Source organism: Phoenix dactylifera, chromosome 18 (genome assembly GCF_009389715.1).
Source record: "Phoenix dactylifera cultivar Barhee BC4 chromosome 18, palm_55x_up_171113_PBpolish2nd_filt_p, whole genome shotgun sequence".
In the NCBI taxonomy this organism is placed as follows: Eukaryota; Viridiplantae; Streptophyta; class Magnoliopsida; order Arecales; family Arecaceae; genus Phoenix; species Phoenix dactylifera.
Genome location: NC_052409.1, coordinates 7,997,718 through 8,120,212, shown reverse-complemented (window position 1 = coordinate 8,120,212; position 122,495 = coordinate 7,997,718). Strand labels below are relative to the sequence as shown.

At 38.7% G+C, this 122,495-nt stretch overlaps 6 protein-coding genes across 8 annotated transcripts; 4 read left to right on the top strand and 2 right to left on the bottom strand.

Moving 5' to 3' along the window:
- Window positions 1-11,444: 11,444 nt before the first annotated feature.
- Window positions 11,445-21,131, bottom strand: LOC103703391. The gene is given in 9 exon segments (XM_008786237.4): window positions 11,445-11,840; window positions 11,842-11,962; window positions 12,045-12,115; window positions 12,201-12,320; window positions 12,408-12,528; window positions 20,494-20,575; window positions 20,578-20,647; window positions 20,739-20,831; window positions 20,947-21,131. Coding segments are annotated over 9 exon segments (918 nt in total). The 5' UTR covers window positions 21,058-21,131; the 3' UTR covers window positions 11,445-11,711.
- A 21,212-nt stretch (window positions 21,132-42,343) lies between these two features.
- On the top strand, window positions 42,344-61,903 carry LOC103703392. 2 transcript variants are annotated; one of them, XM_008786238.4, is made up of 16 exons: window positions 42,348-42,931; window positions 43,017-43,058; window positions 43,171-43,404; window positions 44,364-44,462; window positions 44,561-44,616; window positions 45,635-45,746; window positions 48,252-48,431; window positions 48,622-48,888; window positions 50,573-50,794; window positions 50,893-51,096; window positions 51,187-51,309; window positions 51,456-51,767; window positions 51,884-51,982; window positions 52,063-52,589; window positions 52,687-52,719; window positions 61,611-61,903. In XM_008786238.4, coding segments are annotated over exons 1-16 (2,622 nt in total). In that variant the 5' UTR covers window positions 42,348-42,820; the 3' UTR covers window positions 61,612-61,903. The 2 variants fall into 2 exon arrangements, with proteins under 2 accessions (XP_008784462.2, XP_008784460.2); XM_008786240.4 differs by lacking the exons at window positions 52,687-52,719; window positions 61,611-61,903 and having other exon boundaries at window positions 42,344-42,931; window positions 52,079-52,411.
- Window positions 61,904-64,334: 2,431 nt separating this feature from the next.
- LOC103703430 lies at window positions 64,335-66,541 on the top strand. Its single transcript, XM_008786268.4, has one exon. It carries the CDS (start codon window positions 65,082-65,084, stop codon window positions 66,063-66,065), a length of 984 nt encoding a protein of 327 aa, XP_008784490.1. The 5' UTR covers window positions 64,335-65,081; the 3' UTR covers window positions 66,066-66,541.
- Window positions 66,542-74,693: 8,152 nt separating this feature from the next.
- On the top strand, window positions 74,694-96,577 carry LOC103696230 (molybdate-anion transporter-like). Of its 2 annotated transcripts, XR_005506862.1 has the most exons (10): window positions 74,694-75,105; window positions 75,287-75,431; window positions 84,801-84,969; window positions 85,045-85,300; window positions 92,798-92,886; window positions 94,926-95,108; window positions 95,401-95,486; window positions 95,568-95,652; window positions 95,770-95,992; window positions 96,120-96,577. XR_005506862.1 is itself a non-coding variant. In XM_039115593.1 (9 exons), exons 1-9 carry the CDS (start codon window positions 74,751-74,753, stop codon window positions 95,902-95,904), a joined length of 1,503 nt encoding a protein of 500 aa, XP_038971521.1. In that variant the 5' UTR covers window positions 74,694-74,750; the 3' UTR covers window positions 95,905-96,577. The 2 variants fall into 2 exon arrangements, 1 of the variants encoding a protein (XP_038971521.1); XM_039115593.1 differs by having other exon boundaries at window positions 95,770-96,577.
- Window positions 96,578-98,811: 2,234 nt separating this feature from the next.
- LOC120104480 lies at window positions 98,812-102,922 on the top strand. The gene is made up of 5 exons (XM_039115678.1): window positions 98,812-98,936; window positions 99,030-100,074; window positions 100,165-100,288; window positions 102,708-102,771; window positions 102,874-102,922. Exons 1-5 carry the CDS (start codon window positions 98,812-98,814, stop codon window positions 102,920-102,922), a joined length of 1,407 nt encoding a protein of 468 aa, XP_038971606.1.
- A 7,325-nt stretch (window positions 102,923-110,247) lies between these two features.
- LOC120104479 lies at window positions 110,248-111,432 on the bottom strand. The gene is made up of 5 exons (XM_039115677.1): window positions 111,409-111,432; window positions 111,248-111,337; window positions 110,909-111,088; window positions 110,739-110,825; window positions 110,248-110,655 (listed from the first exon to the last, which is right to left on the bottom strand). Exons 1-5 carry the CDS (start codon window positions 111,430-111,432, stop codon window positions 110,248-110,250), a joined length of 789 nt encoding a protein of 262 aa, XP_038971605.1.
- Between the last annotated feature and the right edge of the window lie 11,063 nt (window positions 111,433-122,495).

The following is a 122,495-nucleotide window of genomic DNA, read 5'->3' as shown; positions in this document are numbered from 1 at the left end:
CCACAGAGTCGTTGTCCGTTTCGAAAGCGGAAAAAACCCAGAAAGAATCCTTTCTTTTAAGTCAATTGTGAAAAATGTGGAAATAACCTCTCCAACGCAGGAATCTGGAAAAACTGAATGAGCCAACAGAAGTTGAAGATAATATTGTTTTATAGAGGCGAAAGTTTTGTTTATATGAACCTGTAGAAGATGTAGATAATGTTTTTTTTATATAGTTTTATATATATGTATATATCCTCTTAAATATACAAAATAATATTAATATCTTCGTAAAATTACTATTTGTATGTGTGTCCTCAAAAATTACTGTTTTGCATGTATATTTTTCTCTCTTTTTTTTTGCATATATACTTATACCATCTAATGCTGTTAAAAATAAATGGCTTAAAATTAAAATGATTGAAATACTCGCATGGATAGATATGCAAATATATATATAAGGGTATACTCATAAATAGTAATTTTACAAGAGTATTCATGCAATTTATCATATTTAGAAAGATATACATTCAAAAAATCTATTAAAAAAATGATCAAAATTTGGCTAAAACTTGCAGAGTCTTTTATAATTTAGTTAGATCGACAAGTCAGAAAAAGGCCAAGTCATATTATCAATTTTCTTTGTTTAATATCTTAATTTGGTCAAGTTGAAATATTAGATGATCATTTTGGTAATTCTATTTTTTATTTAATTTTCATATAATTAATATTATTGAGTCTATGATATTTATATTTCTTAATCATTTTTAAAAGATTAAAATATATTAAATTTAAATTAATTATAGATGCTTAAATTAGTAAAATATTTTTTAATGATTTGTAAATGTTGAGTTGTTATTTGTTTGTTAAGGCGAAAATTTTGTAAAACCAACATGATTTATTCTATAAGAGTTGATATAAACATGAGATCATGCGACATGATAATATTAATTTTTTTATCATATTTTTTTTATTAAGAGCAACTTAATTATCTGTATTGGATTTTGATCTTTTTTTATTAAATTTTTTTAAGTATATACCCTCCTAAATATACGAAATTACATGAATATCCTTACAAAGTTGCTATTTGTCTGTATATGCTTATAAAATTTTCTTTTTATGCGTTTATCCATAAGGGTATTTCAATCATTTCAAATTTAAACTATTTATTTTTTAACAATATTAAATGGTATAGGTACATATATAAAAAAAGAACCAAAAAAAAGATATACATACAAAATTAATATTTTATGAGGGTATACATGTAAATAGCAACTTTACCAAAATATTTATACAATTTTGTATATTTAGAAGAGTATATATGCAAATATATATATATGTATGTATATTAAATGGTATATATATATTATATATATATATGTATGTATATGTGTGTGTGTATATATATATAATATATATATGTATGTATGTATATATGTATGTATGTATGTATGTATATCATTGAAAGTTGAAAGTTTTATTTAGATAGTGTTGGCACGAGGTTTAGAATAGGCTAGCTTTCTGAAAACAGATAAAAATAATAAATATTTTTTTATGCCAAGTATAACTATTCTAAGAGAAAGTTGTCGAACGCTATACCATGCATAGCCTTTATTTATACCCTTCTTTAGCTCCAAGGCCGGCCCAATCTTTAGGCGACTGAGGCGGTCGCCTAAGGTTCTAGCCCAAAGAAGGCCTACCGCAGGAAAAGGCCTCAAAGACAAAATCAAAAAAAAAAAAAAAAAAAAATCTCCTGTAAGTTCACCTTAGGCCGGCCCACTACAGGAAAGGCCTCATCTTAGGCCCCCAAATACATTGTGCCGCTCCTCTTTAGCTCTTCCATAGTTTGTAGCCAAATAAAAATAAACATAACCGATAAAATAACCATTTGAATATGCATGACTATTCTTATATCACTTTTTCTTGTACACAAATCAACGCATAAAGTGAAGTTAATGCACTGTCAGTGGTCTAATGGTCACCTTAACAATGCTGAATTTTACAAGGGTTATGCACTCTGACTGTGCTTAAGCATGTTCTGACTTGACATCATCATGGCACACACTTACATTTTTCCAAGTATAAATGCTTCTCTTATGATGATAATATATACCACTGCACAATGCAAACTTCATGTGTACCATCTGCCTAACGTTAACCCTTGACTGCACTTTTGACATAACTCATCTATGCAAAAGAAAATAAAGGAAAAGAACATCAAGAGCCTTTGGGAAAGAAAATTAATGGTGAAGCTTGAATTCTCGAATTATTCCTTTCACACAAGAAAGTTTCAAATTCAAATGGAGAAAACAAAACCACCTAAATTTAGTTCGTACAATCCCTTGCCACTTACAACAATGAGCGGGGCATGTTGTTTCTCCGCTCGTTATTCCGTAAAACGACACTTCTAGAACTAGGCTCTGTCTGCCCCGACCTGGGCTTTGGCCCAGGTGGAACTCAAAACCCTACAAACCAAACACTGGATGAAAATCGTAACTTGGCATGTTTGATTTACGAGATCGACATCTGACCATTCATCTCAAGAGAGCAACCATTCAAAATAATAGATAAATAAATCTGAGCTTAACTTTGCTAGACTTTTGTAGATCTTCATTCAGATCTGGTCAAACTTAGTTTGGATAATAGAGGTCTCAAAATGATAATTCAGATCATTGGATGTAATCTACTATCTCTAAATTACTTACACACCAAAAATCACCTAATTTGTAGATCCTTAGTCTATACACAAGTAATCAAAGATATATATTTAATATTATTTAAACCATCTAATTTTCTGATGATTTGATGTGTAGACTATGAATCTTCAAATCATATGATGTTTAGTATGTAAGCAGTTTAAAGATAGTAGATCATTTCCAACGGCTTGTATTATGAATGTAGGACTCTTCATTATTCGATCTAGATTTGATCGAATTTGAGTGGAGATCCACTTGAATGTAGCTAAATCTAGCGCAATAAATCTAATTGTATATTAGGACCATCTGCAATGCCATCTTAGATTCCTTTTTCATGACTCTAAGAACATTAAGGCTCTATTTAGCAGAGCTTTTAGGGCGGCAGAAAGCACTTTCTGACCCTCTAAAAGTACTTTTGGATGGAATAGAAATGTTTGGAGAAAAATTGGGAAGCTATTCTAGCTTTGCCAAAAAACTAAAATAGCTTCGTGGAAGAAGCTCCAAAATAGAGCTTTTTCGAAAAAACACTTTTAGCATGCGTTGGAAAGCTATTTTGATTTATTAAAAAAAGACCAAAATACCCATGATAATTACAGAAAATACCCTTTATATTTATTATTATATAATCATAACAATTATAATATTTTATACGTATATTATTATATTATATTGTAAATATAATATTATATTACATTATATCATAATACATTGATATGTTTTGTTATATAATATCAAATTATGTTATATTATTATGTTATAGTATACAATATTATATTACTATATTATAATAATATTATATTACATTACAGTAATATTATACTATATTATATATTTATATATCAATACATATTATTTTTATTATGCTCTGTTGTATAATACTATGCAATATTCTTTATAGTTATTTTGTGATACCAAAAATACTTTTTTAGTTGGTTTACCAAATACATATTAAAGTTATATAATATTTTAAAAATATAGTTACCAAACACCAAATAGCTTTTTATAGAATTTCTATTCCAAAAAGCTTTACTTTCAAAAGCTCTACTGCCAATAGCTCTGCCAAACGGGGCCTAATTAATATTATCAAATACGTGCTCTTTATAATAAATGTATTCCTGCACTAACCTTCAGGGCTCGTTTGGTTCGCGGGAAGCATTTTCCTTCCTAGGAATATGATTCCTGGGAAACAAATTCCTAGGAAGAGGATGCCTAGGAAAGTACTTTTGGTTCGTTTGGTTGATCATGGGAAAGTGACAAATTTCCAAGGTGCTTATGTTTGGTTGGCCATCCACTTTCCTAGGAAAGTTATATATAATTCCTATTATGCCCTTAATAAAAATTAGGTTTTTAATGCCTCTTTAATGCTTCTTTAATGCTGAAAGGACTTTTTGGGAAAAGTAAAAATGGAGTGATTCCCGCCTCATGGGAAAGTAACTTTTCCATGTTTCTCATGGGAAAGACTTTCCCATGAAATGTGGGAATCACATTTCCATGGGAATATAACTTTTTCTTCTCTCTCCTTTGAAAACTCCAACCAAACAAGAGGCATCTCATTACTTTCCCGTTGACCACACTTTCCCCCCTTCTTTTCCCGCGAACCAAACGAGCCCTCAGATCGTATACAAATTAACATTATATATTGTGGAGCCAAGAGAGTAGATAGTCTAAAACTGCGGGATTACTATAAAATCTATTGCAAAATACTGTGATTGATTGATTCAAGGTCATCAATCAAACGTCCTTTCTTTTGCAGTGGCCCGTAGAAATTAGTTGGGATCCACTTCCAATTTTGAGGTAAAACGCCCATGAAGTGGTTGATCTTGTTTTCAGATGCCATCATTTCAGGTATCCCTCACGATTCGCCATAATCACGGGCGATGATTGGCGTGGCAAATTATAGTTAGGTCATTACAAAATAGCCCAACGCACCATTGTGTTCATGAGTTCAAACCTCGAAGAAAAAGAATTTTCCAAGTGTTTGATACGAGTAAAACTGGTCATTCCAGTGATAGCACACGGTTTAGGTCCCAATCCAAAGTGGAAAACAAGCCTTCGGTGCGGACCCACCTATAATACGCCGTGGGACTTTGAAATTTTCGTTTCGGTGCAATGCTTGCGTATGATTGTAAAATAACCAGTGGGCATCATAGTTGGTTTCGTATACCCTCAGAAACCTTACCGGAAAACAATTAAATTAGATACTGTGTACCGCACTCGCTGAAGTTAGGATGAATCGAGATTTACTGTAGTACAACTTTTGCAACACAGAGTGCAAAACCATCATGGATAGACACCACATCATCTCTACTTTCTTTCATCACTGCAACATATTATGCACTGCACTAACAGTGCCTTATTGTACTTTAGAAATGAATGAAAGTCACCCCATCTCCGCAATAGAAAACATAGTGGCTATTCATGATGGTACCGCACTCACGGTGCAAAAATTGCACAGTGGAGGATCCGAACTCATCTAGAATTGCTTGTTTTCAACTTTTGACCTCCTTGGCTCCATTCCCATCCGTTAGTGCAGTACACAATATGTAGCTAGGATGAATCGAGATTTACTGCAGTACAACTTTCACAACACAGAGTGCAAAACCATCATGGATAGACACCACATCATCTCTACTTTCTTTCATCACTACAACATATTGTGTACGCCCTAACAATGCCTTATTGTACTTTAGAAATGAATGAAAGTCACCCAATCTCAGCAATGGATAACCTAGCGGCTATTCATGATGGTACTGCACTCACGGTGCAAAAATTGCACCGCGGAGGATCTAAACTCATTTGGGATTTCTTTTTTTTAACTTTTGACCTCCTTGGCTCCGTTCCCATCCTACCCTAGCAAAAAGGAGCACCATGTAATAATATGGGAAGTAGTTTTGAGTGACGAAGGAGCACCATGTCTTCAAATATCAAATGATAAAATCAAATTTCACATGTTCAAACCACCAAGTCTATGGATGCCCTTTGGCCCTCTCTCGTTGTAAAGTAAACAGGGGCTTCTAGATTAGTAGTGGGCACGGCGACTAAATACTGACCGGTTGTAGGAGTTTAGCCTGTCAATATTGGTGAACAGTAACTTGATTGTTTTTCTTTTCTTTTTTCACTGCGCAAATCACATGTATCGGAATCACTACCATGTTCACTTTGGTACCTTGTGTTCTAGAAACAGCAGCTTGATGTTTACTTAGTAGTATAAGAAATATTGCCTGGTTGTAGGAGTTTAGCCTGTCGTTGTTTCAGAGCCAGTCGACTTCAATCCTTCAAAATGCTGTCGGGAGAACAGTATCTTTGCATTAGTTTTTTTTACTATGTGAATCACATGAATGGAATCAGCTTTAATAACCTTGCGTTGGGCTCACAGGAAAAGCAGAAAAATAGAGCAAGGGAAACCTCTTCTTATCAGTGTTTGGACGCTACCATCCACCTAAATCCCTTTCAGGTCTAATCACAGCCAACATTTTAGACCTCTTATATGAAATTATGTTGACAATTCATCGTACAATTTCCTTTTGTTTTCTTACTAAGAAAATATTGAAAAGCAAACAAATAAAACAAAACAAGCTGTATTTTCTTCTTCCTTTGCCCCATGGAGGTGGGGGAATGGACAAGCTAACGTGTTGTGTTCCTCTGTCCTCATGTCCTGACAAGGTTACCTAAGGCCTTATTTGGGCCAGCTTTTGGAGGGCCAAAATGTATTTTTTATTTCTCCAAAAACACTTTTAGATAATATAGGAATGTTTGGTAAAATTTTCGAAAAGTTGTTTTAACTTTTTCAGAAACCTAAAACAGCTTTTTGAGAGATGGAGCTTCTCCGAAAAAGTACTTTTAAGAATTGTCGGAAAGCTGTTTTGAATTATAATATTTTTTTTCTTTTTGAACCAAAATACACATAATAAAATAGAATAATTACACAAAATGTATTATATGATTTAATTATAATATTTTATACTTATATTATTGTAATATAATATTATATTATATTATATCATAATACATTAATATGTTATATTAAATAATTTAATATTATGTTATATTATCTCACAATCATCGAAAAGATAAAAAATTAATTTACACTAATAATTATAATATTTATATCTTTATTATTATATTATACTATAAATATAATATTATATTATATTATATCATAATACATTGATATGTTATGTTAAATAATTTAATATTATATTAAATTATTATGCTATAGTATACAACATTATATTACTATATTATAATAATATTATATTGCATTACATTAATATTATACTATAATGTTTTAATATATATTATATTTTATTGTACTTTGTTTTATAATATTATATAGTATTCTTTATGATCATTTTGTCATACCAAAAATATTTTTTCAATTTGTTTATCAAAGTTAAAGTTTCATAGCACTTTATAAATATAGTTACCAAATAGCAAATAGATTTTTAATAAAACTCTCCCAAACGCGGCCTTAGACTTACATGTGGTTGTCATTAGCAAGAGAAACCTGCATGTTTTGATAAAGAGAAGGAACAACATATGATAAGGGACACAAGTTGTTTAATGTATACTTTCTGTTATATGGTTTCGTGCATTCTTCAGGAATGAAGTACAGGCAACCTAAATGCGCTTTATTTCACGATCTCTCTAGGAGATTTCTTTCAAATGATATATTTTTCTTTCAATTTAATGGTAGAGTTAGAGGGGAAAAAACAACATTACAGCCATCTTTTGCCCACCACTAGCATGTTTAGTGGACCATACAGTTCACTGATAGAGGCAAAAAAGGTGCAAAAAAAATAAATATTTATGCCAAACTAGAAAGAATGCACTTCAAGAAAAAATACATGAATACGCTTCAAGCATACAAAACCCAAAAACACAACCCAACAACAAAATTCCCAAGAGAAGAAACTCGTGGACAAAATAAAAAAAAAAATAATTGTTTAAAGTATTGTATTATTGTTTAAACATTTTTAAAGTAACTGGTTTATTATGTTTGCTGGAACACTAGGATTTATAGCAACTTAGCATCCTATAAAATTTTTGCTTGCAAGTTGAATTTGCAGCTTTGTTTACTTGCCAGTCTTCCTGGATCACCATCAAGACACCTTCAAACTCTGGTTGTGTAACTGCTAAATACCATACATCCATTTTCAAAATACTGATAGGAAACCATATAAAAACCAATTTATCATAATGCTCGGATCTGCAGGGAAAGCTAAAAGTACTTCATTGCATTGTCTGAATTCCAAAGGCAAAGCATGTAAGCCTTTTCTCTCGGTCATCATCTGATTGACCTGATAATGTTTGTTTTGCACTTTATCATCATGTTTGTGTAACTGTTTATAAAACCAACAGGGAAAGCTAAAAGTACTTTACTGCATTATCTGAATTCCAAAAGCAAAGCATCCAAGCCTTTTATCAGTCATCATCGGATCGATCATTGTTTGCTGTTTTTACTTTTTTAATTTCTGACAGAATTGTTCTCAGTACATGAGATGCAGAGCTCAATCATACACATGCCACATTTTGTTCCCATTGCTATCCTCAGTTTCATTCCTCATGATTCAAATTCCATAATAGCTAATTTGCTGTGCGTGTACATCCCAGAAATAAACAAAATTAAATTCTTAGTGACTACTGCACTTAACAACTGTATTTAAAGCAACTTTTATGTGATATAATTACATTTCTTTAATTAATACATAAAATATTTCAAACATTTAACAATGAATCTAGCAAATATAATGTTGTCATCCACATGTGCAAACATGTGGACACTTAATTAGTTCCTTAATAACCGACTATCCACAAAATTCCATATTTTGTCACCTTCTTATATAAGATTTTAATTCTTTTGAGTAAATGAAATTGCTTTTCCTTCATCTATTTATCTTTGCAATATCAGGAAACTTGAATTTCAAGACTTAGAAGATAAAAAATCCATTCATTTGTTTATGAACACTTGCCAGCAAAACATGGTGGATTGTTGATGACAAGGTTTAGGAAATCCAGAAAAGAACTTGAACTAGTAATTTCCACATACAAGGTAGAGGTTAATTCACATGAGCAAAGCAGATCTGAGCAAGGTTTTAGCATGGGTACAGTGATTTAAGCTGTTAAGAGACAAGGCCGCAAATCAATTCACATTGCATAAACCAAATAGGCAATTAGGTAAAGCCCTACTCTATGCATGTTACTCTTTTCTTGAAGGGAGGAGAGGAAGAAAGGAAAATCTACATGCAAAATCCGTCCTGGGGCATTTGATTCATATTTTATCCATTGCATTTTTATCCACCATGCTTCCAGAAGAAGATGACCAGATGAGAGGTAATGCTAACTAGACTCTAAGGTTGCCTATGTCACCTACAATTTTTAGCCCCCCAACTAGTCATGACTTGATGAATATAGGGTTTAGAGTTGGGCCCTTTCCATGCATGATTAGTAGAAAAGCACTGCATCACAAGGTCTTGTGGCTTCCAGCAAGCATTTTCCTCAGCAAATTAAATTATCTTTTCACAACTTTTGACAGTATCATCCTAAGAAGAGAATGTGCCACATCCTATGAGAGACTAATCAACTGGCCAACAACCAGGCCAACAGCTATAAGCTCAGCTGGTTGGCACCCATCTCTGCAAAGGAGAGGTTCCAGGTTTACCCGTGGTTCCAGACAACTACATATTGCTAAAATAAAAACAAATAAATAAATAGATAGATCAATAAATAAATAAATAAAAACACAGCATTTGGCATGAAGAGGATGTAGTTTCCCTTTTCATTTACATGACTGAATGGCATTCCAACTTTCCATTTGTAAAGAGCATTATGCTCATTAAACACCATGATCATAGTCCCTGTAATCCATAACTAGTAAAATGTGGAAATGCATTCCACCAAGTAACCCCAGACAGGATGTGGAGTGATTGAGTATTCCCCTAATTGATTTTGATGAGCTCAAAGCACTTGAGTATGTTTTATGTTGTTCTAATGAATTCAATCTAGTGTTTCAAGTAAATCTTTATTAATTTCTATCTAAGTGCCTTAAGCTTTGGTTCAGAGTCTTTTGGTTAAGTATTGAACTCTGTCTAAACCAAAGTCTGCATCACGAGTCGACTCCTGGACTCTGCGAGTTGACTCCGGCACGCTTGCAAGTTTCTGGCACAAGCTCGAGTCGACTCCGGGACTCTGCGAGTCGACTCCGACTGAGAACAGACAGAAAGACAGAACGATGGATTTTCGACCCTGAGAGCGAGTCGACTCCAAAAGGTTGCGAGTCGACTTCGGTGCTTAGCGAGTCAACTCCAGATGGTCCCGAGTCAACTCCAAGGAGAAGCTGACAAAAAGGCAGAACGTTAGTTTTGAGACCCTGTCAGCGAACCGACTCGCGAAGACTACGAGTCATCTCCCATATCAGCCGAGTCGACTCTCAGTTTGTCCGAGTCGACTTCCAGAGGAAAGCAGTCTGAAAGGCAGAGAATCAGTTTCGGAGATCCTGTGAACGAGTCGACTCCAGATGTTCCAGAGTCGTCTCCCAAGTCATCCGAATCGACTCCTAGTTTGGCCGAGTCGACTCGTGAGAGAAATACAGAAAGTTGGATTTCTGAAATCCTGAGAACGAGCCGACTCCTAAGTGCCCGAGTCGTCTCCCGCTGTTGGCGAGTCGACTCCAGTTTGGTCCGAGTCGACTCCAGGACAAGGCATGCACTTTAATTCAAATTTGAAACAGTGGCCGAGTCGTCTCCAGTATAGCGCGAGTCAACTCCAGTACAGCCGAGTCGACTCCAAATCGCGCGAGTCGACTCCGATCCTAACGGATACATTGTCAGATTGTGCAGATGGGTCAGAACGGCTCTAATCTCCTCTCTAACGGCTATTTTTCAAAGGGGATCACTTAAATAGCCAGAGTGAACAGTAGTAAAAGACAAGAGAGTTATTCCACTTGAGTATTAAAGGTTTTCAACCACCAAAAGCATCTGAAGAGTGAATCCAAGCAAAAGAAGGTAGAAGTGCATTCAACTCAAACCAAAAGGCTTCCTTCGCATTCAAAGCTCTACCGACTGTTCCCCATCCTCCGGCTCATTCAAGAGGAGACTCAGAAATCGAGAAGCCCCACTTCAACAAATCAAATCTGTTTAAGGGCTTCTAACTCCTCTTTGTTTATATTGCCCTAAATCTGCTTTTTAGAAGCTTTATTGTTGTAAACTTAAACTCTTGCTTTACTTCTTGGTTCAATCAAGGGATTGAATCAAGGCTAGTTAGGTTTGTTGGTGAGCCAAGGTTAAAACCAACGGTGTAAGGTTGTGGTTGGTCAACCGGAAAAAACCAACTAGATTTGATTGCAAGCCCGAAAAAACAATCGTTTGGTTCTAATCGGTGAGCCTGTCAAAACCGACCGAGTTCGTTGTGATCTTGTGAAAACAACAAGTTTGGTTGTGAGCTTACAAAACAACCGGCTGTAATCCTAAGGATTATAGTGAACTTCCAAGTGCGGCTTGGGGAGTGGACGTAGGAGCAAGTGTTGGCTCCAAACCACTATAAACCTCTCTGTGTTTGTGTTGGTCTTTGTCTCTTTCTCTCTCTTCATTCATTGCATCTAGTAATCTAACTAATCCACTTGCAATAGATTTAGTTAATCACTCACTTTATTTTTAATTGGTCAATAATTAATTGACAACCTAATTCACCCCTCCTCTTGAGTTGTCTCCTTGGGCAACATAGGACCTATTGCACAATAGTAAATAAGTTGCATTGTGTCAAACTCAGCTCTAACAAAAAAAATATGTTGATTACTTGTGCAAAATATTATGTTCATTATATTCAGACCCATGAGTACATTTACTATGTGATTAGTGTTAGACAACTAAATATATTCACATCTTACAAGTTCCATAAGGTTAATACTCTAATGTGTATTAATAAAATATTTACACGTCTTATGTTGTTAGAGACAGATTTTCTAGAAAATTGAGCATACAAAACCCCTTTCGGTGGATCATATGTCATGAGTGTCATGATGGCCGCCATGTTAGGTTCCTAGGAATCATTTATAGGGCCCTCATCTTCCTCTGGTTTTACAAAGAACTCAATGTAAGCAATACGACTAGGCTGCTGAAGACCAGCGGAATCACCATAAGGGTGATGAACACCTTGTTTTGCAACTGAAAACCAGGTGCTGGATCTTCAACATCCCACCTCTCCCAATTGTCACTTTGCTTCCTCTGTTGTCCTTAATGACGCTACTAGGAATATTGGAAGTTGTTGCACGAAGGAACTTGTACTTGTACCTATACTCAATAGATTAAACATAGTGCTGATATTAAAAATTTGAAATTCATGGGGAAACCAGAAAAAACAAGAGTGCAGTACTTGTATGAGGCACGCTGATCACATTGGAATGCAATCAAAAGGTCAGCATTGGCATAGTACAGGAACTCTATCTGCAAAGAATTTGTTCACCCATGAAGTGGATTGAATAGCCAGGGCTTTTGATCAATAAAAAAATAACAGAGAATCTTTTCAAACCTGCAGATCACCATGACCTTCACCTCTAAAAGTAACAGAAGGAGGGTCTGGTTGTAGGAGTATCTGGATGCTGGAACCTGGCCATTCGAGATCATCAATTGCTTCCTTCAGCACAGCAGACTGAATATTACACAAAAGTGGAACCATTATAAAAGATAAATAAAACACTTAAGGGAAATAGGGACGAGAGCAGGACAAAGGAATCACCCTAACAGTAAAACTGACAGGAACATTCCCAGTTGGTTCAAAGTGGTAGTCCCAGGATATGGTGTCTGGGATTCTGGTTCTGATCTCCGCATAAATGCAAGCATCAGGGGAATCCACTGACCTAGGATGACATAGTTAAGATAAATGACTAGAGCACAATCACAAACACAAAATGATGAATTCGTAACTTGACAACCACAGGGCTATGATCAAAGATTCAAAGGTTTTTTCCATGATCAAATTGCAAATACCAGCATTCTGCAATATAATGAAATTGATTGAAGCTCAATCAGCAATTCATTACATGATAGCTGAATGAAATGCACTAGAAGGAAATATAGTTGTCACTTGGATGTTATTACATTCAATCAAACATCCATGAAAGCGAAATTAATGGCTCTTTAGTTTCAAGTGTAACATAAGATATGTCTATGTATATGATGAAGAAATGATGATGTGCATCCATCCAACAAGGGCTCTTTGGCTATTTGTCAATAAAATATTGTCATGGCAATTTGTGTTGCAATTAGGGCATTAGTGAAGCCCAAACCAAGTAACAGCAGTTTGTAATACCAACCACTAAACAAAATCATCCTGTCTTGCTTATTATCTAGCAAAATCCCCCAAATTAATAAGGGGAAAATGGCTTATACTCATGGTTTGACTGCCATTTCTATGAGCTAGATACTGTATCTCTGAAGGTCAGGTAGCCTATTTTCTTATCAGGCATCTCCTCAGCCTTCTAACTGAATAATAAATCCAAGAGCCACCAACACGTCCAATACATTTATTTCTTTTCATTTCTTTTAATATATATATATTTTTATCTAAACATGTTACTTCTGTAGAATTGTCTCCTCTCTCTTATTTGACGATTAATAGCAGGAGAATTCTACCTAGGATAATGTACCCACTTTGGAAAACCTCCCGGAAACTCAAACCTGCACATGCTTTCTATGCACTTCGTTACTTCAAGTGTTTCCAAAATACATGCCTCCCCACACCAACACCAATACCGGCTCCCTTGCCCACTCCTGATTTGGGGCAACTAAGGTTTGAGGAGAGGGCCGCTTATCTCTTTATCCTTATTCCATATGTTCCAATGTCTCCATGTAGCCTACTATTTGTAAGCCAACTAAATAAGTCCTCGAAATTGTAGTATAACCTTTTATCCTACTCAACATGTATTTCAGGATCTTCATATGAGGAAAATGATTGGTGGAGGACATGAACAAGGAGGCTTATACCTGCTTGATCTTGGTGGATGTTCTTTAGCTCTCTTATGTTATAGGGATTCTTAGTTCGATGGCACTATCATTTAGAACATCCATCCTTCTCAATTTTGAATTCTATTATTCATAGTAACGTATGGACATCTTGTAATGTGTTTTTGACTAGTTAAGAATTTTGTTACTTTTTTTATTACTTTCACACACCTTAGTTATACTATCTGAAGAAGGAAAAAGTGTCTAACATGTTCAAAATATTTCATAAAAAAATTCTAGAATCAATTTAATGTGAATATCAAAGTATTTAGAATTAATAATGGAGGTGAACATATATCCAATGGGTTTGATGATAGTCTTTTGGATCAAGGTATTCTTTAAAAGACATTGCATAGGCACGACCCAACGAATGGAGTTACAGAGAGGAAGAATCAGCATCTACTTAAAGTATCCATGCATTATTGTTTGTAAGAAATGCTCCAAAATGTTCTTGGAGTGATGTTGTACACATTGCATCTCATATGAAGAATAGAATTCCTTATTCTTTCCCAATTTATAAGAGTTCAAAGCGAGTATTATGCCCTCAAGAACCACATGTTCTGTCATTCCTAGAGTTTTTGGTTGTGTATATTGTACATAAACTCAGTCTAGCTCAGGAGAAAATGCATCTTAGGTCCTTCAAATGAATCTTTCTAGAATTTTGGGGTTAGGTGTTATGAAATTGTATTTATAAAAAGTACGTGCGATTAGATGTTACATTTCATGAAGATATTCCATACTATTCAAAAACAGGTCATATTGCAGGACCATCTTGTGGCTTTGATGGAACTAAAGTGTATCAACTAGTTTTTCCTCCTGTCATTAATAAACCATCTAACACATCCCAGAGGATTCTAGATCATATCCATCAAAAAAGAAATGATAAGATCTCCAAAGACATGAACTCAATTGAAAACACCAAATGGAGATCCAAATACAATTATCAATTCCCTAATCTCTCCTCGTTGATGATTTGTTCCCTATTGCTCCCAAACAACAAAAAGGGCCTTGTAATTCAAGTACCATCAATCATTTTGTCTCATTTGCATATCTTTCCCCTTCTTATAAATCTTTTGCTCTTGTAACTCCTTCCATCTATGTCCCTAATTCCTTCAATTCTCTTAACAATCCAAACAGGAGAAAGGATATGAAGAAGAGATGGAAGCACACCATAGGATTGATATATATGAGACCTAGAAACTGGTTTTGTTGCCTTTAGGAAGCACACCATAGGATGTTGATGAGTTTACACTATCAAGTTTCAAAGATGAATTGGATAAGATCCAAGGCATGTTTAGTTACTAAAGGCTACACTCAAGCCTCTGGTGTATACTACTTGAGGCTTTTTTCCCAGTAGCAAAAATGAACTTAGTAAGAGTTTTAATTTTTTTGTTTTAGTAAGAGTTTTATTTTTTTTAGGATGGTCTCTTTATCAATTAGATGGCAAGAATGAATTCCTCCATGGAGATGTTCTTGAGGAAGTTTGCATAGACCCACTTTCAAGTTTATCTCTAACCAAAAGAGCAGCATTGGCTTGCCGTCGCACTCGGTATGACAAATTTATCAAAATATTATTTGATTTTGGATCTAGGAGAATTAAAGCAAGTTACTCCGTATTTATTAAGAAGACTCCTCGTGGACTTGTAGTTCACATTATTTATGTAAACAATATTATGTGATAAGCAATGATTTGACAAGAACTGGAGTTTTGAAAAGGTAGAGTTTGGAGATATAATCAGGATTGCTTTGGTACTTCTTAGGTATTGAAGTAATCCATTCTCATAATAGAGTAGTTATTTCCCAAAGGAAGTATGTCTAAGATCTCCTGAGGATTCAGGACTTCTTGTTGCAAGCCTGTACATACTCTATGGAAACTAACTTGAAAGTTTTATGCTTATCAATGATAGCCACATAGAAATCCAAATATGTGTTTAAGATTAATAGGACAGCTTATGTACTTGATTATCACTAGACCAAAGATTACTTATTCTATTTTGTCATTAGTTCATGCAAAATCTTTAAGCTCCTCACCTTGAAATTATGTATAGGATTCTGCACTATCTTAAAGGAGCACCAAGTTGTGGCATACTATATGGTACTCAAGTAAAGCTTAAGGTGATGCTGATTGGTTAGGCTCTCCATTTGATGGAGGATCAAATCTAAATATTATACATTCATAAGGGGAATGTTGTTACTTGGAAAAACAAGAAACAACCTATTGTTGCAAGATCTAGTGCTAAAGCTCCCAACCAATTGCTTTAACTACATGAGAACTGATGTGGTCTATTTGAATTACGGTCTTGGTTTCACAAACCTATTCCTCTTGAGTCTTGCCTGTGACAATCAAGAAGTTATTCAGAACTTACATTGCCAATAACTCGATCTTTCACAAAAGGATGAAGATAAGACATGATAATTTGAGCTGTTTAGACTGGACTCTAACAACTAATATGCATTCCATTTCTTACAAGAACTATTTATATAAAGCTCGGCTGGCTATAGAGGGACAAGCGTGTTCACTAGTCCCTTTTCTATAGGTTATAATCACTCTCATCTTCAAACATCTATACCTCACCCATACACTCAGAGAGTGGAGAAATACACCTTCAAAAATTGGGAATATATTTATCAGTCTAATATTAAATATTTAAATTTAATGGAGAATAAAGTGATCTAGACTATATTTCATGTGCCCAATACTAGTATAATATATGTTATTATTTAAATTATTTATTATTTTGAATTATATTGGACTGAAATAGAATAAGTTGGGTCTCGTTCATGTTCCCTTCTTTTATTTCTGAGCTTAGAAATCTAGCTTGTGTTCGACTCAATATATAATCAAGCGAGCTTATTTCAAGCTGAATTTCGAGTCGCACATTTGCTGCTCATGAAGAACTCGCTTGTTGATAGCCTATATGGGGCTAGGTCCAGGCCTCAAATTTCAAGCCTATGCTCTCTCCCAGCTTGGTTCAAGCAGGCTCAAACCTCGCCTAGGCCCAATGCCTAGCCCATTTTACTTCAATCTAAATCAGGCCAGATTTGAAAGCCCATTATATAGATATTGTTTAAATACAGAATAATGTGAACCATTCATTTAAAAATCAATGGTGCAAATTAAACAATTCTATGCCAACACCATCTCCCATTTTATTTCCATCCATCCTCCACTCTTCTCTCCTCTTAACAAGGTGCCACTTCTTGTTGCTACTATCAACACTGTCCATTCCATCCATTGGTCATCGTAATTGGCACCATAACTATCATCCATGACAACCATTGCCATCAAAGAAACATCTATACCAACAACACTTTGCACCTCTCTCCTGTCTCTCTCTCATCACCACTGTCCACTCGCCATAACCAGAGTCCATCCACAAGTCACCATCCAAACTTTGACATCATCAACCCTAAAGCCACCAACCTGCCAAACCACACCTCTTCAAATTGTTTCACCCATTCCTCCACTTCTCTCTCTCATTCACGTCTCGTCGCCCCCCCTTTTTTTCCAACGCCTATGAATAGCAGGCAAAGGGAGACGGGCCAAGGCAAGAACTCAAATTGGGACAGACCTAGTGTTCATTTTTGGAACTGGACCAAGGCTAGACTTACACTAAATTCTAAATATTTTGATCCAGGCCCAAGCCTAAGAAGGGATGGACCCAAAGCCCCAGTCCATTAGCAACTCTAAGCAACAAGCACAAGGTTGAGGCCATGGGTGGCACATACTTTAATGTCCCTCTTCATTACTCTAGAAGTAGCAATGTTGCGGACATAATGTATGACAATTTGGCATCATTGTTTGAACATTTATACATTTCTTAAGTGAGCAATTGTACCTATTCATAGGCCATAAACTTCAAGAACCTTGTGCCTAATTGGCAATCCACATAAAGACATTATGTTATTAGCTTTTTTTATTAATTTCAAGCATCTACCATGATAGGACATTCATATCTCCCTATGGATCTGTATGGTTTCCCAGTCCTCTAGTAGCTTAAATTCATTTTTCCAATATTGCTTGCTTATATACTATTGGCTTATTAGTACCATACTTGCCAACTACTTTGAGCATCACATATTAGCCATACTTGCATTCCTGCCAATTTAGCACAATAATTGCGAGATACAATTGGTGGGAAACAAATTGGCATTGCCCTCGCCCCTTTCCGTTTCTTTCAAGTTTGACATAGTGATCTATGTTAGTTTCTTCTCTTGCAATAAATATCGTGGCATAGTTGAGCATTATAACCTAACTCTGGGGATGGGTTTAGGACAAAGATAATCAAGCATAACAAGTGTTAGGCAGCTAATCATAAATCAATATAAAGTGGGGCTAAAAGAATTAAAAGTGAGCCTTAAAGCTCAGAAAAGCCAAATGAGTTTGAACATAATGAACAAATTCCTAAACAATTGTCAACCATGGGCCTAAAGCCTAATACCTGATGCAAACCTAACTTGACTTGAATCAACTTAAATTTATACTTCAAATAACAACGGACCACCATGAACATGAGGAGAAAGCAAAAGCAAGAAGTGCGCAAGAAGTAGAGATAGAAGGGGATAAAGGGGAGGCTGCGTAGACCATTCCAAGAGGAAAAGCTAATGGGCAAGAATTATAACATGGGGCAAATAAGGGAGTAGAGGGGAGGAAGCCCAAAGCCACTAAATGGTGCAGAAGAGAAGGAGGTTGTGCATTTTAATCTATCATGAAGGGGAGGCCAAATAAAGAAAGCACAAGGGGGGGAGATTGAAGGGAAGGGAGGCCATTGCCCCTTGGACATGAAAAAGGGAAGAAGGGCATGGCCACCAAACTATTACAAAGGAGTAGTTTCATTGGCCTTGAAAGGATTGGTTAGAGGAAGAGCGGATACCATGGAGGTGAGATGGCAGGGAAGGATGTGGTTGTGCTAGATGCTTGAGGTGAAGAGAATTGAGGTAATGGGTCAAGCAAATTTAAGAATTGAACTACAAAATATGATTAAAGCGGTTTCTAGGGTTCTCTTTCTTAAATAGTGGGTGTTCATTCTAAGCCATCCATCAAAAGCAAATTGGTGGCCTACATTTCAAATATCGTCTATAAATATTAAGATATATAAAATAGTATACCATTTAATATATTCCAAAAATTTAATACAACAGAATAGAATATATCATTCAATAAAGTTAGGTTTATGTTTTGTGTTCTTGTCAAGGCTAACTGTTGCCTTAACCTGCCTAGAAAGTTATTTGGGCCTTAATTTTTAGGCCCAACCCAGACATAGACCTTAAAAGATTGGGCCCAGAGCCTAGCTAGACAGGAGCCCTCTCTAGATCATTTCTAATCTTACTAGAGGACTACGATAGGCTTTGGAATTCGTTCAAGTCTCAAGAGGTCCTTAACTCCAACCTTTAGCAGCTAATAATCGCATTAGGAGGCAATACTCACAACGTTCATGCTTGCTTAGGGTTTAGTAGAAGTTACTTTCCTTTATGTATAATTTTTTGGTGTTATTTTGAAAAAGAAAAATCCAAATTCCACATTAACTTTCTCAGATTGGCCAATTACAGCAATCACATCCAATGACAGCATTCTTTTTTATGCAAGGGTTGATCATTCCTGAGCTACATGTGCTCACAAAAATAGTACTAGTGATGAAAGACAACAACCAATTATCTGATTCAAATATTAAGAACAGTACTCCTGATTTCAGATTTTATATGTTTTGCTTGCTCAAGAAAAATGTCAAAAAGCTACCCAGAATCTATAATCAGGTATGAATCAGTCAACTGAAAGTCAAACTAAACTAAATTTGGTTCTCTACATGGAGGAATATCCAGAAAACAAAGAACACCTATATCTGTGTTTCAGGCTGAGAAGTTCTCTCAAATGTCAAACTTAACACATATGGTCGCAATAAATTAATTAAGCAACAACCAGAGGGCTCTACTTTGCTTTCACCTAAAGATGAGCACCAAAAGTTTACAGGCAATATCCATGGTCGATTTAATGATTCTGACCAAATGTGCTTTCTACCACAGGTCTTCTCATATAGTTTGACAGACACCACAAAACGTACAAGATCCCACTAGGATCCAGGTCTTCTCAAAATACAAATACGCCCGAAAAATCATCTTAAGGAGCTAAACTGATTTAAATCCTCTTCCATCTCTTGGTGATTCTTATAATAACCAATAGATCCATAAAGCAGTCTACTTAGTGGTTTTAAATCTCTTCGTTTGAACATGGAGACAGGACCCTCTCAAAATCCTCCATGCTGTTTCAAAAGAACCAGCGAGAAATTTTATTACGGCATCCAAGGAAATGGCTGAAGAGATGATCTATGAACTCTTACAACACCATTAGTTATTTGTCCATAAATCCTCCATTTCCTTCTCAAACTCATATTTTTTCCTTAATCTTTCTATATCTCAAGGTTCAATAAGTTCATATGCTCCTGCTAACAAATTGGCCATCCTCCTGACTTACCATGCTCCTTCTAATCACAGTTAGGTGCCAATTCACTATCAGACCAGCCCGAATAAATGTGACAACAAGCAACAGATCTGAATTTCATAATAATCATAAATAACCCATTTAAAATATGTCTATGTCATTTTTATACATTCCAAGGTCTGCAGATATAAAAAGCATTCTTGCACGCTATAGTCTCAATCAATCAAATATGCATGCATACAAAAAGCTTCTTGGAGACGACATCAAGCAAACACAATGCATATCAATTTAGGCAGGTACCGGGCTCAAAGCAGTAAGACTGACCACAAATTAAGCTCAAGGAGATCTCAAAAAAAAAAAAAAATAATAGAGCTTCAGAGCCTACTTGAGAAGGAGCTGCATATCAGGACCAGGACTACCGGATTTCGTCACAGGGGCTTGCCCGGGTGCAGAAAAATGTGTGAGGCGTCAATGAACAGGCCCAAGCTCAGTCCAAACCTCGGCCGCCCCTCCGCAGCATACTCATATACCAGAAATAGCTTCAAATGAACGCGATTTCCATAACCAATTAGATAATTTGACACAATATAATGGTTATTTAAGTATGTTGGGTCTGCTGGCTGAGGATACCTCGCGCTTCAAGGTAGACCTTGGCCTGGGAGGCAAGCCGGTCTCCTCCACGATGAGGACGATGCCGTGTTCCGAGAGCTCGACGACTGCATCCTGAGTACAAGTGGAAAGGAGACCCTAAGAACCCTAGAAAAGGAAAAGGAGAAGAAGAAAAGAAGAAGGGTAGAAGGCATGGAGAGCGAGAGAGTGGGAGGGAAGAGTTTGGGACTTGGTGACGCTTCCAGCGGACGGAGGAGAGCGCGTCGACCATGCCTTGAACGCTGTCGAGCTGGCATACGAGATCGGGAGCATCGTCGGCTCCCCCGAGAGACGAACTCATCACCTTCGATTCTCTTCCTCTCGCCTTTCGCGCCCAGTTTTTCCCCACAATTTAGTGTCTCCTGATGGACCAGCGGGCAGGCTATACATGTAACTTTTTTTTTCTTCTTCTTCTTCTTCTTCTTTCTTTTCTTTCTTCTTCTTTCTTTTTTTTCTTTTTGCTTTTTTTTTTTTTTTTTTTTTTTTGCTAAAACGGGCATTTCATACTACACGGTACGAATACACCCAGCAGAATTTGCAAACAAAAGACCCCGGAAAGCACTGGGCAAGTCATCCCCACCAACCCATAGGTGCTTCCTGAGTGGCTCGCAACATACGCCGCCACCCAGTCAGCCGCCTCGTTTGCCTCACGATATGTATGCATAGTCTGAAAAAATAATCCCTCCCTCACCATCAACCATATATCACGAAGCAAAGGATGGACCCCTCTATCTTTGAGAGAACCCCTTCGAACCCAGCTAATCACCGTGGCCGAGTCACCCTCCAGGAGGATAGAGCTCACCTGAAGTACATGTCGTGCATACCGTAATCCCATCCAAGCCGCCCGTAGCTCTGCCCCTGGGACCGATGTGTCAAGATCTGACAACCCCCTACTACCACCATGCTGGACCTCGGACCCCTGATAACAAACCCTGCTCCTCCCCTCCTGCCTCCGTCCAGGACGAGCCATCAAAATTGACCTTGAGGAAGCTAGGGGTGGGGGCTCCTAGGTGAAAAACACCGTGTGATGGGCTGCCGAAGCAGTATGAGGCCCCAAGTGTCCCTAGCTGTCAAAGGTCTATGATCCAGACCTGCATGAAGGATCTCCGCTGCCTGTGCCCGCGCCCGCTCGACCACGAATCTGAAGGGAATATCTTCCAAGTCGTCCGATAAAATCGAACGCCAGGCATGAAAATCAGTTTTAATTTTTTTATTTATTTTATTTATAACAATTATAAATATTTAATTTAACTTTTATGTAAAATTACCTCAAGCCCGCAGCGGAAGTTGGTCGAGGTAATCTGGATCTGGATCCCTGAAGGTAGCTCTGCGAGGCCTGGATCTGCAAGCCCTCTACTTCGCACGCACGTCAAGCTTCGTAGGAAGGTTGGACGATATCTGTATTTTGCAAAACTACTTTTTGCAAAAAGGACCCCAGAAGAACACTTTTCTTTTCTTCTCCTTCTTCTTCTTCCTTCTCTCCCGTTTCCAACCCGAGAGCTTCAATTTTGGACTGATCGCAGAGGAGAAGAGAGGAGACTGGAAAGCCGAATTTGAATGCTTGCCACTGGGAGAGATTGGAGAGAGAAGGACCACTTCTTCTCTCTTCCTCTTCTCCTTTAGAAAAATCCCACCGAAGCTGCCTCTGTCTGTGAAGTTTCTTCCAAAATTCACAGACAGATTCACTCCTTTTTCTCTCTGATTCGTTCTGTATTCAAGAGGAAAACCTTGGTCTATCTATAGGCCAACGCGAGAGGATTTAAGAGGAGTAATGACTGTTTTACGAATCCATACGTTATGAATTCATAACGTTCGTTTCAAAACAAACGTGGGGAAAAACAGTAAATCCATCCGATAACAGCCGGATTTCAAAATCAAATTTAACCGGAATGTAGCCGGTTCAAACCGGACATTCCGGTCCAGACGGCAGAACGCCGGAGGCCAGACGGTGGCACGGTGTGGAGACGAGCCGGGAGGAAGAAGGCTCTGTTTTCTCCTCCCAGGCTTTTCTCCATTGCGGTTCACAAAAAATCCTTAAGGGTCCATGAGGGAAGTGGTCCACGGGTCCATGGGAGTTTAAAAACAAGTCAGCCGTAACCATTTAAATGGGATTAGTCAATAGGAAATGGGTTAGCCCATTTTGAAATAAAGCAAGCCTATTTGGTTCTCAACCAAATTGACAGCCCATTTGAATGATTTTTGACCCGAAAAAATTCCACATAGTCCGACGCATGGGAGATTCAATTAGGTCCAGTTTCGGCTCGATCCAAGTCCGACTTAGACCCGAACAAATACGAAATTAAATCCCAATTAATCATGATCGAGCCCAATTACACTAATTTAGACCCAATCAAATCCAATCTCAACAATTGAGTCCTGATCAAGTTCAATTATATTATTAAAACTTGATTGACCCGAAATACGACTTAATTAGTTGTTCACCATGAAATTTAGTATGTACCTCATGTTCAGTGCTAGCTGACATAGACAGAATCAAATTCCAAATGACCCACAATTTAATTCTTAATTAAATTGGGTCAAGACCTTCCTACTTAGCTTGACTAATGTGCGTGACTCCGATAGGTTCGAACACTAAGCCGGTAGTACATGACTACTTCATGCACTAATGGAGGTGACCATCTAGCAATGATGCCCGACGTCCGGATAGGTCGATATGCAAAGCACATTCAAGAACCTATATGGTTGTTGCATAATTCATCCCTATGACCATCGATGCTCAAGATGACCTCAGAGTAGACTGTCGAACTCTAGGGCCGGTCATTCATAGTGTATTTCAATTAATCAAATCAAATGACTTATCACTTGGTTTACCCTGGCCAAGGTTTTACTGAATTGAAATACAGTGAGACATCAACTTCTAAAATCTGGAGCGGTCAATCCCATCTTGACTCACACACAGACTTAGCGAGTACTTGACTGCACCCAGCATCCTTCTGATCCCTGAATTAGAAATTCAGGTCATCCAGTGCCTAAGTACAGTGAGTTGCTTGCAAGTCACCGTGACATCTCAGGTCTAAGGGGTACTTAGGCCCATACGTTTTACAGCTAACTCCCGACAGTGGAGTGCTACGTAGGTGAGTCATATTCAGTACGATGTACTCCTACATCTCACCTGTATGCCATACAGTGTCTCCACACTCCTTGGTTTAAGAGGACAACTAACTAAATGGCACACACGACCTACACTTGACATAGCTATCGTCAATTGACAGCTCATCATTTGGTCGCGAACTAGTTTAAGGACTAAATGATAAAACCTCTTTTATCCACTAAATTAGTCCTAAGTACTTCATCACAATACACAGGAGTTCAATTTGAAGATGTAACACTTGTGATGAATAGAAATTGCTAGAATAAATTTTATTCATTTTAATAAAACATATACATAATCTAATTTTTTATAATTAAAAATTGGCTTGGAACACAATTTCCAACAACTCCCACTTGGACTAAAGCCATTTGTATTGTATCTTATACCCATCTTCGATTTATGATAATTGAACTCCTTTACAAAAGAGCTTTAGTGAATGGGTCAGCTAGGTTCTCCTTTCCATCGATCTTCTGAAGATTGACGTCACCTCGTTCCACGATCTCTCGTACAAGGTGGTAGCGACGCAGAATGTGCTTGGTCCTGTGGTGAGACTTTGGCTCCTTTGCTTGTGCAATGGCTCCAGTATTGTCACAATACAAAAGAACTGGATCGTTGATTGAGGGAGCAAACCAAGTTGATTTACAAACTTCCTGATCCAAACAGCTTCCTTTGCCGCATCTGATGCAGCAACATACTCTGCTTCGCATACAGAATTGGCTACTGAATGCTGCTTGGAACTTTTCCAGCAGACTGCTCCTCCATTTAGGGTAAACACAAATCCTGACATACTCTTACTGTCATCATGGTCTGACTGAAAACTAGAGTCTGTAAACCCCACAAGTTTTAAGTCAGATTCTCCATAGATTAACCATTGGTCCTTAGTATTTCTTAAAACTTAAGGATGGTTTTCACCACCTTCCAATGGTTCTCATCCCGGATCAGACTGATACCTACTCACTACTGCTAGTGAGTAAGCAACATCCGGTCTTGTACATGTCATGGCGTACATGATAGAACCTATGCTGAAGCATATGGGATTCTACTCATACGCTCTCTCTCTTCGGAAGTTGTCGGACAATCTTTCTTAGAGAGAGAATTCCTTGGCCTATCGGAAGATAGCCCTTCTTGGAATTCTCCATGTTGAACCGCTTCAACATAGTGTCGACGTACGTGGATTGGGACAATCCAAGCAACCTCTTAGATCTATCTCTATAGATTTTCATCCCTAGGATGTAGGATGCTTCTCCCAAATCCTTCATGGAGAACTGTGATGACAGCCAGAGTTTCATATTTTGTAATGCAGGGATGTCATTCCAATTAGGAGAATGTCATCCACATACAAGACAAGGAATGTGATCACTGAACCGTTAGCCCACTTGTAACACAAGGTTCTTCTTCGTTCTTAACGAAGCCATACGTTTTGATAGTTTTATTGAAACGTATGTTCCAACTTCGAGAAGCTTGTTTAAGTCCATAAATGAACTTTTGTAGCTTGCATACTTTGGACTCGTCTGTAGATGTGAAGCCCTCAGGTTGTATCATATACACCTCTTCTTCCAGCTCTCTATTTAGAAAAGCTGTTTTCACATCCATTGCCAGATTTCATAATTCATATATGCTGCTATAGCAAGCATGATCCGAATAGATTTTAGCATTACCACAGGAGAAAAAGTCTCGTCATAGTCGATATCATAAAGTTGACGATACCCTTTGGCAACTAGACGGGCTTTATAGGTCTCCACCTTTCCGTATGCGCCTCTCTTTCTTTTGAAGATCCATTTGCACCCTATGGGTTTTAATTCCTTCGGGTGGATCAACTAGTGTCCATACACTATTGATTTCCATGGATTCCATTTCGGATCTCATGGCGTTAAGCCATAACTCAGAGTCGGACCTCTACATAGCATCCATATAGGTGATCGGATCCTCATTATTCTCATCGAGCTCAATGGATCTGCATCTTGGATCAAGAAACCATAGTATCTATCCACTTGACGCGTACTCTACCTGATCGCCTTAATGGTGCTTCTACATTGGGCTCCGGGTTTGATCTAATCGAATCTGGTTCTGTGGGTTCAGTAGATTGTGTTAATCTTCCACCTGCTGGACTTCACTAAGTTCAACCTTAGAGGCAACAATTCCTTCACTAAGGAATTCTTTTCCAAAAAGGTTGCCTTAAGTCCTACGAACACCTTTTGTTCATTAGGAAGGTAGAAGTAATAACCCCTAGTTTCCTTGGGGTACCCTACAAAATAACACTTATCGGACCTAGGACCAAGTTTGTCAGTTTGAGAACGTTTAACATAAGCCGGACATCCCCAAACCCTAAGGTATGAAAGTGTCGGCTTACGCCCAGTCCATATCTCATATGGAGTCTTCTCAACAGACTTACTTGGAACCTTATTTAGTATTATACACGCAGACTCTAAAGCATAACCCCAAAAAGATAGAGGCAGACTAGTAAACCCCATCATGGATCGAACCATGTCTAACAGAGTTCGATTCCTCCTTTCGGATACACCATTGTGCTGAGGTGTTCCTGGAGGGGTCCATTGTGAGAGAATCCCATTCTCCTCTAGATAAGTCAAGAAATCACCGGAAAGGTATTCTCCTCCTCGGTCTGACCGAAGGATCTTAATACTCTTTCCAGTCTGTTTTTCTACTTCATTACGAAATCGTTTGAACATTTCAAATGATTCCGACTTATGCTTCATCAGATAGACATACCCATACCTGGATAGGTCATCTGTGAAGGTTATGAAGTAGGCATAACCACCTTTGGCACTTACGTTCATAGGTCCACATACATCAGTATGTATGAGGCCAAGAACATCGCTGGCTCGTTCACCCTTTCCAGAAAAAGGTGACTTGGTCATCTTACCCAGAAGACAGGATTCACAAGTTGGCAATGATTCACAATCATTGATTTCTAAAATGCCCTGTTGGGCTAACCTGTTTATCCTGTTTTTATTTATGTGACCTAACCGGCAATGCCACAAATAGGCTTCATTGACATTATCTAACTTAGGGCGTTTATTAGAGGTGTACATTACATTCACAGGCAGTGATAGAGTATAAATGCCATATTTCAATTGTCCACGAAAAATTTTAATACCATTCAAAATGATATCACAAAAATTTTCTTTTATTGATAAACAATAACCATTTTTGGCCAAAAGGCCTACAGAGATGACATTCATTAAAAATGTTGGACAATAATGACAATCATCTAATATGACTACTCTAGATTCAAAAACAAGCTGAATGACTCCTAAAGCTAGGACTGGAACTGATCTTCCATCTCCAACGTTCAGGAATCTCTCGTCATTCTTGAATCTTCTACTAACTTGAAGTCCCTGCAACGAATTGCAAATATTAATTGGACTTCCGGTATCCAATACCCAAGTGGTAGAATCATAAATTGAAAAATTACAAGGTGTTATCATATAATTACCTTGTGCAGCAACTGTTTGCTGCTTTTTCTTCTTAGGCCTGTTTGGATCAAGGGACGCTATGTAAGCCGGACAGTTCCGCTTCCAATGACCCATCTTCTTACAGAAGAAGCACTCTGCCTTGCTCTTATCGGCTTTACGCTTCTTAGTCTGGCTGGGCTTAGAGACCCAGCACGAGCTTTCTGCACCTTCTCTTCTTCCTTTCTTAAAGGAAGAAAGTCCTGCAGAAGTCCCACCTACCACATTCACCGACTCCTTTTTGAGTTGGTGATCCTTCTCATAGGTCTGCAGTAAACCTAGCAAAACCACGATAGGATACTTCAGGTTTAGTCATTCTATAATGACTAAGGAAGGTCAAGTAGGACTTGGGAAGTGAGTTCAAAATGGCGTCCTTGCCCAATTGCTCGTGCAAAGGGAAAGCCAAGTTTACTTAGGCGATCGATTTGTTCGACCATGTACAATACATGATCGGTGACCGATGCCCCTTCCCTCATGCGGGCATTGAATATAGCGCAGGAGTCTTATGTCGTTCAAATCATTCAGGTGTTGCCGAAGACTCCTTCAACATTTGAAGGATTTCTACTGGCTGCGCTTCCTCGAATTTACGACTAAACTCTCATTCATCGAGGCCCTCATGATGCAACGCACTGTTAGTGCGATCGTTGAGCCACTTCTGATAAGTGTCTCTGATTGCACGTGGTGCATTGGCTGCAGGTTCCTCAGGTGCAGGATCCGATATCACATACAGGATCGCTCATGCTCTAATACATTTTCATCTTTCGATACCAGCTATCGAAGTTAAGTCATTAAGCTTATCATTGTCTAATGTGTTCGGAGGGACAATGAGTTAGCCATATCTGAAAAATAAAGGAAAAAACCCAACTAATCAGTATATGATTTATTTAATCCTAAAGACTTGGACTTTAGTCAAAGTTTTCTCCCACTATTTTAATCGAATTAATAGCCTCTACCTTAATTCGAGGAATTACTTTAATTTCCTAGTGGAGTACTAGAATCCGATAGACTGCATACGGGCCTGAGGAAGCTCGGCCAACCCATTGCATCTAAGAGTAGGTCTTTACCAATTGTTTCTCTAACCAATTACTAGTAATCAATTTTGCCCCAGGTGGTAATCAGTAGGGGAGGCCTCCACTGAAGATCCTGCTTAGGTCCAACCATTAATGAACTAATTCGATGACACTACCTATGTATGATCAGGCCCGAGGAAGGCTCGGCCAACCTAATCACAATTAGATAGCTCAAAAACTATCATATAAGAAGGATAATTCCAGTATTCAGAGGAACACCAGACGGAAGCGTCCTGCATGTTCAACTGTAATATTGGACCCATTATCATTCACCTTAATGGGAGGCTATGATCTAGTTATCTATATAACTTTATCATTTTAAGGACCTAATAATTTAGAGGATTTTAAATGATATGTAACACTTGACCGATAATTCTAAATCTCCCACTGACTTCACCAAATCATATAGAGGACTAGCTCTTATTGGTCTATTAGACACCTAAATCAGTCACATTGATTTTTCTTAATGGCATGGGTGAGTGCCAAGTCTCAAAGGTACCCTTAATTAAACTTGATCGACCAAATTGGCCAGGTAAGCAGAGATTTATATGGGGAGGGTTAGCGCCATTAACCTTTTTCCTAGACACCAACTATGTTGGCCAGGTAAGAGGTAGCACCCAATTAAAAAACCATGATCAAATGCCGAACTTACCTTAGACACCAATTGGTTTTATCAAGTTGATTTACGGTTATCCTTGGGGAACTCGGGCTCGACCACTGAGGCCACAATCAGATCCAATTGAAAATGTTTTGGATATGATAAACAACAACTATTGAGTTTGATCATTTTATAAACCTTGATTTAGTCTAGTTCAACTATTGATTAGATTAACATCATGTTTCTTAAGTTAGTCCATTTCAATTTGATTTCATGATTAGGTTCTAACCTAGTCAAACTAATCTGATTGTGGCTAACCCATGCCCCAAAATTCTAATGTTCAAAATTTAAATTTTAATTCGAATTTCAAATTTTGAATTTTAAATCTTTATTTGAAATTCAATTTTAAATTTTAAATTCACATTTATTCTTTATTAAATGCATTATGATCATGGATTCAGGTGTCCAATTTATTCTTAATATAAACAATTTATATTTAAATTTTGTGGTCATAATAAATTTAAAACTGAATTTCATAAACATCAATTATGCATAATTTCACAAAAATAAACTATTATTTTATGATACAAATTAATCTCATTTTGTGCTAGGACAACCTTTTCACTATAAGGGGTTACCTTATAGCAGGACACCTTATAATTCAGCACAAGATTGATATTTTATCAATAAATCTAGATCTAATCTAAATTTAAAATTAATCATGCATAATTCTAGATATTATAGGCCATTCCATCGGCCAACCTGGCTCTGATACCAGTTGAAGGAATATCTCCCGAGTTGTCGATAAAATCGAACGCCAGGCATGAAATCAGTTTTAAATTTTTTTATTTATTTTATTTATAACAATTATAAATATTTATTTAACTTTTATGTAAATTACCTCAAGCCCGCAGAGGAAGTGTCGAGGTAATCTGGATCTGGATCCCTGAAGGTAGCTCTGCGAGGCCTGGATCTGCAAGCCCTCTACTTCGCACGCACGTCAAGCTTCGTAGGAAGGTTGGACGATATCTGTATTTTGCAAAACCACTTTTTGCAAAAAGAACCCTAGAAGAAACACTTTTCTTTTCTTCTCCTTCTTCTTCTCCCTTCTCTCCCATTTCCAACCCGAGAGCTTCATTTTGGACTAATCGTAGAGGAGAAGAGAGGAGACTAGAAAGCCGGATTTGATTGCTTGCCACTGGGAAGATTGAGAGAGAAGGACCACTTCTTCTCTCTTCCTCTTCTCCTTTAGAAAAAATCCCACCGAAGCTGCCTCTGTCTGTGAGTTTCTTCCAAATTTCACAGACAGATTCACTCCTTTTTCTCTCTGATTCGTTCTGTATTCAAGAGGAAAACGTTGGTCTATCTATAGGCCACGCAGAGAGGATTTAAGAGGGAGTAATGACTGTCTTTACGATCCATACGTTATGAATTCATAACGTTCGTTTCAAAACAAATGTGGGGAAAAACAGTAATCCATCTGATAACAGCCGGATTTCAAAAATCAAATTTAACCGGATGTAGCCGGTTCAAACCGGACATTCCGGTCCAGACGGCAGAGCGGCCGGAGGCCAGACGGTGCACGGTGTGGAGACGAAGTCGGGAGAAAGAAGGCTCTGTTTTCTCCTCCCAGGCTTTTCTCCATCGCGGTTCACAAAAAATCCTTAAGGGTCCATGAGGGGAAGTGGTCCACGGGTCCATGGGAGTTTAAAAACAGTCAGCCGTAACCATTTAATGGGATTAGTCAAATAAGAAATGGGTTAGCCCATTTTGAAATATAGCAAGCTTATTTGGTCTCACCAAATTGACAGCCTATTTGAATATTTTTGACCCAAAAAAAATCCACATGAGTCCGACTCATGGGAGATTCAATTAGGTCCAGTTTCGGCTCGATCCAAGTCCGACTTAGATCCGAACAAATACGAATTAAATTCCAATTAATCATGATCGAGCCCAATTACACTAATTTAGACCCAATCAAATCCATCTCACAATTGAGTCCTGATCAAGTTCAATTATATTAATTAAACTTGCTTGACCCGAAATACAGACTTAATTAGTTGTTCATCCATGAAATTTAGCTGTATTCATGTTCAGTGCTAGCTGAACATAGACAGAACCAAATTCCAATGACCCACAATTTAATTCTTAATTAAATTGGGTCAAGACCTTCCTACTTAGCTTGACTAATGTGCGTGACTTCGATAGGTTCGAATACTAAGCCGGTAGTACATGGACTACTCCATGCACTATCGAGGTGACCATCTAGCAATGATACCCGACGTCCGGATAGGTCGAATATGCAAAGCAACATTCAAAACCTAGACGTATGGTTGTTGCATAATTCATCCCTATGACCATCGATGCTCAAGATGACCTCAGAGTGGACTGTCGAACTCTGGGTCCGGTCATTCATAGTGTATTTCAATTAATCAAATCAAATGACTTATCACTTGGTTTACCTGGCCAAGGTTTTACTGAATGAATACAGTGAGACATCAACTTCTAAATCTAGAGCGGTCAATTCCATCTTGACTCACACACAGACTTAGCGAGTACTTGACTGCACCCAGCATCCTTTCGATCCCTGAATTAGAAATTCAGGTCATCCAGTGACTAAGTACAGTGAGTTGTTTGCAAGTCACCGTGACAGTCTCAGATCTAAGGGGTACTTATGCCCATACGTTTTACGAACTAACTCCCGATATGGAGTGCTACGCAGGTGAGTCACTATTCAGTGGACGATGTACTCCTACATCTCACCTGTATGCCATACAGTATCTCCACACTCTTGGTTTAGAGGACAACCAACTAAACAACGACCTATACTTGACATAGCTATCGTCCAATTGACAGCTCATCATTTGGTCGCAAACTAGTTTGAGGACCTAAATGATAAAGACCTCTTTTATCCACTAAATTAGTCCTAAGGACTTCATCACAATACACAGGAGTTCAATTTGAAGATGTTAACACTTGTGATGAATAGAAAATTACCAGAATAAATTTTTATTCATTTTAATAAACAATATACATAATCCAATTTCTTACAATTAAAAAAATTGGCTTTGGGGACCACAATTCTTCAACAGAATCATGGGGACAAGCTAGGCCTCACAAAAAACTCGGGGCGTTCCTGCGCATCCATACCTGGTAAGGTATGCAGGACACCCTAATAGCCATAGAACCACCATCTGGTGGGAGCCGGACCAACCTCCGGACCTCCTCCAGAAAATAATCCCTCCCGGCTCCACGCTACCTCCGAAATCCCAGACAGTCTCCAAGCCCTCCTCGCCCAGACACACTGGAATAGTGCATGGTCCAACGACCTTATCTACCTCACAATACTGGCCACCAAAGAAGGAATGCCTAACTCTCGTCGGCTCAGCGCCAAGCTCGCCGGCAACCGGTCCCAGGCTACCTTCTAGAGGAATAATGCAACTTCCTGGTGTAGGCCCAACCCTCCATACCCAAACCATAGTCCCTACCCAGCTCCGACTCCTGCTAAATAGCCCGAGAAACATCACCCAACCCTGACGCTGGCCGTACAAGTGGTGCTCCATCACCCTTAACATCTGAGTCCTGCTGATAACCGGAACGGGAAGAGCCCGTACCCGCTCACTAAGTGCTACTCGAATAACTGATCCAGCCTGACATCATCCCACTTTGCCTCCCCAGACATGAAGAGGTCGTCACACTCGAGTCCAGCAGCTCTCCCTCACCACCTGATCATCGTCGGGCCACAGCCTCAGCGGAAGTGCATTCCACCCCAAGAATCCTCCGCATCACATCCATGCTCCCGTCCATCGCCAATCAACCACCTAGTATGTGCCCAAAGCCAGCGCATATACCCTCCCAACTCCCGCCACATGAAAAGACGCCCTCGGCTACCACGGTCGCCGCCACCACCTGGGCTACTGAGCCTGCCCCCGACCATATCTCGCTATCATGACCTGACTCCAGAGTCAATACGGCTCCAGAACAAACTGCACTGCTTGTCGCGCCAAGGAGTGCCTCACGCCTCGCCAAAAGTGACTGCACCCCCAAGCACCCTCACTCAGAGGCAGGCAAACTCCTCTCCCAGGCCACCAAATGTACCCCATGACCCTTCCAGAAGAGCCCCACAAGAAAACTACGCATACTCCGCTCTATCCTCGCCAGCACCGTCTTCGGCACAATAGTATGGGCCATAATGTAAATAGGCATAGAGCAGAGGACAGACCTGACCAACGTCAACCTGCCCATCATAGAGAGTGATGAGGCTCTCTAACCCTCGAGCCTGCTCCGCACTCTCTGGCACCAAAGAGGAACACTCGGCCATCCGCAGCCTCCTCCCTGTGATGGGAACTCCAGATAGTCCAGTGCCCCCTCCTGCTCCCGCATCTCCAATATCGCCCTGATCTCCCGTCTGACTCTCCGCTCCGTGCCTCGGACTGAAGTGAATGGATGACTTCTGGCAATTGATCCTCTGTCCAGATGCCGCACAATACCTCCATCAATACCCTCCATGAGGGCTCGGGCATCCCTCACCCCTCGCCTGGCTTAGTACAGGGGCAGTCATCTGCAAAAAGGAGGTGAGAAATAGGACGAGCACCCCGGGGTTGGGCTGTAAGCAGCCAACTCCCGGTTCTCGCTTGCTACATGTAAAGCATGGGATAGTGTATCAGAACAGATGATGAAGCAGGAAAGGGGATAGCGGGCATCTCTGGCGAAGGCTATACATGGTAACTCCAAAACTAATATACGGGAAAAAATAATAAAAAAATAAATCACACTGACCTACTGACTGCTGATATTGAGATCGGTACATACGTGTATTTGTTCGTTCACTTCTGTAAAATATTTTATTCTTTTAACTCTCATGACAATATTCTAGTGTGGAGCCCATGATGTGCAAAAAAATACTTTTTACTACTTAACTTTTTATTATCCGCATGATATATAATCTTCTAATCTTTATTTTTTTATTAAATATGCTAATAAAATCATCACTCTCTAAACTATTTAAATAATTAAAATATTTTAATCCATTGTGGACAAAATTAAAAGACTAAAATATTTCAAATTAGCTAACTTAATCTTAGAGGGGTTATGTGTTATACGCATAATAAAAGTTAGATAGATATATATGTATTTCTCAAATGTTGGAGGGAATTTGAAATTCCCCCAGATTTTGAGGGAGATTATGTAATTTACTTAATAAAAAAAATGCTGCATTTAACTTTGTAGTGTATGAATAATGCTTAATAGCTCTTATGGCTTTGAGTTGAGCTAACTATTATCAATGTTAGAGCTTTAATTTAAGCAACTTGAGCTTAGCTCATGATTAATCTAAACCAAGCTTGGTTGGAATTTATTGACTCGAGCTTGAACTCAATGAGTGGGCTCAAAATTATTTTCAAGTTGACCAAAAAAAAAAAATTGAAATAAAACTTGAAATTTATATAATATATTTCAATATACGTTAGTTAATATATATTCATTGGTTGATCTAATCCGGCAGCTAACCTTTAGTTTAATATATCTAAATCTACTATTATAATGTGAGAAACCTCATATGTCTAGACTTTTAGTTTGTAACTAAGGCTTCGTTTGGAGAGCTTTTGGAGCCCTCCAAAAGTACTTTTAGATGAAAGAGGAATGTTTGATAAAAATTTCGAAAAATTATTTTAACTTTTCTAGAAAGCTAAAAATAGCTTTTTGGGAGAAGTTCTATTTGAGAGCTTTCCGAAAAAATACTTTTACTCTCCGTCGAAAAGTTTCTTTTTGCCTAAAATATTTGTGATAAAATATAACAATTACACAAAATATACTTTTATAATTCTGAAAATCTGCAGGATGGTAAAAAATTAATTTATACTAATAAATATAATATTTATATATTTATTATTGTACTATACTATAAATATAATATTAATGTTATATTATATCATAATACATTAATATGTTATGTTAAATAATTTAATATTCTGTTAAATTATGAAAATTAATTTATGCTAATAATTATAATATTTATACTTTTGTGATTGTATTACATTATAAATATAATATTATATTACATTATATCATAATACATTGATATGTTATGTTAAATAATTTAATATTATATTAAATTATTATGCTATACGTATGTAATATTATATTACTATGTTATAATATTATTATATTACATTATAGTAATATTATACTATATCATATATTTATGTATTAATACATATTATATTTTATTATGCTCTGTTGTGTAATACTATGCAATATCATTTATAGTCATTTTATTATACCAAAAGTATTTTCTCAGTTTGTTTACCAAATATATGTTAAAGTATTATAGTACTTTAGAAATATAGTTACTAAACAGCAAACAGCTTTTTATAAAAGTTCTACTTCAAAAAACTCTACTTTTAAAAGCTCTATTTCCAAAAACTCTACTGCCAACAGCTTCTCTAAACGGAGCCTAAGTGCCCTTGTGTAGCAAAACTCTTATTAGATTTTGCTTTTCTTTTGTCTTAAAATATAGCTTCCCACAAACAAATAGTTGGAAGTATTGGATGATTTCTAAGAACTAACTATAATGCACATGCATATACATTTGTATGTAATCTTTAATGAATTAGTAATGTTACTGAAAAAGAGGAGTCCTTGGCATATTAGTAAGGTTGCTTCATTATGGCCTCATATACTAGAAAGGTTGATCCTTATTTACACATTGATAACGGTATTGCAAAGGCCTATCAACTAACAAGTCTCATAAGACTCCAAGATAGACCAAGTAGTAGGTGTTCATGTGGGTTATTCAGGTTTTTACACCACATCTTAATATCCAAGGATTACTATACATGTGGCGGCTCTAAAGAAGAATCAAATAGGGCCTCTAAGATTTTGAACCAAAACATATGTATTTGCCCAGATAGTATAAGGCATAGGCCAAGGTAAATGAATCAGTCTCCAAGATATCTCTAAGTGCCAAAAACCATATTAGAAGCCGAATAAAGAGAGGTAGCCATCGCAAATATGTTAGATAAACAAAGGCCGATAAGATACAATTACTTATCTGACAGTTAGGACAGAGAAATCGTGCTGATGAATATGGAGTAGTAGAAGAATAACTGGCGTCGGCTATCAGAATCGTCAAGAGTAGAGGCCAGACATGGATAACAACCATCAAAATGGGCAATTATAATATTTTAGTATAAATAAGTTGAATTGTACTCTATGATAAATCTTTTGTGATATCCAACCTATCAATAAATTTTATTTTATCTTAGCTAATTTAGCTAGTAAGATTTCTACCTTAAGAATAATGTTAACTTAGATTTCTAGTACCATAGCCCTAGCTATATCCTTCTCGTTATCCAAATCCATCTTCTTCGAACGGTGGTACAATGGTGGTGAAAATCTTGGAAGGTTAAGGCACTTAAACCTATCATATATATATATAGATATATACACACACACACTCTCATCTCATTCCTTCAATCACCACCTTTCAGCTACTCTAATGTTGGTGGCACACCCACATACCTAGCTACCCCATTTATCCGTGTTGACATTGATTTGTCAAACAAGCTTTCTAGCACACCTATCCCTAGATGGTGATAAAAATCTAATGCATTAATAGTCCTCATCCTAGCTATAGACTATAATGTAGTGCTCAGAGAGAATGTGTAAGAGGCTTCGAGAGCATTCTTTTATTGGGTTGATGCATTTCTTCATTAAAGGAAGCATCTGTCAATCTAGTTAGTGCAATCAATCATTTAATTACAACATTTAATCATCAATTGTGCAGCTTGGAACCACTACTTGATTGAATAGGTGTCTTTTTGGTTCATAAGATGTCTAAGGTGTATGTCTTATGAGATATTAGGAGAGGGACGAGGAAGAGAATGAAATGAAAAAAAATATATAAAAAGGTCTACATGAAAGCAAAATTGTGTATGTCATGATTGATCATGACATGCATACAACAATGGAGTAAGATTAATAATGTTTAATCCTCCTATCTAATGGTGGCAGATCACATATAAATAAGGAATAACTTGATTTCGTAATTGTGAGAACAGAGAAACATGAATCTAATTTATAAATATTTCTGCATGAGTCCAATACATCATAGGACTCCAATGGTGATAAACTTAGAATTTTTATATGGACTATCCAAGCTTATAAGCTTCAATGATATCATCTTTTTCATAGGGTTGGCCTTATTTGCTCATATCTTATGATTGAGTCCTAAAATTCAAGCTTAGAAACTAAGCTGTTATGTTCTCTTTACTTGGTCTTGCATCTCCTCCTTGAAAGAAATCTCAAAAATATATTAGAAAAAAATTCCTTGACTATAAATTATAACAAAAACAAAATCATATATTGAGTAACTTTTTCTTAAAAAAATAACTTTAGAAATCTAAACTCAGCCAAAATAGAAAAGCTCAGGCGTTAATTCTTTAGCCTAATCAACACCATTGATACTAGACCTTTGTTTTTAAGAGAAAACTAACACTAGATTGAAGCCTCTGTATTCTCATATTAAACAACTTTTTCAAAAGAGTTAGTATGGTTGACCTTCTCAAGTTTATAAGAACAACAAATATTTATGTCAAAATAATCAAAGAGCGTTGGGTTGTATAATCAGATAACTAGAAAAACGTATATATAGTCAAAAGTATATGTTAAATAGTGTTCCTTGTTCTTTTATATAGGTACCATTTTTATTCATGAAAATTATATTAAACAGGGCAAACAAAGAGGTGGTGGAAATCTAGCCAATAATGGTAAATGAAACAAGCAAGATTTAAAAGCAAGTTTGATTATTAACTTTTGTTCGTTAATTAGTTTATACTAAAAAAATTTGGGGTTATTTGATTGTAATTGGTTTCATTTGATGTGTTCTTTTGGATTTTTCTTAAAAAGATTTTGTATTAGTTGCCAATACGCAAAATTTTATATGGTTCTATTTATTATTCTTTTTTTGCAGCTAGATGATCTTTGATAGATTTGTCTTGAGTTAATTATAAGATATTAATTATCCTTAAGAGTTATAGATGTATTCAAAGACAATCAAATATTTTTAAACCACTCAATTTGGATCTTTTTTTCCATTCTTCTATTAGGACTCAGTTTGGTATTGATTCACTCATGTATTCAATATAAGATGGAGATATTGAATAAAAGGGAGGCACCTTCGAGCTCTTAGTAGTGTCTCCAAATCACATGAAGGAATGGACGGGGCTGTGACAAGAGTATTGAGTATGGCCATTTGAGCGTTTCATTTTCTATTACTTGACCAAGGAATTGAATTTACAATGATATCATTAAGATCTTCAAGAACTTGGGGAAGAATATAGAATTGGCAGAAGTTGTTCATCAAAATTAATTTTCTAAATGACTTGTTGGATCCCTCATGAATTTAAAGTTCATATATTTAAATTTCAAGGTATGAGTGCAATATATGGATTGTTATTAAGATGTTATCATCATCAAATCTTGTTCTTACCTATTATTTTTTTTTATGAAATTGATATCCTTCTTTTTGATGCTCTAAGAGCATTCTTTTTCTCCCTATAAAAGATTTGCTAGATTTTTTCATGGGGTTATTATATTTATTTTTTTATGCTTTATGAGCCTTTGTTAAAATATCTTATTTTATCTAGTTTAAATTATCTTAGAAAAAGAGCATTATGGTGCATGAGGCTTCCGTTACTGCAAGATCTAAGAAGGGTTAGATGTGCATATCTATGCCCCCATGAATGGAGTGGCCATTTTTATATTTTGAACCTATGACATTCAGGATATCATGGAGTAACCTTACCATTGCACATGCCCACCTTCTTAGGTCATTTTTAGCGTATTTGATACTAACTTCGACTCATTGGCTATTGAGCTCCATTTCTTGTCATTGGCAGGTATTTGATGAGTTCATCACATGATTACAAAAATCTTGAAGATGCAATGGTAACCCATTGATGGACAAACAAAAGAAAATTTAGTTCCAGTACCTATCCCAAGAAGCATGAAGAAAAGATATCGTTACTACTTGTTTTTTGTTGATACATGGCGTTAGAGTCAACAAAAAGATAAGAACTTAGACTATTTGAGAAATTAGGCATAGACTTGTAACATACTAATACTTGAGCGATCTCATTAGAGGGTTTCGTATACTTTATAGTCTATTTCTCTTGCTTTTATTCTTCTATTTCACTATAAGGTACCCATTAATTTTGTAGCTATGTGGGCATCTAGATCGATGATAAGATAGTTACTTATTGTATCAAGATTTTTGTGGCACAAAAATCTTTCTAGATCAATAAGATATACTAGGTTGAATGCTTCTTGGATCAACTTCACGTTGGTTTTTGGATTTATACTTGTTATATTGGTTACATAATGCAAGCTTTCATTAAGTGAAATTTTTGAATAATTAATAACGTGACGATCTTTGTTAATAAGTTATCGAGAAATTATGCATGTTCAATGCTTGAAGAATATCAACACTATGTATTACCTGCTTTGTACAACCTTTGCCAAGATGGACAATAAACCAATTATGTACATTTATATATAGTAATTGATGTAATCATATATTAAAGAGGTTGATCTTTTTTTCAAATTCAATCGGGTTTTCTCGTATAAGAATTTGACAGGTTCAAGAAAGTACATGGCTATCGAGGGTATTTTGATCACTCACTATGTAGAACATTTGCCAAGATGTTGGCAAAAAATGAAAGTGGTGATGGATGGACTAAGATGAGGATGAGAGATAGAAGGGTGTTGGAAAGGTGTTGGTTATCTATGGGTCTCGGACATGATATTTCTGTCGATCTTTGAAATCTTTCAAATATGATTGTGTTTAGAAGGGGCACTATATGGTGCAAAATGATTAAGAAAAACTATGATATATATGGATTATAATTTCGTGTAGGTGCTACGAACCTTATACTTTTATAAAAAGAAACATAATATGGAAATGTAAATAATTATTAGCAAGATACAAAGTGGTATATATATGCATGGTTTTAGAACAACAACACCATCTTGATTAGTTGTGCATAAAAATTCTATGCATTCCAATTTGGAAAAAAAAGAAATATTTCCATGTTACCCTAGCTAGGAGCCACCTTATTAGACTTGTATATGAAATCAAATACTTATTAAAAACTATTATGTTAGTTTATGTTTTAGGAGGTGACAATGAAAACTTTTGCCTTATACTCTATTGCTCTTATGTTTCTATTTTATGAAACATGAAGATCATGGTTCATAAGGGTGTGATAATTGTAACAAACGGAAACAGAAATATACCATTGTGACAAATTTTCTAAGAGTAAAAATTTGGGCAAGGCCCTCTACAAATTATTTAAAAGTTCAGCTATTATGTACTGTAAAAGGCCAATAGTATGGCATTGTCATTTATACCTAGCAATAGATTTTTAGACATTGCTTAGAAGGGACACCGAACCACTTGTTTGCTTTTGAATTGAAGGCATTATTTTCAAGCCTAGCAATGCAATAGTCTATCCTATACTATCAAGAATGACTCAAGATATTCTAGCTATTCTAGCCTCCATTATTTTATCTAAGTTGACATTTAGCACTGGCGATAGAGTTGTGGATTAGTATCAAAGTTTTTTGAGCCCTTCTACTATAGACGTCTTGGTTTGTACCCAGAATTGGCTTCATGAAGAATATTAACAAAGCTATATAAATCTTTTATATTTATGTAATATTTTTCATTTGCTTATTATGCTTATATTTCAAAAATTTATGATTGATATGTGTGTTAACAGTTACAATTTGCTTGAGTATTTTAAAGTTGAATGCGGATGTTGGCACCCTGGAGCGAGCCTGGCAATGAATATTAGACAAGAATATTTAGTAATCATCTTTATATTTTTTTTATCCAAATCAATTTACAAGTTTCCATATTTAACTTTCTTCATGTTCTAATTATTCTTTATTCAAAATCTAGGTATTCACGATAATGGATGAATGAAGATGGAGGAAAAATATTTGCTGAAAACTTTTTATTTAGCTATTGCATTGATAACTTGCCCATGCAAATGCCTTTTAATTTGATTTGTTTATGCAATTTGTCAAGTTGCTCGATACATATGGATTATATGTTTATGGTTTGATCATGGTTATGGTTGTAATGATCATGGCTAATGGTTTTCTTCTTTAATGCCATGTTTGTTAAGATGTATGTGCCTTTTTAAATAGTAGATATAACTTTTGTAGTTGTGGTGGTTTCTCTTTGTGTCATTCTTTTTATTGTATATGGCTGTAGGTGGAGAATAGCTGTAGATGTGGTTGTTCTTCCTCTTGCTGATGGTGATTTGTTAACTGTTGTTCTTGGTATTGACTACCTATTATTGGCAGGGCAGGTGATTGTCATGTTAAGTAGATTAATATTTTTAACAATAATAATTGTGTTTACTAGTTATATAACAAGCTCATAGTGTTTGCACTTCTAGGTGAACCTGTAGCTTTGACAAAAGCAATATTAGTTGTTTGCAATTTATCTTATAGTGGTCACACGCCTGCAATATTCCATGATCATAAATGTCCTTTGAAAGTATTCTTTGCATTTGTGAATAAAAGCCATAGGTGTTTCCACCCTTAAATAAAAGCTACTATTACAGTAAGAAATAATGACCTATTTATTTATTTTGGTAGACTCATGTTTCTTCCCATATATAGTGTAAGCATGATGGTTCAAGAGCTATTTGCTTCTTTTTAATTTCCGACTCTTAGTTCTTAGTCATTGTATGAATTACTATGGTTGTAGTGGATATTTTCTAATTTATGCATGATTTTGATGTTCAGCCTCTTAAAGATATTAATTTCAGTTTTTTTTTCCCGGTAATTGACCATATGGCTGAAGCCACGAGTTCCGTTGGGATTGAGGTAGTCCACCTCTCAATATAAATGTGTGGAGTTTCGAAGATTCTTATGTGAGATATTAAAGTGCTTTTAAAAGTAATAGTTGCAAATATGCAAAGAAATACATATATTGTTGAGTTTCGAATCCTTGTGTGGGAGGGAAGTCCACCAGATCCATTCCTGGTGGCAAGAGTCAGGTTGAAAGAAAAGTTCGGGTTTTTCTAATTGAGCCAGGTCTCGGGCCTGGATAATGCTTTGCTTCAGCCCCATATTGGATTCAACCTGGGCTTGGGCCGGAATTTTGAAAAATATTCAGATCTAGATCCGATCCAAAGCCCTCAAAAATATTACGAGCTAGGCTCGGATAGTGGTGTGGCCTCCCGGCCCATTTCCAGCCCTACTGTACACCCATCCCCTCCCCCTCTCTTTCGACTAGCTGTGGACTCGTGCGGCTACCAACATCGACCGCACGGTGATCGGACCCGCTTCACCCGGGCGCCGATTCCTCTCTCCCTTCTCATCCTATCCTTATAAATGGCGGGAGCTTTCCCTTCTTTCCTATTCTCGCCGCCCATCTCCCGGCTTGGTTAACCGGCCCACCCTCTCTCATCCTTCCTTGCCTCCCAATCTCCCTGAAATTCCCCTCCCAAAAGCCCCCGATTCTCGCCCATCCCACCTCGATCCGTAAAAACCTAGAACCCAACTCCTCCTCTTAGGTTTTCCTCCCAGATTAGGGTTTCTCGAGACCCCTCTCTCTCGAACCCTATTCAAAAACCCTACCCTCCCTCCTTCGCCTCCGATCTTGTTCTTGGAGGCTCCGCCTTGCTCTCTAGGGGTGGAAGAGCGCTCGCTTCTTTTCGTGCTTGCTCCTTTGTTTGCCCTCGGAGCTCAGCTCGATCCGTTGAGTTTGAGGGGGCTCGAGTGAGATTTCGATCTCAATGGAGGCTGCCGCCGGCCGCGGCGGGTCCCTTCCCGTGCCTTCCTCTCAGCCAGCCAGAAAAGAATGGCGTGCCGTCTCCCAACATTCCTTCCGAAATAATGGAGGCGAGGTAAAAGGCGCCTCCTTTTTTTTTCTTGTTCGATAATGTCTTTTTGCTTCTTGGATTTCTTTCTGAAACCCTTGATGGGCCGCAGGAGCGGGAATATGTTAAACCAGGGCAATCCGACGAGAGAACGGTATATGATGTTGTTATATAAAACAAATTTTAGATTTTTCAAGCAGTAAGAAGGTTTTTGTGAGCGGTTGCTTGATGGTTTTGGAGTGATCATGCCTCGTTGTAAGGTGCAGGAGGAAATTGGGCCACTGGATGTGGACTTCTGTACGATCACAATCGATGGCGCGGCTTTGAATGATGATTTATTGCACCAGAGGCTGCAAAGTATTACCAGGCAGAGAACGGAGCTGCAGCAGATGGAGATTCAGCTGCAAGCGCAGTTCATTGCCAGGTCGGAAATTTTAGAGGCGCAGAACAGCTTTGAAGCCCAGATCAAGGAGCATGCCAATGCTGCTTCTAAACTAAAGGTTACATACTCAATGACATCTTTTTTTCTTCTTTCTTGGTCAATGTACATTCACGGTGCTTTCCTTATTGGCGTGTTACAGAAAACTATGGCTACTGAAAATTTCGTCTTATTCACAATCTTGTCTTACTCAAAATCTCGTCTTTTTTATGCTGGTTCATTGGTGGACTCTTTGCCAATTTGCAGCTACATTTATTGTGTGCAAGGAAGGCACCATGTTGGCTACCTCTACAACCATGTAGATTCGGTTCCTGTTCTACTCTGTTGGAATGCTGGACATAATCACTTAATGAATTTGGGTCTGTGATATTAGTCACCATCATCTAATTGGGCATTCTGCTTACATGATCATCAATCTGTTTTTACCATCCCAATACAATCATTAATTTAGGCACAGATAAATACCTGGAAAATATGATTCAATAATTAATGTCATTTGACAATCTTGGATGGATGGGACAAGACAGACCGGAGATGCTTATTTTCTATCTAATCTATCCACAATATGTAGCTGTGAATGAATCCACCCTGTAGTGTTGCTGATTGAGTTTTGCATGATAGTTGCATCCAACTTACCAAAACTGCCTCCAATCCTTGTAGCACAGGACATTTAGAGATGATGCATTACTTGGTTGATTGCACAAACATAGAGTTGTTGGCAGTGATTAATTTGCAAGTGTCCTAGCTTTTCCAGGTCACTTATGCTCCTAGCCAATTTTCGCTGAGGATCTGATTGTGTTGTTTCAAATTTCAACAAATAACTTAACAACAAAGATTTTTGTCCCTTTATTCTACTAGTTGATAAATGCCATCAGATTATTTTGCATCTTATGCATATGCCCACATTTAGCTGCTCTACTCAGACAATAGATACATAGATTTCATGACTCCTGTTCATGTTCCCTTCAAACTATGACTCTTTTCTCTCTCTGTTTTTTTCCTTCTCTATTGATCATACAGGAACAACTGCAAGAAAGAGAACAACACATACATGAGTTGGAGATGAAATTGGAAGATAAGGATAGAGAGCTACGTGCTATGAAAATTGACAATGAAGCGGTTTGTTTTGATCTTCAGAATTTGTATTGCTTTCTTAACAGGTGGCTTGCATGTTGTACATCAATATCTCCATGACGCATTTCCTTTCTTTTGCCAAGGCTTGGGCTAAGGAGGACCTTCTTAGAGAACAAAATAAAGAGTTAGCCACCTTCAGGTATGGGCTCAGTATCATGATTTGATGTAAAGTATATAATGTATATATTGTTGCTGGTCCTATTCCAATGGCAAGTTATTTCAAATGTATAATATTTGGAAATCGTTATGGCTACTCTGGTTGAAGTCAGTTTATTTCGTCACCTCAATTTTGACCCTCTGGTTTATATTTGAGATTGACTCTTTACTAGGATCTTTGTTGGCATATATTGCTTATGAAAGTATTAATTTTCCTACACTTTCTCTTCTATTGATTTTCTTCTAACCTTCTGCAGTTCCACTACTATGCCCCATTTTTCATCACTTCTACTTTTACCAAAATTTCACCTTAACATTCTCATCTTTGTAACATTTGTTCTATGCTATACGGTATCCTTCACTGATGCACACTTCAATCTGTGAAATATATAATATATATCTCTTGTATATGGATGTATATGTTTGTCTTCTGTTGTTTGTCATATTTTGTGATGGCATAGAAATCAAGCTGCACCTGTCATTCTTAAATTTTAGTGAATGCACCCTCTTTTAGCATGGCATCTTTTTGTTTAATGATTAAAGTGTCTCTAATCAAGATGCATCTTTCTTCAAGGACTCATGTATCTCTATTCAGTTAGCCTTCATGTGCTTCTCTTATCAAGGAGGAAAAGAAAACCCTTCATGCAGTACATAGCATCATCGAACAATACTATAAGGGTTTCTGGATATTAACACCAATGACCTCCTGTTGGATGTCATATAATTGATGGGTGCATCTATTACAACCATAGGGATGGTAGTGCCCTAGTGAATCTTATATTACCTGCCAAGAAATACTCTTATCATCTGTTCACTGTAATGAAGTATTTTATACTGAAGGCACCAAGTCAATTTGCCTTACCTAATTCAGAAAATCAAATTATTGTGAATGTTTTACTACTAGTGGTTTTACCGTGCTTCTAATTGCTCTTCTGTATACAGGTTTGGTAAGGCAACTTTGTAATGTGGATGTTAAGCTCCTTAAACATTTTTTGTTGCAGAAGAGAGCGAGATAACACGGAAGCAGAAAGAACACAGCACCTTAAGCAAATGCATGATCTGCAACAACATATACAAGAAAAAGAAAACCAGTTTCTTGCTTTGCAAGAGCAGGTTGTTCCTCTCAGTCTTTCTTAGTTGATCCACATTCCTGTATCATCCATTTCTCATAGATCTGCAGTCTATAAAGTTCAGCACATTGTTCAATCCTTTTCAAGTTATATTTTCCATGAGATGGTTCAGGTTATCCTAAGATCTATTTTGTTTAAGCTACCAAGGAATTTAGACACATAGGATACATGTTCTCAGAAAATGTAACAAGTTCTAAAGGGACGAAAAAGAAACATCAAGGGGATTTAATTGTTGCAACCAACCTATATTAGAATTCCATTGTTGATTTGAATCAAGATGTAAATAGGATTAGATTAGCCCTGACAGAATACTATTTAATTTAGATGGTGGCCAGTGATTAGAATATTGATCTTCACCGTATTCAAGAAAGAGGGTTGAGGCATCTTGTGGATGAGACAGGAGATGAAAAAACAACAAACCATTGTCTCAATGATAGAGAACAGTTCAAAGTCTATTTGAAGGCTGGCATTCACCAAGTCAAACAAAATTCAGCAATTCTGGCTATAAATAAGTTGTCTAACTGGTTTCTGTTTATAACAGAGCAGTCATGTAAACAGAACACTAGTTACATGCTCTTGTCCACTATCAACTCATGGGGAGTTCTAGCATTCATGAATTAAAGTGTAGTTTGTTGCCGACTGGAAAGGACTTGCATATTTCATTTAAGTTGCCTTACTGTGTGCTAGTGCATGTGTGCCTATGCATGCTGATGCATGCCAGCTGTGCCAAGCACTAGCAAGACACGGTGTTGGAAGGCACGTAACAAGCCAGTGCCAGGCTGGCACTGCCTGTGGCATGTAAACCTTGCTTATATCCAGCAATTCTTTAAAGTTTATAAAGCCCAAGGCATAAAGCATCAAAATATGAGGTGTAAGTCTTATTAACGTTACCTAATAGTTTAGTAATGTGAGAACACCTTTTGAAAATAAACCAGGTAAAGGATTCAGGTCTCATTTTTGAACTTGATTGTGAAAATTGTGATGAACTAGACATTTCACATGCCAACTGTATACTAATTTTATTGTTTAGTGACAGTTGACATATCTCATATACCTTGGATTAAAATTTGAATCCACCCGCAATGTCATGCAATAGTACAAATACTATATATTTGGTCCAATCTATTTAGTTCAGAAAAAATCAAAATCTAACTTGTATTCCTTCTACGTAAGCTAATGCTATCTGGTCTGCATCTTATGTAGGCCTTTTGATATTATATTTTTATGTTACGGATACATACTAATAAGCCTCAAGGTGTTATGGAGAGACTTGCCTTGAGCATAGAGCAAGACAAACCTAATACAGGCCTTCTTAAAAGATGTTTCTAGTGACCTTTTTTTTTGGTGAAGTTTTGGTTTTCAAGGCGAGCTGATGATGATTACATCTGATACTTAAGAGTGAGATAGATGGATGGAATTTGGATGGCAGATCTTTGAAGGGAATATGAATATAAAGACACTAACCCCTTGCTATCATGATATTGCAAAGTGTTCTAGTGAATGTTTGAGCTACTTAATGTGGGGACAGTGTTTACATATAATTAGCCCCCTCCCCCACCCCCCTCCCCCCCACCCAACCCACAAAAAAAGAGTAATATTTCATATAAAAGTTACTTGTAGTAAGCTTGGATCAAAAATCATGACATATTAATTGGATATGGATCACTAAGTAGCCCAATTTGAATGCAAACTGATCAGAGGTATCCAAAAGTAATAATCACAACTCATCTTGAATTGAAGAAATTAATTTTCTCTGAATAGTTGTCATGTAGCATATCGTCAACATTTGTTTTTAGCTGTAGTTTATATATGTTTGGCAATCAAATGTTATGCTAAGTGGGTTGTTGATAATATGTAGATTTTGTTCAATTATTATTTTCTATCATGGCATGCTTAGAATTAATTAAATAACCAATTGTACATCTTAATTTTGGTTTATGTTCAGATTATTTTTACCTGATTGAACCTGAAAAATCCAATGGATCAGTAAAATAAATTTTTAACCTGATCTGGTTCTACCTGAGAGGAAACACATTTGGCTTGGATTCAAATTTTTGACCTAATTCAAATATGGATTTGGATTGGTGTGTGCCACACCTATCCAACCTGACCTGCTTGCAGCCCTAATATAATAGTATTATTTCATATGCTAGATATGCACATAATAAATGAATATTAGGTGTTAGCATGTACAACATGATAGATAAGAGCTGGTACGGAATATTCAATCATACAGGAAACAGGAATTCTTACAAACAATTTTGGGATTTTTTTTTGGTTTAATGGATTGAATTGATCTGATTATCTCAGTTCTTGGCAAACAGTGGAGGTGGTAAAACAACATGCTTTCAATTTTTTTAAGGGACTATTTGATTTAGATAAGTTTCAATTCTTGTTTAATTATTTTATTAGAATATTTTGTCATGTTCAATCTGTTATGAATAATGCAATTCTTGACGTCAGATCCTAATGATTATCTGCCTTTCAGCATAGGATTGCACAAGAAACTATTCTTTACAAGGATGAACAATTAAGAGAGGCACAAACTTGGATTGGTCGTGTTCGAGAAATGGATGCTTTGCAATCCACAACCAACCAGTCACTACAAGCTGAGCTACGAGAACGCACTGAACAGTTTAACCAATGTTGGCTTGGTCTTCAACAACAGGTTGCTTTATCATGTCTCGTAGTTACCTTTTTTTCCCTTTTTATTTACTGAATGTATGCATGAATAGCTCAGCTACAATAAGTTTGTCAATCTGTATTTTATTTTACAAATTCATTTATGATATAGTTGGAATCTGCAGATCACTGTCAAATTTTGATTCTGATAGTCTTGTTTGATAAATTGATGCTAGTTTGTGGATATGGAGCGGCATCATCTGCAAGCCATACAGCAGCTCCAGCTAGAGTTAGCTGAGGCAAGGGAACGAAGTGAAATATACAAAGATAATTCACGAGTGGCTCATGAGAACTCAAAGGATTCATCTTCATATGTACAAAGCAATGGAAACCTGATTAATGCGAATGATGATGGCACATCAAATGGAAACATGGGGTTCTTATCTAATGGAAATTTGGATGGGGGTTCATCTTTTGTTTCAGCTTCCAGTGCATCTAAAAAGGTAGGATAAAAGGTTAAAGCTTTTCAAAGTTATAATGTTACATCAGTGTCAAACATTCAAACATCTTCTTTCTGATGTGTAGATGCCTGTAATAGTTGTTCTACTCAGTTTTGTGTAAAAGATGAAGACGAAACTAACATTGCTTATTCTGTAGTTTGTTAATGTTTAGTCCAACTTGTTGCTTCAAGGTTTTAACTCCTGATGGGATGGTAAGATGTCCTGCAGTCCAGAGTGTTGGGGTGGGACGAGTTGGGAAATATACTGGGATGGTATGGGAAGATGTCCCTGGTATTTGGACATGGGAATCCCATTGCACAGAAAATCTGGGATGGCCTGATACTGTGGTATTTAAAATCTCGAGTTGCTCTAACATGCCCAAATTAACGGATATGTGAAGTTCTTCTCTTGTCCCTTGTGAAAGCAAATCTGCATACCTACAGGCCTTATGCTGCCCCATTTAAGATCTCATGATTAGAAAAACTCTTGCATTTATGATGCATGTAGGTAACTAATCAAAAATGTTTTCTATTCTGAGAACTTTTTATTGTTAATATCAACTATCCATATTGCTGTATGAACTTTTATGCAAAATGTTAAAAATAATTTTACTCTATTGCATATGGATTGTATGAAAGTTGTGTTTGAAAAACATTTATTAGTGCTTGTTAGAAGGCTCATGTATACTTTTGAGCAATTCTTTCATGTCCTTCATACAACTTACCAAAACTTTGTTGATAAAGTTAAATTAGTATCCTTATATTAACTTTATTAGTGAAAACCTTCTACATTAGTCAGCATGCCCTTGATTTTTTTTGCATTGCATATTCTAGGGTTGTCCTACTGCGACTGTGTTTTTATATAGTATGTCTTGAGGTCCTTGGTCCATTGATTGGCTATAGTTTTTGGTAAGCAATATTGATTGGTTAGCAACATTGATTGGTTATTTGATAGTCCTAAGTGACTGATAAGTTCTGGTAAAACAAGATGGAATACGTTGTGCTTCGAGTAGTTAATTCTTGGGGCTAAAAGTGAAGATGCTGTAGCTTCCTTATTCAAAGTTGTGGGTTAAGTTTGAAGGAAGGTTCGTTTGGTTCTCTGTGCTTTAATGTTCGCCATTAAACTTTTAAAAGTATTTTATTTCTACATTTTAATTGCTGAAGCTGATACTAGATGAGATAGTAGATGGGACTGAATCTGTCATGCTCTTAATATAAATGTATGGTGCAGAAAGGGGGATTACTGATTTTCTCGTACTTCTTCCTTCAGAAGACTATCTCCAGGACCAAGTTAGATGGGGCACCCTTTATTAAATTGACATTTTCTCCCATGGTGTGGCCATCTCATAATGATGATTATCTGAAAGTTTGAAATTATTGATTGAATTCAAGTTATCTATACTGGAATAGTATTCATATATCTCCAAAATATCGCCTATATGATCATATTTGGATGTCAATTACTCAATTGTATCCCTGACTTATGAAGCTCATGACTATGGAAGCTTGATATGATGACCATATTACAGAAAGTTTTTTATGTGTCCTGGTCTTGCAAGAAATTTCTTATTAATTGTTATACAATGCTTGGAGATTTTCATTGCCTGACCTTAGATGAGCTCTTTTAAGTGTAATTTAATCAAATAATATTTTATTTTTTTTTGAGAATCTTTATTTTTCTTTTTCAGAGTGAACATGTTCCTGGTGTTCCAGTTGTTCCATCTTCCATACTTGGGATTGGTGTATTTCTTCCTCCTGGCCAGATGACTTCTTTGCATCCTTACGTGATGCATCCACAAGGTGTTCCGCAGTCTGCATCATCAACCAACTCTCCCATTCCTCCACCTCAAATGGGCCATTTTCAGCCATTATCTACAATTCCAGCTCACGAGCAGTGGCAAAATGAACAGGTATCAATAGCATAAAGGTTACTAAGATCATAGGTTAGCAGTAACAAGATGGAATATTTTTTCTTTTGCGAATAAATTCTTTTTTCTTGGTTTTATAGGCGGCGCCGGATATCTCACAGATACCCAATCAGAACAAATATCAACCATCTGAAATGGAGCAAAATCTTTTAAGATCAGATGCTAACTATAGGTACGAGCTTGCTGCTGAAAGACAGGTAGTCCATCCAGACAATCTTCACAACCACATTAGCCAACAGCAGAGATCTAGTCCTGTAATCAGTGGATCAAGTGAAGAAGTTCAGGTGTTAAATGTGAACATTTTTCTTTACACATGTATTACTCATTATTACCAGAGGTAAGTGTTATGTTTTGTGCTAAATCTCTGATATCAGGTTCTTGAATTGAATGGCAAACCATACCCAGTGTCCCAAGAACCACAGGAGACCTTGAATGCAAACTCTCAGTTGAGTTCTACATTAGGATTTGAACCACCAGGACATAATAGTGAGCTTAAGGTTTGTTCACTTATTTGACCTTTTTTAAATGCTATAAGAAAAAACATGATATCCATCCACTCTTATCGTTTGGATTTCAGAAGGCAGCCTCAATGAACCATAGAGTTAGGGGAGGTTATATTATGTTCCATCTTTCAACTTTTCAGGTACAGGATAAGACAGTGGCTGCAGTCTACCAATCACAGGATCCAGTTTTGACATCAGGACAACAATGGTCAGCTTCGAGTGTGGTTGAGTCTGTTGCTCCAAACAGCTCTTTAAGCTCCAATATTGCAGCAGACTGCAATGAGAACAAAATGAATTTTCCTGAAGTTTCTGTCTCAGCTGTTCGAACATCAAATCCAATGATACCTGCAAAATCTGTGGAGCCCACTCTTCTAGATGAAAGGTCACTTTTGGCTTGTATAGTGCGTGCTATTCCAGCTGGATCTGATGGTCGAATCAGGATCAGCACAACTGTGAGTATATCTTTTTAATAGTATAGCAGTAGCAAACTCACTGGTCAATGATGGATGGTCTTTTGTTGTCCTTTGTAAGTGAACTGATTGGGGTTTTGGTACCATTTTACATTCAGCTACCAAATAGGCTAGCAAAAATGCTTGCACCTCTTCACTGGCATGATTACAAGAAACACTATGGCAAGCTTGATGACTTTGTGGCTCATCATCCAGAAGTATGTTTTCTTCCTTTGGCATTTGAACTGTTTCATAATTTTGTGTTTCGTAGCTGGACATGCTCACTATGCAATTTCAGTTATTTGTAATCGAAGGGGACTTTATTCACCTTCGTGAAGGAGCTCAAGAAATTATATCAGCTACTACAGCTGTTGCGAAGGTTGCTGCTGCTGCTGCATCTTCTGTGCCTTACTCATCATTGATGCCTTCTGTAGCTGTCACTCCTGTTGCACAGAGCAACCGCCAAAAAAAGGCACTGACAGTTGATTTGAGACCTGCAAATAATATGTCATTCACGGATGGTTCTGTCCTGATAAACTCTGGAGATTCATACAACAAGCACTCACAGATTTCAAAAGTGCACGATCAACAATCAAATGGTGTCAGCTTTAACATTATTCAAGGGCTCTCAGATATTAAAATTTCAAGCAAGTCAAAAAATCTCCAGGAAGTCAATGGTTTGTTGTCTGAAATAGGACCTGGTCGTTCATCCATACACATCGCAGTTGGAAATGGAGCAAATATTGATAGAACAGGTTTGTCCTCTACTCAAAGTAAAGGACTAAGTAATGGGAGACATGGTTTTGGAGGGAAACAGCATGGAAGGTACTGGCACCATAATGTCATCTGGATTTCTATTTAAATTTATTGCAAGTCTTTGCCTATTTCAGTCTAGGAGGCTAACTGCACATCTCTTTTCTAGGCTTTCTGGGGTTGGCTTGATTTCCAGAAGATAGTAAGTACCAATTACTTGAGTTATCCATCACATGGTTTTTGCTTAAAGAAATAGATATATTCCCATCACAACTCATATTACTCCTAATTCTCTTTTTTATTTTTTGAGTGCTTATAATTAATCATTATTAAGTTTCATGCTGTATGTTAGAAAGACCTTAAAAAGAATTAGGATTATATGAGACGACGAATTATATATCTACCAAAGATTTTTGACTGTGGAACATGCTTTGGCTAAGGATTAGGATTATAGTGATAGAAAATTTGAAAGAGATCTTTAAATATAAGTAGGAGTATTTGTGGTGCAACCTATAATCGATTACTACAAGTGTAGATTAATTTTATAATAATCAATTATGGCGCGATTGATTAGACACTTCAGCAAATACTCATCATTCTAAAAGATCATCATATAGGTTTGTGAATGCAAAACAGAACATGATAGATATCTCATTAATGAAGCCTAATCAATGAAATATACTAGTGCAACAAACTGAAAATAACCACAACAGAACAATAAAAAAAATACTGCCAGTAAACTCGGGTTCCAAGAATGTGATAGATGGCAACGATGGTAATGATGATGGGTGGAGATAATGATTGATGGATGAAGAAACGAGGGATGGGCAAAAGATGGTGATAGAACTAGTCGGATAATTACCTTTGCGAGTTTGGTCCCTCAAATCCAATAAAAATTTTCAGGCCGTGCTCCATCAAAGTATCGAGATGAAGGATGACGGGGTCAAGAAGAGGGCTCCAAGAAGAAATAGGTTAAGAAGCATGATGAAAGTGGAAGAAAAAGGGTCTCTTAGGGCTTCGTCCATGGTGGCACTCACCTTTCTAGGATTTTTTCTCTTTTTTTTTTCTTTTTGGCTGTTGTCCTCTCTTTCTATAGGCCGAGTTACTGTTCCATGAATAGTAACTGGATCGGGTTACTGTTCTGTGAATAGTAATGGGTCGGGTTACTATTCCATGAACAGTAACGGGTCGGGTTACCGTTCACGTGAACAATATTTTTTTTTGCTGTTTTCTGCGGATTTCTGCATATTTTTTTTTTTTCTAACTTCCCTCCTTCCATATATGCACAATTCTATTTTTAAGACTATCATCTATCCTTCGTTTCTAGAGATGAGTGATGACCGTGGGCATTGAAGAAAGGCTAAGGCTCAAACAATTAAGTATGGTGGTTTGGAGTTGGGTTAGGCTTCCTATCACACCTAGGTGGACTCTTTTTGCTTGGCAGTATTAGTACATGACTCGACTGAAAATTCAAGCCTAACATGGCTTTGGATGGAAAACACAGATGCAACAAAAAAACATAAACTATGTATAAGATGGAGTCCTGAGACTACATTAGTTCCCCCCAACTGGGAAGAACTCGACTCCTGACGAGTAGGCCTTCTATATGCGCTGCAACAAATCAGGTCTCTGGCGCCTTAACTCGTCCTCTTTGATCCTGAACTGTCTGATATAGGTCTCCTTTGCCAATGCATAAGGAATTTGCGGTACTACCCACGCCTAGTGTCTACTACTCGCACGTCAAGAATATCTTCAATACCCTCATGAAAACTGGACTCTGAGCTGGTGCTAGGTAGATCTGGAACTGCAACAGTCTCTGGTGGATATCCATGGAACTGGTATAGGTCGGCGACGTTGAAAATTGGGAAAGTCTGGATGTTGTCTGGAAACTCCAATAAATAGGCGTTCTCCTCCAGCTTTCGACGTATGCGGAATGAACCATACTTTTGCGGGCTGAGTTTGCTGTAACTGCCTAATGAAAATCTCTCTTCTGAAATAGACTATCACCAGATCGCCCTCTGCAAAGTGAACCTCCCTGTGATGAAGGTTAGCATCATCTTTATACTTGGCACTGGAGTCAAGCAAGCGCTGATGAACTTTTCGTTGGATGTGACATACCTGCTCAATATTGTCCTCTGCTTCAGCACTTATCCGACCATGATAGGGAATGGAAGCACAATCGAGTATGTGTGGAATAGAAAAACCTTAGATGATTTCAAATGGAGATTTACCAGTAGTACGATTTATAAAACTGTTGTATGTAAATTCAGCTTGTGCTAAAATCAAATCCCACTGAGTAGGACGCTCGCTAACCAAACATCTAAGTATGTTACCAAGTGTACGGTTCGCTATCTCTGTCTGACCATCTGTTTGGGAGTGATAAGCACTGCTGAAGTTTAGTTTTGTTCCTAATTTGCTCCAAAAAGTTTTCCAAAAATAACTAGTGAATTTTGTGTCCCTATCAGATGTGAATGATCTTGGAATACCATGCAGTCTAACAAATTTTTTTTTAAAATAAATGTGCTATATGAGATGCATCAGATGTTTTTCTACATGTAATGAAATATGCCATTTTTGAAAATCGGTCCACCATAACAAAAATCGAGTTAACCTTCCTAGCAGTTATGGGTAATCCTACAATGAAGTCCATGGTGATATCCTCCCAAGAGCCATTAGGAATAGGCAACTTCCCTTTCCCTGACAAACTACCAAGTCTCTTTTCAGTTCATCCTGATGGTTTTCCTCTCTCCTAGGTCTCACTATCTCAGGTATGTTCAATTCTAGTCTAGTCATGAAGTTGGAGAGGTGTTCTACCTGTCGTTGGATCTGTTTTAAGATTTGTTGTTGAGTTCTAAATGCATATTGCCAATTATCAGATGTAACTGTAGGCTAAGATTTGACTCAAAACTGTTTTGAAGGTGCTTCTAATGTTATGAAGGTGAAACAGATTTTTTTTTTTAGATTTTTTTTTCGATTTTTTTATTTTTTTAATGCCAAAAATGAATATTTTAATACAGAAATTAATATTTTAATGCAGAAATATTTTTTTATTTTTTTAAATGCGGAAAATGAATGCAGAATTTTTTTTAATGCAGAAACTAATTTTTCTTTATTTTTAACTCCGAAAATTAAAATTTCTGTAGTTTTAAATGCAGAAAATGTAATTTACTATTTTTTTAATCCAGAAAATATATTTCTATGTTTTGAAGTGAAGAAATTTAATTTTCAGAATTTTAAGTGCAGAAAAAATGAATGTTATGATGCAAACACACTAATAAGGATTTCTAAATATGCAGGACCTATTACTCTGATGCAACCTAGAATCGATTATTATAGGTATAGATTGGTTTCATAATAATTAATTATGGTGCGATTGATTAGACACTTTAGCAAATACTCATCATTCTAAAAGATCATCATAGAGGTACGTGAACGCAAAACAGAACATGATAGATATTTTATTAATGAAGCCTAATCAATGAAATATACTAGCACAACAAACTGAAAATAATCACAATAGAACAATAAAAAAATACTGTCAGTAAATTCGGGTTCCAAGAATGTGATAGATGGCAACGATGGTAATGATGATGGGTGGAGATAATGATTGATGGATGAAAAAATGAGGGATGGGCAAAAGATGGTGATAAAACTAGTCTGATAATTACCTCTGCGAGTTTGGTCCCTCCAATTTAATGAGAATCTTCAGGCTGCGCTCAACCAAAGTATCGAGATGAAGGATGACAAGGTCAAAGAGGTGGCTTCAAGAAGAAATAGGTCAAGATGCAGGATGAAAGTAGAAGAACAAGGGTCTCTCAGAGCTTCGCTCACGGTGGTACTCACATTTCTAGGGTTTTTTCTTCTTTTTTTTTCTTTTTGGTTGTTGTCCTCTCTTTTTATAGGCCAAGTTACTGTTCCATGAATAGTAACTGGGTCGGGTTACTGTTCTGTGAACAGTAATGGGTCGGGTTACTATTTCATGAACAATAACGGGTTCGGTTATCGTTCACGTGAACAGTATTTTTTTTTGTGCTGTTTTCTGCGGATTTTTGCGTATTTTTTTCTCTTTTCTAACTTTCTTCTCCCCTTTTCCATATATGCACAATTCTATTTTTAAGACCATCATCCATCCTCCTCCGTTTGTAGAGATGAGTGATGACTGTGGGCATTGAAGAAAGGTTAAGGCTTAAGCAATTAAGTGTGGTGGTTTGGACTTGGGTTAGGCTTCCTATCACACCTAGGTGGACCCTTTTTGCTTGGCAGTATTAGTACATGACTCGACTGAAAATTCCAAGCTTAAACATGGCTTTGGATGAAAAATACAGAAACAAGAAAAAAATGTAAACTATGTATAAGATGGAGTCCTGAGACTACATTAGTTTGGCATGTAGGTATTAATGAATTAGTTGAATTATACATTGAAATGCAGCTGTAAGTGAATAGATATGGTAGCAAACTAGGCAATGACAATGCCATGATCTGTCTTCATGCATGTTGACTAACAAAGAAAATCCAGCTTTTATCAACTGAACTCCAAAAAGTTTTAACAATGTTTTTTTTTTAAAATGATAATTTAAATTATGAAACTTACTGTGCTTGGACTGGTTAGCTTGACCTATTTTCATATTGGTTTCTAATCTAGGTGCTATCATATACATCTTTTAGTCTGAACTTTCTGGTTTAAGTGAGCTATTTTATATTGTAGATGTTCATATATGAATCTCTACTAAAGAAAAGAACCATGTTATCATGTATCTGCCGTAGACTGGTATGTTTTGTTCCACCAAGTGGTGTATAAAAAGTGGTCTGAGGCTTAACTCACCTTATGCAGTTACTGTAACATATGGCTCATAAGCGAGGGTTAAAACCATATGTGAGCCAAATAAAATGGCTTCTATGAGGCTTACTTTTTGTCTCTGAAAAATTTGAGCCGAAGTATGTTGGTGCAGTTTAAGTGAGGTGTTGTTCAAAGTTGATTATTGGGAGAGAGATGAGTAGAATGATGTTGATAAGATCTAAATCCAGGTAGTATAGGTGTAGTTTGCATGACAGCATGAGAGACCAGTCAAGGTTGATAATTCTCTTTCAACATGACCCACATCAGCTAAAATGTTTGAAATGAATGATTTAGTGCTTTAGAGGTTTCTTATTAATCTTCTTTAGTGGCTCATTTTTTTCTAGATTCTTTATCCCATTCTTTTCCATTTCTTTTTAATTTTTCCTTTGCTTTTCTCTTCCCTTACTCTTTTGATTTATTTTCTGTTCTCTTAAACAATTCTTTGCTGCTAATTTTTTCCCAAGAAGGTGCCACGATTCCCCTTTCCTCCAAGTTTTCTCTTCAATAAATTTGGAGGGCTCTTATAGTTATCCATCCACATGATTTGTGCAGAAAGGATAAAAATGAACAAATGAAACAGTGAAAAAATTTAAAGGTATGGTGTCCAGCTTAGCCTTTTCCCTTTTACAGATTTGCTCATTTTAAATAGGCTTTTCTGTTCATCTATTGGTCCAGAATGATTTCTTGTATTTTATCTTTCAATTGGCAATTTCGATAAGAATGTAATCTTTAAACCAAGGATTTAAATCCTATAAGATGGGAGTGTGCCGGTTTCTCCATGGAACGAGAAGCCCCTCTATCCTGCTCTGTCCCAGTGGTAGTCTCGGTCATGCATTCCTTTGGATATCCCCCTTCTTCTTTCCTTTCTTTTTTTTTTCTTCTTTTCTTTCTTGTTCTTCTACATTCCTTTCTTTCCTTTCCTTTCCTTTTTCTATCCTTTTCTTATCCGATTATTTCTTTTTTTTTTTTTTTCTTCTTTCTCTTTCCTTTCTTCCTTCTTTCCTTCCTTTCTTTTTCTTTTTCCTTTCTTTCTTTTCTTTTCTTTTTCTTTCCTTTTACTTTTTCCTTTTCTTCATCTTTCCTTCCTTTCTTTCCTCTTTCTTTCTCTCTCCTTGCATGGATGGGTTTTGGAGTCCCATGCCGTCTCGGTCCAGTTTATTTGTAGGGACGCCTCTTATCCCGACGGGACTTAAAAACCTTGCTTTAAACATAACTTTTGATAGGGATTCTGCCTCCTCTGCATGGATTGTTCTTTTTTTTTGACCTTTCAAGTTCTCTTTAACCTTCCAATAGGTATCAAATATTCAATTCACATATTTTATATGATTGAAAGGATGACTAAGGTATCTCAATATAAGCTACACCATTGTGCATCCGGTGTTTTGAATCCATTGACTTGGGCCAAATTGATTGGGTAGCTGTTCATGAGTTTGTGGCTGACCGCTGTTCAATGAGTTGACCAGGATTAGAGATAAATTGTGATACAATCTTAAAGAATCTTTTTCTTTCCACATCCATCTCTCTTCTCTACCAATGTAGACCTTTTCAGCTTCTTCTAACCCCCTACTATAGAGGCCATCTCCTTCACCATCTCTTATGCCTGCATCGCCATCTCCATCCCAGCATTTTCTTCTCCAAGGCCTCCAACATACAGCAACGTTTTTATCGAGCTTTGCCAACAGCTCCCCTTTTCTAGATCACCTTCAATTGGAGGCCTATGACATTGCACTCTTTATCGCCTTTAACTTGAGCCCCATCAACATTGCTTTCCTTAACTATCATGTTCATGTTGAGCACCTCCCCACCTCCGCATCTCCAATTAACTTCTACTATAATTCCGCTCATTGGCCTTCTTGATAACTGTCTCTCCCTTGATTGTTCCCTAGCCAGTCACCAGCCATCAGAAACCACTAGTTTGAAAAAATTGTGGTGGGATTGAGAGTGAATTGAAAGCAAGATAGGGACTAGGGCACATGAAGAATTATTGAGGTATTTTTTATTTATTTTTCCTTCATTAAGCATCATACATTAAAAAATGACCCCAATGACAAAATGTGTAAGCAATTTTTTTATATAAAATCTATGGTTAGTTTTGATTAGTTTTGGCTGAAATTAATTGAAATTGACTGAAACTCAAAATTGACCTATCAATTTCAGTTTGATCCAAGGATTTAGGACTAGTTCTGACTCGGTCCTTCTCGGTTGCCCTACATTTGGTTGGTGAGAGACTGGGTCCTAGTGTGGCTGTGAACCCTAGGTCCATATGAACAAGCGTTCCTCGTTTGTTCTAGTTGGTACCAGCCTCGATGGATTAAGATAGTAAGCAGGGTGGGTGATGACACCGTCCCAACATTTTGGGATGGCAATGTCCCAGTACTTCATAGGGGTGCTATTTTTTTTTAAAAAAAATTCTTGGTCTCGTTTGTTATTTTTAATGGTTGTTTAGAGGCTTTTTAGGATTTATTAATATTATTATTTAAGATAGGGGATGTTTTTGATAGTTTAGGGTTTGGGTTTTGGTCTCAAACGCCTAGGGTTGAAGGCTCGAGCAATGATTTGCTAGCACATAAATACAAGACACAATATTATAAAAAAAGGGATAATAAGAGGAAGAAGGGGGAAGAGAACTCAGATCATGTGTACCATAAATCCAATGCCTGATTGGTACTAAATTTATTCCAGTACCGGCATCAATACCATAAACCCCAATCATGGGCTCAAAACCTTTCCTAATCATAATGACAACAAACCCCAAAAAACCCTTTTAACAATCATTAAAAACAACAAACAACAATAAAAAAACAAAAACAAAAAAAAATTGGCATCTCAGTGAATCACCAGAATGCTAAGCTGCCCCAACTGTTGGAATAGCATTGTTGTGTCCAGTCCCTAACTGATACTGAATTGGACTAGAATTTAAAACCCTGTTTTGGTCTTTTGCCAAAAGCAATTTAAATCAGCTGAAACTTCTAACCTATTATGAGATAGTTCTGGCCAACTCTATGATAAGCAAGAATTTAAGTCTCAATAGAATGGGGCATGTGGGACTGTAACTGTCGTAGCCAGCAAATGTGCTGTTTTGTGCAGAAATAGAAGGTAAAAAAGGGATCGAAAAACTCATTTTAATTTAGCAATAGTAGAAAATATTTAATGATTTGTTTTGGATGCTAGTATTAGCTCGGCACACTGCATGCTGGCGGGCATGAACCAGCACCGAATGGCGCTTGCAAGTTTGTAGAATTTGACTAAGAGTATGTTGGGTTGTTTGGAATTTGAATACACTGTAAAGATAAATATAGCCATATTTGGAAAAGACTCGTCTCTATATTGTTTTAGTTTTCCCACCATCCAAACAACTAGAAAATTTAGTTTTTCCGAAAACTTGAGCTTTCCAAAGCCTTTACCAAGAAACCAAACGTACCCTAATTGTCGGTAATTGTATATTCTTGGGCAGCAATAAATTAATCGAGAAAAATGTTTTGTTGATGCATGTTGGTTTGGACTGACATTCTTGCAATAAATTTTTGCATTTCATATTTATTCAAAAATGAGGTAAATTAGAACTTACAATCATGTAACATGAACTTTGCTCTGCTTGTGATTTGGGAGATCTGTTTGTGAATTTGTAAAGTCTAATAAAAAAATGTGAGGCGACTTCAGATTTTTGATGCTATAATGTTATATTGCAACTACTTGACCATCTACATTTGCATTATACATGCTCTTATCTGGAAAATACCAAGTAAATAGTTTCTATGAATGATCTTGCCCTGTTCTATATGTTTCTAACAAAATCTGTGTTTGCCATAGAAGTAATTTTGGCTTTAGCTCGAGAGTTTTGCTCATGTTAATTGTCCTGTCTGCACCATACTTTTTACTGTTCTTTGTTTCTTTCGATGTTTAGTATGGCTATGATTAGGATAGTTCAGGAATTTGGTCTTTAATGGAAACAAGATTGTGATGGTGATCATGTGCTACAAATATCATTTTAAGATTTCCAAGTTTATCTTGTCAACTCAAAACTGAGAACAGAGTTCGGTTTGGAAGTGTTTGTTTTCATTGAGGATGTTACCTTCGTAGGAATGGACAGTGGAAAACAACCCACAAATACAAATCTTACTGGTCCAATTACAGATACCAGTTTACCACTTTGTATTGGAGTTAATTTTTATATTGAAGTCGTAGTTACGGAATATTGCTTGACATATGCATTATTCTTCAATTTTGAGCCTGACATCAATTCTTTAATTTGGCAGAATTTGATAGATGTGAAATACCACTGGACCTGATGAACAGCTGTGAAGCGTTGCATTTTCTCTTGATGTCCTCAGGTTGGATTCCTGCTGACCATTTCTTTCACAATTTTCTTATTAAATCTTGTGCCTTCCATTCTGTGTGGAATTTTTTGCTCCGCCAGTCTGTTTTTGAATCTGTATTAACAATGGAAGGCAGTAAAATTGGAAAAGATTTTGCAACTGCAATATTTGCTGCATTCTGTTTAATCAATTGAATGTGGTTAAAAAGTACATAGAATGGTGGTCTCCTGGTCTGTTGTGTCTAAACCTGTTATTTAAATTCCCCAAGCTGTATGTTGGCTCGCTTGTTCTGAAGTTCACTTCAGCACAACTCATACGACCAAAAGCTTGATGTTTGCTTCCATATCGCCTTCCTGCAAGTGTTGCTATTTGCCAAATATATTATGCAATTTTTTAATAGAAACACTAAACGTTAGGTATTGTCTTCCATCATGCATGTATTGTTTTCACATATATTATTCGGAATGACTCTGCTTGATTACCAGCTTAACTTAAATAAGAGATATGCGAATAAGGTTATTGACTATATCATTCAATGAAAATGACTTGAGTTGCTTTTAAGCTAGCACTGCGACGCAAGCTCTTTTGGAATATGTACATTACTTGGTTAAATACCGATTATAGGGGTGAATTCATGGTTACACGAACTGGGATGCAATAATTCTGTTTAAGACTAAACGTTACGAGGATATATAGAGGGTTGTTGACCCAACAAAAGTTTCTCGCTCGCCTACGGCTCACTAACTGTCTTCTTTATTCTTTGCTTCTCAATTTTCGGTTTTGAAACCTTCAGAACAAAAGAAAAATTTTCTATAATAGGTATCGATTTGCGACTCAAAGTAGGGATTTCAGGAAATTTCCGGTTGCAATGCAAAGTCGGTTAGTAGATCAATTTCTTTCCGTATTAAATATGTGATTCCTCAGAACCTGTGAGTGGTGAATGTAGCGTATTAAACTTCACATTGCTTGGTGGCCCCTACCTGTGCACTGAATATAGCTGGACCCATTTGGCTGGTGCTTCGTCGTCATCGTCTTAGACGAACTCAAACACCACCAAACGTTTTCCGTGGCTTACTGCGATGGAGACGATGCAACCACTACCTAAATTAGCTTCCGCCCTCCAGCCTTTATCAGGTATCAGCAGTGCCGTCGGTACCACGCCATGGTTCAAGGTCTTGAATCATTGGCACCGTAACTGGTACCCGTTCCCCCAACAGCTCGGCCTGGCTGTCTACATTCCTCGGCGACTCCTCATGCACCGAAGGCTCCGCTTAAAAGAGCTGCAGGAGTGCTTGTTCCCCAGAAACAGCGGAGCAATTAGTCAGTATATTTCTTAATATACTAATAAAATTTAACTTAATTATTTCTAATAATAAAGTAATGTGTGATTGTGCATTATTTTAATATATTATTCTGCTATTATTATTATTGTGTTCCGTCTTTTTGGTTAAATCGTGTTAAAGAATATTCTTCTTTGTTATTGCACGTCTACTCGCAGACAAAAGAAAGCATGCGTTAACATCATCAAATTCTGCAAAGAGTTGTGATCGAACAACTTGTTCGCATGGTGGTGATCTGGTCAAACCTTGTGATGCTTCTGTTGCTTCCATCAGTGGTGGTGGGACGCAACCGAAACATCAGCTGGTGCAACAGTCTGTGTTAGATATCTGTGCTGCTTTCACCTTTTTGAGAGAGCAAGTTTTCTCCCATTCGTGCATTCCGATATCGTCTTGGAAGGGGAAGGGCAATCTTATCATGCCCGTTTCCACTGAACCAAACATATGTGCCTGCCCCTTCTCCCATTCCTATCATGTCCTATCTGCTTAACCATAATATACAAACTTCTACACTTAGAGTGGATCTTTCATGGGAAATCTATTTAGATCTGGATTAGATGATTAAAGCTTCACATCGGTAATTCAAGCTGTTGAATATAAATTACAATCTCTAAATTATATGTATATATATATAGTTTATGTACTAAGTGGTAAAAAAAATTGTATAGTTTAAATAGCAGACAATAATACATCCATTTTTACCATTCAATGCATAAACTAAGAGTAGGCCTATTCAAGAGCTGGACGGCCATCTCAGCAGGCTTGGGCCAAGGTTTTAGGCATCTAAAAAATAAGCTTGCTTATTATAGGCTGGCTCAGGCTTGAGGATTAAAGCCTGATTTGAGCCAAGTTGGCTCTTTCTTTTATTTAACTTTATATTTTTACGATTAAATTGTAAGTTTTGTTGATATGCAATTTAATAGGAGAAGATCGATAATCTTAGAATAGTTATCAGGTATTCAAACTGCTGTTAATATATTTAATTATTCATCTTTAATATTTTTATAGCATTTTAGTATTTTTTTTTAGAAATCAGAAAAATGTTGAGAAGTTGGATATCTAGCCTGGTGCCCAAAGGTCAAGTAAGCGTCGAGTTTAGGCCCATAAACTAGGCCCAAATTCCAGGCAGGGCACGGTTCAGGCCTAAACAAATTGTATTATTTTTGGACAAAACCCAATCACCGGTTTGGTTTTTTCTATAAAGAAGTATGGTTAGAAGTCTCAATCTCGATCTAATGTGATTGGAATCCACTCGACTGTAGCCAAATATATCACTCTTTATATATATATATATATATATATATATATATAGATATAATATATATAGAATAAATAAAGTAAAAATAAGGATTTAGAAATCTTTTCCCTTTTGAAGAAGGAAGGTGCATTAAAGAAAAAGGTCACCCTCCCTATCTTCCAAATTAATACTTATCGGACTAATTTTGAAGAGGAGTTCCGGACGTTCCTGGTACCAGAGTCTACTTTTTCTATCGAACTTTGCTAAATTGTGCCTCTTTTAATGCTATGCCTTTAAACAACCCTCGAGGCTTGTAGCCAAATACCATGCCTCCATCTGTTTCCTGACTATGTCGTTGACCTTCAAGCAGATTATTGCTGCCGAACTACAAGATTCTAGTTTAGCAAAAGAAAAAAAAAAAAACTACAAGATTCTTAAATACACAACCCAAAAACACAAAATTTCATATATTATAAAATTGAATGGCCCCACCGATCCTCCATACCAGACTTGGTAGATTAAAAGTCATAATCTCATCAAAGAAAATAAAAAGGTAAGGAAGCTCATTTAATAATAGGAAATGCTACAACAACGTAACTTGGAGTAGAGCCTGGATAAACATGATTTTTTCTGGTCATTTACTTCTACTTCTTCCCAATCCAATTCAGTCTCTAGGTGATTCTTTCCCATCTAAACTCAACGCCACTCTTCCCCTAAATCCTTTTAACCCCCCCTCTAACCTCCTCCCACCTTCAAACACCTCATAACTTCTCTTCCATCTCTCCACCTCAATTCTCGAACATAAGCTCAAAACAAGCAGGAGAGAGAGAGAGAGTTATGAAGCCTCACCCGCCATCTTCTCCTCCCTTCTCTCCTTCTCCACCCGCCCTCCGCCGCCTCTTGCCGAGAGCCGTCTCCTTCGTCCTCCTCTTCTCCCTCGGCTACACCCTCGGCTTCCTCTCCTCCTCCTCCTCCTCTCCCCCCGAGCCCCCCCAATTCCACGTCCAAACGCAGTTCCAATCCCAACCCGACAACGAAATCCCGGTCACCACATCGCAGCCGCCCTCGGCGGCGCCGCCGCACGACCTGCTCCGCTTCCGCACCAAGTGCGCCGACCCCGTCCCCCAGCCGGACATCCTCCGCACGGTGCTCGACCGCGTCTACAACGGCAGCTCCCCCTACGCCGGCTTCCCCCCTCCGGCCATCGCCCCGCTTCTTTACCCGCCAGCCCGCCGCCTCCGCGGCTGGGGCTCCACCACCCCCGTCTTCCGCGAGCTCGTCGAAACCGTCCGCCCCCTCACCATCATCGAGCTCGGCACCTTCCTCGGCGCCTCCGCCCTCCACATGGCCGCCCTCTCCCGCAACCTCTCCCTCTCCTCCCTCATCCTCTGCCTCGACGACTTCCGCGGCTGGCCGGGCTTCCGCCAACGCTTCCCTCGCGATGTCCCCCCTCCCCTCCATGCCGACGCCCTCCTTCTCCCCCAGTTCATGCAAGCCGTCGCCGCCGCCGGCGAGGCCGACCGCGTCATCCCCGTCCCCTTCTCCACGAGCTCCGCCCTCACCGCCCTCTGCGACTGGGGCGTCTACGGGGATCTCATCGAGGTCGACGCCGGCCACGACTTCCACTCCGCCTGGGCCGACATCAACATGGCCTACGCCGTCCTCCGCCCCGGCGGCGTCCTCTTCGGCCACGACTACTACACCTCCGCCGACGACCACGGCGTCCGCCGAGCCGTCACCCTCTTCGCCAAGCTCAACGGCCTCCGCCTCCGTCCCCACGGCCAGCATTGGGTCCTCTCCCCCAAGCCACTCCACCTTTGATCCTTCCAGTACTCCATCCTTATCTCTCCCTCTTTTTTTTTTTTAATTAATTTGCCTTCCTTTCTTTTGCAACAATCCTCTGCCCACTACTATTTTCTCACTTTCTTATGTAATTATAATTTGCCCCATATGATACAATAATTATATGGCCGGCAAAACAAATTTAAAACAATTTTATATAGAGAGAGAAGAAGGGAGAAATAGGGGGTTTATAGATGATTACTTCAAGAGAAAATAAAGAGCCATGCAATGTTGATAAGGTGGTTGGGTTGCTTCCATTAACAAGGCTTATGGGATCCAAGAAGGAGAATGGTATCGACTTTATTATTTTAAAAATTAAACCCGGTTTCTTGTATTAGTCTGATCCGAAGGGATTAGATTGATGTATTGCATATAGTAGATTTGATTTGCCTTTGTTTTATTTTTTTTTCCAATGTAATATCTTAATGAGAAGGGAGATTGGATTGCATAGTTTATGATTTTTCTCATTTATTGTTCCAGATTACATCTGCTCTGCTCTCATCTTAGTTGCATATTTTCATACAGTTTTATCTCTCTGGTTTCATTTAAATGAGGTTGAGGTTGCATATATTTTGTGTGGTTGATTCTATATGTTGATATGTTTAAACATAGTGCTCGATATGATTTTGTTTGGGTAATCTTCTAAAACATAGGGCATGACATGAGCACTAGTTTTGACTTGTTGACTTGAGCTGATCTTCTTGTGTTTTATGGATTGGATACGAGATAGGTAAGCCTACTCGGACCAGGTAAGGATTGCAGGGTTCTAATTTGTTTCACATCATGGTATTCCCTTTATCGAACTTTATTGTAATATTAATCGGCACAATGAATTTGCTGGATTTAACCCTGGTAGCTCTGAACTTCTCTTGTTGAATTCTTATTTATAAGGCATGGGTGAGGTTGAAGTGTGATTTGAAGATGACCAAATTATATAGATCTAGCCATGCCATGTGATGCTTATGGAAGAGGAGCATTAAATAGAGGGTGAAATTTGAGAGGGATTAAAAGTCGTGTTAATCGAGAACGAAAGCAGAGCATAGATGATATTAGCGAAATTTGATCTGGGAACTAATACAAATGCGAGTAATGGGAAATGCCCTAATACACTAAAATGGAAATGTGATTTTAAAAAAAAGCAAGAGTATTAACAAAAACATATATCAAAAGTGCATTAAGATCAAAGAAATATCGTTTGTAAGCTAGTTTTAAATTAATTTTCATTGATTTTTCAAAATCAATCCATAAACATTGATAAAGACTCAAACTTTCACTAGTATTTATTCTCCTCCTATAAGTAGACAATAAGATAGATGGTTTATCATAATGTTTGGTCAAGATTGTCAAAGAGAATATTTGATTTAGAATTTTCTCTTTTCCTCCCAACTTTCTCCCCACTCCTTCCCATGCTCTTCTCTCACAGATTATTCAATAGGATCCTAATTTATATAATCTCCCTTTCAATCCGAATTTAGATTTCTGAGAGAGTTTCTTAAAAGAATTGCATCAATTTCCTATGAAACACTTGCTTGAGTGGGAAATGTGTTTCTATGAAGTATAGGGAGACATTTCCTCAATAAGGAAAAAGCAAAGAATGGACAATTGTAATCTGGAACTGGTGTTCCGCTTGGTGTTAATAGGAAAAGGTGAAATCAGGTGATAGAGATATTGAGAAATAAAATATACAATAATGTGTAACTATGGTTTTACTTTAAGAGTACACATATTTGTAATAACCTAGAATCTCATCCAAAAAAGATTAGTCAAAAAGTATTATTTGGTTTTCTTGATTCTGTAAAAGTACCAAAGATCTATTCAGCGAATAACCGATGTAGGACTAAACACACGCCCACACAGGTCCTCACATACTCCCTCCGTTTAAGCCCTGACGTTCTTGTCAGGCTAAGGGTTCAAATCCATTCAAATCTAATCACAAGCATCATGATCGGCCTGTAGTTAGCCCCAATAGATCCGTACTGCAGTGTCCCCTAGTTCACATAGGATATGGGCCAGGTCCGCTCTGATACCATTTTTAACAACCCAAGACCCGTGCTGGCGTGTGTTTAGTCCCCTATCAATTATTCGCTTGGTAGATCTTGGGTATTTATATATAGGATCAAGAAACCTAAATAATATATTCCGGCTAGCCTTTTTTGTAAGCTCCTGGATTGTTGCAAATAGTATTAGAGCAGATTCGACTCATAACATATATGGATTAGAGGACACTGCAGTATGAATCCACTGGAGTTGACCAGGGCCGATCGTGGTGTTTGTGATTAGATTTGAATGAATTTGAATCGTTAGCTTAATGAGGACGTCAGGGCTTAAATGGGGAGAATATGTGAGGACCTGTGTGGGCGTGTATTTAGTCTCATATCGGTTATTCGCTGGGTAGACCTTGGGTACTTATACAGAATCAAGAAACCCTAAATAATACCATATGGCCAGCTTTTTTGGGTGAGGTCCCGGGTTATGACAAATGGTATCAGAGTGAATTTGGCTCATAACCTATGTGGACTAAGGGATACTACAATACGGATTCATTGGGGCTGAAGTAAAAATCAGCAACATCTAGATTTTAAGTTACTTATGTGAAAGCTTGCTGAACTCGGAAATCATATTAGGTTGCATAGGTAGGTTGTCCTGCATATCTAGGATTTCATTATTGACATTGCATCTCACATCATCATCCATAGTGTCATCATTGCATGCCAACCCATAGAGGTAAGGAGTACTAAGCCACTCAACCTAAAGACTTCTTAGCTACCATGGATTCTGACGCTCTGAAATTTCTCATGGAACAGTTCGCTGCCATGCGAGCTAAAAATGAAGAATTCAAACAAGAGGTCCGTGAGCTATGCGAAACATTAGGACTCCTGAACCACCAACCCCCGTTGCCGCCTAACCTAAATTCGGTTTGGTCGCACCACCCGTAGTCCTTCCCCATCCTCCTAGGAACCAACCATCTTCTGATTACCAACGCGAACTCGATGAGAGGCTACTACGTGCTGTAAGAGTAGAGGCTCCTACCTTTGCCGGTCAACTCAAACTAAGCGTGTATCTTGATTGGAGAGCGAGCATGGATAACTACTTTGAATGGTATGAGATGTCCGATGATAAGAATGTGAGATTTACCAAGATGAAGCTTATTGGGCAAGCTCATTGGTACTGAAATAATGTTGAACATATACGCGAGACCCAAAGACTTCTTCGTATTACCACATGGAAAGATATGAAAGAAAAATTGAATGAAAAGTATCTACCATTTTCTTACCGACAATCCCTTATGAATAGGTGGCAGAAACTAACTTAAGGAACATCAACTATTGCTGATTACATCGCACGATTTGAAGAGTTTCATATGAGGCGTGGTGTAGTAGAAGAGGAGACTGTCACTTTTTCTAGATTTTGGGCAGGGCTTTGCGAGGAGATCCAGAAGGAACTCATCCTATGAGAGATTACCACTCTTAGCCAAGCATACTAGTTGGCTCAAGATGTGAATAGTTTCTTAAGGACACCAGTGATGAGGCGTATCGACCCTCAACCCATGACCTCAGGAGTCCGACCTACCCAAAACTACCTCCCTCAACCCAGACCACTTCTCAATCCTCCTAATCAGCCCGGCTCTATCCAAGCTCTAGCTAGGACATCCCCGATGCCTATCCCGAACCCTTCAAATGATAAGAAAAAAGGAATATTAGGTCCTAACCCTCCTTCTCGAAACCAAACCCAATGCTTTCGATGTCAAAAGTTCGACAAAATAGCATCCCAATGTACTGCCAAGATCTACCTGATCACTGAACCAGAAGCTAGGACTCACAAGACTGAGTATGTCAAAGAAGTCTATGAGCTAAACATCGAAGATTATGTAGAAGACTTTGGAGACGAACAGGCCGGATTAGAATTTGTCCAGACTGAACCACAAAAGGAGCTTACTGATCCAAGTAACCAAAATCCTAGGCTTCATATGGTTAGGTGTACCCTCGCCCAAACAAAGACTGAATAAGATTGGCATAAAACCTCCCTATTCTACACTCTTGTTAAGATCAATGAAAAAACTTGCAAAATTCTTTTTGATAGCAGAAGTTGTATCAACGCCATTGCTTCAGGAGTTGTCTTCCCGCCTTGGCCTGAAATCTACCTCTCATCCCCACCCGTATAAAGTAGCATGGGTAAATAACACATCTATCTCTGTATCGGAAAGATGCCTTGTCCCAATTCAATTCCTTTCATATAAGGACGAAATTTGGTGTGACCGCATTCCGATGGATGTAGGTCAGGTCATCTTAGGAAGACCTTGGCTATAAGATTTAGACGTTATACTTCATGGACATTCGAACTCGTGTAATTTTATTTTTCAGGATCGAAAAATTAGACTGAACCCAATGCCTCCTAGAGTGCCCACCCCTGAAAAAAAGAATGTTGATCTATGCAAAAACGAACCACTTCACATCATTACTTCGAAAGAGGTAGTGAAAGATATCGAGAGCCGATCACCCGTGTTTGCACTTGTGGCTCGAGTTAATAGTGTGGAGTCCAGTTTTCAGCACCCCGCCGCCGTAGCTCCCCTTCTGGAGGAGTTTCACCTGTCTTCCCTGATGATCTTTCAGATACACTTCCTCCGATGTGTGATGTCGAGCACACAATTGATTTAGTTTCGGAAGCATCTCTGGCCAACCTTCCACATCATAGGCTCAACCCAAATGAACATGCTGAGCTGAAATGTCAAGTGGACGAACTCCTCGCAAGAGGGTATGTTCGTGAGAGCCTAAGTCCCTGTGCTGTGCCTGCACTCCTCACCCCAAGAAAGATGGTTCTTGGAGGATGTGCGTTGATAGCCGTGCCATCAATAAAATCACGGTTATGTATCGCTTTTCCATTCCTAGGCTGGACGACCTCTTAGATTTTATATCTGGTGCCACGGTATTTTTCAAGATCGATCTGAAGAGTGGGTACCACTAGATTTGGATTCGTCTTAGGGATGAATGGAAGACTGCTTTTAAAACAAAAGATGGACTCTACGAATGGTTAACAAATGCTTCCAATACTTTTATGAGGGTAATGACTCAGATCTTTAGACCTTTTCTGAATAAATTTGTCGTTGTGTACTTCGATGACATTCTCATATATAGTCGAACTCAAGAGCTCTATCTCACACAGTTAAGGCAAGTCTGCGATGTCCTTAGAAGAGAAAGCTTCTTAAAAACCCCAAGAAGTATACCTTCTTGACCGATCATGTCACTTTCTTAGGGTTCATAATGTCTTCTAAGGGTGTCTCTGCCGATCCTGCGAAGGTTAGCGTGATAGTAGATTGGCCTGAGCCCAAGTCTCTAATGGAAGTACGTAGTTTTCATGGCTTGGCCACTTTCTACCGCTGCTTTATTAGGAGTTTTAATTTGATAATGTTTTCCATTATGGATTGCATGAAGAAAGGAGACTTTATCTGGACAAAATCGACATCCCAAGCATTTCACGAAATTAAGAAAAGAATGACCGAAGCTTCTGTTTGGCACCTCCTTGACTTCACGAAAGTATTTGAGGTCGCATGTAATGGTTATGGAGTTGGCATAGGTGGTGTGTTAAGTCAAGAAGGTCATCCTGTCGCATTCTTCAGTGAAAAATTAAATGACGGTAGCTTACGCTACTCCACCTATGACAAAGAATTCTATGTGGTAGTGCAAGCCTTAGACATTGGCGACACTATTTGCTACCGAAAGAGTTTGTCTTATATTCAGACCACGAGGCTTTAAAATATCTCAACTTTTAAAAGAAACTGAACCATAGATACGGCCGATGGGTCGAGTTTCTCCAAGCTTACACCTTTGTTTTGAAGCACAAGACTGAGGTTGAGAACAAAGCTGCGAACGTACTCAGTCGACAAATCTTCCTTCTATCCATGATGAGCACTGAAATGATTGGTTTTGAGAGGATCAGGGAACCATATACTACTTGTTCTGACTTTAGTAAAATATACCTGATCCTGTGAGATGGAGTAGAAAGAGAACAAAATGATTTCTTTCTGCAAAATGATTATCGCTCTCGCTCCGACTGATTGTGTATCCCTCGAACCTCATTAAGAGATTTCTTAGTATGGGAATACATGCTGGAGGACTTTCTGGATATTTTGGGAGAGACAAAATCATCGAAATGGTGGAGAGGCGTTTCTTCTAGCCAAGTATCAAGAAAGACGTGGCCAAAATTGTCAACCAGTGTCACACCTGTCACCTAGCTAAACAACGTAAACAGAACACTAGTCTGTACACTCTACTACCCATTCCTGAGTGTCCATGGAAAGATGTCAGTATGGATTTCGTATTAGGACTTTCACGTACTTCTACCAAGCTCGATTCTATTTTTGTGGTTGTAGACCGATTTTTAAAGATGGTTCATTTTTTCTCATGTTCTAAAACTTCTAATGCCTTTAAAATTGTCAAACTCTATTTTGACGAAGTCGTTAGACTCCATGGCCTATCCAAATCTATTGTGTCTGATAGGGATGTTAAATTCATGAGCTACTTTTGAAAAATCTTTTGGCACATGATGGGCATCAAACTGAAATTTTCTTCTGCCTATCATCCTCAAACTAATAGCCAGACTGAAGTTGTCAATCGTAGTCTTGGAAATCTGTTGATGTGTCTGGTAGGTGAACATGCTAGGATCTGAAATTTAGTGTTACCGACAGCTGAGTTTGCATATAATAGTTCGGTCAATAAGTACATAGGCATGAGTCCATTCGAAGTGGTGTATGGTTACAAACCTAGGCAGCCCTAGACCTGATCTCCATGTCTCATCAGCATAGACTATTTGAGTCTATATAGTCATTTGCATCGCACCTGCATTCATTGCATCAAGAACTCAGCAAACGCATTCACTCTAATAACTTAAAATATAAATCTCTTACTGATTTGTACAAACGTTATCAAGAGCTAAATGTAGGAGATTATGTCATGGTAAGAATTAGACCTGAATGATTTTCTTCGAGAACGTTCAAGAAATTATAAGCTCGTAGTGCGGGACCGTTCAAAGTCCTAAAGAAAATCAACTCCAATGCTTATGTTGTGGATCTTCTTGAGGACCGTGGGATTAGTGTGACATTTAATATTGAAGATTTAGTCTTCTACAAAAAGAGAACAATTATTTCTTCTGACCTGATCACCCTGATCCGTTACCTGTTGTTGATCCGCCATCTTTAAAATTTCATGCACGCAGAGAACAAATAGAATATATATTAGATGAGCAGGTTATGTCAACCAAAAACGGTGGATATCAACGTTACCTTGTTCGGTGGAAAGGCCGACCAGAGGTTGACGTGACATGGATCTCGAGAGCTGAGTTGCAGCGCATTGATCCTGACCTTCTGGAGCAGTACGACAGCCGGCCAGACCTGCACTTGATGGGGTTGAGTTTTTTCCATCTAGGAGGAGTTGATAGGGACATCAGAGCTATTCATTCAAATAATCGCGCCATCAGAGCCACTCGCTGTTCGCATCAGAGATTGACATCATTATGGCTGAAAGATGATCTTGAGCCACCAACTTGAGTCGGGCTCCGAATTGGGTCCAATCAAGTTTGCGTCATTTCTACTTTATTGCATTATTAGTTGCTTTTGTTATTGCTTGAGTCGATTTGGTTAGTTATTGAGTCAAGTGATTAGATCAATCGATCGATGTAAGACCTAATTATAAAGGTCTAATTTTGGGTGTAATCACTTGGTTTAATGGTCTAATATTAGTAAGTGTTTAATTGATGTGATGTAAGGTCTAATTTGTAAGCGGCCAAGTTTGGTACGTAGTCAGATGTAAGGCCTATAAAAAGGCTACCCCTCTCAAAAATTAGGGCATTGAAGAATTGAATACAATTATCCTCTCTTTCTCCTCCTTCCTCATCTCCTCTTCTTCTTCCTCCTCCTCCTCTTTTCTTCTTACTCTTCTTTTCCTATTCTTCCTGCAGTGGTCCTCCATCAGCTTCCCAGGCAGGATTCATATAAAGTATATTTGGTTCGTAATTGGAATTAAAATTAGAATGGATTAAAATAAAAATTAAAATAATTATATTCTCCGACGCGTTTGGTTGGTGACTAGGATCAAAATTAGAAGCAAAACAAAATTTTAATATTAGAAAAAAATTGAGATTGTATTTCAGAAGATTAGAGCATTCCTACGGAGCAGGGATAAAACTCTTTTTAACTAAATCGCTGAACTGTAAGCCGTTTATTTTTATTTCCATTCTCAAGTTCAGCTCCCTCCAATTAAGAATGCTTTTTGCGTGATGGGTCGAAGTTGCCTTTTGCCGTATCCAATTTTGCTGATGCCGTCTCAACCACGAGTCCTCGATGCTTTTATGAAGGGCAGGCATTGCCATCAATAATAGCACCATATTTATGGGTCTCACAGCAAATTGTTAGATCCCTTAATGACCAGTTATGATGTACCTCTCGCTCAATCTAGTTAAGCATACCATTTTCCAACTTCCAACAAAGACCCGCAAGCCCGAAAAAGGATGGCACGGACGAGAAGCCGAGATGGAGACAGCAAAGAGAGGCCGACAAATGAAAGAGGGCTCACCAGACCGCTTTCAGTTTCATTAACGGTTCCTCGGAGTCGGAATGACGTAGATCATGGGAAACCGGAGCAACAGTGGCCGTCCGATCGGCAGCGCGTCATAATGGGCCTAGCGCGGGAGACGGGGGAGGTCACCGTCGAAGCCCATCACGCGTTCGTCGGAAATTATTATTTCGTCTTCGGTTTGGGTGCCGAGAGAGAAGAACGCAAGCGGGACGTCGGACGTCGAGACGCGATCCAAGGTTTGGGAGACCGGAGGGGGGATTCTGTTTCGATGGGGGTGGTGATCGAGAGGGAGGTATGGGAGCCGAAGCCGATCTCGTATGTGTTCCTCTTCGCGTCGTGCTTCGTGTCCATCTCCCTTCGCCCCTTCCGCTCGAGGAGCGGCGGCGGCGCCTCTACGGCGCCGTTCCTGCGGTTCCAGAGGAAGTTCTTGCTCCTCTACTCCCTCGCCTCAGGTTTCTGGATCCGGTTTCTTGAATACCATTTCTTGTTTTGTGAATTTTATGTATAGTTTTGGGATCTGCGGGTTGAGATATGGGTGTTGGATTTTGGGTTGTTTTCGAATTTGTTGCAGGTTTCTCTGGTATTTATGGATTCTTTTTCTTTTCCTTTCCTTTCTTTGTTTCCCCCCCCCAGTAATGGAAGGGCTTGAGTCGGTGTTTGGGGAGTATGAGTATGCACATTATGGAATTAAGGGGGAGCAGATGGCGATGTGTCTCGCGGCTGGAGCTGCTGCTGCTCTCTTTGTGGGTCCTTTCTTAGGCATTCTTTCTGATGTCAAGTAAGTCTGTTCTCCTTTTTTTCTTCTTCTTCTTTTTTTAATCATTTGCAGTGGTATTATGACAGTACTCCAAAATGTTCCACTTTGGGTAGAGGGCATATTGCTGGACACATTCTTGAATATCCTGTTAGGTGAACATTCAGGATGAAATCATTATACTCAGAAAATTGATGAGACGAAGTGATGACTTTTTGGTATCCTCTGAGATCAGAGTGGGCTCTTGCCCTCCCTTTCCTCAAAAAAAAAAAAAAAAAGGATTTTTGATATCCTCAGTCACATTGGTTTTAGTTGTAAATGATGAAAACCTGAATCATCTTCCCATGATATATATATTTTTAATCTGCTTCAGTTGCATCTGAAAAGGTTTAATGGAATAGAATTCGGAAATTATCCTGTGAGATTTACCCATCCACTCAATTCCTATCTTGCTGCACTATCATCTTCAGTTGATCTCTAGTTCTGAAGACTTTCTTTTAATCATCCAATGGTGGATTAAGCAAATAAGTAGCATAATTAGTTATCAGGATTTTCTCAGGGAGTTTCTAAAATCTCACAATTGTTTCTTTTATCTCCGCTTCAGCACAAGATTGTTTCATCTTTATGATGAATTTGAGAGTAATGTCAAAACAATCTCATCATTTTTAAGAAATCTGGGTACTCAAGCTGGAGGACTTTCTTCTTCTTCTTCTTCTTCTTTTTTAATGAATAATTTTCTTTAAAATACCATAAATACCTTCATCTTATTGTAGTTTTTGAATGTTCAGTAGGAACTCTTCCATCTCATTTTGGAAATAATGACTAGAATACTTTTCATACTCTCTGATGTTTCTTTTCATCAATTATGATCTAGAAGTATTAATAAGGTCCACAAAATTGGTACCAAGAACTATATCGGTATGTTACCAATTTGGTATGGTACGGTCGGTATGGAATGGTCGGGTACGGTACGGTATGCATTCCACTGAGACAAGATTTCAATATTTTCTTCATTTGCAACCATAGTACTGCCTAAAATCAGGTGGTATGGGTCGATACCCCGAATTTCACTCAATTCGGGTGGGTACGAATTGGTTTAGCTCGTATACCAAACCAAATCTCGAAACTGTGAATGGTACAGTACGGTTGGTATAAAAGACCTCGAATATAACTATTTCTTGCATGACTTCCTACTTTGAGGCTTGTTTGAAAATTACCTTCTTGGTAATTAATTCCTTTAAACATTCTATGTTCTCAAATTTAGATGGTGGGGCTGCTTCATTGGATGCCAAAAGTCAACTAATACCTGGAAATGGCCGAGCATATAAAAACCTATAGTAGACCAGTTGGGCAAAAAAATTGATTCAATAACAATGACATATTCAATGAAGGTGGAACTATTTGGAGCTTTTGTAATTTAAATTGTGCAGTCCTGTGCATATCCTGCACCGCCTATCATGCTGCATATTTACTCAAACCATTATTAGAGATAGTAAGGCTTATCCATGTTTTAAAGCAGCTTGGTAGACTTTACAGATCTGTCTCCCTTTATTCATACTAAGAGTTGCATCCTTTCTCTGTTTCATCATTTTGATTTTTTTCTTTTTTTGTAACATCAGTTTTTTCATAGGTCTTCCCATTGCCTCCACAAAGTCTTTTCTAGCGAGCATTTCTTAGTACTGTTAAATAAATCTGAAGTATTCTTCTTACTAAAGGTATCCAAAGATTATTGTTGCTTGTGATGATACCATGTCAATTCTTTCTGTACATTTATTTTGCAAATTGTGCAACTACTGTGCTTTCTAAAATATACCCATTTCTACTCTTGTTCTTAGCTTATTGACATCTATCATAACATTCCCATCTCAATCACTCATGTGCTTGGACCCTCTATTGTTGTACATATTGATTTTATATATGATTGAGGACTCTAAAGGTATTTTATTTTCATTTTTTATATATTGATTTATATATGTTGTCAGATTCCTACTTAGTTTCATTTTTTTTACTTTTGTTAGATGTGCACTCATTAATCAAAATGTTCCCCATCCACTTTATAAATATCAATCAATCCACTTTTCCTTTGTATCATAGACCAGACTACTTTTCTAGGTATTTAATAATGTGCTTCATCCAAGTTAATATCAATTACATGCTGGTTCATTCTCCTCTCTTGAAATCTTTCTGCACTTGTCCATGTGTAAATTGTCTCCATGGTTATTGGAGTTTTTTGGTATTGGTCTTGATATATCTTGTGATTATCCTCTCCCTCTTTCATGTCGAAAGGTTCTATGATAATAGGTGCAAACTTTGTCAATATAAATGGTTAACAAAATGCTTTCTTTCAACAGTATGGCAGCATCAACTTGTGAATAAGTTTCATATAGGGGACATTCCCCTCTATTGATCTCATGTAGTTTGTCAATTGCTTTTTCTTTCTTTTTTTGGGGGTGGGAAGGTGGGAGGGTGGTGGTAAGAGAAGGCCCTAAGGCATTACATTAGAATTGTACATATTTTACAATTTAATCCAAGGTTTGCCGAACCAGTACTGAGGCTCGTATCAGCCGGTGACCGGTTTGCTATGGCATGGAACCGTATCATGCCGTTTCGGGATGTACTAAAAAGAGAGGAAAAGAGAGAGAGGGAGGGAGTCAAAGGAAGAGGGAGGGAGAGGAAGGGAGGGAGGAAAGGGGAGAGAGAGGAGGGAGGCTGGAATCCAAGGAAGAGGGTTGTCGTGGATGCAGGGAGAGAGAGAGATGGGGAAAAGAATCCCTTGTTTCTATCTTAAACCTAGCCTTCCGATGGCGAAGAAGAAGTGCTAGCAGTGGAGGGGGGAGCCGCCGTGGATGCGAGGGAGGGAGAAGAGAGAGGGAGAGAGGCTTATCGGTGAAGCGAACGGTGTTGGGCAACGAACGAGAGCCCTCGAATAGGGGTGGCAATCGGGTCAGGTCAGACATAAACAGGTCGGGTTAGATACAGATCGGGTCAGAAAATTATAAACATGAACTTGATCTGTTTATTAAACAGGTCAGAAATTACAACCTGAACCCGACCTATTTATTAAACAGGTAATCCGACCCGACCCGTTTAACCTGTTTAATAAACAGGTAACCTGTTTGCCCAACCCAACCCGACCTGTTTAACCTGTTTAGCCCAACCCATTCTGACCCGATCTGTTTAACCTGTTTGCCCAACCCGACCTGACCTGTTTAACCTGTTTGCAGTAATTAAGAAAATTAGTTGAAAAAAAGATTGCTTACCCCTTTTTGTTTCCTTTAGGCTTTAATTTTTGTTTCCTTCAGGCTTTAATCTGTTTCCTTTAGCAAGGTATATCACATCTGAACAATATGCATGGTTGCCAACATAGATATAGTACTGCCTGCATCTTAAGCTTTCTTCTGAACTTTCATGTTCTTTTTGTTCACTTTTTCTTGGCATACCAGAAGAACTAGAATAAATTAGCTCTAGCATGCAACAGAATGTTAAACATGTGCAGCCATTAGACATTGCAAATGTTTGGAAGTGATAATCTGCAGAGTTGAGCTAATAACTGCAGCTTAAATAAAAGGAGAACATCATTGCAGCAAAGTGCAGAAGAGTGCACATATAACACAAGGTTTGAAACCTTTTACATATATCTGTAATTCTATATAGGAAGTTTCATAAATCAAACCATGTAGCAACACCATGGTCTGAGAGATAATAAGAATGGCCACGAAGCAGTAGTGCCTCCAAATTATCTTCATCTTGTTTAAGTATGTATCCAGTCTCTGAAATAGCACTTGCGTAGTCTTTCAATGCTAATAACAATTTCACCTTGAGAATTTTTGCCTGCAAAGGACACGCTTCGCTGAAGTAAGGTTGCAGCTTATTGGTACAATCTCTATCTAATTTAACAAGCACAGACAAACATCAGTAATCCATAAATGGGACCTGTAAGCATCCTGGAGAAAAGACAAGGACAATTTTGTCAATATAATCCAAAGCTTTTGAAAATCATGCAAGGCATCTGAGATATATGAGAGGTTAGTGAAGCAACAAATGTAAATCATAAGGTTTAGAGGTACAGAAAGTGCTGAAACAACAATATACAGTAAAGGCATCCAATTAAAACAAGTCACATCCAGCAGTTTAGAAAACAGATATTTAGACAACCAAATCATAGTATTACCAAGTTCAATTTGAGATCAAGAACAGGAACCAAGGCATCCAATTATTCATATTCTAGGCTAGTCCAGCTACACTGCAAACAGGCTATTCAATAGCAGTTATCAGGTATGAATCAGAAGCCGCCTTATTAAACAGAGAAGGTCTGAAACTTGAGGTGACGACGATAGTACAAAAAGCTTATTTAAGATCCAAGTAAATGGACTTGCTTTCAGCAGTGAGAGAGATCCAGCTAATTCCAGGAGCTTCCACCTGCAAGCCAGCAAATATATTTATTAATTTAATAAAAAGAAGTCAATGAATAGGATCAGCATTTTTTAAAAAAAAAAAGTATCTTGGTCATTTTATCAAGTTGTCAAAAAAAAAGAAGCAAATAGTCGCTTTTCTTAAATCCTTCTTGAATACTACTACGTTGGAGGTTGAAATCAAATGTATGGATTTTAAACCCGGGAAAGAAAACAAGTAACATTGCAATATTGCATATAAAAAGAGGGAGAAAGAAAATCGAAGATTTAACTCCGGAAATGGATGGATGAAATCACCTCTCCTATCCAAGAAACGGTTCTCAACTCTGTTTTCTAGGCCGATCCGCCATTCGATCTGACGATCCTAGGGTTCCAAGCTCTCACTCTACCGAAGAAGGAAGCCGGAATCGGAGAACACCAAGGACCAGAAGAGCAACAACTTCACAAAGAAGGAAAAAAGGTAATGACGCTCTCACTTCGTCGGAAGAACTGCTGATCCAAAAGAAAATCTTCAGAACCTTGTGAATAAAAATCTAAATCAAGTGAGAAATCCTTGCAAAACTTGCTTAACCTAGATTGAAACCAAAAACAAAACAAAAGGAAAATAAAAAATTGGGGCAGTAGCGAAATTATGAGAACATCAAAATACTAACCGCGGCGATCTTCGTCTTCCCCTCCTCCTAACCGCAGCGATCTTCCCCTCCTCCTAATCGCGGCGATCTTCGTCTTCCCCTCCTCTCGGACTCGCGGCGATCTTCATCTTCCCCTCCTCTTGGACTCGCGGCGATCTTCGTCTTCCCCTCCTCTCGGACTCGCGGCGATCTTCATCTTCCCCTCGGACTCCCGTGCTTCGGCAGAGAAGGACTGAAGGAGCCAAGGCTTCCAACTCCAAGCCCTCGCACGACACAGCCGCATGGCTGCACGGCGCACGGGGAATAGAAAAGGGTTAGGGACCTAGGGTTTTTGAGGACTCCTAGTGATTATAAACCGTTTGATTTGAGATGGACGACTGCAGCTCAATTACGACCTAAACGGGTTAAACGGGTCAGACATTTAAAATCCGTATCCGACCCAATTAATAAACAGGTTAAACGGGTCAACCTGTTTACGATCCGAACCTGTTTAGGCCAAATCTAAACCTGTTTATGGCGGGTCGAACGTGGGTCTGGTTGGCGGGTCGGGTCATATTTTGCCACCCCTACCCTCGAACCATCAAACAGCGAAGGAGAACCCTCGAACCATTGAACAACAAACAAGAGCCCCTTTATGCTCTCAAAGCATCGAACCAGTGGGGGTGACGGATTTATAGCCGAACCGACTCGACTTGCTGAACCATTCCAACTTGGTGTCAGTTTGGTTCATTGTGGGCTGAGTCACGTGATTTGGGTCGATTCGGTGATCATTGATTTAATCATTTTGTATTGGAGATCTAAGGGGCAATGGAGTTGATGAAATATCTGCCAAGTATTATGTCATATCTTGGTACGAACTTTTGTTGCCAATTGATTAGCTGGCTCATTCTGAAATCTCCTTCTTAATGCTTGTCAGATGCATCACATGCCATGCACTTCTAAATTTAGTTCAAATACTCTCGAGACAGTGCTGGTAGTGCCAAAGATTGAATAAGGACTTTCGTTGAGCTTTATCAATAATGAGTGTATATGTATGAACATCTGTTTTTCCGAGGATGCAACAAGAACTTGAAATAACAGCCCAACAGAACCATTGGGCTATAACTTTCCCAACATTAATCATAGTTGACCATGTATAAAGGTGATGTTGTATTTGTCCCTAGGATGTCGGGTGACAATAATAGAGAATGTGTTCAATATCATCATTTGAGAAATCACATAGGGTTCAATTAGATGTATAACTATATATATGAGATTGAAGAAAAGAAAGTGCATGAAGTGTGCCATGCAATGAGTTAGACAGAAATAGCTGGACCTGCAGATGGACTGGAGAAGCCATTTTTTCATCCAGCTAGGTGGTTGATTGCTGCTTTGGTCACCCTGGGTAATGGTATGCTGTATTGACATTTATATGTCCATGAGGAGTGAAGGCCCTAACTCCTAATTTTGTTATCTTTGGAATAGTGCCAAGGCACATTTTGGCTGATGATTTCCTCTTTTATATCATCTGGGAATAACTCTTTTAGCACTTGAACTTTCTGTGCTCTGTAAAAGTAGTTGATATACCTTTCTGTAGTGTGGCACTTTATTCATGTCAGTAGGAATACTCGATGATTTAAAGGTGGGCCACATAACAAGTGATCCTTATAAAATTTGATTGTCTCCATTCCAATGCTCTGTCTATCCGCTGATGAATCTTAAGAAATACTTGAAAGACTAGTTTTCATTTTCCAAACAGGAGAAAATTATCTGTGAGGTGGCATAGTCCATTACCCAGCACTATTAGTGTATTGTTCTTTAACCATCTGGGCCAAAACTGATTGTTATTCCTCAAAAGCTTGCCTCTCGCTTGCATAGTAGAGCCAGTCGAATAAGTTCTGCATCTCTAACTGCAAGTTCTATTTTTTTTGTCCTTGTAATAACTTGCCAGTTTAGTGGGTCAATGCCTTTGCTATTCACATTATTTTTCTTTCTAGAGAAAATTATGGCTGTACATCTGACTCTAAAGTTGACTGCCTTGTGTAGATGCATGCTAGAAGTTGATTGCTAGTGCATAGATTGGGATTGCCAGAAGGACTACCTTGAGTAATCCAATCCATAATCATGTGGACAAGGTCTTGCTTTTCTAGGCTTAGAATTGGTATGTTAATGAGCTTTACAGGCTGGCACAGGGCTGCTCACATTCTAATGAATCTCAATGCACATCTTTTTCACTATAAATTTAATTTGCCTAGGACAAATGGATATCGCTAAACATCAAATTTCTTCATATTGGTAGCTGGTTAGTCTGCAGGAGCTTAATTCCCTCCAAGTATGCTTAATGGTCCAACATTCTTTTTGAGCCTGGACAAATTTGGGCAAGAATATCCAGACAGTATAGCTGCTGTTTCGTTCATAATCCAAGTTAACTACAGCCGGTGCATAATATCAGATTCATTATTGATGGCTGGCATTTAGTGATGGTTGTAACTGTGAACTTTGGAAGTGTGGTCAAAGCTTTTAATGTGTAGATAGCTTGATCATTCCATAAATTTAATTGCTCTGACCTTTTTGCAATCCTGGCCTCTCATCAGTTCCCTATTACAGCAAAATAATTAAAGATGGCAGGATCTAACTTGTGCTCAATTGCAGCGGGAGCTGGTGTAGTGCAGATATAGATTCACAAGCATTGGATTCTCATGTCTGGTGTAGAAAAGGACATGTAATTATCATAGATTACTCTCCTAACTTAGCTCTATAGTGCTCTAGTAAATGTCATTGATGGTTCACAATCAGTAACTGTAATTGGGAACATGCATTGTATTGCATTTGGGTGGATGAGTAGGGAAGCAAAGCTCTTGTAACTCTAGTGTATGGAAGTACCTAGAAATTGTAGGCATAGAATAGAGTTTTGTGCTCTTGAATAATATCTTCTAATTTAGGCTTTAATCAAATGATATATTATATGTAATAGTACTATATTTTTATATATTTGAGTCTTATCAAGCCAAGCTTGATTGAGCTAGGTCAGTCTTTGGCTTGTGGCATGAAATTAATTTTGAGCCTATTTTGCTAGGTCAAGCTTGCTTTTTAGCTCAAACTGCATTGTTTGTTTGACATCCCTATATGATACCCTAGGTAAAATATATATATATAAGCTACAAAACTTTGACACATGGTAGGAAAATCTACCATTACTATAGAGTATAGACAGGTTGTATTGTGGCATTTTTTCCTTCTGAGAACTTTGGTATTCATTTGTTCTTGCAGGCCCTACAGATTTGCAGCATAGGCTAGTTCTGTGATGGTCTTCATCTGCATCAGTAGGATTTATTTCTTGTTTCTAGTGAGTCTTCTAGAACACTTGAAGCAAACACATAGTTAGCTATAACTAATGGAAATGCTTCCCCAAACAGGAGGTTCGTGCAATACTTTATTTCAAGTTCTGCAAGTGTCTTCGAGACAAATCCATTTAAAGAACTCTCAAGCACTGTTAACATCACATTCCATTGTTCATCATTGCCATAGTATCCCCATTGCCATAGTATCCCCCAACAGAGTTTGCCTTACTGACAGCTTCATATTTTCAGAGTATATTTGTTTTATGTTTCTGTGTCTGGATCAAGTCTACTCGTTTCCTTTTATTCCCATTCTGATTTACAGGGTTTTCCTTATTCGTATGAGGTCAAATTATGTAACTACTAAGTTTGGCTTGTATTCCTGTGATTTGGATTTTCTGTTTTCACTGCAAGTCCATCCCTTGCCTCGATTTGCCTTGACCAATAACTTTGCATCAATTTATGGAGAGTAAATTTTGGGGTGAGATTCAATTGTAGCAAGTTCTCAATTCTTGATGGATCATACTTTGATCATAAGGTTGGCTCAACTTTTAAATCACCACAATGTGGATCCAATCTACTTGCTACATTGTCTCTGATTGTATGACCTGTAGCCACTCTGGTTATAAATTCCAATTAGTTCCCTATTTTGGTATGAGTTTTGTTGACCATTACGAAAGAAAATGAGCTGAACCAAGTACTTGGCTTCTCAGGCTCAGCATATTATATGAAAGTGTTAGTCAAGCTTGAGCCAAACTCCAGTTGAGCTTGACAAAAGCTATTGGCTTGTGAGCTTGAATGAGCTTGTTAATGAGCTGAAAGTGAGCTGTCCATGAACAATTTGATTCACTTCCATCCATTTTAGCCACATACTTTGATATGGAATTATGATTTATCTTCTTGATGTCGTTATTTATGTTCTAAAAGAAACAATTTTTCCTATTTATATTGTAGTAAATTATCACATTCATGATTTCTGCTATTGGTTATCCGGTGCATCGAAATTAATGATTCATTTATTGATATCTGTAGAGGCCCAAGAAAGGCTTGTCTGCTATTCTGCATCCTTCATCTTCTTCTGGGTGTCTTGAAAAGCATAAGCAGGCATCCAAGTGTATGGGTAGCAAGTGTATGCCTGTCACTCGCCTCATCTGTTTTCTCCTTCTGCTTTGAGACATGGATGGTAACTGAACACGAGAAGGTTTGTGCTTTAGTCTGTTGTTTATTCGTAATGTTACCTACGTCTTCCAGTTAATGTCCTTTTCTTACTTTGCAGCAAGGTCACAGGCAGGATTGTCTAAGTGACACCTTTTGGCTAATGACCTTTTTTGAATCTGCATCTCTTGTTGGAAGTCAAGGGCTTGCAAATTTATTATTCAAGGATTTTGACAAAGGATTCTTTTCCCCCTCAGCTCCAGCTGCACTGTTGGCAATTATAAGCATTCTCTATATCAGGAAAGAGTGGAATGGATGTCAGCAACAATCAGTTATTGGGAGTTACAGAAAATCGTTTTATGCACATGTTCTTAATGGTAAGAATTGCGTATGCAGAAAGCATGTCAAGTTCTTGGTTGCAACTCTTTTTTTAACATAGTTTACTTCTTAAGAAATGCATAGCATGCTATAGGAAGTGGCCTTGAATGGTTTATAGCAAGGTCCGCCGTACCGGTACCAGTCGGCGTACCGGTGGCCGGCCGGACCGGTACGGTCCGGTACGTACCGGCCGGTACCGGTACGGTACGCGGTGGTTTCAAAAACCACAGCGCGTAGCGCTGTGGTTCTAAAAAAAAAAAAAAAAATCGTACCGGTGCGGGTACGAGGCCGGTACCGGCCGGTACGGGCTCCGAACCGGCCGGTACGGGCTCCGAACCGGCCGGTACGGCCGTACCGGCCGATTCGGATAAAAAACCGGAAAATACCGGTTTTTTTGCCGTTCCGGTACCGGCCTAGGACCGGACCGGTACGTACCGGCCGGTACGGGCCGGTACGGCATTCCATGGTTTATAGTTTTCTTTTCTACCCAGACTAATTGAGCTGTAGTGTTATATAAAAGGAGAAGTCATAAATGGGAACTCAAGGGTAGAGCTCTTAGAGTGGATGGCAATATAGATTTCTCATGTTGGTAATGATATATAAGTAAACATCGAAAAATTCACATTAGTATCATCTTTTAAACCAGACAAAGAGTCAATAAATTAATTATAAGTGCTGCAATATCATTCTAGCATTTGTTTAAATGTCAAACCTGAAAATTTTGATATATCAAAGCTCTGTAACTTAATGTATAAAATTATTGGGTTTATTATGTAAATCAAACTTATAGAAAGGTCAAAGCTCTTTATGTCACGGACCAAGAGTTTGCAAGCTGTTTTCAATTCAGTGTCACTACAATACCATGTCATTCATATACATAAGGACTGAGAAAGATATTGTACTAAGCATAGCCATGGAGGTTCTTGGTGGATCTATTTTTAAGTCCTACTTGATCTGAATGCTTAAACTAAGCAAAAAGGTCCAACCAGAATGCTTAAACTAAGCAAAAAGGTCCAAACCAGGATGCTTAAACTAAGCAAAAAGATCCAAACTATTCTAAGTATTTTCATAATTCATACGTTCGGTACTCAAATTTCATTATTCAGTCTGTTGCTTCTCTCTAATCTCCACCTTATCTCGAAGAGAGAGTATCTACTCATGTCGGAAATTATACAATTGGAGTCAACTTATCTTGATGTTATGTGCTCTGCCAATCTTCAAGAACATAAACAAGTAACAGAATGTTGAGAAGGGTTTTGAAAGTCGTTAACTCGTAATTGAATGCAAACAGTGCTGTGACATTATTCACATTTTGGGGTTAACCTTGGCAAAATATTTAAATTCCATCATGTACCTATCTATACTGTATTCTACGTACATTATTGGCTATAGATGAGCACGTTAATAAAAGGGTGGCCCTGTGCATGAGGCTTCTGTCATTGCAAGGTCTAGGGAGGCTTAGATATACGCAGCCTTACCCACATGTGTGAAGAGGTTGTTTCTGTGCTTCGAACCCGTGACTCCTAGGTCACAATGGAGCAATCTTATCATTGTGCTAAGGCTCACCCTCACATATGAGCACAGTACTATTTGTATTGTGTGTGCCAGTTCATGCTATTTCATATCGATCATTATAGACTGATATTGAACTGTTATGGATCCCTATATTTTGAGATGGGCCTTGGAATGATTCTGGACACAAGGTTGGTTGGCATGGTACAATACCATGCCAACCTATAACCAGCATTTTATGCTTATGTCCTTGGCCTTAGTTGCAACAACAATTGGTTCCTCGCTGTGGATGTTGGCCTTGAGTAAACCATGAGGAACAAGTGTTATAGTTCCCAACAGAAGTCTATTGACTCTGTAAACTCACTTTAAGGCAATGGAAGTCTACCCTCCAGGTGGGCAACAAGATTCCGTGCATGTGCTGATTGGTGCGGAGAGAGAATAAAGCTCCTTTGTCATGTCATGCCTGCGAGTGTAAATGTTGAGCAACCTCCTGGTAGAACTGCTATTATAGAGTATGAAAAACTGCACAAGGGTAGCGGGGAGAATTACTGTTACTCAAAAGAAAGTGATTAAGATAAGGAGAACGGAAAGTAAGCTCATGATAGTAATGAGAAATTGAAGGGAGTTTGATGCAGCAGGACCTGCATAGGGATCTCCTGCAAATCCCTAGATCTTATATTAAAGATTCATCTCTATTTTGTTTAAATCTGATAATAACAGCCTATTTGCTGAAAATCAGCTAGAAGGGTGTGTCTATATGTATATATATGTTCTTAAGGCATGGCATGAACCCCTAGGTTTGAGGCAATCAATCAAGAATCAAAGAAACATCAAGGCAACACAGGAAGAATAAACAAAGAGCTGAAACTTCTATTAACTGCAGCAAATGTTATTATATCACTCTTTGTTCTTGTTTTAAATTTTAAAGGATTTTAAACAGGATTAAAAAGCTAGATATAAATTACCTAATAATAGTCAATGGATGGTTTAAAAGGAAGAAAAAAATGCTCAGGGAAGAAGGTGAGGCTGGCCTATGCAAATGACAAGGTTTCTTTCTTTTGTCCTCATTCTGTTGCCACTTTCACCTCCCTCCTTTTTTAGGTGCCCAAAAGAAGTCTGATATTCCTGATCTTATGTGGGAGGATGTGGGTCTCATATCTTTTACTTCTATTTTGTGGAGTGGGGTTCATAAAATTGACTAGCCTAGTTTGGCGGTTGTGCCCAGCATGTTACCAACACTATGCTAGCATGGTTGGTACTAGTATGGGGTCCGATGCCAAGATGGCAAACTTTGCCTAGTAGCAATTGCTTTATTGCTGAAGAACTTTTTCAGTGCTTTGAGTCTACCAAAGGCTTTGAAGGTTGTTTGCTACTCCCCAAAATCCACTAGCTTGTTATCAAATGATCCTTAAAATCCTCTGAGTTGCTTTGGAGTTCATAAAAGCATGTGTAAGATCTTTACTTAGAGAGAAAAACTAAAGTGTGATTTATTGATAAAAACATCAAGGTACACTCAAGAGAAGAATACTTTTATTAAAGTGTGATTTGAGGGCATGCAGGTATTGATAGGGTTCTGGGACCCCTTACATCAATAAATTTTGGACCACTTGCTTACTTCTAGTCTTGAAGAAAGGACTAATCTTGGTTAATTCTGCACAAGGTGGTTACATGGCCTTCAAGGCATCTGATGGCTATATTTGCATTGCCAGTCACTGGAAGTCAATGAGATGCCTTTAGATGGTTTTCCTACTTCAATTTGGAGTAAAAATCAGGTTTCTGGCTTCTGATGGTTGTTTCCAGCCTCAGAATCTGATGGCGGGTTTCTGCTGCCTGCTACTTCGAAGGCAATTCTGTGCCACTAGAAACAGGCAGCCTGACATTGCTTCTCTATTTTATCCATAACTCTCTCATCCGAGTTCTAATTGAGGTAATTTATGATGTTTTGGAAGCTAACTCAGTATTTTATCCAATGGAACTATTTGAAGTCTAAATTCAAACTGTGTTGCCTCTGGCGAAGCCTTCTTTCAGACTGATATGTGCAAAACGGGTCTTTGGAAGGTAACGTGTGATGCATCCTTCTACCATAAATATAAAACACAAGCCTATGTGCAGCTATGAGTTTGGTGTCTAACATGTAATGACTTCTAATTTGCATCAGGAAGGTTAGGCTTCATGCTAGAAATTAAACTTGGTGCCAATTTGACTAGTCCACTAGTTTCTTAATCAAGGCTCACCATACCGGTGCATACTGCCCCATACCTGGTGTACCGGTACCAAACAAGACTCGATACAGGGGGCGTATCAAGTCTCCATGCATTGAACCAACCCCTATACTAGGCATACTGACACTATATCAGCCAAGGTCTGACGAACTAGCCTGTACCGGTCGGTTCGAACCGGTCCGGCCTGTAACCGATACGCCGGAGCAGTGAAAATTGGTATGGGACGGTTCTGTGCCAGAGACTAAGAAAATGAAGAGAAGGAGAGAGAGCGCGGGGAAGAGAGGGAGGGAGGAGACCCGTTGCTGCTATTGGAGAGCCGCGGAGGGGCGGTGGAGGCCGGGGAGGGCGGGGGAGCCTGCGGGGGCGTGGCGGAAGAAACAGGGGATGCGGCCGCGACTTTTAAATTTGAGGATTTTAAGTAAAGTCGGCACCCGATTTGCCGATTTCACTTAAATTTCCTCCGCGACATCGGCCTTCGCTGCGCCCCCGCGGGCTCCCCCACCTCCCCGCGAGCTCTGCCGCCCCCTGGCCTCCGCCGCCCCTCCGCGGCTCTCCGATGGTGGCGACGGGTCTTCTCCCTCCCTCTCTTCCCCGCACTCTCTCTCCTTCTCTTCTTCTTCCTCGGCTCCGGCGGGAAAGAGCTGACCGGTTCGTACCGGCCAGTTCCGAAATGAACCGGAACCGTACCGGTCCGATAGGCAACCGGTACGCTTATCGGATCCGGTACAACAAACCTTGGTATCAGCATAGTACTGGTACAGGGTTTGGCACTGAGATTGCAAATCTTGCTCTTAATACATTCCACAGCCATGTTAATTTGCTTCTAATGCCACATGTCTTTCAATGGTGGAATTATCAAGCTTGTACGTCACCAAAATGAACTTGTTGTCTACCACAACTAAAAATCCAATTGGAGAACTTCCTAATTCACTTTATCTCCATTTTACTCTCTTTTATGCTGCTAGTGTCTTAAATGTATTGGATAACTAAGGAAACCAGGTACCGAACTTTCCAGTTATATTAGCATTATAGGACTCTATCTTAAGTTTATGGCTTATTGTCTCACTCTCATGTGTCAATAAATTATGGTTTGCTACCTTCTCCTTTCATAGCCTCTATTTTGCTATCCACTGTTTGCAAAATCTATTGGTTTCTCCCCTAAGACTCCAAAAAAAGCACTAGTGTGGTTGTTTCTTTGGTACCACATGCTGCGTTTTTGCTGCCCTAAGAAGTTCTAATCAGTATGTGATTTATTCTCAAAGCAGGATCAACACATTATTGCCCTAGGATTTTGAAATCAGCATTTGTTGCTCTTACATATTTTTGACTATTCCTCTTGGGCATGAAATAGTATATAAGTGATATTATTGTTTTTATTTGGAAAAAACATAGATTTTATCTCCCTAAAAATTCTTCACAAATTCAAGATTTATATCAAACTTTTCCAAAAAATACTGCATTTTGTCCATATGCCTTGTTTTTGCCTCCAACTCTTATTGCTTGCCACCAACAATCGATTGTAGATCGCTGCTTGCATGATTGATGTTCTTGAGGTTCTCTTTAAAACATGGAAGCCAATCATCACATTTAGCTTGGGTCATCATTGAAGCGTTGCAGATCTGAAGCCTTGATTTAGGATCTTGGATGCTTAAATACTACTTTATGCATTATGTTTTTCTTTTCAAACTCTAAATCTAAAATTAAATTTCAAAGTTGTACAAATGGATATAATTGAAGCCAAGGACTCTAGTCACGGTGAGATATCCTGCGGGACACTGGGATGGGGTACCATCCTGACTGTGGGAACAAAACCATCCTGCCATTGTCTTAGCATCCCAATCAGTACATCTTGGGACATCCCCTATCTCAAGTATTAGGATGGGCCGGGATGGTGGCGCATCTCCTTCCATGGAAAACCGCAACAACCCCATCCCACAGGATTTAAAACCTTGATTGAAGCACCTGCAGGTATGAAGTTCTAAAACAGGTACCACCCTAAGTGGAATTTCTCAGCTGCTATGCACTCAAACAATGCTCCTTCATTTAAAAAGATCCATAGTCCTAATCATGCTTTGAAGGTTGACATTTTTCAATAGGCTCTATTCCTTCTTATTGTTTTTATTTATTAAACAGTGATATTTTAACTCATTACATTTCGTTTTAACTTGATGCAACGTGAAAATGTGCCATACACTGCAATGCAAGTGCCTGCAACTATTAGAACAGTAGATCATGCCATTGCTCTAAGTTTCCATTCTTTCAATCTAAACATCAACTTAGATGTGACAGAATGTTCAGACCTCACTTAACCAATAATACAATTCGAAACATAGCTTGCCATTTCCATGTAGAAAGAGGAATAAGACTTCAAAAGGAAAAAAGCAACATGCCTCATGAAATAGCCATGTTCTGTTGCAATCTCAAGCTTCTTGCATGGAGAAAATTACTTTTCCGATCTATCCATTCCCTTGCCATCAGCAGTCAAAGCTACATTACTCCTATCTGAAAAAAGGGTGTTGTTGATGATCTAATAACTTCAGCATTTGCTGTCTTGTTAATGGATGTCTAGTTTGTCACTGCTATCGTATCTGAACAATATATGCCAATTCTTAGGCTTATTGTAAGTTGAAACTTGAAGCAAGAGCATTCACATTGCATTTCCTGAAATTGGGGTTGAGTGCCACCATCTTGAACCAAATGTTAAACAAATAGCTGAACATCATCCTGTGAAATGGTTACTGCAAGTACTCTTCATGCCTTGCAATAAGTACCTTGACCTTTAGGCCACATTCTAGGTGCTAGCATACCTATGTTGCTTTCTATTTCACCACTGCCAGAGCTGCTCCAGTTCCAACCTCTGCCTCAGCTCAGAGGCCAAAACTCAAGGTTTGGGTCAAATGCTGCTACTTTGTAATGGGACTGTAAGAATGGCACCAACTATAGGTTACCTCCATGGGCCTCCTGATGACAACATTGTCCCCACTCCCCACCATAGCGGTGATGGAAAGATGTAGTCAAAGGACCACAAGGAGCAGCCATGCACATCTCCTTGGCCAGTCATTGCTAGTTAAAGAAAAGTCAGCATAAACAAGTTTTTTCTGCCTTTTTCAGGCGATTAGTTAGGCAATTTTTGTTTTCTTTAGCTATAAGATTTCTATATTGTGATAGGATTTACTTTGCTGACTTTTAGAGACTGTTTTGGAAGTTTCTTCTTGCGTTAATTTGGGCTGCAATTAGGCGCCAGATAGGTGTTAATCTAGGAAGCATGGATACAGACAAGATGCAGATATGATACAATATGTTGAAAATGTAGGATATGATATGGCTAGGATACGATCTTAAATTGACGTTTAAGAGTCAAACTTTGGATGGCCAAGAAATCATCTTCAAATTAAAAGGATATGATTGATTTCTTTCTGTTTTAGGAGTCCTAACAGGATTCAAAGAGAGGGATGCAGCCAACAATAGTTGGGCGGGCCTTGCCACTATTCTTTTTGCTTTTTTAATTATTTCTAGTTTAGGAGTCCTAGTGATGTAAGAAAAGGTGTCCGGCTGAGGCTGTAAAATATATTTGTATGCAGGTCTGGGAATATCGTTGCTTGGTCATTCCTTGGCCTTATGAGTCTAATCGGGTGTACGTGCCTAGTTTTGGGTTTTCTAAGCCAAAATAGATCGCATGCTTTCAGACTGCATCCTGACCTTTTGCCTATCTTTTCATTCCCTTTTATGAGCTGCTGTTTGCTTTTTTGGGGGGCTTCCCAGACAGGAGGATATGGCTGCTTTTATGGTCTCAATCAAGCATCCATTTTTCCATGGCAGTCTTTTGGATTCTTTGGGCACCAACCATAGTGGTATGTTTATGGGATTACTATATACTTATTACCATGTTATATGGAATTTTCATGCGATATTTTATTTTTCATTTTAAATTTTGTAAAAGATATATGCTGCATTCTTGAGACTAGTGATCTAATATATATACATTATTTTTGGAATGTTGTACTGTTGGGTTGAAAGCAAGCATACATTTATGTTCCATGTTTCAACTTACTAAAATCTTAGCTCAGGACATGCCAATTTTGTATCTCAGACTCTTATTTGTGAAGTCGTATACCTTATTTCTATTAACAATGTGAACTTTGTAGATATTAGATTATAGTGCCTTTTTTCCTTTTTTTAGTTAATGTGGTTCTTTTAACATCGTTCACAAAAAAATGTCATGTTCAGGGCTTCTGTGATTTTTTGCTTTTGGTTATCAATATTATATTTCATTTTAGATGATCATTCTTGTGGGTTGGATGAATTGTGGAACAAAAAAGAAATGAAGTTTTACATTGTGAGGCCACCATGAGATGGTAACTCATTGATTTGTAAAGCATGCAACAATATGCTACGATGTTTAGGCTCAACACAACCAGACTGCATTCCATCATGATTTTACAAAACAATGTGAATATCAAAGGGGCTTTATGTCAGGTAGCTATCCTACACATCTGATTGATGAGCTATATTTTAGGACTTCATGCATTTTCTATATGGTTTTGATATAGCTTGGAGATCTCCAAAGGCTCATCAGAGCTAGCAATTATTGTAACGGAAAACGATCTTAGTAAACTCAGCAAACAAGAGTTTTCTCAACAATTTATGAATTTCAAGGATTTAGTTCCCTCGAAAAAAAAACTGTTGCGAGGATTTGATTTGCTTGATCTAAATATCTTATTGCTTATTTCCTAAGTTTTTATACACTCAGTGACATGGGAAAGTGGGGACTCAAACTGGAACATACTTTGATGGATCTTAATTATTAGCTGGGTGGTTATCGTAAACCTGTTTGCAATTTGCTGTTTGAAATGTTGATTCAACACTTCTTTGCATTATGACGTTGGGCATAATTAATTGTACAGCTATTAGCTGAAGAGCAAAAACAAAATAATAGGTTATGGCCTAGTCTAATGCAGAGTCAATTGCATGCTTGTGTTAGGATAAAGATTCTAAAATAGGACATTCAAATGCAAGGTGAAGAATTTGTTAACTGAGGTTTCAACCAACATTGTTCATAATCTTTGGAAGTGCATTCTAATATCTTTCTAGAGTACTAGAATGATCCTTTTGGATTCTATGCATATCGAGAAGTTTTAGTATAGGTTTCTTTTAATTTTATACCAGTGACCATGCTTAGATTTGTGGTACAACTTGCTCAAGATGGATATGATGCAAGAATGCCATTTCTGATAGTTTACGGAGTACTGGTTAACTACATGAACTAGTTCAGAACTGGCAGTTGTCTAGAGGAATGTTTTATAGCAACAACATTAGGTGCTGCCTGTACCATCTTTCACTATGTTTGTTGTTGAAGTCTTGACATAGTTGATAAGATCCATCAGTTTAGACCTAACGCATCTTCACTCCAGTGCATTTATCACAAGTAACCAAAATAAAGCATCCAGATTAGGATTTTTCCCAGAATATACTGAAACATATTGTTCACTTGTCAGAATTATAGATTGTCTAATTAAATCATTTGATGATGTTAAATTTTGTAAGATTAAAAGTTCCAGTGATATAGATCAACAGAAAATTTTCTTTAAAAATCCATTTTAGAAGCTTGGTGCTGTATTCCAACATTCCATGTAATTGAACAAGTCACATAGAAAGATAAGTAACCAAAAGACATCCCATTTGTAGATTTTATTGAAATTCATGTTATCTGTGACACAATATTTTCTCGCAACCTGCTTGACATGTTACTTGATTGCATAATATTGGAATGACCAATTAAAAAAAATTACATCATGAGCAGTCATTTGAAGAATTATTAGCCTGTCCATATGCATGTAGGTTTGATTTTATAAAAACTGAACTCCGTTCTTTTTTCTTTTCTTTATTTCAGGCAGATGGGAGGGAGGTTCATTTATCTCGATTGTACCCATGTTTCATTGGCTCAAGAATGCTTGGTAGCACTGCTTTTCCGTGGTTCTTTGGTGGGATATCATGGCTCCACAATGAAGAATACCTCACAGCTGCATATGTTGTCGCTGGTTTATTTTTGTTAATTGTATCTTATGATTATCAGGTACTGCAAGTTAAACCTGGAACCAAGGTTCGCCGTACCGGTACCGAACCCCGTACCGGTGCCGCATTAGTATAGGCGTACCGAGTGTCGGTACGGTACCGTACGCTCGGTACCGACCATACCGACATTGGTGTACCGATACCGGTACCCATCGGTATGAGTACGGTACGCTCGGTACCGATCGGTACCGACCGGTACAGCGAACCTTGCCTGGAACCAATATATAACCAAGCTCAAAGTTCTGTCTGATTCTATAACAGACTTGATATTTTTTAGTATTTACTGTCAACAGGAGATTGGTGTTCTGGTAATGCTGTTCTGTGTCTACCATGCTTGTGTTGGCTTCATTTTACCTTCACTTGCAAGATTGAGGACAATGTGAGCCAATACTTACTTTCTCACCTATTGAGTTTCCATTTAAAGGTTTCATTGGTAAATCTCATTCTGCCACTTGAGCAGGTACGTCCCAAATGAACTGCGAGGGGCCATGATAAGCTTCTCCTTGGCACCAGCAAGTGCAGCAGTTCTCTTAGCTCTGATACAAGTTTGTTCCATTATCTCTCACCTCTTTAGAAACCTTGGTTTAGATTGTGGAAGCATCATTATATCTTGATTGAAAGCTTTATAGATATGATAATGCAAGAAATTCTGTTAACTGTAGGGCGGTTATCGTCAGAACCTTGCAAATGCCATGATTATGGCGCTTGCAGCGCTTGGGCTGTTAGCTGCTGCTGGTTGCATTCATTTACTGACATTGTGGAGAAAACAACCACGCCCCAATTGGCATAAACCTTAAGCACATGATTGGATTTGACCCGGGAAAGGGTGGATGGGCTGCATGCAGATTGTCCCCCCTGCTAGCATCACGCTGTTTGGAGTCCAAGGTACTCTCAGTTCAGTGGTTTTTGCAGCATCATCCTGTCATGGGGCAGGTTATAGGCTTCAATATTGCTAAGATTGCGAGATTTAACTGCTTCTAAACTTTACTGATACTGACACTAACTAGCACAGACAAAGGCGTCCAAAAGAGTGATGATTATGTGGCCGTAAAAGATGATGGAAACCTATATGAAAGAGTACCCACGAGATGATATATAAACGGCAGAGTTGGTGGAGCTCTGGCGTTACACATAACATACACCTATCCTTGTTTCACAGGGGCAGATCAAGTTTATGTCTGCGCATAGTTCTGTATGGAATGACAACACAATGTTTTCGTGACAATTATAACAAGGTTTGAAATTCTTTACCATGAAGACAAAAAATAACTTAGTGCTTGCTACTACTTTCCCAGATGCTTCAAATATTCAGCTGATAGCGAAACATGCAGTTTTGTAAGTATTACAAGCCAAATTACTATCCAATTGCCCCCATTTGTTTTCTATAACCTGCATGAGAGAGACCTGAAGCAGCACACTTTGTTATTGAAGTGGTTGCTTTGGTAGAAAGAATGCATCAGTTACTAGAAATTGTTTTATCTTATTATTCAAACATAAGAACCTATCATTCTTATTGAAATCGACAGAAAAACTCGAATTACAATGGTGGTCCTGGTTCATTAAATATAAACTGATATGAACCGGTATTTGACTCGGGCAACTATGATAGAGGGTAATATCATGAGTATTTCTTCATTGGCTGAAGGGCGGCGTGATATCTTGAGTTTGATTCCTCGTGTGAGTATATTAGGTAATTTTTCTCACAGGACTACCCGGGATAAAAAAAGAAAGGAAAATAAGGAAATTTGAACGTGATTCAGGTTTTTGTCATTCTGGGAAAGTGGAAGTGGAAGCCATCCTAAATACGCCATTAAAAAAGAATTGATGTAACCTTATAGTGTTTTTATCAAACCCACCATAAAATTATGAATTAATAAAAAGTAAGCGGACCTGACCCATTATTGAATAATAACTATATCAGCTATTCTGATATTTATTATTTCATCATACCCCACTTGACGGAAAGTGTCCGACGAGGGACCCTCGATGCTTTAGTCAGATGCTGGTCTTGGGGTTTGGAAATGGCAAAATAGCAGCAAGACAATGGAGTCAAGAGAACTTAACTAATGATCTCTTGGAGTGTGCTTTATATAGACAAGGGCCTATATCCATCACCGAGCAAATCGGATATATGTGGTGGTCGTTTGGTAACAACCCGCACATCTCGCTTAAGCATCACATTCGAGCATCACACTTGTGCGGATTGCTTGCACATCGCGTGCATAAGGATACTGCACATGATTGTAGGCTGAACTATCACCAACTAAAGAAGAGTTTAAAATTGGGGAAATTAACTCCCCACCCTCCGGATGACTCGGGTATAACAAACCGTCCCTGTTGACCGAAAATGAAACTTTCGGTCCAACGGCTCTCGAAAATATAATTCCCGATCCCTGGGAGGAAAAATGTCTCAAGAAAATGTGCCGAATATGCCCCGATCCATGCCAACGCCAGTGTTTTGAAGGCAGGAAATTGAGACGTTTGGAGTTTCTGTAATCCCTGGCCAACGGAAGAGGAGTTTCGGTTTGAAGGCGGGAGGAAGTAAGTCGTTTGGAGTTTCCGTAATCCCTGTTCGCGTGGCCAACGGAAGCCATATTCGGTTTGAAGGCGGGGGAAGGTGACCGTTGGAATTCCAGAGAAGACTTTGGAGCTCCACAAGCATAGTCCTCTGTTTTTTGAGGTTCCAACGGACTGTATGCCAGTTGGGGGCCAACGAAGGCTTTTTGGTTTGAAGTCCTCTATTCTTTGGAGCTCCACAAGCATAGTCCTCTGTTCTTTGAGGTTCCAATGGATTGTATGCTTATCGGGGGGCCAACGGAAGGCTTTTTGGTTTGAAGTCCTCTGTTCTTTGGAGCGACACAAGCATAGTCCTCTGTTCTTTGAGGTTCCAACGGATTGTATGCTTATCGGGGGGCCAACGGAAGGCTTTTTGGTTTGAAGGCGGGAGAAGGTTACCGTTGGAAATCCAGAGAAGAGTTTTGAAGGCGGGAGAAGAGTCTGTAGGGCCTGTTTGCCACACCTATTTGCCGTTAGAAACCTTGAAGCTACTACATTTGGCTGCGGTAACTGGAGTTGAGAGAGAACTCCATTTTTCTGTTTGAACTCCATCCGGCAAGCAGATTATATGCAGATTACCCATCTGTTTGAACTGGAGTCTTGTCTTCTTTGATAAACAGATTACCCATTTGTTTCCCATCTTGTTTCGTTTTGCCATAGGGTGTGGGGAATTAAGATCATGTTTTCTTTGTTTATGAATGCCCTGTTCTGCTCCAGTGTGCCATCTTCTTCCATTTTGCCTTAGGGTGTGGGGAATTAAGATTAGGTTTTTTGGGAGTTCATGAATGCTCTGTTGTGCTCCACTCTCCCTTTAACTCTGTTTTAACAGAGATATTTTGCTGAGGTGCCTCTGATTCTGCACTCTTCGTCTGACTTTGTTATAACAGAGCTGAGCTCCAAGAATTGTCTCCAAATCATTTGTGCTGATCCCTCCTATTTTCATTATCATGGCTTCAAAGAACAGTAGTAGCCCGGTTTTCATGGCCATTTGTTGTTACGGTAGCGAAGCTGTTATTATTTCCATCTGTGAGGACACAACTCTTAATCAAATTTTCAAGGAAATAGTGGAAAGGTGGAGACATTTATCTTCTACAATGATAGAAATTAAGTTTTATATTCCAAACAAATCTAGAATGCTTGTTACGCTCATGAGCGATAAAGATGTTCATAACATGCATCAAATACATGTGAACTTAAATGCGGCAGTGATCGAGATGGTTGTTACTCATTCTCCAAGCTTGATCGAAGCTGCTGATGTAGTAATCAATACCAGGTATTCCATATTTGAAATTTTATTTTGTTCATTTGAAGCTAAAAGAACATTAATAAGTGTGCTGAAATTATGTTTATCGTTTTGTATGGACAGTGGCTCATCCCATGGTGCTGAAATTAGTTGGAGATCCAAAAATATTTCAAAGAGTAGCTCAAGTAATTTTGTCCAAGTTGTTGAAGAAACGAGAGCTGCAATTGAAGAGGAAGGAAGTCAAAGAAATTCGTTGGATGCTTGGAAAAGCTGTATTGAGGGCGTTGGTCAGGAGTTCACGAATGTCGAAACTCTTCGTGACGCCATTCGCAACTTTTGTATCGCAAATTGCAGAGATTTTGTGTTCATGAAGAACGATCATGAGCGAGTTACTGTGGAATGTGCATATGAAGAATGTGAATGGCGTATCCATGCTTCTCGACTTGGTAATGGTGAAAAGTTTGCAATTAAAAAAATGAACGGTAACCATACATGTGGAGGAGGGATGCAAGTCCGGTCGCATCCGAAGGCTTCGAAACGTTGGGTTTCGAACATTGTTAAAGATAAACTTCAAGATATGCCATTATATAAGCCGACTGACATTGTAAAAGATATTCGTCGGGAATATGGTGTTCAATTGCCGTATCATCAAGCTTGGCATGGTAAGGAGCTGGCTATGAAGGAGATTTATGGTGATAGATCACTATCTTATGACCGAATTTGGTGGTATTGCGACGCCATTATTCAAACCAACCCCGACAGCATTACAGAGTACGAAACAATTGAAGGTCGATTCAGACGTCTGTTCATTTGTTTTCATGCTTCACTATTGGGTTTCATAAAAGGATGTCGACCTCTAATTTTTATGGATGGGACATTTATAAAACATAAGGATGGAGGCGTATTGCTTGGCGCCACTGCCAAAGATGGCAATGATGATATGTTTCCTATAGCTTATGGTGTGGTAGATACAGAAACTGATGAAAACTGGGAATGGTTTTTCCGGATTTTCAAAGAAGCTATTCATAGTTGCAGTGCGTATCATGGTCAAAAGTTCACATTTATGACAGATAGACATCAGGAAATTATTAAATCGGTGCCGAAGTACTTTCCTGGTTGCTACCACTCATATTGTATTCGTCATGTGAAAGAAAACTTTAAGAATCAGGTTTGCATCATAATATTGTAAATAATTTTAAGTAGAAAGTATCTAAGTAATATACCATCCGGTATGTCTGATATTTAATTGTGATCGCAGGTGCTTGTCCATTATCGTGCAGCTGATAGAAAGAGGCTACTTGATTTACTAAATGCTGTTGTGTATACTCCAAGGCTTAATGTTTTTCAAAAGCTAATTGGGAAGCTTACATCAGAAGCCCCTGGTGCTTCTACCTTTCTCCTACATGCCAACCCCGAGCATTGGGCAAATGCAATTTTTCCAGGTCCACGCTGGGGCACTATGACATCTAACGTGGCTGAGTGTTTTAATAGTTGGATCTTGGAGGTTTGTCATCTGCCCGTCCCTCAGATGGTTGACCATATCAGGCTTCAAATTATGCAGATGATGCATGAACGGCGTAATCAAGGATATAGCATTCAAACCCACCTATGTCCAGATGCTGAGAAAGTGTTACATAAAAATGCAGAAGACGGTCGGAGATTATCCGTGTTTACGTCCAACATAATGATATATGACGTAAAGGATACAAACTACTCATGCAAAGTTGACCTTCAGAATTGCAGCTGCTCTTGTGGCGAGTGGCGAATCTTCGGCATGCCATGTTAGCATGCTTGTGCTTGCATCGAGAAGGCCGGCAGATCCTTGTACCAATTGACTGACATTTGGTTCCAAGCTGAATTGTATAGAGCAACATATGCCGAAGCAATTAGTCCAATTCCTGATATTGAGGAGCCACACAGTGCATTTGAAGAGATTCACATTCTACCCCCTATGACAAAGACACGTCCTGGCAGGCCTAAAAAGAAGAGAAGACCTTTTCAAGTTGAGTTAGTACGTGATATGAGATGTGGACGATGCGAGAAGCTTGGGCACAACAGAAGGACATGTAATGAGGTCATACTGTAAATAATATGGTGCTATAGTTTACATTGAAGGTATGGAACACCTTTGGCACACCTTTTGCACACCCTTGGCACACCTTTGGCACACCATGGTATACAGTTTCAATCCCATGGCACGCCATGGCACACCATGTATTCTTATTATACATGGCATTATACACCATGTTTTTCTAATAGAAATCTGAAGAAGAAAAAAAAACATCGCTTTTAGCTCTGTGCACACAATTACCTGTTACCTGCACTCAGATATGGTTTCTATGCACACAGTTACCTGTTACCTGCACTCAGATATGGTTTCTGTGCACACAGTTACCTGTTACCTGCACTCAGATATGGTTTCTGTGCACACTTAAAACTTAAGCAATCTGATTTTTTTCCCTTTACTTATCTGGTACTTTCAGATTCGAGATGGTCTGAAAGTGGTGCAATTGCAATGGCCCACATGTTTATCGATGGTGCAGTCGAGTATGTATGCCTAACCTTTCATGTTTATGTTTCTTTTTCTTTCAAGTTCACATTACTTATATTTGGTAAATTTTTCCATTGTCGTCGCAGATGGGGAAGGATGTGGTGACGTTGTAGTAAAGGAAGACCTTTTGAAGTAAAGGAAGTTGATTGTTGATGTTGTCAACTAATTCAAATTTTGGATTATTTCAGAATTTATCAATGTGGAATACTATTAAGTTCCTTTTTCAACTTAATTTGTTGATATTAGCTGATGCTATGCCTTTTTGGGTGGCTGATTTATGTGGAGAGACCTTCTGTTGACTGGAATTGTTCAGAGAAAGCTTTTTAGGGCTAACTATAATATTTGATCTATAAACATGGTGTGCCATGGCACATGGCACACAGTTTCAGATCCCCTGGCACACCAGTGTTGCTTGGTTGATTAAGCTTGAAACATACTTAACAAACCATGGCACACAGTAAATTAACCCCCAAACATAGTTTTCTGCTCTGTCTACACAGTTTATCATTTACTGCACACAGATATGATTTCTGTGCACACAGTTTATCGTTTATTGCACACAGATATGATTTCAGTGCACACAGTTTATTGCATATAGATATGATTTCTATGCACACAGTATACCCACCTCGTACGTCTTTATGTGAAGATTTGTCAAAGCTGCGCAGTTAAATAAAAAGGTGTGTGGTAATTTAGGATTCGATATATATAATGCCATCATTCGACAAACTTTCACAATCATGTTGTTTTGTACCAGCTTGAACACCTAGCTTTCTAACTCATTGAATTATGTATGGTGGAATATGAAGCTCTGAAGATTACGCTGCAAATAACCCCATTCTGGATAGGATTTTTGAGGAAGCATGGCCAATATGAAGAGTCACAACTGTGGCTTCATTTTTTTATCTACTTTGTCAGTATTATCCTTTAGTGTGATACTCCACATCATCTAGTTATTTCAGTCAAATGGACTTGCATGGAGGCACACTTTTTGCACACCCTTGGCACACCTTTCGCACACCATGGCATACAATTTCAATCCCATGGCACGCCATGGCACACCATGTATTCTTATTATACATGGTATTATACACCATGTTTTTCTAATTGAAATCTGAAAAAGGAAAAAAGAACACCGCTTTTAGCTCTGTGCACACAGTTACCTGTTCCCTGCACTCAGATATGGTTTCTGTGCACACTTAAAACTTAAGCAATCTGATTTTTTTTCTTTACTTATCTGGTACTTTCAGATTCGAGAAGGTCTGAAAGTGGTGCAATTGCAATGCCCCAAATGCTTATCAATGGTGCAGTCGAGTATGTATGCCTAACGTTTCTTTTTCTTTGCCTTTCTAAAATGTATTTATGCTGCAAGTTCACATTACTTATATTTGGTAAATTTTTGCATTGTCGTCGCAGATGGGGAAGGCTGAAGTACAGGAAGTTGATTGTTGATGTTGTCAACTAATTGAATTTTGATCTATATACATGGTGTGTCATGGCACACCCTTGGCACACAGGGACTGTGCAAGTATGATCCTTGAATTTCAGAGAACTGATGCCAAAAAGGCAACAAAAATTACCTACGAGAAATTCCTAAGATTGGATCACAACAGCGTTGCTGCAATTAAAGCCATGGATAAGCTTCCTTTATAATTTGAGTTGTAATATGTAAATTTTTGAGTTTACAAAAGAAATTGTGTTATGAAAGACAAACTTAATTTTCATTGTATGCCCTTGTGTGTTTACAGTTCGGTTTGGCAATAGCCCTCAAAGATTCTCTCCATGGCTCATACTCGATTATGCTTGAAACACACTTAATTAACCTTGGCACACTAAATTAACCCCCAAACACAGTTTTCTGCTTTTTGCACACAGTTTATCGATTACTGCAAATAGATATGAGTCATGTGCACACAGTTAAGTTAAGCATTCCCTAATATGTAGAAATAATGGAATCAGTTAATATGACGTCATAGTCATAGCATATAGGCTGCTCTTGTCACGCACGTTTCCGCGAGTACTTAACCTTGAATGGTGAGTGTCGAATAACCTTACGACACAATTGCTCATGCCATGGCACACCATGGCATACAGTTTCAGATCCCATGGCACACACTAAATTAACCCTTAATATAGGCTGTTCTTATAACATGGCTCATACTCGATTATGCTTGAAGCACGCTTAATTAACCTTGGCACACACTAAATTTATCCCCAAACACAGTTTTCTGCTTTTTGCACACAGTTTATCGATTACTGCACACAGATATGAGTCATGTGCACACAGTTAAGTTAAGCATTCTGATTTATGTAGATTATGGCGCATACTCGATTAAGCTGGAAACACACTTAATTAACCTTGGCACACACTAAATTTACCCTCAAACATAGTTTTCTGCTCTGTGCACACAGTTTATCGTTTACTGCACACAGATATGAGTCATGTGCACACATTTAAGTTAAGCATTCTGATTTATGTAGAGTATGGCGCATACTCGATTAAGCTGAAAACACACTTACTTAACCTTGGCACACTCTAAATTTACCCCCCAAACATAGTTTTCTGCTCTGTGCACATAATTTATCGTTTATTGTATACAGATATGAGCCATGTGCACACAGTTAAGTTAAGCATTTTCTAATATGTAGAAATAATGGAATCAGTTACAACGACGTCGTACACACTTATTATTGTAAGCCTAGAGCATGGCACATACTTGATTAAGCTGGAAACATACTTAATTAACCTTGGCACACACTAAATTTATCCCCAAACATAGTTTTCTGCTCTGTGCACACAGTTTATCGTTTACTGCACACAGATATGAGTCATGTGCACACAGTTAAGTTAAGCATTCTGATTTATGTAGAGTATGGCGCATACTCGATTAAGCTGGAAACACACTTAATTAACCTTGGCACACACTAAATTTATCCCCAAATACAGTTTTCTGCTCTGTGCACACAGTTTATCGTTTACTGCGCACAGATATGAGTTATGTGCACACATTTAAGTTAAGCATTCTGATTTATGTAGAGTATGGCGCATACTCGATTAAGCTGGAAACACACTTAATTAACCTTGGCACACTCTAAATTTACCCCTAAACACAGTTTTCTGCTCTGTGCATACAATTTATCGTTTACTGCACACAGATATGAGCCATGTGCATACAGTTAAGTTAAGCATTTCCTAATATATAGAAATAATGGAATCAATTACAACGACGTCATACACACTTATTATTGTAAGCCTAGAGCATGACACATACTCGATTAAGCTGGAAACATACTTAATTAACCTTGGCACACACTAAATTTACGCCTAAACATAGTTTTCTGCTCTGTGCACACAATTTATCGTTTACTGCACACAGATATGAGTCATGTGCACACAGTTAAGCTAAGCATTCTGATTTATGTAGAGTATGGCGCATACTCGATTAAGCTGAAAATATACTTAATTAATCTTGGCACACACTAAATTTACCCCCAAACATAGTTTTCTGCTCTGTGCACACAGTTTATCGTTTACTGCACACAGATATGAGTCATGTGCACACATTTAAGTTAAGCATTCTGATTTACGTAGAGTATGGCGCATACTCGATTAAGCTGGAAACACACTTAATTAACCTTGGTACACTCTAAATTTACCCCCCAAACACAGTTTTTTGCTCTGTGCACACAATTTATCGTTTACTGCACACAGATATGAGTCATGTGCACACAGTTAAGTTAAGTCCTTAATGAGCAACTAATTTTTGAGTCCTCAGATTGTGATCAAGCAAAACATGGATGATTGTCAGTTTATCGTTTACCTGGAAACAGAAGGGCCCAAAACATCTCACTGTCATGGCCTTTGGAACACAAACAAAGATGTTCTCCATTTTGCACACAGTTACAATATAAACGACAGTTTCAATACTATCTGATTTTTGACCTGTACTTCCCATGGCACACAATCATATGATAGCGGCACGGCATGGCACAATTAACATATGTAACTAGACATTTTATAAATCATTACAACCAATTTAGAGCACGACAAGATAGACAATAATGCCAATCATCTCAATAATACAAATGTATTCATCATAACTGTCTCATTGTCACATTACACAAAAAAAGAAAATGTAGGAATAGGTTGCCTGCTTTAATCTCTCTTTCTACATATCTTCTCATACCAATTCTAGAAACTATCATTTGTACTGCAATGGTCATTCAACAAAATATTGCCTGCAACCCAGCTCCTGTATAAAGAGGGATCCTTGAACTGTTCCAGCAATGGTCTCGAAGTGCCCCGTGTCAGTACCTCCGCATACATGAGCAAGTATACCCCGCAGTCGGGAGTATCCGGCATTTGCTGTGGACACTCTCGAATTTCATGAATGACAGTTTCCGGGATATGGTATCCTACGCGGTCGCTTAGCCAAAATCGCAGAAATGATGCCTACATGGATGCGCAGAATATATTATTTTTAATGTACTTGTGAATACAAAAAAAAATGTAACAAATCTTTCAACTGACACTCACAAATTTAATAGTATCGTTTGCATCATTGAAGCTTCACATGGAATTGTAGCATTGAAAACACTACTGCTTCAAGTCCAAAACAAGTAAATACCAATGCCATCCCGTATTCATTGGAATGAATAGATATTTACAGTTTTGGAGATCGCAAAGTTCTATGTCCCCTAACTATTTTATAATACTAGGCTGCAAGGACTGTAAAATACTTTTGGTAACATTAGCAGTTATCTCACCAATGCACAATAGATGTCGATTCACGGCAGCCTACAAAATTTATTATGTCAGAATACACATAATTTGTAGGAGAGTCTTAAAATTTTTGGGTGATTCAGAACCTGTATTTCACAGCGCAAGAATATAGATGGGTTATCAACGGACTCAGTGTTTTCTCGATGCCAAAGCTCCATGACACGAAAGTAAATGTTGATGACCTGCATTTATTAAAAGAACTTCATCAAATAGAACCGTCAATATAAAATTATGTGAGATATATGTCTTCAATTAACCTACATCACTGCGTAGTGGCCCATCATGTAGGAGCTGCTCTATAGCATCACCGTTGCATGATGGTTTCAAAGTATCTGCATCCTCCCAAATGGTGTGCCTACAAAATTCATTCCAATGTTTAAGCTACTTACATAGTGATAAATGTGAAATTGCAAACATAATTTAGGTAACTTACTCCATGTGATTTTCTTGAAGGAAGAAATCAATAGCTTCTTCATGGTACATAGGGAGTACACCTTCCTCCTTCCCGTAATACATATGTTTCCTTGCCATTTTCAGTTTACTCTTTGGCGTCTCCACTCTTTCAACATCAATGAATTTAGTGGTTTCTTCTAAAAGCTAAGTGAAATGAAATGAGAATACAACAATTTTTGTCATGCCCCGGACCCGGATCCGTGACACGGCCGTGCTATTGCCGACTACCGCCCACAATAGCACGCAGCCTCATACCTGGGTAACAGGGTAGTCAAACCAACCGAATCTTTTCATATGAAAGCATTCTTAGTACAACATGCTGGTCAGTACCCAAATACAGAGCTTCTATGTAGTTTATGTACACAAAAGTATACTTGCTTTACCCTAAAAGAAAGAAGCCCTGATACCAAACTAACGTGTCTCTGGCAGCTATCAGTGGTAAGGATCTGAAAGAAAAAGTAAATGAACGGATATGAGCTACACGGCTCAGTAAGTAATCATACATAATCTTACCGGATCGAACATAATGGTAACCATGTTTATGCAGGATTTGAGAAGCTGACATGCGTATTATCTCACAATTTATCATGGCAAAATATGTATGCTTCGAAAACAAAGCAGTATTTTCAGTCAAACAGAATTTTCATAAAACGTAAGAATTCATGCGATTAGCATCATTTAAAGGAGATAGCGGTTATAGCAAAATACAACATTTCATAAGGATATATTCAAAAAACCCATTGTAAAACAATGTATGCTTTGGCCAGGCACGTTCATAAATATCACGGTCCGCCTGCGCAGGGCACGTGACTATCGGGCCCACATGAGGGGGAAACACGGGGCTCCCCTGCCAGATGTTGGCCGGTTCCGGGGCTTCACGCAAGCGTCCTTCACCCCTCACCGATTTTGCTTCTTCCCAAAAACGCATCTGCAGGATTTGGAAGCACCCGCCTCATATACCCAGGCTCTGAAACGAGCCTCATGATCATGCTTCAAATATCATTTTCATAAAGTATGCATAAGAAACCGTGCCCCCGGCATGCCGTGGTCCATTCTCTCGGATGCTACTGCGAAGTCCATTCGGCCACTGGCGGGGCCAGCTAGTCATTCTCGGCCACTAGCAAGGCCAGCGAAGTTATTCTCGGCTACTAGCAAGGCCAGTTCAGTTGCATTCGATCGGTAGCATCTTTGAGCCCATTATAGTGCCTCTTGGCTAGATAGTATTTCGTTATACTAACTTGCATGCATGATTAAAATATAAGTATAATCATGGTACCTACATGGCCATAGTTTATGAGATTAGGCAAGTTGCTTATCCATCATAACATATCATGCATGAATTACACTTTAAAAACTTAACAAACATAGTACTCATATGATCCACAATAAGATTAAAATAGATTACTTACTTTTCTCACCAATCATGTATACAATTCAAATTGTATGAAAAACACTGGTTCATCTTATAAAACGTAATACAGGATCTACGATAAGATTAAGATAGATTACTTACATCAATTCGCTTTCCAAATTGCTCAAGTCCAGGTGACAAATCCTTAATCACCTAAAACAACATCATAGGGTTTACATTATTCCCCATTTATTTATTATAAAATCTCTTAGTTCATCATACTATGAACTTACTTGCTTGGATCCTATCCAAGAATTTGGCCCAAGTCCAATTTGAAGCCTTTGGGGTTCGATTTAAAACCAAATTGGGTCCATATGGTTAATTAGGCTTTTAATGACAGGGTTGGGCCTGATTTAAGACTAAGTCCATCCTCTTTCAGCCAATTAGGCCCTCTGTCAATTTAATTAGCTTGGACTGGGCCTAATTTAAAATTAATTGGGCCTGCTGGGATTACTATTGCATAAATGGGGTTCAGACCTAGCTCAATTGGGCTTAATTTAACCCATTTCATTCAATTGGGCTCGGTTCAGCTCTTTTTGGGTTTGGATTTAGCCCAATCTACTTAATTTGGGTTCATTCAGGCTTGATTGGGTTCAGATTCAACACCAATTAGGCTTAATTGACCCGTTTAACTCGATTGGGCTTGAATCAATCCTTCATCGGATTCACCCAAATCGAATTAAAGAATTTAGGCCTAACGGGTTTCGGATCCGGACTCGGATCCGACCCGCTAGGCAGACCCGTTAAGGGTCCTTTCCAGGGGGTTCCAGAGGCTTCCGCCTCTTTCGCGCGCCCCTCTCCCTTCTTCGGCCTCTCCATCTCCCATCCGCCGCCCCCCCTCCTTCCGCCTTCACCGAACCCTCCCCGGCCTCCTCCTTTCTCGGTGCCTTTCTCCTTCTTCCCTCGCCGCCTTCCGGTTCTTCCCCTCCTCTCGCAGGCGGCCGGAGAGGCGAGGCTCCCGATCCACCAGCCCGGAGTGGTGCTTCCCTTTCGGGGCGGCGGCGGTGGGAGGCCGGCTCTTCCCTCTTCTCCGAAGTGGTGCCGGAGGAGAGGAGAAGAGCTGGGAGGTGGGATCGAGGCCGATCTCCTCCGGGAGAACTTCACCGGCTCCGACCACGGTGAGGTAAGGCTGTGGTCCGAGGTAAGTACCCCCTTTTTTTTTTGTTCTTCTTCCTCTTCCGTTTTCTTCTTCTCCCTTTTTCCCCCTTTTTCTTGTGGAAGTCGCGCCACCACCTCTCGGCCGGCGGAGAGGTGGGGCTCGGCTGGGGCTGGCGGCCTTGAGGCCGCGTTGGTCGCCGGCACGACAGACCCGGCGGCCCTTGGCTGCCCCTCAGCCCTAGGGCAGCTATGGCCGGGGCCTGTCACCCGCAGGCCGAGTCCGGCTGGGCTCGGCCTAGGTGGCGTTGGGCTCGGCTTGGGCCGTTCTCAGGCCGGCCCGCGGCCTGTTGGTCCGGCCCGCAGCCCGTGGGTCCGGCCCGCGGCCCTCCTCCTGTTTTTCTCTCCCGTGCCGGTCTCCTCCTCTCTGTGCCAGTCTCCTCCCCTCTGTTTCATCAGTGAAACAGAGGGGAGAATACCCCACAGAGGGGTACCTCCACCCTGTCCTTGCCTAGAGACCTACTTACAGAGCCTTACCTTGATTCGGTTGACTGGAGTTGGGCAGTATCTCCTTCTCGGCAAACTCCCTCCTTCCTCTCCTAGGGCTGCAGGGTCCCTTCCGCCTCCAGCTCCAAGGCTTGGCTCTCTGGTGCAGTAGATCCAGAGGGTTAGAGGTTTAGGGAGGGTACATTCAATTCGGGTTAGCAAATCTTAGGAATTTTAAATACAGGGCTTATGACTTGACCCCAAATGAGAGGTGGCGTTCTCTCCTTCCTCACTGCTCCGGGAGCCACCAGCTGCCCCTCCTCCTCAGGCCAGCTCACAGCTCATTTGCCGAGGGGGAGGAGGTGGCGGGCTCCTGTTTTGCATGCCGGTGGGGGTTTCTCCGTTGGCCATCTGGTGGTCTTGTCTTTTCAGCCCTCAGGCGGGAGATTATTGCCATCTTGGGCCAGTGTGGCCTGCTAACCCCTCCCTGGCCCAATACTATTCAACTAGGCCCTACAGTATTGGGCCCGGTTTGTATTGGGCCCGGACATTACAATTTTACTTAGCAAAGAACATGATATGGACTTAGCAAATTGCATATGTACGTAGAATATTTAAGGAACTGAACAAATTTGTATACCTCTATAGGGGGTGATGTTTCTTTGTCGAGTGGAATTAACTTGCGGAGCTCCATAAGTGCAGTAGTGATAGGCTCCAATAATTTACTCAACCGAGTGGGCAAATCCTCCTTTTTAATTGCTAGTGCCATACTACCTTCACCTAGAGAGGCTATTTTTTGTTTCTTTTTTGCCCTTCTATAAGTATTTGGAAAGTGTGCTATGGCCTTTGCTTTCTCTGTTGCCTTTCGCTCACGTGCTCCAAACTTCACGCGCCGGCATAAGGAGGAAACATATTTCGTGGAGATAGGTCCACCTTCTTTCTCACCCTCAACATCAGTGGGCCAAATAACCTGATAACAATATGCATTTCATGTAATAAACAAGATAGTATAATGATAAAAAAATATTTTATCAAAATCAAATAATTACATACCTCCACCTCATCTGCACTATCGTGAATCTCATCTTTCTCCACTACACCTTTGTCCTTAGCTTCAACTGTAGTATACTCTTCACTCACCTAATAATGAGTTGTATTTAATTCATAACAACAACCATGATCCCCACGACAACATAGTTAATAATTCATCAAACCTTGCTTACCTCAGTAAAATCTGTATCATGCTTAACATTTTCGTCATCCACTAAGAGACCATTATCTCGGAGGACCTTCTCAATTCTGGACACCCTCTTATCAACCAAAAACAAAGACCTCTCAGCCACTTTTAAGCGGGTATGTAAGCTTTCCAATGTAGGTCCTTCACTCTGGCTGGATGACGAAAACTAAAACAACACAATTATCCAATTTAGAGTATGTCTTTAACTAAGTGCCATCAAATGGAATTAAATGTGTACCAAGTGGTTATAAGTATGTGCCGCAAAATAAAAGGTGCGTGCCACATGGAAATAAATCTGTGCCAAGTACTTGTAAATGTGTACTACCTGACTTATCTCTTTCGGAGCTTCTAATAGTGGCTTTCCTCGTGAGAGAAAGTGCAACTCCTCCTCTCTAGGCTCTAGCTTCTCGATCACCTATCGCAAGCAAAAACTAAAGTCTTGCATCATGTAAAAATAAATGTGATGTTACAAATTAATATTCAAACCTGAAATTTTTTTAAGTTCTTCATAACTTTGGCGATCACGTCCACCTTGCGAGAAAATTTGGCATTGCTCCAACGCAACAGACGTGGATACATAAACGGTGGCCGGTGGCTGCCTAAAAGGATATTCGAATGCTCAACAGCCCATACCTGCCAAAAATCAATGTGAACATCAAATTTCAACACAATACATATCTTAACAATGAAATTAAAAAAAATATAAAGATGCTTACCACCAAAGCCACCGTGCATCCATCCATATATCCACCAGATCCATTCCTGCTGATGTTCCTTCTCCTGACACTCTCGGATATAGTAGGTATCTGCTGCCGAGCAAAAGCAAAAACGGCAAGACCCCAACGATATGAACCTAACCGGCCTAAATCATCAACATATGAACATAATGCCTTTGGAACATTAAAGTGTACAGTTGGAAACAGAATAGTGACAAAGAGGTATAGAACCCATAATTTGGTAAAATTCTCTACATCTTGTCGTCCTCTCTTTCCAACTAGTAATTGTAATATATTTTCTATTGCATCCCTACCGGCCTTTTTGTGGTCACCAACAAAAAAACGGGTGATAAGGTCAGAAGTAACCCTCCCCTCCCTATACAATTCTACCTCATCGCCCGTGGCACGCAAACCAAGGATGAGTGCAAACTCATTCCCTAAAAAAAGCACTAAAACTTTACCAAACCAAAAACCTTCCTCGACATCATCCCAAAAAGAGAGCAAAGTGTCTAGGATAGGCCTACTCTGCTTGATATATGGCAAATTTAGCATATGTCCAAAAGAAGTTGCGGTCACCCTATCATTCTGCTCCCGAGACATAGACTGCACAAGGATGGCAATAAATTGGACATAGTGGCTGAAGTAGCACCTTCCATTGACCATATTATTCGGGCCAACAGAACATGCTTTGCCTCTACTCTGAATTGGAGCCATATCAAATGTCTGCATCAAAAATATTAATGAAACACGTTATCCATAAAACAAATCTTTCAAGAATGCATTGTGAGACAATTAATAAACATCAAATTAAGAATCACTGCTGGGTAAAATTAAAGAAAACAGCAACCTTATATCATGTATTCGTAGGAAACTATACCAATATATCACCTACCAATAATCTTTCCTGGGCGAAATCAATAATCGATTCCATAGCATTCAAAAATGAAATCAAAAAATTATTCGGAACAAAAAAAACGGAAAGCAAGAGAGATTATGGTTTAGCTTCCACTATAGCCAGCATTATGGTTCTCAAAAAGTAAGAACAAATCCAAATCAATATTTCATTCCGTAACATTCAAAACCGAAAACAAAAATTTCTTCGGAACAAAAATATGGGAAGCAATATTGATTAGGGTTTAGTTTCGATTATAGCAAACATTATCGTATCCACTAGCATTAGGCGAGCGGAACCTTACCTGCGATTCGGAATGCTTATCGAGGCGGACTCGATCGACAGGAAGACGACTCCGTCGACTGGAAGAGCACTCTGTCGACACGAACAGGACTCGTTCGAGAGGAAGAAGAAGAAGGGGTTCTTTCCAAAGGCGAGAAGAAAAATACTCGATCGAGAGGGAAAGGAAGACGAAGAAGGGTTTCTTCCTAGGTCCAGAGGAAGAAGACAATGAGAGGAAGAGGAAGAGGACTCACCCGAGCGGAAGAGGAGCAAAGGAAGCCGGAAAGCCCAACGGATGAATAAAGGGTAGTTTTGTCACCATTTAGAAACCCAAAAACTCTTGAGACCGGGAGTTAAAAGACCGGTCAACAGGGACTATTCCTTATACTCCAGTCCAACACTGGACCGGTGATTAGTTTTCCCTTTAAAATTTGAATGATTGTGCATGCACCCTTATGATCTGCTGCATAGCAAACTCTCATTGGCCAATCTACCACCTCAGCTATAGTCGATTTCAACCATATCACTTGCCCCCCACTTCCAAGAATGAGTTGACTTTAGGGCTCTGGCAAAATAGTTATTACAGTTGTCGAGCCGACCAACCCCTGAACTGATTAGTTGAGGTAGACTTTCTGCTCATTTTTCAAACCTCCCAAGAAGGTTCCGAAGATTGCATTTATGATTGTGTGACGTCTTCTAATCTTCCCAAGGCATTATCATTAGTGGCGGGATTTTCATATTAATGATTTTAATAATGATGATCCAGGTGATCGCCCCAGGCTGAATGTCTAAGTGACACATGGAGTAAATCAGAATGAGCCTTCGAACGATTAGACTAATTCAAGCCATCTAAGGCTTCGATATAAGGCGAAGAGGCTACCGCCTCTTCCATTTTGTGTGCTTCCATTGGGAGTGTCCAAAGTGAGCGAGCAAGCACCTTCAGAGCCCTCTTCCTCTTTCTTCACCAGAGCACCTCCCTCCTTGCTGAAGGCTACATCCTTCGCTAAATCTCCCTTTCCTCTTTTCTGAAGTCAAGGCTAGTGGCTGATGCCCGTTCTCCTTTGGCTTAGATCCTTCAGTAGGTTCTCCAGCCTTTTCCTTTTGTTTCCCATTCACTACCTTCATCCTTGCAATTCTTAGGATATCTCCTCTCTCAACAGTAGTGACACTAGTGTTGATAACCAAAAGGAAAATAAAGTGAAGCGTCGGTAGTAGTTCTGGTGCCTTAACTTTCAGGGATCTTCACTATCGTGCATGATACCATTTGCCCTAAAGAAGAAGAGGTGGGATGCAGCGGGGCTGTGATTTTGCATTAGTAACTATGGATAAACTAGAGTTAAACAAGGTAACTTAAATAAGAAAATTAAAGATAAATATAATGATAAATTAAAAGTAAAGATAAGGACAAAGATAAGTATTTGATTGGCCAAACATTTTTTCTTTTCCAGTTACATATCACTATTTCTATATCGTATTATAATCGGCTTGGTAACTGTCCACCTACAGTGCCAACACATGTCCGTGTCCACTTTTCTAATAGTTTCAGTATCTACTGCTAAACACTCTCCGCTCTCTATATTCTGACAACTATCAAGTTTCGTACCGTATCACAATCCTCTTGTAAGGCCAATAGGAGAAACCCATAGATCACTGTACCTCCTCGACCTTAAACTCAATATGTGTAGATCTTATTCGATCTATCTCTAATGGTTATGTCTAGACTGATGCTGTCCTTATTCGGCCTTCATAGCATTACATAGGTTCTACAACCCTTCCTAAGCTTACTCGGTTTGTTGAGCGGAGGGCACCAGGGCTTCAGCCTCTAGATGACCTATCAATTTGAAAGTGCTAATTGGCTCTTGGTGTAATAACCGCAAAAAAATTTTTTTATATAAAAAGGAATAGAATAGTCCTTTAAAATTGATATAAGGGGTAAAATTGGAAGGAATCAAAAGATAATGACATAATTGTAGATGCGTTGAAGTGGTATGGGTAAAATTGGAAAGGAATCAAAAGTTAATGGCATAACAGTAGATATGTTGAAGTGTTAGGGGCAAAATGGAAATTTAATAATATTAAACAAAGGGTGAATAGTGTTTTGATGTGACTTAATTAGGGGGTTTGCTGTGGCTTTTGGATGAAAACCGAGAGAGAGTCACAGAGGGGGAAGTCTCAGACGGACAGAGAGAAGAAAAAGAAGAAGAGAAAAAGAAAGGAAAAAAAGAAGATAAAGAAGAAGAAGAAAAAGGAAGGGAAGGAAATCCCGGTTGCACTTCCAGCTGAAGGGAAAAATGTAGATCTCCTTCCCCTCTACGCAAGGACCTCGATTTCCAAAAAAAAATGGGTAAATATCCATCCCTATCTAGTCTTTTGATGATATTAGGCTATACAAAGGGTGGATATAGTCTAGAGGGGTCGGATAAGGGTTGTAGAGGCGGTTAAAAGAGGAAGAATCGGTTTTTGACAAATTTTTCCGGCACTACAGAAAAACTGTGTCGAAGTTCCAATTTCGGCGAATTATTTTGGGGGTCAAACGGCCTCCGATAGTGATGCATGTTACCTTTTTGGAATCCTCTATGAGTGTAGAATGTTAGGTAAAAATTTCATCAAATTTGAAGTTTGGAAAGTAGATCAAACCCGGGATGAAGTAACCGGCTGTCGGCCCGGGTTACTGTTCATCCGGGTGGGAAAATAGGGAATTTCATGCCAAAATAGGGTATTAAGCCTAGATCAAGCTAAAAGGGACCTTGTACTCATGCAAGGGAGTCCCTAATATACATAAATGGTGAGTTAATTAATTAAAAAGAAAAAGAAGAAAGAAAAGAAAAGATTTAGGGAACGGAGGAGTTGAATCAATTAAAGTTCCCTATGTTATAATTGGCACGTAGATTATGACCCTTGATACAGGACTAAATGTATTATAAATGCATGTCACAGTTGGGCAAGAAGCTAGGGAACAAGAAGAAGAAGTTTTTCACTGCCTACTATAGATTTTTGGAGGCGTATCAGGGCTGTGCCAGATTGACAGGTGAGTGGGAGTCATGTACTTTACACCATAAGCATTCTTAATTCATTTTCATGAATGTCGCCAAGTGTGAATTGATTCCACTTGTGTATATTGACTGATATTGTAGTAGATTCCTCTATAATCTTGATTCTCCATGCTTGATTATTCTGTACATGCATTTGAGGGAACATTGAGAGGAATTACGAGGGGTTGATGAGTAATCAAATTGATTCCGAATTGTAAAATGATTTCTTTTGTAAATTGATTTCATTTCCTCTATTTCAAAGATTTGTAGAGCCTTTTTAGTGGTATATTGAGTTGTATTGCACTTCCTTGACCCTCACTTCTAACCATGATGTTAGTTTATGATTGGGTCATGATCAAGTGAGTGGTAGTCTTGATTATACTCCTTTTTAGTAGAGTATTGGGAGGGTGCATTATGGCATTTATGCATGGCTTGGCAGTATCTGCAGGACACCTATAGTCGATGGGGGTTGAACATCGGCCTTTGTGCACATAGTAGCCTTCTGGGTGGGCGGAGCCCAGTCCCTTCCTAGGGGGGACACGGCCCTAGGCGTAGGATCGGCCGGTCCTACGACTTATATTCTGCTTGCCGCCGGGCATAGTAAGACCCCGCGAGGTGCAGTATGGCTTTCCGCGGATGTAGAATTCTCGCGAGGTGCCGTTTAGTATATAGATGTGAGATGATTTTTGTTCTGGATACTGGCCAGCATTTATATTATCAGTATGGTGTCTTATCCTGCATATGCATGTGACAGTAGGGAGTTGTTGCTGGTTCGCCTGGGGCGTAAACCCACCTCCCGACAGCTGTCTAGCATTTATATTATCGGTATAGTGTCTTATCCTGCATATGCATGTGATAGTAGGGAGTTGTTGCTGGTTCGCCTGGGGCGTAAAACCCACCTCCCGACAGCTGTCTAACATTTACATTATCGATATGGTGTCTTATCCTGCATATGCATGTGATAGTAGGGAGTTGTTGCTGGTTCGCCTGGGGCGTAAAACCCACCTCCCGACAGCTATCTAGAATTTACATTATCGATATGGTGTCTTATCCTGCATATGCATGTGACAGTAGGGAGTTGTTGCTGGTTCGCCTGGGGCGTAAAACCCACCTCCTGACAGCTGTCTAGTGATGATTTCAGCATATTGACACCTGATTTGTATGTTCCAGCATTATGATCTGTTGAGCATATTCATGAGTAGCATATATATTTACTTGATTATTCCATATATGCTTCAGATGAGTTGATATTGATTGTGGTGATATTGATGATTTACTCCATATTCTCTATGTTGAGATCATGTTCATCTTGTTATTGATCTTGAGATTTCACCTCGAGCCATGATTATATCTGATCTCATGTGCATAGTACTCTCTACTCCACTCACTGAGTATTTATATACTCACTCCCCAGTTTGGTGTTTTTGATTGCAGGGCAGGTATTGTATAGAGAGGAGCAGGATTAGTGGTTGCCTGCTAGCTGTGCCGCTCCATAGTATAGTATAATGTAGATAGAGGTTTATACCCTTTTGGTGTATTATAAACCTTCTGTTGTATATAGTGTATAGTTACAGTCATAGATCCTGTTGTGGATATGGGTTTAACCATAGATGGAATGGGAACCAGATTTTTATGCAGATGTGTTGACCCCCTAATGGATTTTGATGAATACAAAACACTAGAGTATAATTCTATTTATCTTAATAATTTAATTGAGAAATTCATGTGTTTTATTAAGAATATTGTTAAGAAATGTCTAGGCAAGTTCCCATAATTTTTATGAATTTATTGAAGAATTTTTTTTGAGATGAAAGAAAAAGTTCAGGGACAGCCGAGACGTCTCCTGATAGTCTCAGAGACGTCTCTGGCACAAACAGGAAGAACTGGCACACTTGGAGACGTCCCCGGCACCTGCCGAGTCGTCCCCACGACAGCGGAGTCGACTCTCTCAGTAGCGGAGTCGACTCTCTCAGTGGCGGCAGAAAGGCAGTTTTCAAGAGATATGCGCGAGACGTCCCCACAGCAAGCAGAGTCGTCCCCACAAGTAAAAAGGAGACTTCCCGAGTCGTCCCCAAGATAGCGGAGACGGCTCTCTCAGGGTTTTCCAGAGAATGATTTTTTCGGTGATAAGGCAGCGGAGACGTCCCCTGAAAGAGCGGAGTCGGCTCTCTCAGGGAATTCCAGAGGACATGTTTTTCGGAGATAAAGAAGCGGAGTCGACCCCGAGACAGCGGAGTCGTCCCCATTCAAAAAGTGCAAACAAGCAGAGTCGTCCCCGTAAAGTGCCGAGTCGACCCCAGACAACGTAAAAAGTAAAATCTTGTAGCCGAGACATCTCTCGTTGAAGCGGAGACGTCCCCGGAACGCCTGGGACGCGACTGACAACTTTTACAGGTTTGGTTTGAATTTCAAATCTCTTTTACTTTATCTCTAACGGCTATATTTGCTTTTTGGGCTATAAAAGGGAGCTCTTAAGTGCTTCAAAACAACTTTTCACCAACCCAAAAGCTAGATCATTTAAGAGAGAAGCAAGAGAGAGAAGTTCAAGGGAGTGAGTGCATTCAAGTGAAGAAATCAAGTGCTTTCAAGCTTCCCAAGTGATTTTAAGCTCAACCACTCTCTTCCGCTCGTGCATTCAAAGCTCACACTCAAATCTACGCGATCCACATCGGAAGAATCACCATTTCCCATGCTTCCAACGGCAAAAGGATTCTTCCGGGTTCTATTGTTCATCATTGCCATATTTGCTTTTCTAGAGCTTTTCTTTTCTGTGTAAACTCTTTCATTGTGGTGCTTGTTCCAGTCAAGGGACGTGGAACAAGGGAAAGGCGTCCCAAGCCTAAGTGAAATTGGGGGTGTTAGGGTTTGTTGTGAGCCCGGTGTAAAACAACGAGTTAGGTAGTGAACTCGCAAAACTACCGTACTGTAATCTTGGATTATAGTGGAAATTCCCAAAGGTGATTTGGGGAGTGGATGTAGGAGCAGTGGAAGCTCCGAACCACTATAAAACCTTGTGTTTGCGATTGACCTTTCTCATTCCTCCTTCTTTACTTTAGTGCATATATTTGTGTGTTTTATTTTTAATTAGGCGAAAAGTTTTAAAACACCCAATTCACCCCCCTCTTGGGTGACCATCTCTGGGCAACAAGTGGTATCAGAGTAGGTGCTCTATGTATTTCTTGAAAGACCTAACCGTCTTAGCCAAAGATCTAGATGGCAACACCCTTTAACAATGTTCCTGCCGAGGGGCAAGCAACCAATAGACCTCCACTCTTCAATGAGACAAATTATACCTATTGGAAGACTAGAATGAGAATTTTCATTCAAGCACAAGACTATGCCTTGTGGAGGGTTATAGTCAAGGGACCACAAGAACCATCACACGTGGTTAATGGCATTCGAGTTCCCAAACCTGAGGAGGATTGGGATGAGAATGATGATAGGATGGCTCAACTCAATTCGAGAGCCATGAACTCATTATTTTGTTCTTTAGATGTAAATGAGTTTAATAGAGTCTCCACATGTAGTTCCGCTAAGAAAATATGGGATAGGTTTGAAGTTACCCACGAGGGTACAAATCAAGTCAAAGAGTCCAAAGTGAACATTCTAGTTCACAAATATGAATTGTTTAAGATGAAACCTAATGAAACTATTACATGCATGTTTACACGCTTTACCGATATTATTAATGGTCTAAAGAGCTTGGGTAAATCTTACACTAACCCGGAACTTGTGAGTAAAATTCTCAGGTCTTTGCCAAAAGCATGGGAAGCAAAGGTCACGGCAATCGTAGAAGCCAAAGACCTCAACACCTTGGGGCTAGAACAACTTTTGGGGTCATTGATGACGCATGAGCTCACGATGAAGCAACATGAAGAAGAGTTGCCTAAGAAAAAGACAATCGCACTCAAGGCTACCTCAAGTGTGTGTGAAGAAGAGAGTAGTGAGAGTGAAGAAGAAAGCCAAGATGAGGACTTGGGTTTGATAGTAAGGAAGTTTAAGAAATTCATGAGAAGAAAGAAACCCTTCCCAAGAAAGAAATTTGGAGGGAGAAATGATTGGAAAAAAGAAAAGGAAAAAGAAAGAGACCCAATCATATGCTATGATTGCAAGAGACCGGGACACATTCGTTCCGAATGTCCTCAACAAAAGAAGTATTTTGGAAAGAAGAAGAAGAAGGCATTGAAGGCAACATGGGATGATAGTGACACATCATCCTCCGAGGAAGAGAAGGAAGAGACCGCCAATTTGTGCTTCATGGCGTTCGAAGACGACGAGGTATGTCAAAACCCAACCATAAATTTTACTTTAGAAGAATTGTATGAAGCTTTTCAAGAACTTATGGGTGATTGTAGTATGTTAGGAGCAAAAAATAAAGAATTAAAAGCCTCCAATCAAAAACTGAAGGAAGATATTGAAAACCTATTAATTGAAAAGGAGAACGTTAAAAATATTAACACTACTAACCTAGAAATCAAAAATTCAAAACTTACCATTGAAAATGAAAAGGCAAAAACAGTAATTAAGGAATTAAATCTAAAAGTAAAATCCCTACTCGATAATAATACCTCACTTGCACAAAATGTTGAATCTCTTAAAAAGGATAAGGAAGAACTAGTCAAAGAAAATTTGAATCTTAAGAATGAGGTACATAAGTACAAACCAATTGTTGAAAAATTTACACAAAGCTCTGAAAAATTAAATCTTATTCTTTCAAATCAAAGAGCTGTTTTTAATAAAGCCGGATTAGGATATAAAACTAACAAGCAACAAAAGTATCTAAAGAATTTCTTTGTAAAAGCAAAAGATGTAAAAACTGAAAAACCTACATGCTTTCATTGTGGAAAGAATGGATATAAAGCCTACTCTTGTATTCAAAGAAAGATCCAAACTAACAAGAGTACATTTGTGAAAGCTAAAAACATAACTAAAGTATGGGTGCCTAAGGAAACCAACTACACTAACCACGAAGGACCCAAGAAAACTTGGGTACCTAAGAGCTTCACGTGATCATTTTGTAGGTATGCCTTGCAGCCGAAAATAAAAAGAGAATGTGGTATCTTGATAGTGGCTGCTCAAGGCATATGACCGGTGACAAGAGTCTCTTCGTCACCTTGGAATCAAAAGAAGGAGGAGTAGTCACATTTGGAGACAATGCTAAAGGCCGAATCATTGGTGTTGGTAAAATCTCCATATCACCCTCCTCATTCATTGATAATGTATTGTTAGTTAATGGACTAAAACATAATTTATTAAGTATAAGTCAATTGTGTGACAAGGGATTTAAAGTATCATTTGAATCATCACTATGCATAATTAGTAGTCCAATTGATAATGAGATCATACTCACAGGACATAGGCATGAAAATGTTTACATGGTAGATCTTGATGATCTCACCATGAAGGATGGCCAATGTCTTGTAGCCATGAATCCCAAAGTCAATGAGACTAGTTGGTTATGGCATCGTAGGTTAGGGCATGCTAGCATGGATTTAATCTCTAAATTAATTACAAAGGATCTAGTTAAAGGACTACCAAAAATAGACTTTGAAAAGAATAAAATTTGTGCTGCATGTCAATTAGGGAAACAAACAAGAAATTCTTTCAAGTCTAAGAACATAGTCTCAACAACAAAACCCTTGGAACTAATTCACATGGACTTGTTTGGACCCACTAGAACTGCTAGTCTAGGGGGTAAGAAATTTGGTCTTGTAATTATTGATGATTTTTCACGTTTTACATGGGTTTCATTTCTTGCACATAAAGATGAGTCCTTTCCCGCTTTTATCAAGTTTCATAATAGAGTTTCGAATGAACTCAATCTTAAATTAAAAGCAATTAGGAGTGATCATGGTACCGAGTTTGAAAATCAGCACTTTGAAAAGTTTTGTGACGAAAATGGTATCAATCACAATTTCTCGGCACCTAGAACACCCCAACAAAATGGGGTGGTAGAGAGGAAGAATCGCACACTAGCAGATATGGCTCGTACCATGTTGTGCGAATCGGATCTACCAAAATATTTCTGGGCTGAAGCAATAAATACTGCATGTCACATTTTGAACCGTGCATTAGTTAGATCCATCTTGAAGAAAACACCTTATGAGTTAATAAAAGGTAAGAAACCAAATATAAGCTATTTTCATGTTTTCGGTTGTCGATGCTTTGTTTTAAATAATGGAAAGGACAATCTAAGCAAATTTAGTGCTAAATCAGATGAGGGGATCTTCTTAGGTTATTCCTCATCTAGTAGAGCATACAGGGTCTTCAACAAGAGAACTCTTATTGTTGAAGAATCCATTCATGTTGTTTTTGATGAAGCTAATGGAGATTCTTCTAGAAAAGAAGAAGATGGTGATGCAGGTATACTTGAAGACCGAATGAAGGAATTCTCCATACAAGACAAACAACATGAGGATGAGATCAAAGAAGATACAAATCAGCAAGGTGAAGAAGATCAACCTCCATCAAGAATTCAAGATCTTCCTAAGGAATGGAGGTATGCACATGGTCATCCAAAGGATCTAATCCTTGGTGATCCTTCACAAGGTATAAGAACTAGATCCTCTCTAAGAAATACTAGTAATTATCTTGCTTTCGTTTCACAAATAGAGCCTAAATCACTAGAAGAAGCTGAAAAAGATGATAATT

Excerpts from the sequence above, each read along its gene's own strand:
- LOC103703392 (XM_008786238.4), top strand. The coding sequence starts at position 42,821 with ATGGAGGCTGCCGCCGGCCGCGGCGGGTCCCTTCCCGTGCCTTCCTCT. Across the intron at positions 43,405-44,363 it reads ATGCTGCTTCTAAACTAAAG|GAACAACTGCAAGAAAGAGA; the intron begins GTTACATACTCA and ends TTGATCATACAG. Across the intron at positions 51,097-51,186 it reads GATCAAGTGAAGAAGTTCAG|GTTCTTGAATTGAATGGCAA; the intron begins GTGTTAAATGTG and ends CTCTGATATCAG.
- LOC120104480 (XM_039115678.1), top strand. The coding sequence starts at position 98,812 with ATGAGCGATAAAGATGTTCATAACATGCATCAAATACATGTGAACTTA. Across the intron at positions 100,289-102,707 it reads GCTTACATCAGAAGCCCCTG|ATTCGAGAAGGTCTGAAAGT; the intron begins GTGCTTCTACCT and ends TGGTACTTTCAG. Across the intron at positions 102,772-102,873 it reads CTTATCAATGGTGCAGTCGA|ATGGGGAAGGCTGAAGTACA; the intron begins GTATGTATGCCT and ends TTGTCGTCGCAG.
- LOC120104479 (XM_039115677.1), bottom strand. The coding sequence starts at position 111,432 with ATGAAGAACTTAAAAAAATTTCAG. Across the intron at positions 111,338-111,408 it reads AGAACTTAAAAAAATTTCAG|GTGATCGAGAAGCTAGAGCC; the intron begins GTTTGAATATTA and ends TGCTTGCGATAG. Across the intron at positions 110,656-110,738 it reads ATAGTGCAGATGAGGTGGAG|GTTATTTGGCCCACTGATGT; the intron begins GTATGTAATTAT and ends TATTGTTATCAG.
- LOC103696230 (XM_039115593.1), top strand. The coding sequence starts at position 74,751 with ATGGGCCTAGCGCGGGAGACGGGGGAGGTCACCGTCGAAGCCCATCAC. Across the intron at positions 95,109-95,400 it reads TTGTATCTTATGATTATCAG|GAGATTGGTGTTCTGGTAAT; the intron begins GTACTGCAAGTT and ends TACTGTCAACAG. Across the intron at positions 95,653-95,769 it reads TTCTCTTAGCTCTGATACAA|GGCGGTTATCGTCAGAACCT; the intron begins GTTTGTTCCATT and ends TGTTAACTGTAG.
- LOC103703430 (XM_008786268.4), top strand. The coding sequence starts at position 65,082 with ATGAAGCCTCACCCGCCATCTTCTCCTCCCTTCTCTCCTTCTCCACCC.